This window comes from Borostomias antarcticus (assembly GCF_949987555.1).
Source record: "Borostomias antarcticus genome assembly, chromosome: 10".
NCBI lineage: Eukaryota > Metazoa > Chordata > Actinopteri > Stomiiformes > Stomiidae > Borostomias > Borostomias antarcticus.
The window spans coordinates 24671631-24774511 of NC_140243.1; the positions used below are offsets into that span (position 1 = coordinate 24671631).

At 48.3% G+C, this 102881-nt stretch overlaps 10 protein-coding genes across 13 annotated transcripts; 6 read left to right on the top strand and 4 right to left on the bottom strand.

Moving 5' to 3' along the window:
• Window positions 1-3030: 3030 nt before the first annotated feature.
• Window positions 3031-7720, top strand: LOC311314329 (taste receptor type 1 member 1-like; the record flags this gene model as incomplete). Its single annotated transcript, XM_084444667.1, has 7 exons — window positions 3031-3215; window positions 3578-3830; window positions 4067-4153; window positions 4594-5241; window positions 5460-5675; window positions 6531-6651; window positions 6801-7720. 7 exons carry the CDS (start codon window positions 3031-3033, stop codon window positions 7718-7720), a joined length of 2430 nt encoding a protein of 809 aa, XP_084300793.1.
• Window positions 7721-8022: 302 nt separating this feature from the next.
• On the bottom strand, window positions 8023-19455 carry LOC311313603 (aldehyde dehydrogenase, mitochondrial-like). Its single transcript, XM_084443770.1, has 13 exons — window positions 19235-19455; window positions 18247-18351; window positions 17958-18098; window positions 17203-17282; window positions 16640-16751; window positions 13685-13813; window positions 13474-13587; window positions 13116-13218; window positions 12089-12273; window positions 11788-11952; window positions 10871-11028; window positions 10576-10690; window positions 8023-8389 (listed from the first exon to the last, which is right to left on the bottom strand). The coding sequence occupies exons 1-13, from the start codon at window positions 19349-19351 to the stop codon at window positions 8357-8359; spliced, it is 1557 nt and encodes a 518-aa protein (XP_084299896.1). The 5' UTR covers window positions 19352-19455; the 3' UTR covers window positions 8023-8356.
• Window positions 19456-28469: 9014 nt separating this feature from the next.
• LOC311313601 (acyl-CoA dehydrogenase family member 10-like) lies at window positions 28470-37350 on the bottom strand. Its single transcript, XM_084443768.1, has 12 exons — window positions 37200-37350; window positions 36716-36912; window positions 36390-36538; window positions 35968-36162; window positions 35611-35769; window positions 35254-35401; window positions 34974-35094; window positions 33589-33657; window positions 33247-33425; window positions 32991-33141; window positions 32599-32744; window positions 28470-32478 (listed from the first exon to the last, which is right to left on the bottom strand). The coding sequence occupies exons 2-12, from the start codon at window positions 36900-36902 to the stop codon at window positions 32228-32230; spliced, it is 1755 nt and encodes a 584-aa protein (XP_084299894.1). The 5' UTR covers window positions 36903-36912; window positions 37200-37350; the 3' UTR covers window positions 28470-32227.
• Window positions 37351-37444: 94 nt separating this feature from the next.
• Window positions 37445-50133, top strand: phf20l1 (PHD finger protein 20 like 1). Of its 4 annotated transcripts, none has more exons than XM_084443758.1 (22): window positions 37445-37527; window positions 38484-38605; window positions 38695-38866; window positions 39103-39198; window positions 39759-39843; window positions 39929-40020; window positions 40604-40814; window positions 41004-41252; window positions 41338-41532; window positions 42356-42526; window positions 43222-43281; window positions 43851-44135; window positions 44524-44724; window positions 45047-45100; window positions 45418-45525; window positions 45675-45836; window positions 46830-47008; window positions 47406-47505; window positions 47618-47813; window positions 47961-48276; window positions 48520-48667; window positions 48796-50133. In XM_084443758.1, exons 2-22 carry the CDS (start codon window positions 38523-38525, stop codon window positions 48933-48935), a joined length of 3303 nt encoding a protein of 1100 aa, XP_084299884.1. In that variant the 5' UTR covers window positions 37445-37527; window positions 38484-38522; the 3' UTR covers window positions 48936-50133. The 4 variants fall into 4 exon arrangements, with proteins under 4 accessions (XP_084299884.1, XP_084299885.1, XP_084299886.1 ...); XM_084443759.1 differs by having other exon boundaries at window positions 39932-40020; XM_084443760.1 differs by lacking the exon at window positions 39103-39198.
• Window positions 50134-51290: 1157 nt separating this feature from the next.
• Window positions 51291-56120, bottom strand: mylipb (myosin regulatory light chain interacting protein b). Its single transcript, XM_084443772.1, has 7 exons — window positions 55621-56120; window positions 55165-55355; window positions 54105-54296; window positions 53444-53641; window positions 53186-53350; window positions 52699-53086; window positions 51291-51980 (listed from the first exon to the last, which is right to left on the bottom strand). The coding sequence occupies exons 1-7, from the start codon at window positions 55705-55707 to the stop codon at window positions 51759-51761; spliced, it is 1443 nt and encodes a 480-aa protein (XP_084299898.1). The 5' UTR covers window positions 55708-56120; the 3' UTR covers window positions 51291-51758.
• Window positions 56121-56360: 240 nt separating this feature from the next.
• On the top strand, window positions 56361-64620 carry dtnbp1a (dystrobrevin binding protein 1a). Its single transcript, XM_084443781.1, has 10 exons — window positions 56361-56643; window positions 57382-57435; window positions 57588-57638; window positions 57729-57789; window positions 57891-58023; window positions 61721-61853; window positions 62768-62790; window positions 62985-63137; window positions 63391-63537; window positions 63757-64620. The coding sequence occupies exons 1-10, from the start codon at window positions 56588-56590 to the stop codon at window positions 64044-64046; spliced, it is 1101 nt and encodes a 366-aa protein (XP_084299907.1). The 5' UTR covers window positions 56361-56587; the 3' UTR covers window positions 64047-64620.
• Window positions 64621-75566: 10946 nt separating this feature from the next.
• On the top strand, window positions 75567-79072 carry LOC311313614 (glyoxylate/hydroxypyruvate reductase B). The gene is made up of 5 exons (XM_084443783.1): window positions 75567-75622; window positions 76154-76707; window positions 77238-77416; window positions 77971-78067; window positions 78156-79072. The coding sequence occupies exons 1-5, from the start codon at window positions 75596-75598 to the stop codon at window positions 78307-78309; spliced, it is 1011 nt and encodes a 336-aa protein (XP_084299909.1). The 5' UTR covers window positions 75567-75595; the 3' UTR covers window positions 78310-79072.
• Window positions 79073-79955: 883 nt separating this feature from the next.
• Window positions 79956-84813, top strand: adnp2a (ADNP homeobox 2a). Its single transcript, XM_084443792.1, has 4 exons — window positions 79956-80000; window positions 80573-80688; window positions 80892-80984; window positions 81499-84813. The coding sequence occupies exons 2-4, from the start codon at window positions 80581-80583 to the stop codon at window positions 84043-84045; spliced, it is 2748 nt and encodes a 915-aa protein (XP_084299918.1). The 5' UTR covers window positions 79956-80000; window positions 80573-80580; the 3' UTR covers window positions 84046-84813.
• Window positions 84814-85116: 303 nt separating this feature from the next.
• Window positions 85117-88179, top strand: rbfa (ribosome binding factor A). The gene is made up of 7 exons (XM_084443782.1): window positions 85117-85381; window positions 85487-85517; window positions 85762-85929; window positions 86808-86920; window positions 87116-87200; window positions 87302-87369; window positions 87511-88179. Exons 1-7 carry the CDS (start codon window positions 85182-85184, stop codon window positions 87890-87892), a joined length of 1047 nt encoding a protein of 348 aa, XP_084299908.1. The 5' UTR covers window positions 85117-85181; the 3' UTR covers window positions 87893-88179.
• A 1259-nt stretch (window positions 88180-89438) lies between these two features.
• zfat (zinc finger and AT hook domain containing) lies at window positions 89439-100604 on the bottom strand. The gene is made up of 17 exons (XM_084444669.1): window positions 100533-100604; window positions 100122-100280; window positions 99672-99923; window positions 99421-99591; window positions 99042-99264; window positions 97959-98801; window positions 97381-97820; window positions 97034-97266; window positions 96862-96946; window positions 96556-96705; window positions 95806-95979; window positions 94949-95037; window positions 94662-94803; window positions 94357-94481; window positions 93963-94125; window positions 93651-93790; window positions 89439-89830 (listed from the first exon to the last, which is right to left on the bottom strand). Exons 1-17 carry the CDS (start codon window positions 100549-100551, stop codon window positions 89597-89599), a joined length of 3642 nt encoding a protein of 1213 aa, XP_084300795.1. The 5' UTR covers window positions 100552-100604; the 3' UTR covers window positions 89439-89596.
• Between the last annotated feature and the right edge of the window lie 2277 nt (window positions 100605-102881).

Here is a 102881-nt window from a genome sequence, read left to right on the forward strand (position 1 = left end):
ATACCGTGTGGTGGATGTAGGCTGTGTGTGAAATGATGCTTTGCATGCTTGTATGTGATGACGTGTGTTCCAGGTGTATGTTGGACAGTAAGAGAGAAGGCAGTCTATCGCAGTTCTACTCCAGAGAAGGGAGCTTCCTGCGTTTCTCAATTGACGCCTTCCTCTTCCCCTCCGTCGATGTCGAGGTTAGGTCTCCCCATCTCACACAGGAAGTGTCCATCTCACACAGGAAGCTTCCTTTATGTGTTTTCTTGTTTCTTCACACCTCCTCCTCAAAACACCCTGGAGGAGAAGAGGGGAACTTTCTTTCATCTGTCCTTCCTTGCCAATGAGTTTTGGGGAGGAGACATGGTAGAAAGGCTCTTTAGATTCAGCTCTGGTGTCTTTTAAGTGTCTCCGTCTTCCTCAGCATCTCTTCCTGCACTGCACCATGATTGTAGCGAGCTCTGTCCCCAAGGCCAGCGCCAAGTCCTGCACGTTCAGCACCCCAGAGGACAGGTAAACCTTCCACAACAAGCTTAGCAACCGCCATCATCAGCACTAAATCTTCTCCCTTCATGGAAGAAAGTCCAAATGACCATGCAGGGTTATCTGTGATTTGGTTCTGGGCTTATTATCTTATCGTTGGCCTTGCAGGTGGACAGAGCTGGAGGCCTCGCCCTCTGTTTGTTCCTGCTGTGACTCCAAGTGTGAGATGGACGAGCTCTGTGAGTTCTAGATGCGTAACGCACAGCTAACGCACTGATGGACGACGCACACCCCTCTGAGCTCGGATGACACCGTCGGTCTTCTCTCTGCTCTGTGTTCTCAGGGCCGACCTCCATGTCTACTGCTGTTCGGAGCCTAGTGAGCAGCTCCGGGTGGACGCTCGTCGACACTGTGTCCGGGGGAGACAGGGGGAGGAAGCAGAGGGGGAGGATGGTGTCCTTCCAGGCTGAGGAGGCCCGGGGGGACGTGGACGAGAGAACGAGGGTGGAGGAGGAGGAAGAGGAGGAAGGGGAGGTGGTGATGTTTAAAGCTCTGAAAGTTCCTGCTAGTAAGGACGGGATGAAGGAAGGAGAGGTAGTGATGTTTAAAGCTCTGATAGTTCCTCCTAGTAAAGACGGGGTGGAGGAAGGGGAGGTGAACGCTGAGGGCTCCGCCGGGGAGGAGGAGGAGGAGGGGCATAAGAAGGAGGAGGAGGAGGAGGGGCATAAGGAGGAGGAGGAGGAGGGGCATAAGGAGGAGGAGGAGGAGGGGCATAAGAAGGAGGAGGAGGAGGGACATAAGAAGGAGGGGCATAAGGAGGAGGAGGAGGAGGGGCATAAGAAGGAGGAGGAGGAGGGGCATAAGGAGGAGGAGGAGGAGGGGCATAAGAAGGAGGAGGAGCTGAAGCGGCACGAGTCCAGGGGTAACCAGACTGGGGAGAAGGTACACCTAGGAGCAAGGAGGTCAGAGGAGGAGGAGAAGGAGAAGAAGGAAGAGGTGGTGGTGGCGGCTGGAGAGAAGAGTACTGGTCAGGTGACCACGACTGCAGCTCTGGAACACACCCCCGAGGCTGTGCTACCTGAGGGGGCGGGGTCAAAGGGAGCGGAGGTGAGGTCAGGGAACAGAACTGAGGAGGGTGGGGGGAGCTCTGCCGTCACCATGACAACCCCAGTATCTCCAGACACACCTCGGGCGAACGCTAGTGACAGAGAGAAGACCGGGAAGGCCAAGCGGGAACCTCTAGGGAAGATGGCGGTGGTATCGGAGACCGTACCTTCAGCGAAGACGGCGGCTGAGCGAGTGGAGTCTTCAGTGAGGCTGGGAGCCCTGAGGATGATGCCCTCTGTCAGGGGAGGGGCGGACGTGGACGTGGAGCTCCTAGAGGCAGAGGTCTTGGTATTTCTGCAGGGGAGCCAGGAGCCTGCAGAGTGGAGAGATGACCCCCGAGATGAGGACCTCAAACCCTAACCCAGGACCATGACCAGATGAGCCCTGAAACAAGACCTTAAACCCTAACCCAGGACCATGACCAGATCACGTCAAGGTACTGTACACTTGACTACCAACGGTGAGTGCACTTATTGTAAATCGTTTTGGATAAAAGCGTCTGCTAAATGACTAATGTAATGATCAGGAGGAATTCTTCTTGCTGGTGAGACTCTGGAGTGCTTCTTCTAGTGAGGTGATTATCTGTTAACTGGAGCTGCTTCAGAAAGCTGCTTCAGAATTCTTTCAGCCGTTGTATGTTGTTATTTCAGCTGTTACCTACTATACACTCGTTTATTTGCACTCTTGTACATTTGGATTTCTGTATATTGTATATCTGTTGTAAATTTGTATTATAGTCTAGATTTTGTTACTTTGTCTTTTGATGCCATAACGGTACAATTTCCGCCTGGGGATCAATAATGTACTACTAGAATGCAGTGTTGCATTCTGTAAATTTTTTCAAAAGAAATAACTATTCATTCTTTTTTACAGAACAAGATTCCTGGGATGAATACCATGACTGAAAACCTAATGAATTTAAATAAAACAAACTTTAATGACCTCTTAAACTTTACTTATTTTTCATATAATTCAAGATATTTCTCCCATGTAACACTGAAGCTTTGTTAGCTTGCCTACATGCATGTGTTTGTGAGAGAACACAGAGACTGAATGCAAGTCCATGGTGAAGAGTTCCTACCAATTGCAAATTAGCTATGTGCAAATAAAGTATACAACCGCACTAGAGCAAAGGGTAGAGCTGCAAGCACAAAGACGGGATGAGACGCTCATGTGCTTTGGACCTTGGGTATAGCGGTCCTTCAGGCCATCTAGCTCTCTATAGCTGGGTGCATTTTAAACAATCCCAAGAAACATTATTTAGACTCCTTTTTTTGTAGGTGTGTGTAGGTACCATGTTTTGGCGATAGTCATTTGCATAAAATGATGAGGCAGGATGTTAGTGGGACCCTGAAGGACAGAAACCAGATATGTAAAACAGATGATTGTGATCGTCAGTCAGCCTGATCAGTATATGACACCATAGGACTGAGTGTTACTATAGAGCTGAGGCGAATGGCGGCGGTGGTGGTGTTGTTGTTGTTGTGGCCCCAGTCGGTGGCCCCGGGGGGGTCCTGCCTGCTATCGGAGCTGAACCTGGAGGGGGACTACCTGCTGGGGGGGCTGTTCCAGCTGCATGAGATCCACGCAGGCTCCCGTATGCAGGAGAGCAGGAGACCTGAAGCACTGATCTGTCACAGGTGAGCCACACCTTCACACACAGACACGCATCACATCCTGTTACAAATCTCCTTGTGTGAAATACCAATGAGCAATACCTCATCTCAGGATAGACTTTATTTGTCGTCTAATATTTACCATAACATATTTTTTTTAACTTATTTTGATATTCAGTATTGAGGCACCAGCAGTGCCAGTACCGGTACGCTACTCATCCAGTTTGAGCCATTTCCCCTGTTGGATAATCAGAACCATCACATTTTCTAGATCAAGGAAGGCGGCCCCATGTTGTTTGGTGATTGAAGTGCTGCTTTTCAGTCTGTATTCAACACACTCATTTGACATAATTACTTCTTTTTTTTTTTTTTCTCCCCTTACCCAGGTTGCATTTCTCGACGGCCAGCTACCAGCAGATCCAGGTGATGCGCTTTGCTGTGGAGAAGATCAACAACTCCTCCCACCTGTTGCCGGGGGTGACGCTGGGCTACAGAATCTTCGACTACTGTCACATCATGCTCAGCTTCTCCGCTGCGCTCGACCTGTTGTCAGAAGGGGTGATATCGGTGACGGGACCGTTTGGGAGCAGTCAGACCCTCAGCGTGGCCCCTCTCTTCATGGCCCAACTCATTCCTATGGTACCCAGTCTGTAGGGACGCAGTGTGACCACACGGGGGCGCTGTTGGGAATACTGCCTGGATGTATATTATGAACACAGCATCAAATCATGGCGCACCAGTCAAATAAACTGAGGGCCTCGTAGTGGCAGTAATAATGAATGTTTGATGAGCGTGACGCATGTTACCTCTGCAGATATGATGGCACATTCCTGTTCTGTCACTATCTACTGTCACTAAGCCGGTCTCTCCCCCAGGTGACCCATGGAGCCTCCAGTGTCCAGCTGAGCAATAAGGCCCGCTTCCCCTCCTTCTTCCGGACCATCCCCAGCGACATCAACCAGGTCCAGTCTCTTATTTTATTTTTTATTTTTTGTGTTATTATTATTATTATTATTATTTTTTTAAATTATTATTATTATTATTATTTTTGTTTATTTGTTTGTTTGTTTGTTTGTTTGTTTAACATCATTTATTTTACAGCTACTGAGCTCAGAACCAGTGTTAAAGCATCTTCTGTAACATACACACTGTCCACACACAAAAAGAGACCCTGGCCTAGTTTCCCAGACACAGATAAAGCCAAGTCTAGAATCACCAAGAGACTCAGTGGAGAATCCCATTGTCATGTTTTCATTCTAGCACTGGGCTTACTATAATCTCTTCTTGTAAAAAATAATAAAAAAAACAGCCCAAATAGTTGTTTTCAGCTACCATATTTCTACATTGTAGGGAGGTTTGGGCTGCAGGTAAGCTAGGTCATCAGCAGTGTGTTGTTCCTCAGGTGAAAGCCATCGTCAGCCTGCTGCAGACCTTCCACTGGAACTGGGTGGCATTTATCGGAGGGGACAACGACTACAGCCGCGACGCCCTGGGCGTGTTCCAGCAGGAGATCAGAGCAGCCAACATCTGCTTGGCCTATTACGACACGATAACGAGCGACCACGCCACGACGCCGGTCATCCTCAACATGCTGTCCCTGCTGAACATCAGGGTGGTGGTGGTGTTCGCCAACGTGGAGTTTGTGGTTCCTTTCCTCCAGATGGCGGCGGGCCGCGGCATGACCGGGACGGTGTGGATCGCCAGCGAGACCTGGTCCATGAACCGGGACCTGCTGCTGGAGCTGAGGGGGTCCAGGCCCGGCACGGTTCTGGGGGTCGCGCTGTGCGGCCGCGGGGAACTCGAGGGTCTGGAGGACTTCCTGCTCTCACGCCGGCGGGGATCGGCCTGCTCTCCGCGGGGGGCTGAGCTGAGCTGTGTCCAGGCGTGTCCCGACTGCGGGGAGGTCAAGGGTGAGACGCTGGCGAAACAGGACCCCAGCTTCAACTTCGCCGTCTACTCCGCCGTCCACGCCGTGGCCCACGCCCTGCACGCCGCTCTCAACTGCAGCCACGCCCGCTGCCCCAGCGACGCCGCCGCACAGCCCTCCATGGTAACACCGACCTCTAGGCCCTCTGACCCCTGACGTCTAACGCCTGATTCGAACCTACCGGTCAGCCTGTCTGTCTCTGGCTTCCTGTCTGCCTGCCTCTGTCTGTGTCTATCTGCCTGTCTGTCCGCCTGCGTCTGTCTTCCTGCCTCTCTGCCTGTCTGTCTGCCTGCATGTCTGTCAGCCTGTCTATTTTCTGCCTGTCTTTCTGTCATCCGTAGGTCACTGAGGCCTTGAAGCACGTGAGATTCCAATTGGACAACGTGACCGTCAAGTTCGACCAGTACGGAGATCCTCCCGCCTTGTATAACATCGTCTACTGGGATTGGATGTCTGGAGCACCGTGCATTCAGATAATTGGCTCCTACCTCACTGACCCAACGCCGCACTTCATCATCGATGCAGCTCCCATCACCTGGTTTGACGGTACCAAGACAGTAAGCAAATCAAATCAAACTTTATTTGTACAGCACATTTCATACAGAGGCAACACAATGCGCTTTACAGAGAGCAGCGAGGGGATAGACATGGATCCTACCCCTACATTTATCAGAAGCAACAAAAAAAAACAGTTCACCCAAGGGCCAAGAGGTTTACTGTATCCAGTCGTCACTCTAGGTGTGACTATGAACCTGCACGACCTTTCCCCCACACCAGCACTGTGACGCGCCTATTCATGCAACATTTACCAACATCACGACACTTCCTGAATTGCAGAAAGGACAGAGTTCAGTGTGTGTGTGTGTGTGTGTGTCTATGTGGTGTTCATACAACACACAATTTATCATTAACACGTTAAAGAGTGGAGCAGCAGAACTACAGCATACCTTGCTAGTTGGGCAGGCAGGAACAAGAGGAGGTGCACTGGGACACACAACCCCACATGGACCAAACTAAATAACCTTACATGTACCACCATACGTAACACGGAATAAGGTACAACCAAATATTTACAACAGCTACATGGCTGTAAGAAAAATACAAAATCATATTTTGGAATATGACTATTATTGGTATGACCATGTAGAGGTCTCCACTACACCTGACCCACTCGGCTGCTCCACCCTATGAACACGGTGTATAATCTAGTGTAACATCCCATTGCTACATCATGTGCAAGATTTTTTTTTTTCTTTCAGATTTTCAAATTTTGAGGCCACAATGTGCACCTCACCTTTTAATTTATGCAAAGTTGTCATGCTCGTGAACTAAAGCCCAGTCATCTCAATGCTGGGCAGTGCAAAACTCCCTAGCGTGCTACCATCCCTCCCTCCATCCCTCCCTCCCTCCAGGCTCCCATGCTGCAGTGTTCCAGGAAGTGTCTACCAGGCTCCAGGAAGGTACAGACTGGCTTCCACTCCTGCTGCTTCCAGTGTCAGGTCTGTCCCGATGGCACCTACGTCAACAGCACTGGTAGGCCTAATAAACACGAACAACTCCTACCCACTTACAACTAACTACTAAACAACTTCATCATTCATGTCCTCGTAGCCCTCCCCAACAAACCCAAACTACAGCTATGTTAACCTGTGGTATATGTGTGTGTGTGTGTGTGTGTCCAGAGGACCCCTTCCAGTGTGTGGCCTGCGAGGAGGATGAATGGGCGAGAAGCAACAGCACTTCCTGTACCAAGCGTTCCCAGACGTTCCTACGCTTCTCCGAGCCGCTGTCCGCCGCCCTCCTGTCATTCGCCGGCTCGGTCCTGCTCATCTCCGTGGCGATCGCGGCTCTGTTCCTGCGTCACGGCAGCAGCCCGGTGGTGCGGTCGGCCGGCGGCCGGATGTGCGTGTTCATGCTGGCGTGCCTGAGCCTGTCCTCCCTCAGCGTGGCGTTCCATGTGGGGCCGCCCTCCGCGGCGGTCTGCTCGCTCCGCTACCCGATCTTCGCCGTCTGCTACGGCGCCGTGCTCTCGTGCCTCGCCGTGCGCTCCTTTCAGATCGTCTGCATCTTCAAGATGGCCGCCAAGCTGCCACGAGCGCACGCCGCCTGGGTGCGCTACGGGGGGCAGTGGGTTGTCGTGACGACCTGCACCGCCACCCTCCTCCTCCTGTGTGTCCTCTGGGTGGCTGTCGGGGGTCCCCGCCCCATCCAAATAAACCAGGACAGTGAGGTGATGCTGGAATGCAGCTTTGGGACAGAGTCAGTGTTCTACCTGGTTGTCCTGGTGGTGGCGCTGCTGAGTGTAGCCTGCTTCCTGTTTGCCTACGTTGGGATTGACCTGCCGAAGAACTACAACGAGGGCCGGTCCATCACCTTCAGCCTGCTGCTCTTCTTCCTGGCCTGCACCGTGGTGCTGACCCTAAACCTGGCCGGCAGGGGCCGCTACCAGGGCATCAACGCCTGCTCCATCCTCATCAGCCTCTATGGCATCCTGGTGGGCTACTTCCTGCCCAAGTGTTACATCATCATCCTGCGACCTGAACGCAACACGGCCGCCTACTTCCAAAGCGCTATACAGAGCTACACCCTCCAGACAAGGTAGACTTTAGACCTACGCCCCACTGTCGCTATATAGTATAGATATATACTATATAGTATATGTATGCCCTCCCTTCTAGTGTAGCCCAATCATATTTCTAACTTAAATCTACACCCTCCAGACTACTAGACTAGCGTGGTACTGTGGTTCCTCTGTATAACCATAATATCATACCCTTTGTACAATAAAAACATTTTACCACTATAGATTTGTGAATCTTTCATTGTGACACCAATGGAGACATTCAAAGTGCAGAGAAATTACAAATGCAAATCTCAAGTAGAAACAGGCTCCCGAGGCAGTAACAGCAGGAAGGGGATTTATTAGACAAAATTACCAGTTCACACATCTGTATACAAAAATACACTTAATGTTGGATGTAGTATATCAAAATAGGACGAACATGGCGGGGGAATCACTAGTATTCTGAAGGCTGTTAGATGCTCTTAGAACATGTTTCGCTCACGGCCTGACGAAGCCAAACTCAGCCTGTGCTTGGGGTGAAAGGACCAAGGCTTAGTTAGCAGTAAGGTTCAACATGTCAGAACAGCAGGAAACAGATGGGAAGTACTGGGGAAATGTTTCCTACTACAGATGTCTGGTGTTCAGCTTCCTGTTGGGGTCACAGGGAGCCAGGCTTTAGGAGTTCTTCTGAGGGACCTTGATGGTCACCTGGAGGAGAGGAAATGGATGGTAAGGAAAGCGCCACACACACACACACGGCTCTACTCTGGTCACGCTAAACGTCAAAGGCTGTCAGCAAAAGTCAGACATTTGACATTGTCAAATTTAGCAAATTTGCTCGCCCAAAGTATATACGCTGGTCACTGGAGACGCATCCAGTGAAGGGGTGGAATAAATGGATAAAGTAGCACAGGTGTGCCTTTCTCAAGTGGATCAGGTGTGACAGTATAAAAATCTGCTAGGTGTGCAAATGACGGCGAAAAATGAGAGCGCAAATTACCGAGCCAAATAATTCCAAGATGTTTAAGTTGCTCGGGAGGAGTGGAGAGGTGCATCATGGCTGTCAGTACTTCATTTATAGGACTACAGACATTTGGTGGTATATGTTTATAGGACTACAGACATGAGGTGGTAAATGTTTATAGGACTACAGACATGTGGTGGTATGTTTGTTTTTTAGCCTATGCGAATGAAGTATCATCATGGAGCTATACAACAGTGAGGGCCAGCAAAGCCCACATGATCATCAAAGACTGCAGTCACCCAAACCATGGCCTGTTATCAGTGCTGTCATCTGACGAACGATATCGCAGCCTCAAGGCCCGGACCTGTAGACTAAGGGACTATTTTTTCCCCATCAGGCAACCAGAATCAACCAACCAACAATATACACTAACGGACTGCGGCCTGCCTGCACGTGTCACTCAGACTGTACACACACACACACACACACACATCTGCACCATACACTTAAGCACCCTACAGCTTTCTATTATGCCGTGTTTTTAGTACTATTACTAGCTATTATACTTCCTTACTGTCACCATCTTGTGTTGCCGCTACGAGGTTGAGGAGCCAGAACCCAAGAATTTTGTAACAAAGGAATCTGAATTGTCATTTTGAGTCGTTGGCTATTTATGTATCAGTTACAGGCTTCCATTTTTCGTTTAATACAAAACTCAAACGATCAGTGGGTAGGTTATAAGCCAACGTTTAGCTAACTGGACAACGTCTGCAAACGAGACCTGATGCAGAAAAGGTTTCTGAGGACTGTAGTCAATCCAAATATCACGATCGCACTCCATACTGATTCAATGAATGCTACCTGGGGAAAGAGAGGGTCATGTATGATGTAGTAAGCCATGACTTTAATGGATAACCGTCTCCTTGAGGTACACCCAAGTTGTGGGTAATCGTGCCACGTGAATCACAAGGGTTTCCACTTCATAAATGTACAGGCGGTTTGCAACGCGAATTACCCAGGCTCAGCACATGATTGATTAATATTTAAAAAGTTATCCTCACCTACTGTCTGCCAGAGTGAAGCTCTGGACAGGTGGCGTATAGGAGATAAGAGTTTGTCATTAAAGAGCTTATTACGCCTCTTTCCCCAAACGGCATAAATCACCCTCTTGAATTTTGAGACGTCTAGATTCATTATTGAACATTTTCATGAGTGAGTTGAATTTTGATGACAGCTCTTTTGCATGCTAGAAAGCTCATTTGGTATTTATCATAACAGCGCCCAATGCAAACGTTCCCAGGAAGGTTTTATTTAAATGTAGGCTATTCATTTATTTTCGCACACCCTCTGAACTGAGGGAACCGAACTGTTCCCTCCCTGCACCTCCTCCATGATGGCAAGAATGACATTTTGCCTCCTGTGACACTCCCACTAGCAGCCCCGCCTAGTTTGAGGCAAACAAAAATTCCTAAATGCCTATTGGTAGGGATGCACAATATATCGGCAATCATATCGGTATCGGCCGATGTTAGTCATTTTTTAATATATCGGTATCGGTCTGATGTGCAAAACAGGGCAGATGTGAACAACAGATCATTATTTCTGTCTAGCTGCTGTTGTGTTGTTGTTGAGAGGAAACAATGTGGTAAATCTATGATTTATCAGCTTTTCCAAATGTTTTGGAAATGGAGACAGTGTTTACATGTGTTTTTCAGTATGTATAAAATTTGATTATCATAGAAACTTGTTTTTATATAGAGCATATCGACAGAGGTTAATATCGGTTATCGGCCATAACAGCAATGTTAATATCTTATCGGTATCGGACAAGGTTTTCATATCGGTGCATCCCTACCTATTGGCTTAGCTTAGTTTTGCGTGACCGAATCAGAGCCCCAAGTGTAGGGGTCACGATGAGGGGTCATGTTACCGTTTTGACTTCGGTGTAGTTGTGCAGGCCGTACTCCCCCAGCTCACGACCGTTCCCTGACATCTTGTACCCTCCGAACGGCGCCTGAGCTCCAAATACATCATAGCAGTTGATCCTGAGAGAGAGAGAGAGAGAGAGAGAGAGAGAGAGAGAGAGACAGACAGACAGACGGACAGACGGACGGACGTCATTAGCAGGTCACATTTGGGCTTTACAGTAATGGTCCTCTTCAAGGACCAAAGACTGTGACATTACGAGGGCTGAGCTACCAGGCCGAGTGCCAGTGACGCCCTACCAGACTGTGCCGGCGCGGAGGCCGGCGGAGATGTAGTGGGCCTTGTCGATGTCCTTGGTGAAGACGGCGGCGGCCAAGCCATATTTGCTGTCGTTGGCACGATCCACCACCTCCTCCAGAGTCTTAAACTTCAGGATCTGCATCACAGGCCCAAAGATCTACAGCGCACACACACACGGGGGGGGGGGGACAGAAGAGGACATGACAGGAAAGAGGTCAGACATGTCACCATGTCATCAAGATAGTCACAGTACAAAACCCCCCTGATCCAGATGTCTCATTCTCTCCACTTGTTTTAATGGACATCCACAGCTGGACTGGCCCGACCTCGTCCCCACAGTGAGGGGGAGTCCTCTGTCCTCCACACCAGAGACACTCACAGCGGAGGAGGAGTGAGACGGCTCGGAGAGCCAGATGTGGCCCGGTTGCCGTAGAGCCCGGCATTAGAGGTGAAACTGGTGTAGGAGTCATAAATGTTTATTTCGTTTGTATGTTTTGTATGTTTATGTTTGTTTTGTTTGTTTATAAGCCTACATAGCTTCCTTTGCTTATTGTCTAATAATTGGTCTAATTAGTGTCCTTTAATTGTTGTGTGGGGGTGTGGTTTTACCTCCATGACTGTGGGGAGGGACTAGGACAGGTAGACAGAGAGAGGGGGTCAGTCGGCTCGGGATATTTTCTGTTGACCGTCACCGTTTTGTCCCGTTTTAGTTTGGTTTACTTTCATCACGTTATTGTTTGTTTTCTCATGAGATTGTATAAGTGACATTTAGTTTGTCTTTCGTTAAACAAACACCATCAACTTTATTTCTGCCTGGATATGGATCTTTGAACCAGTCATACACCAACGAGTCTACCTAAGCCTCTCAGCGACCCCTTTTGTTTGGTTAGAAGTCGCTACAACTGGACCGCCATACCTCCTCGCGGGCGATGGTCATGTTGTCCTGGACGTCTCCGAAAATGGTCGGCTGGATGAAGTAGCCGCGGTCTGCGGCCACGCCCCCTCCGCACATCAGCTTGGCGCCCTCCCTCTTGCCGCTGCTGATGTAGCCCAGAATCTTCTGGAACTGCTCCTCGTCCACCTGGGAAGGAAGTGCGTGTTTTGTCAAAGACAACAGATATGTCAAAGACAGAGAAAACGCAAGTGTCAAACATGTTGTTGTGTGCGTGCGTTTGTTGTGTGCGTGCGTTTGTTGTGTGCGCGCGTGCGTGCCAGACCTGGGGTCCCTGCTCGGTCTGCAGGTTGAAGGGGTCTCCCACCACGCGGCTCTTGGCGCGCTCCACGCTGCGCTCCATGAACTCGTCGTAGATGGAGTCCTGGACGTAGGTCCTGGAGCCGGCGCAGCAGCACTGGCCCTGGTTGAAGAACAGAGCGAAGTGGGACTGCTCCACAGCCTCCGCCACTGCAGGGACGCACACACACGCGCGCACACACGCACACACACGCACACACACGCACACACACGCACACACACACACATTATTATACACTGCTCCAAAAAATTAAGGGAACACTTAGGTTGCGTGTCCACCGACAAGTTGTATATTAGAGCTGGCGCTGTTTTCTCGTAGTTTACAATCAGTAATGAGCTCTAGGGCGCTATAGAGACGAGAGCTGTGTTCCAAGCACTTCTTAGCGCTATAGCGCCATGAGCTCTAAGCTTTTTTTGCAGTTGAAAAAAGTTGAATGTTTTGGGCTAGAGCGCAGGCTGTAAAAGGCTGTTCTGATGACGACAGTGGTCGGTTTTTGGCAAAACTGCAGAGACAGCAAACGTTAGCACTAGCTAACATTAGCTAGCTATCTTAACCAGGCTAGTTAATCTGCAGTCTGCAAAAACACGACACTCGTTGCTAACGTAGCTGTAAAACATCGGTAGCCTAGCCAGCTCTAAACTCCAGCTCTAGTGCGCTCTACGCAGCTGTAAGCTTAAGCTGTTCAGCTACATACAGCTCGTTGGTCGACACACAGTCTTAATCATCACATCCAGCCCTCAATGGGTTCATGATTTTGTTTTCCATTGACCATTCTTACATCATTTTGTTCTTGACGAATTACTCAATGTAATCAATAAAGACTTTCAACTTGAATATTTTGTTCACCGAGATCCGCAATGATGATTGATGATTTAAGTGTCTCCTTAATTTCTTTGAGCAGTGTACCATCTCACACAGACACAATACAGCATAGTGCAATACAACACACACACACACACACACACACACACACGGAAGCAGGAGTACTGACTGTTGGCATCAGACATGATGATGTTGGGGCTCTTCCCTCCCAGCTCCAGAGTCACCTTCTTCAGGTTGCTGGTTCCAGATGCTTGCTGGATCAGGTGGCCCACCTGACAGACGGACAGGAAATGGACAGACAGACATCAAATGGACAGGTGGAGGGATAGAGAAGAGAAAGAGGGAAAGAAGTAGAAAGACAGGTCAAGAAGAGCAGTGATTTAGCATTACCTGTCCTATTTCAGTGGATCCAGAGTGTGTGTGTGTCTGTGTGAGACGACTGAAGCTACCTCAGTGGAGTCAGAGAGTGAGTGAGTGAGTGAGTGAGTGAGTGAGTGAGTGAGTGAGTGAGTGAGAGCTGAGGGTACCTCAGTGGAGCCAGTGAAGGCCAGCTTGTCCACATCCATGTGACTTGCGATGGCCGCCCCTGCTGATGGACCCATACCTGGCAGGATGTTGACCACGCCCGCCGGGAAGCCCACCTGGAGATGCACATGTTGATACGACTGAATATTTGCCAAGGCTCTGTATATCTGTGTGCGTGTGTGTGGGAGAAAGTGTGTGTGTCGGACCGCTCACCTCCTTGATGAGGCTGGCTACATACAGGGCCGTGAGGGGCGTCTGCTCGGCAACCTTCATCACCACGGTGTTGCCTGTTGCTAGGGCGGGGCCAAGCTTCCAGGCCTGCATCAGCAGAGGGAAGTTCCACTGGAGGGGCGGGTTCCACAGGGAGGGGAGAGGGTGAGACAGGGAGGGGAGAGGGTGAGACAGGGAGGGGGCGTGGGCGGAGGCACAGAGAGGAGTGGGACACGTGATAATAATAACAATAAACATTATTTGTGTAGCACCTTGCATATAAATAGCTCAGCGCAGCTCTTTTCTCTGCTTTACAACAGAGAAATGTACAGTACATGCATGGAGTGCTTCACATAAGAATAGACATAAAATAAACAAAATGCAGGAAAATAAGATGGAAGATAAAACAATAAACATAATAAAAGAAAGATATGAAATCAAGTAAAATACAGTGTGAAAATTACAATTCAAGTATCAAGTGCAAAAGGAGCTAGTTAAAAACTAAAGTGAAGAGATACATTTTTAGCTTTCTTTTAAAACCATTTAGCGAGCTGGATTCCCTGATACAGTAAGTATTGTGTTTCATAACTTTGGGCCATAATTGACAAAGGTTGCACTCCTGATCTTCAGACTGTTGCTGGGAACTTCTAGTAAACCAGCAGTGGATGATCGCAGTGTTCTTGAAGGCACGTAGTTGACAAGGGAGTTAGCAATGTAGCTTGCTCCTCGCCCATTAAGGGCTTTGTATACAAGGAGGACATAAAAATGAACTCTAAATGAACTCTAAATACAATACAATAATCGGGTTGGCTTGAAATAAAAACATGAATTTTTCTGCATTATGTTTGATTTATAAATGGCCGTACTTTAAAGTTTATAAGATGGAAAAATGTGGTTGTCGTCACCTTGTTAATAGATAGAGAGCATTGGACTCCCACCCAGGAGACCGGGGTTCCTGATGGGGATGACTTTATGTTATCATCAGCGTAACTGCTTTAGCCACTGACCGCTACCATTAATGTTATGGACGCTGCTGCTAGTTGTTGTGAGCCCATGAGCTAACTGGCTATCCCGCTCTTATTGTGCAGGATTAGCATTGGAAGCATTGGAACTGATGTGTCCAGGTGACAAAACCCATCTTTATTTATCAGACATTATTTCATGTCATTTCAATTCACAGCTATTTCAGTGGCATGACTAGCTTCCGTCCTACCAGTCCTGAACAGAAACAAGCCAGCCACGCACATAAGCCAGGCTGGACCTGGCCTGGTTTTTACAGGGTTTGTAGTCTGTTTATATCAGACGTAATACTGGCTCCAATTTATGTTATTTTATTATTGAAGAACTACAGTTCTTCACATGTTGGTGCGGAGGAGGAGGGGGGCAGTGTTGATTTACTGGTCTATAGCAGAGAATAATACTCTCAAGTTTCCAGCATTCTCTGTAATAATCTTGGAAAAGTAATCCTTTCCTGCAAGGTGTGTTGCTTTGTTGCAGGCAGCCATGGCTTTGTATATATTACAGTGAACTGTAAGCCTAGTTTTCCTACATTTTCTTTCAGATGCTATTATTCAACCATGGGTAGATTCAGTCAGCTGACCTCTTATTAACCTTTAGTGGAGCAACGGTACCTAAAGCAGTTGACAAGGTACTGTGAAATTTAAAGAGCATTCATAGCGGCATGGCTCAAATAATCTCATAATATTGGCGAACTGTGCTTCCACCTTGTAGTCTAGGAATGTCTTTGGATGATAATCAGTCGAATCCAACCAACCCCCCCCCCCCCACAAACCCCTATGTGGTCTGTGATTGATGGTTGAAGCCAAAAAGGAGAAGCTGTTTGGGTGAGGGGGGCAAAGGTGTGTAAACAGGTGCCTGTCTGCCTGTACACCAGCACATCCATGCATTTGTGCACGTAAACAAACAAGCTCATCACACACCGATCCACTCTCCATCTATTTATACACACCACAGCCTTGCCTGCTGGGTGTGCCCGGTTTCCAAAGTAGGCTAGTTTGGAGGGTTATGTATCCTTATATGACCCTGCGTCTGTCCTTCCTTCTCCCTCTCCCAGCCCTCTCTCTGTCCCCTCCCCCTCCCAGAGGGTGGGCCCAGAGCCAGGCCCCTCATTCCAGCTGCAGTTCATAGCCATGTGGTGTTGCCAAAAGGACTCACTACTGAACAGAGTTGACTGTTATTAGATGAGCACAACTAATGATATTCCCACTATTTCTTTATTATTATTATTATTATTAATATTATCATCATCATCATCAAATTTTGGGCCCTTAACTACTTCATACTTTGTGCAAGAAACTTCATTCGAATAGTTCATGATGTTTAGCTGATTAGGGGATCCATTCAGATTTTAAATAATTTATTGTTTTTGTTTTGTAATTTAAGTTTTTAGTAGTTTTTGTATCATTGACATTGCTTCAGTAGCTTGGTGATTTGAAAATATTCACACATTTTGTAAACTGCTGGCACTCCTACAATTTTAACAGCTTATATAATACACAGAAAAGTTGACACAATTGTGCTGATTGTAATGGTAATGGTCATAATTACAATGTAATTACCTAAGCTGTGCAATTTATAGTTTGAGTTATGACCATATTATATCTCTAAATGTTCAGCTGGTTCCCAGGATTCCCATGATGTAAATATCTAAGCTAAGCTTATACTTTTTGAGATGGAGCCATAGGTAGTTGCCAGCTGCAGCAACTACAGTAACTCACTTCACATTTTCTCCAGGAAATGTACTTTCTAGTTCTGTATGTGAGAGGTAGAGAAAATGATATGTATATCATACTGCATATTCAGATGTACATTGTATGTAATATGTTATGTACTAAATATGCCCTACAATGTACTAAATATGCCCTTACCCCGCCCCCCCACTCCTCCTCTCTCTCCTGACCCCGCCCCTCCTCTCTCTCCTGACTCCCCCCAACTCACCGGGATGATTTGTCCACACACTCCGATTGGTTCGTGACGCGTATAGCAGAAGAAGTCTCCATCAATAGGAATGGTCTTTCCCTCCCACTTGTCTGCCCAGCCAGCATAGTACCTGGTTACACACACACACACACACAATTAAACCACGCATCAAGACTCCGAGTTCTCTAGCACCTGCACCTTCCTGACGCAGGAAAGCTTATGTGGGAGGTAAACAGCACTGCTGGAAGATGACTGAACTTGTTTCCTGGACAAGGACTAACATACTGTAATAAGAAGCTTTGGTACTTTAATGCATCAATGACATTCTTCTATTCCCTCTCTCTCTCTCTCTCTCTCTCTCTCTCTCTCTCTCTCTCTCTCTCTCTCTCTCTCTCTCTCTCTCTCTCTCTCTCTCTCTCCTCTCTCTCTCTCTCTCTCTCTCTCTCTCTCTCTCTCTCTCTCTCTCTCTCTCTCTCTCTCTCTCTCTCTCTCTCTCTCTCTCTCTCTCTCTCTCTCTCTCTCTCTCTCTCTCTCTCTCTCTCTCTCTCTCTCTCTCTCTCTCTCTCTCTCTCTCGACTGACCTCAGGCATTTGACCACCATTGGCACGTCAACGCTGTATGAGACGGCATACGGCTTCCCGTTGTCCAGCGTCTCCAATTCCTATGACAACACAAAACACAGTCAAGTCATGGTGGTGATGCAAGAACTCCAGCCAATCAGGACATTCCCAGCAGTAAGAATTGCACAACAGTTACTGGAGGGCATGAATACAGTTCCTCTGGGTCAAAAACCAACTACTGTATATAACCACTATCGCTCTTATCTCTACTAGGCCACTCTAAAGACTGCCCACCAAGACTGGCAGAGTGACTATCAACACGCAAAGAGCAATGACAAACATCCAGTTGGACCACATTATGATCATGAGGTGTAGCTACAGTACTGTTAGTATTCCATCTCCATTGTTTTAACAGCAGCTCTGCAGTGTAAGCAGATCACATGACCAGGGCTTTAAAAGACTGTGACCGCACAGGTCAGTAGCTGCACACACCCTCTGACTCAGCAAAAGTAATACACACACACACACACACACACCTCTCTACTCCAACTGATAAGATAAGAGTGAAGTGTGTAGTATCCTGATCACCAAGGAATTTGTTTTTCGATCAAATTTAATCCCTAGCTAAAGAAATCAGACAAAGTACAGTAGACATTGTTCTGGTATCTTCTCATCTTTTGTTTCAACAACACCATGTGCCAGTGCCTCGATGACCCAGAGAGTGGTGTGGAGGAGGACACGGCGTGTTTGTGTGATGGCGGACGAGGCAGCCTCACCGCTAGGTAGGCGGAGTCCCTCTCGATGGCGTCTGCCAGGCGGCTCAGCAACAGTCCTCGGTCCGACGCATCCATCCGTCTCCATGGAGACCCAAATGTGAATGCGTCCCTGGCAGCCTTCACAGCCTTGTCCACGTCCGCCTGGAGGGGAGGGAGGAGGACAGGAGAAGAGAAGAGCTTACTAGGGGGCCCAAGCCTAGTCAGAGACCAGCAGGCCTCTAGTCTCCAGCACCAGTCAGAGACCAGCAGGCCTCTAGTCTCCAGCACCAGTCCCAGCCTCCAGTCTCACCTTGTCAGCCTCAGCCACCTGGCAGATGACCTCCCCTGTGGAAGGATTGATGGTCGGGAAGGCCCGCCCACTCACAGCGTCCTGCCATTCGTTGTTGATGAAGAGCTGCAGGCAGAGAGTAGATCTGATTGGCTAGTTGTATCGTCATCATCACAGACTTGATCAAGACTCGATCTCGCCATGTTCCAACAATAGGATCAAAGTCGTATGTAGAACAGGCTATTCAATCTCAATAAACAAGCTAAAAGGTTTTACACACCGAGGGCGTCACGAATAAACGACACAAAATTTTGAATAAAAAAATAAAGATCCCAATGAGTCTGGTTTACTTAGCCTGGGGCCTATTTGCTTTGCAGGTGTGGTTTCCATGCGGATACTGGCCTAGGCCTACCCATAAATCTACGATGCGATGCGGCCAGAACTTCTGGAATAGGCTACTTCGTTTGGTATGTCCAAGTTTTATTCTAATTTGTAGCGACTGGCGAGACTAGGCAGCTCGATTCGGCATTTGTGTGACAGGATCCCAGCAGGCTCTAAACCGGAAACCAAGCAAACAGAAACAGGGCTCTCCCCCGAGGAGGCTAGGTTGACCTGGCTGCCAGAGAAGAGTGAGCCATTACAAGTGGTCAAGCAGGCTGCTTGCCATTGACAGGTCGCCCAACTCTCCAATCCAACAATGCATCTGCTGTAGGCTACCTATCAGAAATATTTTAGTTTGTCTAAAGTTACGTAAGTGGAGTGGAGATAACGCAGTTCACATGCATGTAATTAACACAATCAAATTAGACGCATAGTGTGGAATGTGTCGTCAACAAGTGCGCACAGCCAATTCGATTCGTAAGACAGAATGAGAATCTCTGACCAATTGTTCTACGTATGATGTCAGGCTATTGCAGGATAACAACTTGCATGCAGCATCATTTGCATGCTGTTGCTACTATGCACTGACATGCACCAACTAACATGCGAGTTTGACGCTGCTACGTACCTTATTGTAAATCACTTCTGGCTGGGCGTTCGGAGCTGGGATGGCGGCTGCCGAGTACTGACAAGACGACAACGCAGAGATCCTGGGCACAGTTCGTGATAACACACTTCGGAGCATCGTTGTTGTGGTTCTGCGTCAGAAGCGTGTCAACCTGAAGATCAAGGTGAAGAGACGACGGGGTGGACAGTCTTTCTCAAGCCCTGCCTTTAAAGTCCGTGGCCAGTGAAGTACCCGCCCACGGGAGCATGCGCAGTACATACTGCCGCTCACGATAACAAAATGAAGTTCACACATCAAGCCCTCCAATCACCCCAAGGCAAGGCAAGGCAAGGCAAGGCAAGGCAAGGCAAGGCAAGGCAAGGCAAGGCAAGGCAAGGCAAGGCAAGGCAAGGCAAGGCAAGGCAAGTTTAGTTATACAGCACATTTCAGCCACAGGGCAATTCAAGGTGCTTTACATGAGACATTAAAAGCATTAAAACAAAAAGCAAGACATTATAGACATTTAAAACAAAAGGCAGGACAAATTAAAAGCATTAAAACAAAAAGCAAGTCATTATAGACATTTAAACAAAAAGCAGGACAAATAGAATACAGGAATAAAAGTTACAGTGCAGTATACTGATAAACATAGCTCCTCTTAGAAAGCAGTGGCAAAAAGACGTCTTGTTACAGCCCCCAATCCCCCCAAAGATAGACACATTCCAGTCAATATAGATTTATAGAACAACAAATAGCAACAGGGCAGAAATTGGGGCATAAGAGCATAATCTTGATCATTTTACAGAAAAACAAGGAAGGACATGGAACTGCACACAACTGCACAACCGGATTTCCTGTTTCAAAACCTGCAGTTACTGTACAACAAGTGACAGTGTTGAACTTCAGACTGTCAAATAGCTAAGTGTTTGCCTTGGCTCAAGCGGCAGGTTGCCAGGCCAATTAATACTGATAGTGCAGACTGATTAAACAGGTATGTTCACGTGACATCGTGCTCTATCAGCCTCCAGTCTGCTTGAAATGATCTGCCATAGATGTATAATCTCTCTCTATCACACATACACACGCGATCGAATAAATCGGCTGATTCATGCTGTATCATGGCGGCATAGGCGATTTTACCCTCTGAGAGAAGGGGGGGCAACATTTTGACGTGAGAAAAAAAAACAACCTGTTCTGCCGTCCCGTCTCTAGTTTAAGTAATAAATACACTTTTAAAATTAATGATGATCTAACACAAACTGGTACAAACCACAATTATGTATTTAATAATTGTGTTAATTAGTAAAAAAAAAAAAATTTTTTTTTTTTTTTTTTTTTTTTTTTTTAAAGAATCTGAGCAGAGTTGGGCTGTCCAATGAGGGGGGGCACTAGCCCCCCCTGCCCCCCCTATAAAATCGCCAATGCTCTCAGATGCTCAAAGAAAGGCTAGCCTCATTCTATAGACTGAAATAAGGTATCACTCCTCTACCACAGTTTACTAATCTCTGCACTACTACCCCAATTCCAAGGCAGAAACCCTGGATAGAGTGGCTGGGTGAATGTGGTCTGGACTCTGTGGAGGAGGGTCAGTGTGTCAGAGACATTGAAGGACAGAGAACCTGCCTTGTGATCCAGATACACTCCTATTTTAGAGGATCGAGTGCCTGATACTTTAGTCTCAACTTTATCATGGTAGAAACTGTAACCGTCACCAGAGCACCGCAACATCCAAGACTTGTTATTTCCACCAAAATAGGTTTTGTCTTTTCTATTGATGATTTTATACGAGACTGCAATGTCAACAGTGTGACCACTCCATTCCACCTCCCAGTAACAGCGTCCAGACAGACCCTCTCTGCACAGAACCTGGGTGTAGCCAGGTTTAACTGATTCCGATCTCGCGCAATGCCTCGATCTCGCGGTAGGTGACGTCTGTGGATTCCGGCTCAGCTTCCTTTCCTTTGACAAGACAAAGCAGGCTAGTAAAGATCACACTCAAAGAGCTCGACTGTACCGTTAACATTTGGTCAGAGATGGAGGTGGAGGTCTGGTCAGAGGTGGAGGTGGAGGTCTGGTCAGAGGTGGAGCGCTGGTCAGAGGTGGAGCGCTGGTCAGAGGTGGAGGTGGAGGTCTGGTCAGAGGTGGAGGTGGAGGTCTGGTCAGAGGTGGAGGTCTGGTCAGAGGTGGAGGTGGAGGTCTGGTCAGAGGTGGAGCGCTGGTCAGAGGTGGAGGTCTGGTCAGAGGTGGAGCGCAGAGGTGGAGGTGGAGCGCTGGTCAGAGGTGGAGGTGGAGGTCTGGTGGAGGTGGAGGTCAGAGGCTGCCCAGCCCCTAAGTCTGAAGTGCTAACAGTAACTATAGTAACAATACTCCTATATGCTAACATGGATATCTTAATAACACTATAGCTTACAATGAGAATCAGAATCAGTTTTTATGATTAAAATCAGTTTTTATTTATTTTTAAATTTGAGGTGGAGGTGGAGGTCTGGTCAGAGGTGGAGGTGGTGGTCTGGTCAGAGGTGGAGGTCTGGTCAGAGGTGGAGGTCTGGTCAGAGGTGGAGGGCTGAGGTGGAGGTCTGGTCAGGTGGAGGTCTGGTCAGGTGGAGGTCTGGTCAGAGGTGGAGCGCTGGTCAGAGGTGGAGGTCTGGTCAGAGGTGGAGGTCTGGTCAGAGGTGGAGGTCTGGTCAGAGGTGGAGGGCTGAGGGGGAGGTCTGGTCAGAGGTGGAGGTCTGGTCAGAGGTGGAGGGCTGGTCAGAGGTGGAGCGCTGGTCAGAGGTGGAGGTCTGGTCAGAGGTGGAGCACTGGTCAGAGGTGGAGGTCTGGTCAGAGGTGGAGCACTGGTCAGAGGTGGAGGTCTGGTCTCCAGCTGAGGCTGCCCAGCCCCTAAGTCTGAAGTGCTAACAGTAACTATAGTAACAGTACTCCTATATGCTAACATGGATATCTTAATAACAACACTATAGCTTACAATGAGAATCAGAATCAGTTTTTATGATTAAAATCGTTTTTTATTTATTTTTTAATTTGCCACCACCACCGCCTCCTCCTCCGAGCCAGGGAAGAGGAGAGAGAGAGAAGAGGATATCTCCCTCTCTCTTCCTGACTCTCTCTCAGTGGTCCAGAGAGAGAGAGAGAGGAGAAGGAGATACCACCTTGACATCTCCCCTCCCCCCCTCTCTGGCTCACTGAGAGAGACTCAGCGAAAGAGAGGAGGACTCTCTCACTGAATCTCTCTCAGTGAGACAGAGAAGGGGGGGGGGGGAGATGTCGAGATGATACCTCCTTCTCCTCTCTCTCCCTCTCTAGCCCACGAGAGAGAGTCAGGGAAAGAGAGGAAGACGTCCCCCTCTCTCTCTCTCTGGCTGCTCCTCCTCTGTCGCTCTCTGGCTGCTCCTCCTCTGTCGCTCTCTGGCTGCTCCTCCTCTGTCGCTCTCTGGCTGCTCTTCCTCTGTCGCTCTCTGGCTGCTCTTCCTCTGTCGCTCTCTGGCTTTTATACCCCTCCTGGCCCACGTCACAAGGGCGCTCTGTGACGTCACGGTTTGCGAGGCTCTTTTGACAAAACTACTTTCTAAAATCACTGTAAATCACTTGATTGGCACTTTCAGACAGGTGTGATGAAGGTGCTATTGCAAATTAAACCATGATCGGAACAACAAGACTGAGCTGGGGAGCCCACCCACGCGCACAGCGGCATATCTCAATAAAGGTTTTGTTGCCTAAATTAGCTGTCTTATTCTAGCAGCCGAGCAGCGTTCCGTTCAACGGACCTGCAAACTTGTCACCTTTTGGCTACAGTCACCTTTTTTATGTTAACCATGGTAGTTTCAGTGAATCTAGAGGGTTTTAGTTTTGTATGTCGTCACCTTTTTCACTACTCCAGGTCTGGTTCATAACAACGCAGGCGCCTTCACGAGTATCCTGGATTTGGCGTTAATAGTAGGCTATAATAATATTCTCTCGTTCAAAATAAAGCAACTGCCAAAAGTTAAAAAGTCTTTATTGAGATATGCCGCTAGGGCGTGGGTATAGGCTCCCCAGAACTCCTGCCCTTTTCTTTTTTAAATAATATTCTCTATTCAATAATCTAATTCTGTCAAAATGTTCCAATACAGTCCTTATTATCAATTTGTTTTAAGTCCTTCATCCATTCCCGCACGTTATAGCTCCCATATTATGACGAGACTTGAATATGACACTTAAGAATGGGTTTATGTCAACAATCCTTACGCAGAAGTTCTTGTTTGTGATATTCGGGTGTGTAGATGTTTTTATGAATACGCCAACGAATACAAATAGCCTAGGCTATGTTACAGTTTAATCGTTCTGAAATCGGAATCGGAATTAGTCTGTTCGTGTGAGTCAATGATCAAAAATCAAAACAGGAATTGGATATGGAGTTTGGATTACTGGAAAGGAACTTTACGTTTGAAAGATCCGTGGTGAACCGAGTAATACGGCAGCAAGTTAGATTATTGATTTGCCGAATCATCATGTTTGTAGCTATAATTATCGAATCACATGAAACCCGTCCATGGACCCCATACAAGACCTCGATACAGCCACTGATATAGCTGGATTATAGTAGCCATGACGCACGGGGCCTTGGATATGAGGGATTTGGCACAGATGTTCTAATATGTGCTTAACTACCCCGCAACATCCATTAGAACACGCAGCTTCTATAGGCCTACAGAATGTTTTGAGAAAGTATGTGAAATGCATGATATCCCGGAAAATACACAAATTGGCTGCTGTAAAGAACCCTGATGAGATGAGGAGGGAGGGAGTGAGGGAGGGAGAGAAGTATAGAGGGAGGAGAAGGATGGAGAAGAGGAGGGGGGGGTGAAGGGGGAAAAGAGCTAATTAATTAACAAATATCCCAAATGTCCATGCAGTATAAATAATGATCCATGCATTTCATTTTCTTGTGTTTATTTTACTGTTTAGGTAAATAACAACCACTTAAGATGTAAAAGTAGGTGAGAGAAAACCACTAACCGATCACTTAAACAACAGCAGTCATAAACACTTCCATCTCAATAGTGAGTAACATAAATGTCACCAAACATTTGAATATATAACAAGTAACTATTTCCTCAGCAGCATGTCGGGAGTTTGGCAGTGATTCTATAGTCCAGTAGAGTCATCATGTTTATATAGGTTTATTAAGCAGCATTTAGACTATCCTGTGCTAAACTAGACTCTCAGACATAGGTGATTTTACCCTCTGAGAGTAGGGGGGGCAACATTTTGACGTGAGAAAAAAAACAACCTGTTCTGCCGTCTTGTCCCATCTATTTACAAAGAATACCAGTTGTGAACAGTATGCTAATGAGAAATCCGTATGACAATTCAATATGCACAACGCATCAAACTTCATCTAGACACCACGAGCATGTCAATATGACTTTATGACCGAGCACTAGGCCATACCCAACATCACAACATCAAACTGCAACTGCCTGCTGGTGCTAGCTTCCTCGCCCAAGGTGATGTTGCTAGTGCTAGTGCTAGTGCTAGTGCTAGTGCTAGTGCTAGTGCTAGTGCTAGTGCTAGTGCTAGTGCTAGTGCTAGTGCTAGTGCTAGTGCTAGTGCTAGTGCTAGTGCTAGTGCTAGTGCTAGTGCTAGTGCTAGTGCTAGCTCCGATAGCCTCTGGAGCACTTCTGCATTCGATTGCACCTGCTGCGCTGTCATTTCGAGTGGAAGCTTCTTCATTAGCATTGCCAGATTTTATTTTATTTTATGAAGAAGTGGTAAATTGTTTTTATAGCTCTTTTTGCCATTATGAGCAGGTTGGCTAGTTGTAGCTTGTTGAGCACTGAGCAGTACATCTCATTTTTTTCGACGGACGAGTTGTGCCATTAGTGGATTATGAATATATATATATTTTTAAAGGTAGCATAGTTTAAGTAATAAATACACTTTTAAAATTAATGATGATCTAACACAAACTGGTACAAACCACAATTATGTATTTAATAATTGTGTTAATTAGTAAAAAAAAAAAGAATTTTTTTTTTTTTTTTTTTTTTTTTTTTTAAGAATCTGAGCAGAGTTGGGCTGTCCAATCAGGGGGGGCACTTGCCCCCCCTGCCCCCCCTATAAAATCGCCAATGCATGGCGGTATAATATAAACGTGCTTTATCGGGAGGTTAGAATCAGAGATAACCACGCCCCATTCATTTGAATATAAGGATTGGAAATGTGACATTGCGTTATGAAATGTAGCATTATGAAATAAAAGTGCCCTGAAATAAATAAACAAACATGGTATTATGAAAAACGTCATTTTGAAATAAAAACCAATGTATTTATTTATTGACTCATTTATATATTTATATTTACATGTATTTATATATGTATTACCTAATTTATTTATTTCAGGATTTATTTCACAGCCATATTCATTTCATAGCCCATATTTATTTATTTATGTATTTAATTAATTTTGGCACATCAATCAATCTCTGTCTACCGGCTAAGAACATTTATAAAGCAATACATTACTTTAAATTACATTTCAGAGTGAGAGAGGCTAAAAGCATCATAGGAGAGAGAACATTCTACGGACATGCTACGACATCCACAGCAGACACGGGGGTATCTATCAGACTCCGGGAGGTCTGCTGGTGACAGTGGGGCATCCACTGGACCTGGTTAGAAGATAGGAGGGAGAGAGAGAGGCACTAGGGAGAGGGAAGGCAGAACAGGGTTAGTAGCACATAGAGCCATACAGACCACACAGATATTGAAACAGGCAACCTGGGGCAAGCTCCTGGAATATTTGTCTAATGGCTAAGAACATTTAAAGAACAATAAATTACATTAAATTAAATTTTCAGAGCAAGAAAGGCTAAGAGCATCAGGTCCAGGCCTAAGCCGGATGTGGACTGATGTGTGTCTGTGTGTACGTGTGTGTGTGTACTAAATACTACGATATCCACAGCTCCACAGCTGACACTGGACCTGGTTAGAGAATAGGAGGGAGAGAGAGAGGCACTAGGAGAGGCAGATAACGGTTAGTAGCACACTGAGTCATTGAAGCAACACAGCTGTCAGAACAGAACAAGCCTGTTTCAGGATAACCAGCTTCTGTACACTACTTGATATACATACATTGCATAGCAGGATAAATACCAATGTATACAGAGGATTCACAGGTAGGTTTGAGGCTGCCTTTCTGTGTCTCAAGGTCCTAGCTAGTGATTGTAGGCTAGGTCGAAAAGGTACGTCTTGAGGTCTCGCTTGAAGACCTCCGTTGTTTCGGCCCTTCTTAGGCACTCCGGTAGGGTGTTCCAGAGGTTGGGGGCATAGAAACTAAAAGCTGCCTCTCCGTGTTTCTTGGTCCTGGCTTTTGGAACTGTTAAAAGTTCAGTACCTGAGGATCTGAGTGGTCTGTTGGGCATGTATTTCACAAGCATGTCGGAAATATATTCTGGTGAGTGACTGTGGAGAGATTTATAGACTAGTAATAGTATTTTAAAGTCTATTCTAGAGTTGACTGGTAACAAGTGTAGTGATTATAAGGCTGGTGTGATGTGTGCCCTTCGTCTAGTCTTAGTGAGGACTCGTGCTGCAGCATTCTGTATCATTTGTAGCTTAGAGATTGCTTTCTTTGGTAGGCCTGATAGTAGAGCATTGCAGTAGTCCAGCCTGCTTGTGATGAAAGCATGCATTAATCTTTCGGTGTCAGCCTGAGAGAGAAAGGGTTGTACCGTGGCAATGTTCCTTAGGTGGTAAAAGGATGTCTTTGTAATATTCTTGATGTGGTTTTCGAAATTAAGATCTGAGTCAAGTATGACACCTAGGTTTTTAGCCTGGCAATTGGTGTCAATTTCCAGAGTTTTTAGGTGTGCAGCTAGTTTCTCTCTGTCAGCTTTTTCTCCAATGATCAGTACTTCTGTTTTGTCCTGGTTTAGTTGGAGGAAATTATGTGACATCCATACATTTATATCTGTAATACACTTGACAAGGCAGTCAACCAAGCTGTAGTTACTGTGTGTTACGGAAATATAGAGTTGGGTATCATCTGCGTAGCTATGGTAGCTAATGTTGTGCCTCCTGATGACACTGCCAAGGGGCAGCATGTACAGGCTGAAGAGTAGAGGTCCTAGGATCGATCCTTGGGGCACCCCACAGGTCATAGGGATCTTTCCTGAGCTATATTCACCGAGGGCAACGAAGAAATCATGACCGGTTAGATAGGTCTTAAGCCAATTTAGGACTGGACCAGAGAGGCCAACCCACTTTTCCAGTCTTTTGATGAGGATTGCATGATCTATAGTATCAAAGGCTGCACTCAGGTCCAGGAGGACGAGAACCTGAGATACCACATTTGGTATTCCATATTTATGTGCATATTTAGTTGTATAAATACGACCTCAAATCATCACTATGAATTCTGTGACAGGTCACCCTGAAAATGTTGCTTGATGATGTCGAATCACTGTATGATAATTCCATTCATAATGTCCATAACCGCTACTGTTCATAGAATGGCGTTAATAGATCCCCTTCCCCTAAAATTAACAGTAGTCCACTGATTGTCAATCAGTTGAAATTGCAAATGTGAGTGGTCAGAAACCAATGTTTTACATTATTTCAGTTGACTTGAGCCTATGATATTGTTTGTGCTTATTCCTACATTACGCACTGTACTGAATTGTACTGAATGTGGTAGTGTGCTTAATGCCGTTTATAGTTTTTCGTTTCTTTTTTATCTGTGTGTATATACAGGTGGGCTACTGCATATACTCGTGTCTATATTGATGAATTTGTGGTGTATGGATTTGTCTTGCATACACATGTATTTCGTTGTGCATACATGCAGGGTGAATTGTATGCATGCCTTTGTAAATGTACATTTGTTCTTAGGTTGTGTGGTATGCTTTGATTCTGTGCTTTCTATCTTGTACAGCACTTTGTGGCTCCTTTTTCTTTTAAAAATCTTTTTATTGAGTTTCAACATTGCAAGTCAGCAATAATAACAGGAAAACACAAAATACAATCAAAATTGAACCCCACAGGGAGCTAGGTACGGCCAGGTACATGTCAAGTAGAAATCAAACAAGGATAAAGGTAAATGGCCAATTTAAAGGCAATACAGTTAGAGAACAAAACAAAACAAAAACAAAGATGGATATAGTTGTTGCCATTCAACTATGTAGCTCCCTATCCCACCCCACCCCCACCCTCAAACCCCAGGGTCATCTGAAGTGCAGGACACAAAAGTCAAAGGCACATTTATCTGGTTTAAACAGTGAGGAAAACACAGAGCAGGTAGACATTATGTAAATAAATAAATAACGTAAAATTAGACTACATGTAGGCTCATGCGACAAAAGCGGCATAGTTGGCAACTAAAAAGTTATGTTTGCGTATTGTGGAAATGTGTCAAAAAGGGACCCCATGTCTTAAAAAATCTATTTTCAGAACCTCCAATTGAAAAACGCAACATCTCAAGTTTAAGGCAAGACATTATATCTTGCAGCCACCGGCTGAGCGTGGGCGGTGCGGCTTCCTTCCATGTGAGCAAAACTGCTCGCCTGGCAAGTAATAGAGCAAAGGCAACCATGCGACGCTCATAGTGTGTTGTGGCTCCTTTTTGAATGACAGTTTCAAAATGATGGCTTGATGACGGCTTGATGGATGACAGTTGCTTGCCTATTTTATTTATTTGCTTTGATTTATCCTTATACAATAAAGGGCCATGCATGTTCGGATAAAAACATCTGCTAAATGACTGTAATGTGATGTGATGTAATGTTACTCTTCCATGTGTATTTTTTATTTTATTTTAGATATGTTTTGAGCCTTTTTGCTTTATTATATAGGTGTACAGTGTAGACTGACAGGAAGTGTGTCAGAGAGAGAGGGGAGGACATGCAGCTCAGGGCCCAGGCCGGATTCGAACCTGGGCCGCTGCGATAAGGACTAGCCTTCACGTGGTACACGCCTTAACCAATGAGCCACTGGGGCGCCCCCTTCCATGTGTATTTTATTTGCCATTGGTGGCACACAATCTGGGACCCGCCTGTCAGACCCGCCTGTCTTAAGCTGATGCACGGTGGAACTGTTTGCTGAACAATATGAACAGCTTAGTGAACACAATTATAACAGTGACAATGGCTATCACATGTGGAATCTAATACAATTCATGAATATAGGCTGCATTAATGTAAAATAATGGTCACAATGTTTAAATAATGACAGTAGGCCTACTTCACTGGATGACAATGTGTAATGAGCAGTGGAGAACTGTAATGAACACATTGGTTTCTGAGATATGGGATACGATTGATAAACCCTGACTCTTAGCCTGGTCTGGAGCAGGCTAACTCCACAGGATAAATCTCCATGGTGACATACCATAACTTCAGCCAGGATGACGGGGAAATCCCGGATTAATCCCATATCCAGGTTTTGTGCAACAGGCCCCAGGGGAGTTCACACCAGTGCAGCAGGCTTACTAAATCACCTTCACCTCAACACCTAGGAATTTTTAGTTTAGCAAACTATCTAAAACAAACGTGGAACAGAAAATAACACATTTCTCTATTATTGTACTAGCAGGGCACAATCAGATAATGCCTGGCCCAGGTGATGGCTGGTCCAAGGCTAACGAGCCAGGACAAACGAAATGACCAAGGATGAGTTGGAGGACCGTCTGTCTGTCAGTCTCCTTCTCTGTCGCCACCAACACCATCATAATCATCATTATAATGAAGGGGAGCTTCCTTTTTTTTATGATTAATAATTTTGTATTATTTCTTAACCAACATACAAAATATAACATCCATGTATACATATAACCCCCCCCACACACACACACCCCTTAACTTGTCATCACTACATACAGAATTGCATTAGTTGTCTACAAGAATATCCTCCCTCGTCTGCACTGGATACGTAAAATAAAACATAACTAGACCTTTAGAAAACCATAAAGATAAACATAAGTACAGCACATATTTTTTGTCCATGCATAAAAACAACACAACACCATATACACGTCTCCCCACATACTAACCATCCTTGTCAGTATCCCTCCAAAAAGGTTCAATATTTACCCCATTTTCTCATATACACATCCAACCCACCAAACCTTGTATACGACATTCTCTCAAAAGCTGCCACCCTCGCCATCTCGGCGATCCATTTGTGGACTGAAGGCACACCCTCTGTCTTCCATTCTCTGAGTAGGATCTGTCTGCCTATCATGATACTAGTTTGCACCCAGCTTCTAATATGTCTGTCCCCTTCCGTTAGGACTGCACTATCCCCTAAAACAAAGAGTCTAGGGTTGAATGGAATTTGGAACCCTAAAATCTCACATAGACTATCATATATCCTGATCCAAAACTCTTGTACTTTATCACAGGACCACAACACATGAAGTACTGTGTAGATGACCATCCTCAGACTTACAACGCCAGCAGTCCGGTGTATCTCTCAACCCAATTCTAAATAATCTGGAAGGAGTCCAATAAAAGCGTTGCATAATTTTAAATTAAATAAGGCGTACCCTTGCATCCCTTGACATCTTTTTAACATTCATACAAATCCTCCTCCATTCCCCATCTTCTAATGTCAGATTCAGGTCCCTTTCCCACGTCTTTTTGAGAGCTGACATTGCCCCGCTACCCAGGTCCTGCATCAGCATGGAATAGTACACAGACGCCTCATGTCCTTTCCCATAGTTCCTTAATATTGTATCTAATAACTGGGCAGGTGTGGGAGCTGGTGGTCTGAATATCCTCCAGAACAAATGGCGTAGTTGTAAGTATTTGAAGAATTGAGACCTGGGAATTCCGAATTGTTGTACACAGTCCTCAAAAGATTTCAATATCCCATTATAATATAAATCACCCAATGTAACCACACCCTTCTCCAGCCAGTTTTCCCAGCACATAGGAGATTTATCAATACATAACTTGGGGTTCATCCAGATACTTGAGGAAACATTTAGATATGGGTCTAACTTAAACAACCGGGCAACTTTGGACCACACTGATTTCAGATGAGCAATTATAGGGTGAGCTTTTGCTTCACTACTCAGTTTGATAGACAGACTTTGCATAGGTGACATTGGGGCAAGGACTGATTGTTCAATATTATACCAGGTAGGGGCCCTCTCAGGAGGAAGTGACCAGTGGGCCAGGTGTCTCAAATTAAAAGCATAGTAGTAAAATAAAATCTTAGGCAAACCTAGACCCCCTCTCTCAATTGGTCTTTGCAGTTTGCTAAGGTGTAACCGGGGTCGCTTGCCACTCCAAATAAACTCCTCTGTTATCCTATCAAACCAGTTGAAATATGAAAGAGGAACTCCTAGTGGAAGAGAATGAATAAGATAGTTGAGTTTAGGAATGCAATTCATTTTTATGATATTCACCTTCCCAGCTATTGATAAATTGAGAGCTGCCCATCTAACAGTATCACAAGAGATTTTATGCAGTAACGGATCAAAATTTACTTTAATTACATCTTTCAACTGAGGAGGAAACAAGATGCCTAGGTATCTAATACCTTGCTTAGGCCACTGAAACACCCCTGGCTGGAAAGCCGTAACAGGGCAATACGCTGTTAAAGGCAGCGCTTCAGACTTGGACCAGTTCACCCTATAACCTGAGAATTTTGAAAAGGAGTCAATGATCCTGAGGAGGCCAGGTATTGATCGAGCAGGGTCAGACACAAATAATAATATATCATCGGCATAAAGCATCAACTTGTGAGCCACCCCCCCTGCCAATATGCCTGGGAAATCAGTATCCACCCTAATGGCAGCTGCTAAGGGTTCTATAGCTAAGCAAAACAACAAAGGAGATAGGGGCGAACCTTGTCTCGTTCCTCTCCCAAGAGAAAAATATTCCGATATAAGCCCATTGGTTTGCACTGCAGCCTCCGGGAGATTATACAATAACTGAATCCATTTTATGTAAGTATCCCCAAACCCAAATACCCTCAAAATTTGAAATAAATAGCCCCATTCAACCATATCAAATGCCTTTTCGGCGTCTAGAGAGATGAAGGGGAACTTTCTCTGGGCATGGCGTTGAAGACGCGGAAACCCTCCTTGGTGGCGAAGTCCCACGCCAGCTCTGCCAGCCGTTCTGCCCCCTGCTGGAGAGTTGCCAGGTGGAACAGCCGCAGCGCCATGTAGAGCTGCCAGTGGGCCAGGGGGTCCACTCCCATGGAGCTACAGTACTGACCAATCATACCCTCCGTTCTAGGGATGCCCAGCTGGTCCAGCTCCAGGCCTCCCAACCCTTTTAGGAGAATAGAAAACAGGAAATAACAATATAACAGTCATGACACACACACACACACACACACGCACGCACGCACGTACACACACACACATGCACACACACACATTGACACTATACCTGGTAATAGGGGGTGGTCCTGGGGTAGGTGCTGAGCAATGCAAGCAGAGGCGAGGTCTATCAGGGGATCTCCCATGGTAGCCGACCCCCAGTCCAACACCCCCAACACCTCTGGTCTCTCTGGGTGAAACACCAGGTTAGACATCCTGCAGACAGAGGGACAGTGTCACATCAGGGCTTATCATATTCACAACTTATGTGAGGTAATATAGGAACATGAAATAATATTAAAATGTGTGTGTGTGTGTGTGTGTGTGTGTGTGTGTGTGTGTGTGTGTGTGTGTGTGAGTGAGTGTGTGTGTGTGTGTGTGTGTGTGTGTGTGTGTGAGTGAGTGAGTGAGTGTGTGTGTGTTTGTGTGTGTGTGTGTGTGTGTGTGTGTGTGTGTGTGTACCTGAAGTCTCCATGCACCAGTGTAGTTGAGTGGTGTTTGGGGAGGTGTAGGGGGAGCCAGCTGATGAGTCTGTCCATGGCTGGGATGGACCCAGTCTGAGAGGCCCGGTACTCCTGGGTCCAGCTCTCTACCTGCTGCCCCAGGGACTGTACTGGACAGGACAGAACCACAGGCAGACAGACGGACAGGAAGGTAAAGACAGACAAATAGACAACGTTACCTTCCAAGGACGGTTTTCACTCGGGGTTGGGTTTACCTGGCATGCCGTGGTCCTCCAGGTGTAGCTGTGTGGTGTCGAGGTTGTGGAGCCGGCAGAGTGTCTGGGTCATAGCCTGGAACAGGGCGGCCCTGTCTGCAGGGGCCAGACCTGGCAGGGAGGGGTCAGAGAACCTTCGCCCTGGACACACCTCCATCAGCAGGAACGGCCCACCCAGGCTGGACACAGAGGCACTGTCACTAAAGAGAGGTGCTACTATTTGTGTCTTAATGTGTGTGTGTGTGTGTGTGTGTGTGTGTGTGTGTGTGTGTGTGTGTGTGTGGGTGTGTGTGTGCACATGCGTGCATGTACGTGAGTCTGTGTGTGTGTCTATGTTCCCACCTTGGATCCTCAGAGTAGTCAATGATCAGTGGAGCAGGAAAGCCAGATCCACTGAGAGCTCTCAGGACCCTGTGAAACACAGGTTCACACAAGAGCTTTTACCCAGCTGGAACTAAGAATTGAAACATCATTCAGATATGGAGATGGGAGGATCCTATGATAAAGCTGCAGGATGTAACTTCTCTGCTATGAGCCTGCTACAAGCTAAGAGCAGACTAGCGGTGAGAGAAAATTCAATCTGCCAAGTACAATTCAGTCTGCTTGTGGGTTTGGGTACCTGTTGTGATTATTTTTAATTGATCATCTCATATACATTGATTATTTTAATTATATTGATTATCTCATATCTTATTTGATTTTACTGTATGAGAAACAAAGCTGAACTCTGGTTGCACCTGGTCAGAGGTCAAACCCAGGTGAACTCATTCTCTGAAACCTAATGGTGTCATGTGATCTCATCTGTACCAATACAGTAAGACTCAGGAGTGTCTATGACACCATTAGGAATGAGCCATTTCGGTGGGTGATTTTTAAAAATAGGTGTTGATCAAGTTAAGAGGGTGGGAATGTTAAAGAACTATATAACGCCATGTCCAGGTGTTCCAGTTGGCTCCCGGACCCACACTCTGTTTGTTGCTGTATCATCTTTAATAAGAGCAATAAATCTTTTGCATCACACTCTGCTAGATTCCAGTGCTTTCCATTTGAACTTTGAAAATTGATCTGAGCTGAGTCACTACACTGTAAGGCAATAGAAGAATGCCCTGTGTTGCTGATTGGTTCTCAGCACGCCTCGAACCATTGCTCGAACCACCGATTTGGCCACGCCTCCCAGTGCTCTTTTTAACCCCACACCAAATTATAATAATTATTACTTTTACAATCGCTGTAGCAGACCCAAACAGCGGTCTACAAAGACAGTTTTCACAGAGGAGTTCAGCTCTTCAGTCCGGTCCTTGACTAGGACTTGAACTGGGACTTGGACTTGGTCCCCAGGCACCATGAACGATGGCTGCCCACTGCTCCTGGCTGCCACTGGAGGAGGACGGCTCGGATGGGATAAATGCAGGGAACAATTTCCACTGGCGACCACTGAAGACGTGTGTGTGTTGTGTGTTGTGCTGTGTTGACGTGCGTGTGTGTGTTGTGTGTGCTGTGTCGCCCCTCGCTCACGTGTGTTGTGTGTCTCACTGTGTGGCCAATAAAGACCCTCGAGATCCAGATTATTATTATCACTAATCCCTCTCGATTTATCATAGAAATACTTAAATATTTAAAATCCTAAGAAAATCATACATACTGCAGCTTTAAAAGTGTAAGAATGGTTATCAACTGATCAACCTTCAACCCTCAACCAATCAGAGTGTGTGTATTAATGTATTAACCTGTGCTCTGTTTCCAGGGCTTGTGAGCCAGGCTGCTGAGTTCTCAGTAGAAGATGGCGCCCCCCGCAGGTCAGGAAGTGTAAGGACTGGCTGGGATCCAGAGGCTGGGCACTAACAACATCTAGGAGCAGACAATGGGCATAGAGTCTGTCTGTCTGTCTGTCTGTCTGTCTATCTATCTATCTATCTATCTATCTATCTATCTATCTATCTATCTATCTATCTATCTATCTATCTATCTATGTAAAAGGTCAGAATCAGGGAGGGGTGTACAGTGTACCTGTGTTATCCAAGTGTAGGCGTGTCCTCAAGTACTGTGTGAGCTGGTCCATGGGGGGCAGGCAGGATCCAGATGCTGCACCTGAGAGAGACAGAGGGAAGCCTAGCACCCCCTCCAGCTCCCTCACTGCTGCTGCTGGCTCCTCTACCTGTGGAAGCACACCTGATCTCACACCTGGTACACACTGGCACACAACTGTCAAACACCTACACCCCTAGAAAACAGACCTGTACAGCGTCCACACACCTAGTACACACACTGTGGTCTAATACTCGGTACACACTTGGAGAACATCACACCAGCTCTACTCCAACTACACAGGCGGGTGTTGAGTGTGCGACAGCGTGGGTCCTTCACCTTGATGGCGGTCGCGCCCAGGTCAGAAGCAGCTTGGACGTTGATCTGAAGGTCGTCCAGGAAGACGGCCTGCTGGGCAGACACGCCCAGTCTGTCCAGACACAGCTGGTAGATCCTCCTATCAGGCTTGCTCAGCCCCTCCCTGCACGACTCCACTATCTGGAAGAGGGAAGAGGAAGCATCCTGCTGAAATGTGCTTAGTCCAATCAATTCATATTCATATCCACAGCACTGTGATAAAATGTTTCCTTTGAATGTGGAGAATGTGTCTGCTGCTAGAGTTTCTCGAGGTATGATCACTACCTAGCTCTCAGTGACAGGAGGAATAGGGAGAGGATGTAACGAGAGGCTGCTGACCACATCAAAGAAGGTGGGGTCAAGAGGCATGAAGGGCTTTCCTTCCAGAGTCAGGAAGTTGTTGCTGAGCACGGCGGTCTTCAGACCTCTGGATCGCACACACTTGATCGCCTCCATCATGACTGGCAGGGGCTCCCTCATTGGGCCACTGGTCAGGGCAGACAGCAAAGAGCCAATGGGAACTGGACATCCTGCCTGGGGGGCGGGGTATTAGGAGAGGAATGATAAACAGATTGAGGTCAGGCAATGGATACTATCTAAAACTATCTAAGAGTGTGAGAGTGCCAAGCCATCTGACTACTCCTTCCTCAAGGGACCGGATACTGAGAAGAGAGTACTCTCATAACGTTCCCTACAGGAACTTGACGGAACCGACTGCTTGTTTCCGTGTGAACAGAGGAGTAGTCTAAAGAGGAACTCACCATGTTGCTGCACTGCTTCCTGAAGGCCTCCACAAACTCCTGCGCCCCCAGTTCTCCCCTCATGAAGCTCTTCCATGCGTTCCTCTCCCCCCCTGCTCCGATAGCACGGCCCAGTGTACCCAGGGGAACCCCGTTCTGCTGTTCAAACACTGCAGAGACAAGACAACAGAATAGAATTCAATATAATATATAATATAATATAATTCAATACTCAATTACAAACGTTGCAGCTACATTATCTTGTAGGCTGATGTATAGAGTGGTGTGTACAGTGAAGATTATCAAAATGTTTCATTAGTAAGAGTGAGATGTGTTTCCTCTGTCACCTGAAACCAGTTTGACAGACGAGGGCAGGAGAACGCCATACATGTCAAATATGACGGCTTTGTAAGGAGAGGTGGCAGCGTGGTTCATATGGCGTTTATGCTCCTGCTGGTACCATCTCTGGGCACTACATCTTACAGTAGGACGCAGCAGGCACAGCTTCTTCTTCTTCATCATCATCATCATCATGGTTCTGATTCTGAAAAAAAAAAAGATGCAACAGCTGTCAAAACTAAACCGTATCTAAGTGATATCTCTTACAGAAATCAGCAAGATTGAGAAATAAGTTTGGAAAGCAATGATTCTCTGGCATTGGTAGGCTATCTATCTAATCTATCTATCTATCTATCTATCTATCTATCTATCTATCTATCTATCTATCTATCTATCTATCTATCCATCTATCTATCTATCTATCTATCTATCTATCTAGTACAACAATTCCAAAAGTCTCATTTTTCGCTGGTATCCCATCCCCCCTCCTACTTTCACGCCGAAATATCAGGTTGAAGTCGTCATGGTAATGTCCGTAAATGTATCATGGAGGGGGTTACTTATCACACAGATGAATTCCGGATCACCATAATAACAATAACACAAACTTGAAAGCCTCTGTAAAATTGTTTACATGCCAGCCATGTTGTCCTCGAGCCTTCACGTCAGCACTACGTGGCTCTGTGACAGACTTACGTCGCTACGCAGGAACGCCCCTTATTTGGGGATAGGATAAAGTATCAGAGAGCAGAAGAATGGAGAGGCTGTGTTTAACATATTAACTAACTGTCTTTTTTTAAAACCAAATGTGCTCGCAAAGGTAAAGCAAATCGCAATCCATTCCAAAGAGGACAATGCACACGATACATCTAAGACATTCGACCGTTAGCTGTCAGTTTTGGGCCGATCTGCTGTGCAGAGCAGGCTAGCAAGCTAATGACAGCTAGTCCTGAGCTAGCTAGTCTAGTTAAACTAGCTAGCGTGCTAAACCAACTTTACCTGCACACAAGCTAACTAGCTTAACCTTAATACACCACACTGCAATCGTTTAGCAAGTTAGATCATCATTTTAAATGTAGAATTGTAAACATGTCTTGCACACAAGCTAGATAGCTACTTAGCTATTCTTCTGTGGCTAACTGCTGCTGGGGACAGTTGGGTAGGCAGCTAGCTGGACTAGCCAACTCCTGCTGGGACTCTTAAAGACAAGCTAACGTTAGCAAGACTAGCTATCTAGATTTGCCCCATTTATCGTTAGTTAGTTAGTTAGCTAGCGAAGGGTTTCCTTGAGCAAGTTTGTGAGCTCACAGTTTCATTGATGATCCTGTAATCGTGCGCCGTCTTGGAACAACATTTTATTCGCAAATCATCACTATCCAATTCATGTTATTCCTATTCCTGATGTATCGGGAATAGTTGGTGATCTAGCTGGTTATGTGCTGTGATTGTTGGTCCTAGCTAGCTATCTACAGTTAGCACTGGCTAGCTACCCACTAGAGGGTTAGCATGCTAACGGTTAGCTGCTAGGCTGAGATAGGCTTCACATTGCTGGAGCTGAGGAATGTGGTTCCCTCGCCAGTACCACAGTATGTGGAAGGGCTAGTTACTGAGCTAGATAACTTGTCAACATAGCTGCCAAAGTAAGATCAATTATACTTTAAAATGTTTTAAGTGACTACTTCAGTATACTCGACATTTACAACTGGACTCCTGAACTGCTTTGTACTCCCTTCACGTAGAGATCCCTAGGTGACCCGTTCCCCCTCTTGTTCTCAGAAACGGACACAAATCAGTCTTGAAACAGACAGTGTGAAGATGAGCAAGAAACCACCCAATCGTCCCGGGATCTCCTTTGAAGTTGGGGCCAGAGTTGAAGCTCAAGATTATCTTAAAAAATGGTATGTGTTTGTTAATGTGTCATTTTGCTACTACACGCTCGAAACAATTTTTATTTAGTATCCGCTTGTTGTCTCCTGTACCATTCTAGGTACCCGTCACGCATAGAGGAGCTGGACTTTGAGGAGGGGAAGATGCTGGTCCATTTTGACAGGTGGAGCCATCGCTATGATGAGTGGATTCCATGGGACAGCACTCGGCTGCGTCCACTGGAGAGACAGGCGCTCCGCAAGGAGGGCCTCAAAGAGGAGGAGGAGATGACTGTAGGTGGTCCTGACACTCAGACACACCTGTCTGCCTGTAGACACACCCACATGTCTGTCGTACCTGTAACTAACTCGGCATGCCAAATCTCTACGGATGTGTGTGCCCGAGACAGGACAGCATAGAGGACATACCGTTGTAGATTACCCGAGTGCTGCTGGTCAATCTGATGAGATGAGTGACCGAGGCAGTGATGAACTAATTGTTGATGCTTGTTATGAATATGTTCTACCAGGAGAGTCTCAGCGAGATGACAGCATCTCGCCTTGATGAGCTTCCTGGAAGTACAGAAAGTGCTGGGGACCAATCAGACTTACCACCACAGAGACAAGTATATACCACCCCCCAGTGTTCCACCTGCAGTGATTGGCTGTTTGAACTGCTTGTCTCACCCAGTGTTTTGGTTCCTCATATAACAGCTTTGGTCAGATCATGTCCAGTATGATCAGGCAGAGCTAAAACAGGGCTGTACACGAGATATGAGGCATTGCCATACTGAAGCACAATCTAGTGACTCACAACATCTCTCATTTTATGTCCTATAAGCTTTGTTTTCTAATGACATCACTTTGTAACATTTATACATTTCTATTTGTCTTATTAGCATGTACGCCCTTTGCTTGCATTACCGTGTAGCTTATTATTGCCTTTCTTGCAGAAAGAGATGGTTGATTGAGTTGCTGATTATTTAGTCTTCAAGATGTTTTTTTTGCCATTATCAAAGCATCAATGTTGAAAATGTTATCAAGGGGGATGGTGTCTCACACAACCCCCACTGCGAAGCATAACAATAATCTTGTTTCAGATGTATTTGTCTTTCATGCCACCTGTTAGTTCCTGGCCAGGTGGACGGAGCGTGTGGGTGACGGCGTTTGGACCTCTGTGTTTCAGGAGCTGAGAGACGGAGAGGAAGTGCTCGCTCGATGGACCGACTGTCGCTACTACCCCGCCAAGATAGAATCAGTCAACAAGGAAGGTTTGTATCTTCGAAACATCGTTTCAAGGCATAACCAGACATGGCATTTGTGACAGACGTGTCCATTTCAACTCTTTTTGGACAGCAGGTACTTACACGGTGCAGTTCTACGACGGGGTGGTCCGCTGTGTGAAGAGGATCCACATCAAGTCCATGCCGGAGGACGCAAAAGGCCAGGTGAGCCACACAGCAGCTCTGCACACCGACGTGGGCTTCAAACCCGAGCGACATGACTATTGAATTGCCTTTCGAGAGCTTCACCGTAGCCAGACTAGGACTGTCATTGTGTGTGTGCGCTCTCCCTGTCTTGCAGGAGGTAAGAGGCAGCAGGACAGCAGGGCAGGGGCTGGCAGGATAGGGCCGCAGCAACCAACAGGCCACACCCCCAAACCCTGTGTACCAGCGCTTCTGTAACTGTAGCCTTAGACATGCAGGAGCAATACAATACTGAATATCTCAACTGCCCGTCGCGAGTGGAATGCGGACAGGAGCTGCGGTCACACAGTGATAGTAAATGGTTGTGATGATTTCTCCAAGGTTGTAGATAACCAATGTTAGCCTGGCCACCGCCCCCCCACCCCCACCCCCACTCCACCCCAGACCCAGACCCAGAGAGAGTAAGGGTAGATTACAGCGACCAGGTTTACTAACCAGCTCTGTGTGTGTGTGTGTGTGTGTGTGTGTGTGTGTGTGTGTGTGTGTGTGTGTGTGTGTGTGTGCGCGTGTGTGTGTGTGTGTGTGTCACCTCTCTTCCTGTCAGGACTGGGTGGCGTTGGTGAAAGCGGCGTCAGCGGCGTCTAGGAACAGAGGCAGCAGTAAGCCTCGCACCAGCGCCAACAGCAACAAGGACCGGGACGCCGGCGGCGGAGAGCAGTCTGAGGACGAGGACGAGGAGGACGAGGACGAAGAAGACGCTGAGGGAGACCACAGTGAGGAGGATCAGCAGAAGCAGAGCCACTCGGAAAAATCTGGTGACCGTCTTGAAGCCTCTCCCACATTCCCTCTAGGAGGTCACCGTTGTATCTCTCCATAAACCCTCTCTGTCTCTCTCTCTCTCTCTATCTCTCTCTCTCTATCTCTCTCTCTTCTTGTCTATGTCTCTCTCTCTCTCTCTCTCTCTCTCTCTCTCTCTCATTCCTCTCTGGTGTCTCTCTCCCTAGGAGCCAGCGGAGACCCTGCAGGTGTCCAGGAGGAGCAGAGCGCCGAGGACGAGTCCCCCCACAGGCACGCCCCCAGCGCCAGCCCCTCCCCAGCCAAGAGCGGGGCCAGGCGGTCCCAACACCAGTCTGGGGAGTCCACCGGCTCCACCCCCTCCCAGCCAGGCAGCGCCGCGCCTTCGTCCGCCGGGGAGGAGACCCAGCCGGCCTCGGAGGCCCTTCCTTCGCCAGGCCCCGCCCCTGCGCTCCCCGGTGGGCGCCCTCTGCAACTGCACTGTAAAGTTTGCGTTGGTGTGTGTATTTGTCTGTACTAACATATGCCCCCCCCGCTCCTCAGCGCCCTCCGCCCCCTCCCCCCCGCTCAGGGCGTCTGACTCCGGCCCGCAGAGACGCCGCTCCCAGCGCCTCGCCACCACCACGCCCGACGCCGCCGCCGACCCTCCCCACAATCCGGCACACGCCACGCACAGCCCCCCCTCTCCCCCCGCCAAAGAGCCTTGCCCCGCCCAGAGAGAGCCGTCCTCCCCGGAGCGTAAGTGTCTGCAGCCCTAAAGACAGCAGTAGTGATGGGACATACGACACCAAAGCTTCGGGGCTTCGGTCCTCAATGTGAAGCGGACTGTGCCCAAACTATGTGCCGGGGCTTGAAGGTTTTGGCGCAACCTATGACAGCGTGGCACATCTGTTTGGAAGCGATTCTGCAATGACGGAGGCACCAAGTGTGCATATTCAAATAACATAATATATTTATTGCAGCACTTTCAATCAGTGAACACGGTTCTCACAAGGTCACAATGAACATACGTAGTGTGCAGTAGTCTACTAGGCTACAGTTGCAATGGCTGCTAGGATTTCTGCAAACCACCAGGTGTCACTGTGCTCTCCGTTTTCAATGCACCGGAGCTTCGGCTCTTTTCCCGACACAATCAGGAAGAAGCCCCAAAGCTTCGTAAGGCCTCGTCCGCCCATCCCTAGACAGCAGTCCACCTGTCTGCTCTCACACTGAGTCTCTAACGCTCTCACACTGTCCTGCTGTCTCTCACTACCAGCATAGCTTCTCATTCAATTTCAGTTTTAAGTTCATTATTGGCAAGAAAATATTTCAAGTATTGCTAAAGCAAACACATATATACAATGAATGGCAATGGCAGTTTAACAATACCAACGAAACACAAATCTAGATGAAGCAGATAATGAAATCAAAGCGATTCACATTTCACTGTTGCGCAACAGTGTTATGCAACGCTTCCATCTTCCAGCAAAAGACTGGGTTTGTTCTGTACTCTTCAAGTTGTGTTCAGACAAAAAGGCCTTGATAATGTGTGTTTTTATCACATTTGACTTGTCCATGGCAGGTGCAGTGGTGAACTCTGTGGACAGGGTGGAGTCCAGCCTCCATAACTATTGTGCAGGAATTCCTCCTACGCCCCCTTCCTCAGCACCAATCACGGGCCAGGACCAGCAGACGGACGTGCTCACAGCCAATCACACGGGAGCGGATGAGAAATCCTCGCCCTCGATAGCAGGTAATGTTCGGTTACAGGGCTGAAAATTAACACCTGCCACCGGCCAAATGCAGGTAAAATTTCCAATTGGCGACTAGATTTCGGAAGGCTATCTGAAGAAAATATATACTTGGCCGGTAGATTTTTTCATCTACAGTCCCCTTGGCAGGTGACTCACCGTGAGCCAAAAAGTTAATTTTCACCCCTGTTCGGTTATAATAAAGAAACAATATCAAATCAAATTAAACTTTATTTGTATAGCGCATTTCATACACAGAGGCAACATAGGCATAGGTCCCACCCCTACATATTCCAGAGGGAAGCAAATGTATTGGGGACACAGCCCGACTGTGTGTGTGTGTGTGTGTGTGTGTGGTGTGGTGTGGTGTGGTGTGGTGTGGTGTGGTGTGGTGTGGTGTGGTGTGGTGTGGTGTGGTGTGGTGTGGTGTGGTGTGGTGTGGTGTGGTGTGGTGTGGTGTGGTGTGGTGTGGTGTGGTGTGGTGTGGTGTGGTGTGGTGTGGTGTGGTGTGGTGTGGTGTGGTGTGTGGGTGTGTGTGTGGGTGTGTGTGTGTGTGTGTGTGTGTGTTGTATTGTATTGTATTGTATTGTATTGTATTGTATTGTATTGTATTGTATTGTATTGTATTGTATTGTATTGTATTGTATTGTATTGTGTTGTATTGTATTGTATTCTATTCTATTCTATTCTATTCTAGCTCCTGGCTTGAGGACTGCTACCAGGACTCCCAAGATGAACAAACACACCAGAGAGCCAAGTAGGACCCGAACACCGTTTCATTGCAGTCATATGTTGTTGCACTTTTACTGTAGTACAGCACAGAATATCCTAACCTGTCTCCCCTCCTGTCTATCAATCAATCAATCAATCAATCAATCAAAGCTTTATTTGTATAGCGCATTTCATACCCAGAGGCAACACAATGCGCTTTACAGAGAACAAGGGAGGTGGGCATACGACCCAGCCCTACATATTCCAGAGGGAAGCAAAAAACAGTAATCACCCGGGGGCCAGATAAGTGAGCTGTAAATATTCTTTCCTGACCCCTCTCAACAAGGCGATCGAGCAAGCTCCAGGAGTATGTTTGTCTACCGGCTAAGAACATTTATGAAGCAATAAATTACATTAAATTACATTTTCAGAGTAAGAGAAGCTAAAAACAACATAGGAGAGACATGGCAAATACTGGTCTAACGTCTTTCTGTCCAATCCTCCCGCCTGTCTGTCTTCCTCCCTGATCCGCATGCTTGCCTGTCTCACCTCCTGTCTCCTGTCCTCCAGTCATGAGCACCCTGCCTGTCTCACCTCCTGTCTCCTGTCCTCCAGTCATGAGCACCCTGCGCTGCGAGGACCCCTCGTCCCCCGGCGACATGGACAGCCAGTTCCAGTGTCAGGTGGCCGGCTGCTCCAAGGCCTTCCGCAAGGCCAAGCTGCTGGACTACCACCTCAAGTACTACCACAACGCCGACAAGGAGGCCCCGGAGCCCGGGGCCGGCTCCCCGGACAGGGGGGGCCGCACGCGGGCCACGTCCACCTCCCTGCCCCTCTTCTCCAACCCCCTGCTGGACGTCTTCGACAGCAAGAGGCGGCGCACCATCTCCTCCTCCTCCTGTAAGGCCGATGGCGGCGAGTAGCGCACTGGAATCTGACCGCCCCGTCTGTGTCCGTAGTCACCGATACACACCAGCTACACGCTAATCACCGCGCGCCGGACTACACACAACCTCACCAGCTGTCTCGATCCCGTCTACACAATAACTGTACTCTACCCTCGCTCTGCAGTCACGACTACTGCTCACTGCTAGTTTGCGTACTATACTTTAGCTCGCAAAGTACAGGGAGCTAGCACCCGTGTTTTCCTCTGTGTGCATAAAGTATCGGTCTCTCTACATCATATTTCTTATGTCCGTCTGCCTCACGGTCCGTCTGTCTGTCTGTCTGTCTGTCTGTCTGTCTGTCGTTCTGTCTGTCTGTCCGTCCGTCCGTCGTCGTCCTCCAGCTCTGTCTCCCCAGGCCCAGTCCCTCCAGCTGGACTGCCTCCGCAGCGGCAGGTCAGGGAGGAAGAAGCGCTCCTCGGCCTCCATGAGCTCCGACAGCACCGAGGTGTCCCTCCCAGCCCTGCCCCGCGACCGCAGCCTGGACAACCTCCACGACAAGATCCTCAAGAAGGTCATCGACAAGGACAAGTACTCGGAGACAGGTTAGTCGGGCTGGGCCTCGAAACCCTCTCTCTGCTGGTCAGAGCCCTTGAACCCTCCCCCATCTCTCTCTCTCTCTTTCTCTCTCTCTCTTTCTCTCACTCACTCTCTCTCTCTCTTTCTCTCTCTCTCTCTCTCTCACTCACTCTCTCTCTCTTTCTCTGTATCTCTCTCTCTCACTCACTCACTCTCTCTTTCTCTCTCTCTTTCTCTGTATCTCTCTCTCTCTCTCTCTCTCTCTCTCTCTCTCTCTCTCTCTCTGGGATCAGGGTTGGGCTTAGCCCTCCCATGGTTGACATCTCTAACCTGGCTCTGTTCGTCCAGGGTTCATCAAGGCTGAGAAGAAGGTCAAACTGGAGGAGAAAGGTCAGCTGCTGGGTGAGTCTCACTTCTCTGTCTGTCTGTCTGCCTGCCTGTCTGTCTGCTTGTCTGTCTGCCTGTCTGTCTGTCTGCCTGTTTGCCTGTCTGCCTGCCTGCCTGTCTGTCTGTCTGTCTGTCTCTGTCTGTCTGTTTGTCTGTCTGCTTGTCTGTCTGTCTGTCTGCCTGTTTGCCTGTCTGCCTGCCTGTCCGTCTGTCTGTCTGCCTGTCTGCCTGTCTGTCTGTCTGTCTGTCTGTCTGTCTGTCTGTCTGTCTGTCTGTCTGTCTCTTTCCCGGGGGGGTGTTGTAGCTGATTGGTGCCGTTGTTGTGTTTCCAGGGAAGAAGAAGGAGAAGGACAGAGAACGCAGGGACAGGAAGGACAAAGACCCTTTCAAGCTCAAACAGAAGAAGAAGAAAAAGAAGAAGAAGAAATCCAAGCAGCACAGTGAGTAGAAGAGAACAGCTAAGAAGAGCATGTTTATTCTGACATTGAGTGTGTGTTTGTCTGGCTACACTGACTGTGTGTGTTTGTTTGTTTTTGTGTGTGTGTGTGTATGTGCGTGCGTGTGTGTGTGTGTGTGTGTGACTCTTCAGATTATGCAGACTATGACGGCATGTCACTAGCCTTCCTGGACAGGTCTTCATCCCCCCTGCATCGTTCTGCTGGCAGCGCCTTCACCTTCCTCTCCTCCTCTTCCTCCTCTAAACACCATCAGTTCCCTCGGGCCATCCTGTCTGTGGACCTGACCGGGGAGAGTGAGTACCTCAACTACACCACTAGGGGGAGCTTTAAGCATCATTTATACTTCGTCCGTGAGCCACATTTTTGGCTCATTGACGGCATTTGGAACGTCTTGCAGGCTGTGAGCCGCTTGGCTCGTACCACCTCGTGAGCCGTGGGGCGGCTGTAGCTCAGTTGGTAGAGAGGGTCATTCAGTGATCGAAGGGTCAGTGGTTCGAATCCCAGCTCCGATTGTCCACATGTCGAAGTGTCCTTGAGCAAGACACTTAACCCCAAATTGCTCCCAATGAGCAGGTTAGCACCTTGCATGGCAGCTACCGCCATTGGTGTGTGAATGTTTGAGAGAATGAGAGGCCATTGTAAAGCGCTTTGAGTGCCGCTAAGGTGGGAAAGCGCTATATAAGTGCAGTCCATTTACCATTTACCATTTACCTCAAATTTCTAGCGGCTCACACTGCGTCATTATATGTCGCATATATTTGATTGGTTGACTGGCCTGGAGAGACGAAGCCTTCTGTGTTGCTAGGAGATGAGAAACATTTTCTTGTTTGGTAACAACATAGCATGATTGTGTTACATATGGACACAGCAGGGCACGGCTCATTGAGTATAAATGCATAGAGCTATGAGCCGTGAGCCATGAGCCAAAAAATGTGGCTCACGGCTCATGAAGTATAAATTAGGCTTTAGCCCCACACAGTCCACCCACTGTAGTACCGTTGTTCTAATGAGTACATCAACTACACCACTAGGGGGAGCCTTAGCCCCATACCGTCCACCTACTCTACTGTAGTACCTTTGTTATAATCTGTGTGTGTGTGTGTGTGGTGTCTGTGCGTGCGTGTGTCTGTGTGTGTCTATGTCCGTGTCTGTCTGTGTGTGCGTGTGCGCGTGTGTGTGCGTGCGTGCGCGCGCGTGTGTGTGCGTGCGTGCGCGCGCGTGTGTGTGCGTGCGCGCGTGTGTGTGTGCACGCGTGTATGTGTGTGTGCGCGTGTGTGTGTGTGTAGACCTGTCGGACGTGGACTACCTGGAGGACTCGACCACGGAGAGCCTGCTCCTGAGCGGAGACGACCTGAGCCAGGAGGACATGGCCATGGAGGCCTTCCCCCCGGAGGACACGCCGGCCGGACAGGAGATCGTCCGCTGCGTCTGCCAGATGGACGAGGAGAACGGCTTCATGATCCAGGTAGCACACACACACACACACACACACACATACACACACACACACACACACACACACACATACCTCTATAGACCTTGGCTGTTACACAGTCTGCATAGGTAACCCAGGTCTGTCAGTCTAACAGTTATGTTACTGGCTACTTTAATAATTGTAGTTCACTTTTAATATAAGAAAGAACCCATTGTGGTAGTAATGTATAAGCAGTATCAGTAAATAATACTGTTTACCCTCTCTCTCTCTCCCTTTCTCTCCTCTCTCTCCCTCTCTCTCCCTTTCTCTCCCTCTCTCTCCTCTCTCTCCCTCTCTCTCCCTCTCTCTCCCTCTCTCTCCCTCTCTCTCCCTCTCTCTCCTCTCTCTCCTCTCTTTCCCTCTCTCTCTCTCTCTCTCTTTCTTGCAGTGTGAGGAGTGTATGTGCTGGCAGCACAGTGTGTGTATGGGGCTTCTGGAGGACAGCATCCCAGACCAGTATATCTGTTACATCTGCAGAGACCCCCCAGGTAACACACACACACACACACACACACACACACACACACAGAGAGACACCTACACGCACACAACATCTGACCATTTTGGTCTAGAGCAGTCTTCCTGCCTGCCCCCTCCCAGGTCAGAGGTGGAGCGCCAAGTACCGCCACGACAGGGAATGGCTGACGAAGGGTCACATGGTCGGCCTGTCCTTCCTGTCAGAGAACTACTCCCATCAGAACTGTCAGAAGATAGTCTCCACCCACCAGCTGCTCGCCGACGCCTACAGCCTCAAGACCCTCCTCCACGGTCTGGCGCTCAAGATGGACATCCTGCAGTAAGACACACACACACACACACACACACACACACAATCACACTTTCACTTTCATGGCCTCCAGTTTCTGTCTTGTTGTGTTGACAGAGCGACTCTTGTCAATGTTTTTATGGTTCACGCTGACATTGCTGACGTCATCGCACCCAGGAACAGACACAGCCCCAGTCTGCACTTCTGGGCGCGGTCCTGGGTGAACTCAGACGAGGACCAGCCAATGGGGGGGCTCCCTGACTGCCTCCACTTCCAGGAAGTGTTGGCCGACTCTGAGAACCAGAACCCTATCCCCGACACCTACATCACCAGCGAGCACAGCTACCAGAAGCCCCCCGGCACCCCCGGCCCCGGGGCCCACGTCGTCACCGCCGAGCCCAGGCTGGCCGCAGACACGCTGGGCTGCAGCAGGGAGGAGGAGGCGGGGACGGGCCTGGAGGCCATTATCGTCACACACCCTGTAGAACAGGAGGTGAGGAAGGTTACTCCGCCGCTCCTGTGGGTGCGCTTGATCTGAACGACATGTTGGCTGTGGGGTTTTGGGTGTGTTTGGTATGTAGGGCATGGCGGCCGTGATGCTAACTGTAGTTTTACGTGTGTATTTGGTTTGTAGGAGAGGGCGGCTGTGATGCTAACCGTAGTTTCGGGTGTGTTTGGTTTGTAGGACATGGCGGCGGTGATGCTAACTGTAGTTTTGGGTGTGTTTGTTTTGTAGGAGAGGGAGGCTGTGGTGCTGCCGGGTCCGGACTCAGTAGAGCACGCCAGGAACTGCCTGCAGTGGCAGATGAACCTCCTGACCCACATAGAGGACCTCCAGGACCAGCTGGCGGGCAGGATGGACCTCATAGAGAAAGAGCTGGATGGTAAACTCAACTCCACCTCCAGACACACACGCAAACCACACACACACACACACACACCCTCGCCTCAGTCCGGCCACAAACACACGTGATCGCGTGCACATCTCAATGATTCCCATCTCTCTCCCCAGTGTTGGAGAGTTGGCTGGACCTGTCGGGGGAGCTGGAGCCCCCGGACCCCCTGGCTCGGCTGCCGCAGCTCAAACTGCGCATCAAGCAGCTGCTCTCCGACCTCAGCAAGGTGCAGCAGATGAGCTGTCTGACCGTCTGACCGGGAGCTACGGCACTGAGGCAGGGTGCCTGCCGTGAACACCCCCCTCTCCCTCCAGCCTCCGACCCGGCCCCCTGCTTCCACCCCCCCCCCTCACCCAAAACCCCAGCCTGGAGGGGGCGACCTGGACCGAGGGAAGGCGCTCTAAGGACCTCTGGACTCAGAGCCGGCCGGAAGGAATAAGCTGTTGAGAGAGAGAGAGAGACCAGAGATAGAGACTCTGTTTGATGAAAGGTACCAGTTAAAGAGTGTTATCCTGCGCAGCTCAGGACATACCAGTCACTTTAGCCGCCCTGCTAGCCAGCATTGTCAGCAGACCTGGTCACTATAGAGAATGTTCTGTTTGGAGAAATGTGAGCATTTTGAGGGGCTTTTCCATTGGTTCCATTGTGCCAGGTAAGATCAGCACGGAGGATTGATTTGAAGGTTTTTCGAACACTATTGGACCCCCCTGCAGGGGGCCGTTTCTGAGTCTGACCCCTGACCCCTGAGTTCTGAGCTTCAGCTCCTAAAGGGTGAAGCTTAGTGGACTCGAACTCGAGCACAACCACTGTACTGACTGATTTTTGCAAGTGTGGTTTGAAACCGAGACTTGCTGGTTTTAAATACAGTAGATAGGTTAGTTGACCCACGACCACAGTCGTCATGGTGACCAGTCGACCAGGTGGTGAGTTTGTTGTGCCAAGTGAAGCCAGGTTTTTCAGTGTTGTCCTGCTCCTCTGCCTCCCTCCCATCTTTCCTTCTCTCTGCTAGGGGGAGACCTAGCCACCTACATACTCCCTCTCTATATATCTCTCCGCCCCATCCTTCTCTCTCTCCTTCACTCCCTCCTCCTCCTGTCCCCGGCTGTCGGTCATGTGACCTCAGCAGGGCCTCTGTATGACTGACTGGGTCAGCTGACTGCTAAGATGTTGGGTTGCGCCCAAGTAAGCTAAATACACCTTAGATGGACATGCTTTGCAGCGACGTGTCGCAGTTTTGGAATTGTTTGTACAGTTTTTCATAACTGTAAAGATGAGGAAATCTATAAAGGCATAAGAGGACAAAATATACTTGAAGATGATGCCTGTGTTTATTTAGCATTTCTATAAACCTGTACAAAATGTTTTAGAACCAGTAGGATTTAAAACTTGAAGTTGATTTGCATTGACATATACAGCTGTACATTCAGAGTTTATTTAAGACTGTTCCTATGTGATGTACAACTTCAATAAAATGATATTCTGGGTAGTCCTGTTTAACTTTCTGACATACCAGACTGCACCGCTAGATGGAGTAAGAGACACTACTGGTGCGTTCGTTTCTAACTGGGAGGTGGCAAATTGCGACTTGCTTCTAGAAATGATTAAATAAAACGCCGCATTAACTCGCACTTCCTCGTCGCAAATTCGGATATGTTTCTCAGCCCCCAGTTGCCGGCTGACGTCAATATCATATATCATCATATCATTCGCTATAGCTCGAATGCACACAGGTCGGAGGTAGGTATTTTGCCACTTGCGACTTGCCAGCTCCGACCACAAACGAATGCACCATAAGATTGTCCAAGAAATGTCCTAGTACAAGGTGTTCTGGAGGTGGAGCTCTGGTTCCCGCCCTGATTTGGCTCCTTCCACCCCCCCTAACTCTACCCTCTCTGACTGAACAGAAGGAACTGGCTTAACCCTGCTGAAGGCTGAGGATGATGTAACCACTGCGGAGGACTCTGTTTTCTTAATATTCAACACTCTGCATTATGGGTTTATTATCAATAAAGATAAACATGGGATATAGGCCTAATCAATGAACATCGAGTTGAACTGTGAGGAGGGGGAGAGATACGAACGATTAGGTCAGATAGAACAGACAGGCCTCCTCTACTGTACATGGAAATGATCGAGGGCCATTTGCTCTCCGGGCCCCTCCAGATGACCTTTCACCTGCGGCGCCGCTGCCAAGTGGATGTCATCTCTGTGACAACAGGACACGCAGATAATGATCACTCAGTAAGGATACTCCCCGACTCTGCTGGCGTCATGCGTCACCCTCTCCTACCCTCCCGTATTAGCCAATATCTTACATAAGTACCGGACCAGTATACAATACACTTATGTAAGTACCAGACCCGTAGTCTCAGATAAAATGTCTTGTATAAGTACCAGACCAGTAGTCTCAGATACTTTCAGACGGGCCTCACGGATCTCATTTTAAAGAGGTGGGTAAATTGAGTTCAGTTGAGTTTACCCTCCACTAACCTCTGACCTCTCACAGAGAGCCATGAGGCCCCTTAGAACAAGTCGTACCGAGCCTGGCGGCCATGGAGGAAGTAGTTCTAGTTCTGACAGAAAATATTATGGTAGACCATATAGAGTTGTTTTTAAAAATACTTTATGAAAATCTGAAAAAATGAAATATGAAATGTGTTCTCTTCCTCTGATACAACAGATAGACGGATACACAGAACACGCTACTGCTGGGTAGTGCTGGAGGATGTGTTGCTGATAAATTGACTGCATGGAGAATATGAATGTTGAAGCACCATGGAGTGTAACCAGTGAAATTACATGGACATGAAAGTTGGAATGATTTCCTCAGCGATTTCTCAATGATAGAATTAAACAGAATAGAAAATAAGGTCAGTATTTAGCAGTTGAGCTTGGCTAACATGTTAGTTTTTTTGTCCCGCTTTATAAATAAAGTTTATTGTTCAAAACCATTGTGACAGTCTGTGGAGTTGGTAGCACATCCAGGTCTTGGCTGTCAGTGCAGGTTTGTTGGTCTGGTCGTTTCTGGACTTTGGTGCCGCCTGAGGGGAGTGACCACTTCCTGTGTGCTCGGTTTCCTCTAGGCTGGACAGACTTTCTCGGAAGCGTAGATGTGATTGGCTAGCCCTGTGGAAGTGTAAATGTGATTGGCTGCTCCTGTGGAGGTGTTGATGTGACTGGTCAGCTCTGTGTGAGTAGTGCTGGGGGAGGAGCCGGGTAGTGCCAGGGTGAGCAGGCTGGCACAGGTGGGCAAGTAGACATGCTGCACCTTGTCCACTTCAGACCGACACACTGGACACACCTAGACAGAACAAGTAGAACATACATCCAATAAGAACTTAACAGAACGTATACATTACAATTCCGACATAAACATGATATTGTGTATCCGTTTAAGGCAAGTGCCTTGTGTACAAAGTAGATCAGTCTGGTGTTCTAGAACAGTCTGCTGTGACTGGGGCTTCAAGCCGGCAGTTTCTAGAGGCACACAGGCTCAGTTCAGTCTGGGCGTAGGCTACCTGACAAGACTTAAATGTAGATTATCTGACTTTTATAATTTTTAAAATATTTATACTTTTTTGCAAAAGCTCATTATTGTTTTATTCTTTTTCCGTACATCCATTTGAGACATACTTTGTGATATTGGGCTATAATAAACTGTCACTTGACTTGACCAGGCATGTAAAGCATCGATTCCTCAGTGACCTCAGGTTCTGCAAACATTCCTCTGTGCTGGGCTGTGTCCCCACCTCATACTCAAGTTCACCCAGCTCTACACACACGCTGCCCCACACACGCTGCCAGAGCCTGACCCGAGACGTGATGTAGATAACCTCTGACCTCCAGGGGTTATCTGTCCACCCGGCACCCGCCCCCCCCCCCCACCTGACTAGCCTGAACTCTGGTAAACTGGCTTCCTCTTCCAACCCTCACCCCCCAGCCCAGGCACTGAACCCTTCGCCTGCATGACCGTAACTCCCTCACTCCCAGAGATCCTGACCCTCCCCCCAGCACCTCACCTCCAGATGGGCAGCGCAGGCCTGGCAGCAGACCAGGTGGCCACAGGGGCAGAAGGCGGCGTTGATCTCCTCCTGACAGCACACCACGCACAGCAGCGCCTCCCTCAGGCGCAGTACCGCCTCCTCCAGGGACTGGCTTCGCTTACACCCCTCGCACACCGGCCCGCCCCCCACCTCTGGGCTGGCTGGCGGGGAGGGGGGGGTCTGGAGCCCCCTGCTGGCGTGGTAGAGCGCCCGGCGTGCGTGGTCATAGGCCTCCTTGGCGGTGCGGCGGACGTCGAACAAGTACTTCCTGCCCAGCGGGATGTTGTGGTTGAAGAGCGCCGCCAGGTGGCCAGTGAAGTCGCGGTTGTACTGCAGCCTCACGTCGTCCGCCACGGTGTCACACCTGGGAGCCAATCACACGCCAGGAACACCCGTCTCCATCAGGAAATCAAGCGTGTAGGTGTGTGTTAAGCGTGTGTGTTAGGCGTGTTAGGTCGCAGACCTGTAAAAGGCGTGCGTCTCGGTCAGGGCGCGGTAGAGAGCGCCCGCTGCTCGACTGCTGACCATCTTGAATAGGAAGACGTCGCTCTCCCTGTTGTCCTTGGCGACGGTCAAGTACACGTTCCTTCCTGTCTGGGTGGCCATCTGAACGAGGGAGTAGTCAATCCTGGGGAGAGGAGAGCAGGAGGAACGAGGGCAGAGTCGGTGTTGAACCCGTGTCGAGGCGACATCCCTGACAGTTGCGCTGTCCGGTGGTTACCTGACGGTAGGACTGAGGTCCTCTTGGCAGATGGCCACACCCCCAGGCCCCACCCCCATGGCAACCGTCCGCCCATCTGAGTCGCGGGCGTGGTGCCACTCCACCCCGTAGTGCTCTGCAGACGCCACCAGCTGCAGGACAGAATACTCCACAGACGCCTGGCTCCGCCCCTCCAGCTGCCTGTGTCTGTCCATGATGCTGCAGGACACACAGAGAGAGATCTGCTAATTACCAGTAGTCTGGTTGTTAGACCGTCTGGTTAGCTAGATAGCCTAGTTACTAGCAGATAAGTTTAACTACCAGATAGCTAGTTAGTCAGGCAGTTAAGTTTGTCTGGACAGGTCGATGGATTGGTTATTCCGGTTAGTAAACTAGTCATAATTAGTCTGGTTAGTTAATGTGGTTAGTTAGGGCTGTCTAATAGGTTTCAGTATCTGTTTTTATTTTTATTTTATTTTTTAAATATATTTTTTAGGGCATTTCTGCTTTATTAGGACAGGACAGATGAAGGACAGACAGGAAAGGTGGGAAAGAGAGAGGGGAAGACATGTAGCAAAGGGTATGGGCCGGATTCGAACCCATGCCGCTACAGTAAGGACTAGCCTTTACCTGGTACGCGCCCCAACCCATTGAGCCACTGGGGCGCCCCAGGTTTCAGTACCTGTTGATGGAAGTGTTGTCAGGATGGTTCCCGAGGAGCTGCTGGGAGAGCTGGCTGTACTGGGCTGAGGGGGGGTGCAGGTCTCCAAACTGGACCTGGGCCACCAGAGCACACAGCTCCTCGCTCTGCTCCTCCGCCACCCGCAGACCCTCTGCACTCAGCTGCTCCTTCACCTGGAGGAAGAACAGGTGTCTGGAGGAGAGAGGGAGAGGAAGGTGGGAGGCAGATGTGGAGAGAGAAAGAGAGAGAGAGAACCATCTTAACCAGTCTCTTTTTAGGGAGAGATACTTGTACGGTACTTGGCACTGCAAAAAGGGAGAGAATGAACCGCGAAGCCCAACTAGTACTGCCACATGACGTAGCCTGATGACTAGTTTGCACCTTAGAAAACACACCTTATGTACTGTTCCATATGGATGACATACATACTGTACCTGCACAGTCTCTGTCTGTCTGCCTGCCTGCCTGCCTGCCTGCCTGTCTGTCTGTCCGCCTGTCTGCCTGTCTGTCTGCAGACTTTACATGGTGACAGCCTGTAACCAGTATAACTTCCCTGACAGTAGAGGAGAGTGTTGCTATGGAGCCTTTATAGAGCTTCCTACAGCAACGCAGCAACAATGGGTATATTATATAGGCCTCTGGAATAGCTTGACTCTGAGAAGCCAGCGGTTATGTAAGCAGACCTTTATGCCTTTTCAGGACCAGTTCCGTAACAGAGCAGAGAGAAGGCAGTGTGTCAGCAGCACCCTAACAGAGTCGGCAATACATCCAGGAACTAATGTGTGCATGGACACACACACACACGCGCACACACACACACACACACACACACACACACACACACACACACACACACACACACACACACACTTCTAAGTTCAGGATTTGACTTTGAACCACAGGTACAAACTCAAGTTGACAGTTTGTTACACTGTATGGGTTAGGTGTGTGTGTGTGTTACACTGTATGGGTTAGGTGTGTGTGTGTGTGTGTGTGTGTGTGTGTGTGTGTGTGTGTGTGTGTGTGTGTGTGTCATTGTGTGGCATGGCACGCGTATTACCTAGTCTGTTCCTGGAGGATGAGATGGGGTTCCACCAGAAACTTGACCCGGAGCTCCAGTCGGCATGGTGACAGGCTGTCCAGCTGCTGACAGAGTGGGTTCCTCAGGTTCAGCCACAACCGCTCCCCCCTGCTGCCCAAGAACCGCAGACCAAAGTAGTCCACTTCCACGATGCCCAGCTGCCGACAAACCTGCCCGAGCAATGCAACACAACCATGACACTGTTATCAAACTGGCATCATTGTTGTCTTATTGGCTTATTGTTACAATACAAAATAAAAACAAAATAAAAAGGCGTACAGCCCCTAAAAAGTTCTTGAATTGAATCTTGAACCTAGATCTTTAATCTAAATTAAGCAGACTATGCATGTTCATTTACATTATCTTCAAGAAGTCGCATTGCAACCCCAACTCAGGATGCAATACGATGGAACACCATTCAGTGTCCTACTGTACCTTCTGTAAGCAGTCATCTCCGTTCGCTTTCGCATCAACGTCCAACTCGATCACCAACGAGTCCGGCCGCGTTACGTAGCAAAGCATTCTGATTTCCAAGACGTCCGCAAGCGTTCGTAGCAGCTGAGCTCAGCCCCAAGCAGCTCGGAGCAAGCTCGACCCAAGACAGACAGGGTACCGCAGGGCAAGCTCGACCCAAGACAGGAGGCAGGGTACCGCAGGGCAAGCTCGACCCAAGACAGGAGGCAGGGTACCGCAGGGCAAGCTCGACCCAAGACAGGCAGGGTACCGCAGGGCAAGCTCGACCCAGGAGGACAGGCAGGGTCCCGCAGGGCAAGCTCCACCCAAGACAGGCAGGGTCCCGCAGGGCAAGCTCCACCCAAGACAGGCAGGGTCCCGCAGGGCAAGCTCGACCCAGGACAGACAGGGTACCGCAGGGCAAGCTCGACCCAGGACAGGCAGGGTACCGCAGGGCAAGCTCGACCCAGGACAGGCAGGGTACCGCAGGGTACGCGCTGTACTGTACGTGCGGGGACCGCCTACTCAGACTACCCACTGATTTCTCGTCAACCAATCACAGCTGAGGCCTACTGAACTCCCGCCTACTCAGACTGCCCACAGATTTCTCGTCAACCAATCACAGCTGAGGCCTACTGAACTCTCGGACGCGGAGGGTTCCCTCTGGCGGATGACAGACGGTAGTATCGCGTGATGTGATTGACTGCATGTGATGACAGCTGAGCAGCCAAACAGCAGCAAAAACCACAACTAGAACATACTATCCTATCTTATCATCTGTCTCGCGTATCATCAAACTTAAGCTGAGGTAGCTACCAAGAACAAACAACGAAGATCGCATATTGACAACAACATTGAAGACCAACTGGATTCAGATTGCTAATGCAACGACATACAATATTGTTTTCACTGTGTCCAGTCCTGAGTGTGGAAGGAAAGCAGGAAGGAGATGTTTGAGAATTTCAGAGAAAGGTTGCAGACGGTGCAGCAGGATTTCACAACTGGGTTTGTATTTCAAGCCTGACATTACATCGTAACTAATCGAGCTATTATCAGAGAACGAAACGATCATAACTAGCTGGTTATCCTCTTTCTTAGGTCCATATGACAGCATTAGCTTACAAGCTAGCGAGCGAACAGCCAAACTGCTAATATTAGGTTTGTTCGATTTGTGGTTTATGCGCAACAGAAGAGCGAGGTCTATGTTACATGACTTGCAGTTGTTCAAGTTCCACTCAACCGGCGCATCGAGTGACATGAATCAAAGTTACCCAATGCTTGATAGCTAAAAGGAAGAACCAATTATGTTTGAGTGGGGGGGGGGGGGATAAACTCGTGTCAGCTTGGCTAATGTTAGTGTGCAGCAGTAAGGAACGAAATATTTCCGCTATATTTTGGTGCTTATATTTGAGCCAAAGCTAACCATGCTAGCTTAATCACATGCAGCTGACTATCATGTGATTTCTGCAAGAGGCACATTCCTCAGCAAGACGTTACATTGGGTGGCTGGCTGGTTGGCTGGGGAAATAAGTGACGTTGCATGAATAGGCTTTGCTTTAAGGCACCAGAATATCAGTGTTTATGTATTGTGTTGTTATGAAATGTTATTCTACACCTCTATGATTGTCACTCCCATGCAACCTTCTGTAGATAACATTGGATAGTTAACTTTGAGTTCTGTTAGCCGTGCACTGCCTGCTGTCCCTCTTTTCTGATACTGTTTTTGCCGTCACTACTCCTCAGCTTCAAGACACTGGGAGAAAAATCCAAAGACTCCAAAGTGAAGAGGAGACCAAGGTGGGAACAGATGATCCACTGTCATAACATAAATAAAACAACAGCTAGCTCCAAGATTCACCTCATAGTCAGCTCAGCTGTGACAACAGGGTAGGGTTTGCGTGTGTTTGTGACGTCATGGTATATTCTGTGTGTTCTCTGTCATGCTTCAGGTATGAGGAACACCTTCCTCAGTTCCCTGGTGGTGTGGAGCTGCTCAGTAGGTAGGTGGTCTGCTCACACGGTAGACAAGTTGGGACACAGCGGTCCAGGGAAACAACAAGCAACCTTAATTGGTTGATTTTTTTCCTCAGGTATGAAGACACCTGGGTGACTCTCCATAGAAGAGCCAAAGACTGCGCTAAAGCTGGAGAGGTATGGATTCAGACTTGGCCAGTCATCGAACAATCCATCCACCCCTCAGTCTAATCTCTCCTCGCTCTCCTCTCCTCCCCTCCTCTCCTCCCTCTCTCCAGAGTGTGGATGGGGAGGTGGTGATGCTGTCGGCTCACTGGGAGAGGAGGAGAGCTGCCCTGGTGGAGCTGGAGGAGCAACTCCAGCAGATCCCAGTTTTCCTTTCCGACCTGGAGACCATCACCTCACGCATCGGTCAGTCTCTCCACAGTGTATGGTTGGGTTAGTCCAGAGGAGGATGGTGTGTGTGTATATATATATATATATATATATATATATATATATATATATATATATATATATAGAATAGCTTTTGACCAGTATCAGTAGGTCACCCTTATCGTACCAAATTATGTTTACAGTGTGTGGAGCCTAGAGGGTGCTGTGATGCTGTTTGGCCACTAGGGGCCAGCAAGACATCAGGAGGTCTCGGCAACGGGTTACCCGACTCAGATTTGCTTGTTCAAACCAAACCAGATTTGATGATTCGTTCATCCTTTTTTGTGGTTATATGAATAGGCAGAGGGGAGGCCGCGGGAGTCGGGACAGCTGTCAAACTTCAAACTCGCAGGCAGCACAATAAAAGACACCTATTTTTCTTGCTATTGCTATTTTTCTAGTATTGTCGCGGAAGTTAGAGCTCAATATGTCTACTGGAAGAAAAAACCATTCCAGCGGATATCTTGGTTAATACAAGAACATTGTAAAAGCAGTTTTGTGTTGTGATATTCCGGAAATGCAGGTGATCGCTGGCGCATAGCCAGGCGCACAGCCTTCTTCCCTGCGCTGTATCAGTCTTAAGTCTCCTTTTACTGCACTACAAATACCTACAGTAATAACCTAGGTCTAAATGAATGATTGGCCAGTCCAATATAAATCACAATGCGACGAAAGATGGGCAGCGACTCTGCTGTCCTGACATCAGTGGGCAGTTTGTTCCACCACTGCGGGGCCAGGACAGAGAAGAGCCGTGACCGCGTTGATCGACCGCAGGGGCCTCGGAGTGACGGGGCAACCAGTCGCCCCGAGGCAGCAGAGCATAGCGGTCGGGAGAGGGTGTAGGGTTTGACCATATCCTGGAAGTAGGAGGGGGCTGTTCCTTTCATTGCCCTGTAGGCTAGCGCTAGAGTTTTAAACTGGATGTGAGCCACTATAGGGAGCCAGTGTAGGGAACGGAGAAGGGAAGTTGTGTGGGAGAACTTGGGGTGGTTGAACAGCAGTTTTCTGGACAAGTTCCAGAGGTTTAATGGTAGACGCCGGGGCCCCCACAAGGAGGGAGTTGCAGTAGTCCAGGCGGGAGCTGACCAGGGCCTGGATGAGTACCTGTACTTCTGGTGGAGGTATGAAGACAGTTGGTTAAAGATAGCATGTTCAAGTGTTTTAGATAGAAAAGATAGAAGGGAAACCAGTCTGTAGTTTTTGACATAAGAGGGGTCAAGAGATGGTTTGTTCACGAGGGGGGTGACTCTGACAGTCTTGAAAGCGGAGGGAAAGCATCCTGATACAAGAGATGCGTTGATGAGGTGGGTTAGGAAGGGAAGGAGTTTGGGTGCAACAGACTGAAGGAGAGTCGAGACAACAGGTTCTAGGGAGCACGTGGAGGGGCGGTTAGATGTTACAAGGTTGAGGACCTCGTTGGGGGGGGGGGAGGGGAGAAAACTGGGATATGGTGGGGCGTGGAGAGGAGGGGGGGGGGGGCGGAGAGGGATGATAGGGTGGGGGTGGGGAGGTGAGGTTGGTGCACGGAGCGTTGACCGGGGGATGGGGTAAAGAGGATCTGATATCGTTAACTTTCTTGTCAAAGAAGTTGGCAAAATCGTCAGGGAGAAGGGAGGAGTTGGGAGTAGGAGTTGGGGGCTGGAGTAGTGAAGAGAAGGTTTCAAAGAGTTTTTTAGGATTGGAAGCAGAGGTTAGGATTTTAGAGCTGAAGAAAGCAGCTTTAGCAGAAGACAGGGAGGACGAGAATGTGGAAAGAAGAGATTGGAAATTAAGAAGGTCCTCTGGGAGTCTGCCTTTCCTCCATTTACACTCAGCTATTCTCAGTCCGACAGCCATGGGGCAGGTGGAGTTGGAGATGAGGGGACAGAGATTGTCCAGAGAAGAGGAAAGAGTAGAGAGGAGAAGATCAGTGGCAGTATCAGAGGGTAGGAGAGAGAAGGATTCAGGGGCGGGGAGGGCAGAGGTAACGGCAGAAGAAAGGTCAGTAGGGGAGAGCGAGCGGAGGTGGCTACGGGTAGTAACCATGTCGGTAGGAGGAGGAATTACAGGGGGGGAGAGATGGAGGGGAGTGACAGAGAGGTTGGGGTTGGAACAGTGTCTAGTGAAGATGAGATCCAGCTGGTTGCCGGCTTTGTGAGTAGGAGGAGAAGAAGAGATGTGAAGATCGAAGGAGGAGAGGAAAGAGAGAAGAGGTTCCAATTTCTCACTCTGGATGTTGAAATCGCAGAGAAGGATGAGTGCGGACCCATCATCAGGGAAGTGCGAAAATAGGGTATCAAGCTCCTCCAGGAACTCACCAAGAGGGCCTGGTGGGCGATACACAACAGCAATGTTGAGCTTGATTGGTTACGTGACAGAGACAGCATGGAATTCAAAAGAGGGCGGGGAAAACTGTGGAATAGAGAGAGAGTATTTCCATTTGGGGGAAATGAGCATGCCAGTACCACCACCTCGCCTCACAGCTCTGGGAGTGTGGGAGAACTCATCTGACAGGGCTGCGGGTGTGACAGTGTTCTCTGGTGTGATCCATGTCTCGGTGAGAGCAAGGAAGCTGAGGAAGAGCGAGTACGCATAGCCTGAGATTAACTCAGCTTTGGGCACCGCCGACGGGCAATTCCAAAGTCCCCCTGTCACCACTTGCCCTCTATGAGTTGAGACAGTAGGATAGATGAGGTCAGAGGGGTTACGGAGTCTGGGGGTGACCCAATGTCTACGTGACCCCTGGAGAGGGGACGCAACAGGAATAGGATGCAAGCACATAGTGAACAGGTACAGAAGTAAATGTAGACGTACTACTTTCCTGACAGTCTTTCCTGGTAAAGTCGCTCTTGAATAAGTCGTCCGGTGCCTTTGGTCGCCCTAGCCTTCGGTCGCGCGTCGGAGGGGGCTGTCGCCTTCTAGGGCAGCAGTGCCTGTTGCCGCTGACTGCTAATCCTTTGCCAGGAGAGTAGGCCACTCCCTCAGGGCAGTCACCAGGGCAATTAGTCTATCTCAGGCAGAAACTAAGGGTGCTTTCACATATACATAGTTTAGTGCGCACCAAACGAGCTTTGGGCCTGACTGCGCTTGGTTTGGGCCTATGTGAACACAACAATCGCACACATGTGCACTAAAACAGCCGCTCTGAGACCCTCCTGAAGGGGTGGTTTCGGAGCGGCTAACCGAATTCTTGTGCGCTCCAGTTGTTGTGTGAAAGCGCCCGTCCTCGGAGCGGCGCGACTTCCTTGTGTACGCAACATGTTTGATCTAAAATGGCCCCGTCATGCTCCGCTGTTCACATCCGTCATCATGGAAACATGACACTCCACTAGTTAGGACGACTTCTGGACCGCGCTGAAAATAGCATATGTGAAACCAAGCGTACTAGCTGAAAAAATGAAATTTCACTTTAATCATCATTGATGCGCACTTACATGTGTGAAAACACCCTAACTCTCACAATAGAATTGACTATCAAAGCAGCTTCACAGGGACACAGACAACTTAGCACTTAAGATGCTTTTATCCAAAGTGGCTTATTGTAAGATTAGATTATTCGTAAGAGTAGATGTATTATGCACTGCAGGGACCTGGCTTCACTGTGTGTGTGTGTGCGCGTGTGTATGTGTGTGTGTGCGCGTGTGTATGTGTGCGTGTGCGTGTGTGTGTATGTGCGCGTGTGTGTGTCCGTCAGCCCACATGGAGGGGGACTTTGAGGAGATGGAGAGTCGGCTGCTGTACCTGGAGAACCTGTGTGCCCAGTGTGAGCAGCAGCGCTTCAAGCAGCACCACTGCATGCAGCTGGAGAACTACAAGAAGAAGAAGAGGTAGATCTAGGTCAAATAGAACAAATCCTTCAGTGTGTGTCTCTCGCTAGAAGAAGGGGTAGATCTAGGTCAACTAGAACTTATCCTTCAGTGTGTGTCTCTCGCTAGAAGAAGAGGTAGATCTAGGTCAAACAGAACAAATCCTTCAGTGTGTGTCTCTCGCTAGAAGAAAAGGTAGATCTAGGTCAAACAGAACAAATCCTTCAGTGTGTGTCTCTCGCTAGAAGAAAAGGTAGATCTAGGTCAACTAGAACACATTTTTCAATGTGTCTCTCGCTAGAAGAAAAGGTAGATCTAGGTCAACTAGAACTTATCCTTCAGTGTGTGTCTCTCGCTAGAAGAAGAGGTAGATCTAGGTCAACTAGAACACATTTTTCAATGTGTCTCCCGCTAGAAGAAGAGGTAGATGTAGGTCAACTAGAACAAATCCTTCAGTGTGTGTCTCTCGCTAGAAGAAGAGGTAGATCTAGGTCAAACAGAACAAATCCTTCAGTGTGTGTCTCTCGCTAGAAGAAAAGGTAGATCTAGGTCAACTAGAACCCATTTTTCAATGTGTCTCTCGCTAGAAGAAGAGGTAGATGTAGGTCAACTAGAACAAATCCTTCAGTGTGTGTCTCTCTCTTCTCCTGTCAGCTATGATCTAGGACTACCATCTCATGACCATGAACGCAGCCTGGAGGCATGAGATGTAGGTCACGCAGGGCCGTCTCTCTAGATGGTCACATAGACTTAGATATGGAATGACCTAGATTGACATATCACATTTGTGTAGTGCTCGTATTTCACAGTGTTCTGTATGGTCACTTGCCTGTATTTGAAACGGTACATTGGCTCATAATTAACTGTAAATCACCAGTTAGAAGTCGTTAGGGTTAGGAAGCCCTAACCTTCCTCTGTCCTGTGGTCTCTTGTAGGAAAGAGCTGGAGGCACTGAAAGGTAAGCTGCCCCTTTATAACCCTTTAGCTGTCACAGGAGTCAGCCATGTTCCTTCTGTTTTGGTTTGGCCAATAGCAGTGCATCTCGGCGCATGCAGACTATTGGTTGAATTATACCGCACTTGTTGTGGGTGTCTGTTTTCTCATATCTAACTGTATCCTCTACCCCCCCCCCCCCCCCCCCTCCCCCCCCAGCGGAGCTGGACTCTGAGCATGCCCAGAAGGTGCTGGAGATGGAGCACGCCCAGCAGCAGAAGCTGAGGGAGAGACAGAAGTTCTTTGAGGAGGCGTTCCAGCAGGACATGGAGAAGTACCTGTCGTCAGGCTACCTGCAGCTCACTGACGGAGGTGAGACGCTGACCCCCGCCCCCTACTCTATAGGGTCACTCACTGATGGGGTCCTCGTCTCGTCTCTCATCTAAATCCTCTTTCCTGTGTGTGTGCGTGCGTGCGTGCGTGCGTGTGTGTGTGCGTGTGTGTGTGCGTGCGTGCGTGTGTGTGTGTGTGCGTGTGTGTGTGCGTGCGTGCGTGCGTGTGTGCGTGCGTGCGTGCGTGCGTGTGTGTGTGCGTGTGTGTGTTTGCGTGTGCGTGTGTATGTCAGAGCCAGCAGGCAGCCCGTCACCTGTGGAGGTGAGTGTTGAGGCTCTGGAGGAGGTGGAGCTAGCAGTCGTGTCGGACCAGGAAGCTCTGGACGTCTTCCTCAACTCTGCAGATGACATCATCAGCACCGCCTCCTCCCTCACCTCAGGTCAGGCCTGTTTTACTGCCACAGTACTTCCTTATAAGCTCTGTCTGCAACACGGTTTGTAGTTCTGTTTATAGTTCTGTTCTGTTCCCCCAGGACTGGACTCTGAGTGTTCTGTTCCCCCAGGACTGGACTCTGAGTGTTCTGTTCCCCCAGGACTGGACTCTGAGTGTTCTGTTCCCCCAGGACTGGACTCTGAGTGTTCTGTTTCTCCCCCACCAGGTCCAGATCTTGAGTCCTGGTCATCTGACTTGTCCATATGGGGATCCAGCCAGAGGGAGCGACTTGGCTCCTCCCTCCACACCGAACCAGCCAGCCAGGAATCAGAGGGGCGGAGCCTTGAGGAGGAAACCAATGAGGGGATTGGAGATGGGCCGCTGGTCCAATCAGATGAGGAGGAGGTCCAGTTAGACTCTGCACTGGTGGTACTGCCCGAGCCAATGAAAACCTGCGAGAGCTCTGACAGCGACTCGCAGGCCTCGGAGACTGCTGCTGAACTGCCCCCAGGGTAACGCCTACCTTCCTCCCCTGGACCCTTGCCAAGGGATATCAACGGGCCCCACCGACCCCCCTAGACCAGCCTCCGGGGGCCAGGAGGAGCCCAGCCCCAGACTGACTACTACAGTATAGATTTGGTTCTGAGCGGAGATGTGACTGAAACGGCAATCAGTGTTTATGAGCGCTTATGATTTCTCACCTCACAACAAATCAAGAGTTGTTTTTCTACAATCCACAGTGTTCCATGGAGACTCCTCTTCCTCTCAGACATTGATATCAAAATGCTAATAAAGTAGGTTAAGTATTTCACAGTTGTGGGCTTAGAGTTAGGGTGCCAACTGTATCAATACTATAATGTTATTATAAGACTATTGCAAAGCTACTGCATTGTATGTGTTCTGAGGAAGAAAGACTGTTGTGGAAAAGAGATTTCTTGAAAGGTTTTTATTGAGAACAGTCATTGGCCATCATGGAAGTGGCAAATAAAGTCAGAGCCAATGAAACAACTACCTGTGAGTCATCCTGACCAATCAGGGACGACAGCACCGTGATGAACATTAAGGCTAGAACATGCCACACATTTCATTGCCAGTGTTTAGGAGCAATATGGCTGCTGAAAACAGCGTGTTTGTTGTAACCAGGATTAGCTAGTTCTGGAGTCACCTGCTTTAGTCTTACCTGGGTTTCCTACAATCAGGCTTTAGTTTTACCTGGGTTTCAACCACTGTATTCAGCTGCCTATAGTGAGGTGTGGTACCATTTCAAACCTACAGTTCATACTGACAACACAGATTTTTACTATAATTACAGATTTTTTTTTGTTAGAAAACATATTAGCACCAGAAGTGAGTGGGACATACTCAACAGACCTCCACAAATCAGACCGAGAAGGGAATGTCTCACCTCCTCATCTCCTTATCTTCCTCAAGACTTAGTCACACAACACAAAAGAGTCACTTAAGCACAATAAGTGAATGTCTGGCTTTATCTGTGGTCTACAGACAACAATACAGGCAGAAATGGGAGACTGAGAAGTTTAGCACCAAGGGTATAGGCTTGTTGAGTCTCATAATACATTATGATTCATATGACAGGAAATATGTGGAATATATAATGTGACACGGTATCTTTACAATTAACAGTAGTCAAAACAATATAAATCAATTTTCATGTTAGTGCAAACCGAGTCTAAGGAGCTGGTTCATCCTTGGCTGGCCTGTGCTTGTCGGGTCAGCGCCGACACCTCGCTGGCAGGTCGCTGGGCTTGTCTTAGTCCTGGAGCAGGTTTGGATGGGACCTTCCCGACATGGCGACCGGTTACCGCCCCCTCCTGACCAGCCTTTCCCATGTGGCTGAGCGTCCTGCTGCGCGTCCGTGGACCGCTGACCTGCAGCCTGACCTCCATGACCTCAGGGGCAGAGTCTGTCTCTGCTGGGAGGCCCCGCCTCCTCCGGGACTGTCTCAGACCCCCGGCGCTCCTCGGCTCGCCCTGCGGCGAACACGGCTTCCTGTTCTGCTGCCCCCTGGCTACCTGGCAGGGCGCGGCCGCTGGTTTGGACGGCTTTGAAGTGCAATTTAGGGTTTTTCCTGAGTGGGTGTGTGCAGGGCGATGGCGGGAGCCTGTGTGGGGAGCGCGGCGTGGGCTGGACTTGGGCCGGCGGCGCGAGGGGTGGCGGTGGTTGGAGCGGCGAGAGTGGGGTTTCGGGTGGCGGGAGTTGGAATGTCTCCTGCGAAACGAGAGCCTGGTCTTTTTGCCCCGCCTGGTTTTGGGACGGCTGGTAGAACTCCTGGAGTGCAGAGCAGGGGTCCTGTTGGGTGGGGCTAAAGACCTGGAGGAGGGAGGGGCTAATGACCTGGAGGAGGGAGGGGCTAATGACCTGGAGGAGGGTGGGGCTAATGACCTGGAGGTGGGAGGGGCTAATGACCTGGAGGAGGGTGGGGCTAATGACCTGGAGGAGGGTGGGGCTAATGACCTGGAGGAGGGTGGGGCTAATGACCTGGAGGAGGGTGGGGCCGGTGGCCTGGAGGGAGGAGCTAATGACCTGGAGGAGGGAGGGGCCGGTGGCCTGGGGGGAGGGGCTGAAGACCTGGCAGCTCTGGGAGGGAGAAGGCGGAGGGGCGGAGTCCGTTTGGCACAGGCAGCACGCTGAGTCGATGACGAGATCCCTGAGAGCCCAGTCGCCATGGAAACCTGTATCGGACAAACACACAACTGTCGTAAATCTGTATCAGTCAAAAGTCTCTGACTGGTGTCATGGAGTTTTAGCTCCTAATCCTTCCTCATATCCATCACTGTGGAAAGTGTCATAGACCATCTGTCAACATTCAGACGAGGTCGGGGGTCAGGGCCGTACCAGAGGCAGCCGCTGGGGGACCCTGGGGCAGCGGTAGCGCAGCTGGTTTGGGGTCGAGGCCCTGGCTGAGAGTCTGGTTGGGTCTGTGGTTGTAGAGGTGGGGGGTCTCTCTCTCCTCTCCGGCCCCTGGACAGCCTCTCCTGGCCGGCGGGTCACACCCGCCGCCCGCCCCCTCAGACAGCGGCCATGGCTGGGAAGCACTGGAGCACAACACAGCACGTACGATGCGTTCAGTACGTACGCAAACCCACAACCATCTTTCCATGTGCGCTAGTGTGTGTGTGTGTGTGTGCGTGCGTGCGCGCGCGTCTGTGTGTGTGTGTGTGTGAGTAAGAGAGAGAGAGAGAGAGAGGTTATTTGTGTGCATGAGAAGGATGATGACATCTGACAATGGAAAGTAGACCTTTCTATGTATGTGTATCCTCTGTGTATCTTAACTCATCTTTTCTGAGCATTGGCACATCTATTCAGAACAGTGGGCCTCATTCACCAATATCTTCTTAAGTTCTGTTCTTAAATTTCTTCCTAAGAACGTTTCTAAGGAAAGCTCCCGTCTGATTCACGACGTGTTCGTAAACCGCTGGTAGAGTTCTCGCCTGCCTGCGAATCTCATGGTTTCTCAAGTTCAAAGCTCGTGGCCCCTCACATGAATTAGCATGGGTAAACTCCCCGCCAGCCCCATATAAGGATATGCAACTACAGGGTCGTGCGCAGATGTCACTTATCTGAATGAATACCAGTCATTCGCGCACACGACACTCCAGCTTTTCGATAGCATAATGGTTAAGGTGGGGTTGTGTCAGGTGCGTTAGCAAATCAGAGGACTGTATTTCGAATCCAGCGTAGGCAATCAAAATCTGATTTTAATTCAGCCAAGTAGGCCTCCTACTACGAGGAATTTGCCTTGGTGCATAAACATAGCGAGGCAGAACAGTGCAAAATGTCAACGTGATAGAATACAATATACAAGCCTACATCTACAAAAATGTAGGCTATATAGCCTACACAGCTGTCAACGCTAGCAGTTGACAAAAGAGGTACCCTACTTATCTGATCTTATCTACATACTGTATAGAAATGGTTATTGTGTCATTTGTAAATTGAGTATTCAGAGTTTCATCTGTAATGACCATAACCTTGGAGCCGGCAGCAACATTTCACTGTGACTGGACATTAGGCTGCATATATAAAATAAAGTAATCGTGAATGTTTAATCTTGAGGAGAGATATGCAGGCCACTGGAGGGGGGCCGGCGTGCCCACCGTTGACTGAGTTCGACCAGCGCGTTGGTGCCATAATAGGGACAACAGCACTGTTGGGTGTGCGCGCCGCTGGCGATATGGATACAGACACCAGGGACACGGACCACCCCCTCTCCACAGCAGCCTCTCCGTCTAGCGCACTAACACACATCCAACTGTAGAATTGAGGTGACCGCAATCACCAAATGATGAAATGGTCATGGATTTGTTGGTAGGCTATTATATGTAGGCCTATACAGCGAAATCTCACGGTGCTTTTGCAGAACGGTCAAAGAATTAATACAAAACACAACACTCATTAATTTACACCAAAATCACAAATTATTAACACACAATCTAAATATTTTATCTACATCTTCAAGATCAACACGAATAACAAGCAATTCGGAGCGAAATGATTTAAACTATGACATATCAGATATTCTGACGCACACGTTTACAATGGAAATTATGGTTAGCCTATTAGTAGGACACGTTATTGGGAATTATGCAAATATAATTGTATTTCAATCATATATCATCCAACTGTAGAATTGAGGTAACCGCATCACCAATTTTGCATAGTCTACATTTCCGCACTCAAATGGCCTACTTGCATCTGCTTTTCAGTGTTCGTATATTCTGTTCTTAGCTGAGAACAAATCCCAGATGAGAAACCATTAGTGAATGCCAGAATTTTCTTAGAAACGGCGTAAGTATAGTTTAAGAAGAAATGCTTCTTAAAAACTTCTTAACTTCGTTGGTGAATGAGGCCCAATGTGTCCTGTCCGGTGTAGTGAAGGTTAGCGGGGGTACCTGTACAATTGGACATCTTCTTCGCCAGATGTTTGCCTCTCTGATTGGTGGCCAGACAGGAAGCAACGTCCTGACTGACAGCGGTTCCGTCCTGAGGAACCATCTCTTCCTTTTCCCCATCCTCCTGAAGATCAGCATCATCCTGTACACTCCCTAAGTGCGCCATGTTGCCAGGCAACGCGACTGTGCCTGTGAGGAGTAAGATGCAGGTATCTTTTAATGAACGTGTGTGTGTGTGTGTGTGTGTGTGTGTGTTTGCCTGTGTGTAGCCAGGGCCTAAGAGGGACTCAGACTGACCTCGTAAGCAAAGGTAGGAGAGGAAGTCCTCAGTCTTGGGAGGCCTGTAATTGGATGGGGCGACGGTGACGGGGTCTGGGGGCGTGGTCTTCAAGGGGGTGGAGCTAGGAGAGCTGGGCTGAGACTGGGCAAACTTCCTCTGAGCCTGCAGCCGCGGCCTGCAGAGGCACAACACAGACAGACAGACAGACAGACGAGGGACAGACGAGGGACAGAGAGGGACATGGACAGTTTGCACATGGTCGGCTGTGGCGATGAGGTTACAGACAAGCCGAGAGGGGAGGGGCAGAGACACCCCTCCTCCAGCTACAAACACACAGAGCTCTCTGCAACAATATTGCACACGTTCACTTCAACAGCTGTCAGACTATGACCAATTGGGCTGGCAAAAAGAAGAAAATCTGAATGTGTGCGTGTTTGTATTACTGTGTGTGTGTGTGTGTGTGTGTGTGTGTGTGTGTGTGTGTGATTGGCTCTGATACAAAAGGGATGCCAAGGAGGGCAGCCGGTGGGCAGCAGTCGGACACAGTGTGCCCTCTCACCAACCCAACACCACCTGTCGTATCACTCTACCTCCCTCTCTCTCTCTCTCTCTCTCTCTCTCTCTCTCTAACACAAACACAAAGACACACACCTCTTTCTGTCTAAGTTGTCCTCTGAGGTCTCCCTGCGGCCATGCTGGTTTTGAGACGAGCGCTGTGAGTGCTTCACAGTCAGACCTCCGTTTGACGTTGACCGGTGACAATGACGTTTAGTGGACGTGCCTGCTGGTCAGGAAGGACAGGCAAGAAGCGCCTCTATCACAGCTTCATAACATTAATAATCACCTCTATTACAGTGTCATAATAGTGATAAACAATATTCAGAAAGACTGATATTGAGGCTCAACTAGCCTTGTCATTAGCTGTGGGCATCTTAGCATCAATAACACCACTAGAACATAGCATAACATTGGAAACCAGTGACCTATGTGTGTATAGACGTACAGTAGAAGAGCACCTAGCCTATAGACCCTCAAATGAACCAATGGAGCTTGACTTCTTGGTCCAAATAAACCGCACTGTAAACTGTGGTATTATTGTTTTAAATGTGAACATAAACATGGTCAACTATGCGGCTGCTCACCCCCTGGGGCTGCGGCAGTGTTGGGGTTCCTCTGTCCGCTTCTGAACTCCCTCAGAGACAAGAAGAGAACCTTACGAACCACCCGCTCCTCACACCATGGAATCCCCTCACTGTCATCCTGCACATGATTTACCACATACGCACACAAACACACACACACAAACACACACACACAAACACACACACACGATAAAGAATCTGAACTATTGCGATAAAGTGTCAGGGGATCTCATCACAAAACACGGGCGGCAGAAATTCAGAGGCTGTGCCCTAAACCTACGTTCCTGTACGCAATGTACAGTTTGACCAGTGATGGCCTATTGTAAACATTACCCACTGGTGAAGCAGACTTTAGTTATAGAATCAAATGTAGATTACGTGTTTAATACTATAAGAAACCAAAGGACTACTTACATATTTCTTTTTAATGATGTTCCTTTTGGGTCTGTCTGTGCTCATCGTGTAAACCTGCTTGATGCTAGGAGCATGCAAAACCCGTGGCTTCAGAGCCAGACTCCTCTCTCTCACTGAGAGATCCACGGCAAGAAACACGAATTCTGCCTCGGATGATGACCACGTTAAAGCACAAATGCATTAATGGACCCGATCTACTTCAATAGTGTAAATAGGAGTGTGTGGCTAATGTTCCATCGTGGATGTAGCGATCCAACCAAGTCATTTGGGATCCAACGCGTCAGGGCCCTGCGGTTTTTGAGTTGAATGTCAAGATAATGTACAAAACTGTCTCCACAAAAAAAATGCGACGTCGTTTAAAGTGAAGCCTGTCGATCAGAAGTCCCACAGACGGCTAATAACGGCGTGGTTCTATCCTCCTCCTCTCGGTGAAAACAGAGCCCCAGCGGTCGGTCGAGGAATATAAGGAGTCGGGTGGAAATGCATCCACTGATGTCAGACGTAAGCAATTTCAGCGAGTTGATACGACACACAATTCAGACCAAACCGTCTACATACTGCAGTCAGGGGGCTTCTCTCTCTCTCTCTCTCTCTCTCTCTCTCTCTCTCTCTCTCTCTCTCTCTCTCTCTCTCTCTCTCTCTCTCTCTCTCTCTCTCTCTCTCTCTCTCTCTCTCTCTCTCTGTGTGTGTGTGTTTGTGTGTGTGTGTGTGAGAGAGAGAAAGAGAGAGAGAGAGAGAGAGAGAGAGAGAGAAAGAGAAAGAGAGGATGAAAATCATGTAGGTAGGTTATTTGTGTGCACGAGAAGGATGATGATATCTGACAATGGATATTTTTATTAGCAGAGACTGAATCTGATTTACAGAGCGTGTTACATATGGTCAGTGGTGTCATAAATGGAGAATGGCAGTTAATCAGAGTAAAACACAAATAATGCACTTTAGGAAGAAAGGTAGGCTACTCAAAGAACCCAGTGAGCATTTTCTGGTTGATAAAACGTTTAATAGACGTCTATAATCTAGGCTCAAAAAACGTCTAAAAATAGGTCAGAAGATTAAATCTAGAAATCAATATTGAAAACCCGTCTTGTGCTCACTGGGAACAGACAGACAGACAGACAGAAAGGTGCCACGGTGTGGGGTGAACTATAACATCTGACTTCTCAAAAATAAATCAATATTGTACTCTTTAAGTAATCCCAGTGAGCACAAGACGTGTTTTCAATATTGATTTCTAGGTTAAATCTCGGTGATATTCGGTCAGAACGTCGACTTGTTTTCGCCATATTTTCAACCAGCTAAAATGCGGTTACAACATCAACGTGTCACAAAACACAGATTTTGATTATTTGTTCAGTTGTAGCTGAGAGACTATATTGATTAGTGTGAAGGTTTTTCTCCAAAATCATATTGCACTGGTATTGGTCGGCGAAATGTGGTCTACACGCATACGTAATATCAATATGTCTGCTAGCAGCCAGCAAAATATGTGATTTAGCTGCCATATAGCTATCATATAGACCTACCTCATTTATGGCTATCATATAGACCTATTTTAGAATAAGCATAAAAGCATTATTACAATGAATTAAAAACTGTAAATACCAAAAATATGCACCAGACGTCCTGTAGGCAAGCAAGATAATTATCAGAGCAACAAATATGAAAAAGATGCACCGGAGACGTCCATAGGCTACAAGATAATGCTTTATTTTTGCACAAGTAGAATATTGATGTGTAAACTTTGATGCATGCAGCGCCGTAGCCTACTATGAAGAGTTTGAACACGCACATTGCGCATGCGCACATTTCCATCCATCACAGCGGAACGCAAGCAGCCGGTGTAGAGCAACAATGATCCCCTCTGATGCTTTTCACATGCGAGGAATTGGGAAATCTTTACTTTGGGGTAAATATTGATCTTTGTATTCATAAACTGCATCCTCTTAATTGACTTTTAGCTATTTTTGTGACACAGTTTGCTAGTGCTAGCTCGCTACGTTAGCTAATGTGAGCTGTTTAGCTAGTGACCACTCGGTTAGCGACCGAATTCATGTATCGTCAATTTAGATTATGTTTAATTCTATAACGTGTTTAGTGACTACATTAATGTATATCATCTGTCCTGGCATGCAGTGTGATTTCTGTACAGTTTTGTCTGCTGATAATACGTTTAAGCTGTTGAAAAATACACTTGCAACATTCCATGGCTTCCACAACATTCCTCCTGTTGTGTTTGCGTTGCATGGGAATGGGAATATATTTCCTTTAATTACAAGAGCAGATTATCTTCAATTTCAGATGCCACGTTTTGTTTGTCTTTCATCCATGTACGTTGATGTATATGATATATTGTAATGTTTGAAGGAGATTCATGTTCTTTTTCGTAAATAAATTATCCTGATGTCTTCAGAGGAAAGGGAAGAGCAGTCATGTTAGACTTGACTGCATGAGATCATCTTCAGTTGCAGACACCAGGTTTTATGAAGACATAAATCAAGGGACCAGTGTCCGGGGATAAGCCCAGAGTTACAAAAAATCTGAGAAATCAGAGAAAAATCTGAGAAATACAACTCCTATCCTTTTTAATTTCTCTTCCTCTGTCTTTATTTCTGCACCTCTGAGCAGTCATCTGTGTGGGAGCCCCTGCCCTGCTGCCTGACCTGATGTCAGGTGCTACCTGAACACCATGAAACACAAGAAACAGTACTGGCGATGACTGCGCAAGGAGTTTGCCTTGTATGTACACCAGGGATTGTTGGGAGTAGGGCCTTATTCTTTGACTGTGTGGTTTTGTAGTGTATGACACTTGTCTCTCTCCTCTTCTCTCTCCTCTGTCTCTGTCTCTCTTTTCTTCTTTCTCTCTCCTCTCTCTCCTCTGCTTAAGTAGCACTACATTTTCTAATTTGCAGACTCTTCACCAAGAAATGTATGTCCAAATTCAATATGAAGGGGGGCGGGGCGAGAAGAAAAAAAGGGCCTTCACAGCAATGTTGCTGTACTCTGGAGTTGAAGGTAATATATATTCAACAATATTTAATTTATGACTGGTTGTACAGTCAAAGCATATCACTTCATGGTATAATATACTTCATTATTTTATTCCCCTAATATTATAGGGGCCTTTATGAAGTCCAACGCAACAGCGAAAGAGCCTGGAAATATACAACGCTGTAGCTGGGTGTTTGGCTGACATCTCGGAGTGGATGACAACACATCACCTCAAGCTCAATCTGGACAAGACTGAGCTGCTGTTCCTCCCGGGGAAGGGCTGCGCGCATCGGGACGTGGCCATCACCATTGAAGACACAGTGGTGACCCCGACTCGGACTGCGAGGAATCTGGGTGAGACCCTGGACAACCAACTGTCATTCTCTGCACATGTCACATCCGCCACGCTCCTGCAGATTCATGCTCTACAACATCAGGAGGATTCGACCTTTCCTCACTGATGAAACGGCACAGGTGCTCATCCAGGCCCTGGTCATCTCCTGCCTGGACTACTGCAACTCCCTCCTCGCTGGGGCCCCGACGTCTACCATTAAACCGCTGGATCTTGTCCAGAAAGCTGCTGCTCGCCTAGTGTTCAACCACCCCAAGTTCTCCCACACAACTTCCCTTCTCCGTTCCCTACACTGGCTCCCTGTAGTGGCTCGCATCCAGTTAAAAACTCTGGCGCTAGCCTATAGGGCAATGAAAGGAACAGCCCCCTCCTACCTCCAGGATATGGTCAAACCCTACACCCCCTCCCGACCGTTACGCTCTGCTACCTCGGGGCGACTGGTTGCCCCGTCACTCCGAGGCCCCTGCGGTCGATCGACACGGTCACGGTCCTGGCCCCGCAGTGGTGGAACGAACTGCCCACTGACATCAGGACAGCAGAGTCGCTGCACATCTTTCGTCGCAGGCTCAAAACTCATCTCTTCAAGAAGTACTAGAACAATCCTCCCTCCTCAGCACTTATTGTATTTTAGATTGCTATTCTTGCACTTTGCCTTCAGCACTAGATTATGCTCTTAGTCACTTGTTTGAGAAAGAAGATGCACTTGTGAGTTCTGGGAAGTAGTAGTATATTGGCTTTTCCTACGTTAAATGCAATTAATGTTAGTCACTTTGGATAAAAGCGTCTGCTAAATGACTGTAATGTAATGTAACGCCATGGCGGACCACCTCCAGCAGGCTCCTGGGAGGTCTGGTGAGGGTAGCTTTGACCACAGCCCCAACAGATTAATGCTTTTTTATTTTATTTAAGGGCAAATATTTTTTCATGTTTCTCATCCTTTCTCAAGGACCTTTTTTGCCCTGTAGGTGGTCATTCTAGGCCACACCCAGGAGCGTGCGCACACACACACACACACACCATTATAGATCCTCGGTCCTCTTTCACTGATACGGATTACTTCCTGGCCCCTGTTCTGCCCTGTTATATCCCCCTTCTCTGTTAGAGCCTGTCTGGATGTGAACTGAGGCCACATCACATGCATAATTGTGTGTTTGCTGTTTTGCATACATGTGTGTTGGTTCCATATTTGGTCAAAGAAATAAAAAATAAATTGTAGCCTGTGTTTTTTGTCCCAGTAGAAACTGTTAATGTTAATTTCACTGTTTGTTTGTGTGTGTGTCATATGCTGCTGGTTGGCTGTAATCCTATAGCCAGAATTACTTTAACAGTTAAATTTTTCATTGAGCATTTTTCAGTTGAAAAGTCGTTTAAAATACGGTTTGTGGTAACCGGTGAAATTACATGCAAAACTGGTTCAAAAGTGCAAAGTGAAATACCGGCTATTTAAAGACATTGATTAAACGTTCACATTTACACTACATTTCACCAATATTACACTGGTGAAATATGGTCTAAATGTGAACGTTTAATCAGCGTCTAAAAACAGACGTTGTTTCACTTTGCACTTCTGACCTATTTTTAGACGTTTTTTGAGCCTAGATTATAGATGTCTATTAAATGTTTTATCAACCAGAAAAAGCTCACTGGGTTTGCACGTGCGTCTTTGAATTTAAGGATATGTAGCCTATTAATTATAGTACAGTGGTTTAGCTTCATTTTGCAGTATGGTTTAGAATGTAGTTTCCAGTTTCCAATGCAGTTTCTGACATGTTTCCCCTCTACATCGCTTAGTTGAATATTTTACAGGAAGGTGGACTTAAGACCTTCTGTGCCTTCACAGCCTCACAGCTTCACATGCGATAGGCGTTTGTGAATTTTGATCGTTGGAACGGTGATTGATTAATTGTGCCTTGGAGGCAGAACCATGGAGGTATAATATAAGGGGCAGAACGTCCCACCGATTGCAGATTCCGCAGATGTCAGGGACGCGTTTGTTATCAGTGGTAAGTTAGTTTATGCATTTATAGATTATTTGTACTAATGCAATGCAATGATTTATATATAGGTCTGCAGACAGTAGTGTAGATTGCAGCATGAATTGGTGCATGGATAGATCTTAGCCAGGGAATGTCGAGTGCCAGTGACGATCTGGGAGCTTGAACTCGTTGGATGAGTCGGACTCGGACCCATCTCATCGGAATCTTGAATTACTAAGATTATGAGGCCAACTGACAAAATGTGAAATGTCTTTGAAGCAAGGGGCATAAGGGGGGGGGGTGTCGAAGTTGAATAAACCTCAGGAACCATTCATTGCGCCATCTTTTGTCACTCAGTCTAGTTCAGTATCTACGGACCGTATTATTTCGTTACTCACCAAAGTGAAGACAGTTTTCGAACGATAAAAGCCTTTTCTCAGATGTGGCTTCACTTGCAGCCCCCCCCCCCCCCCACACACACACACGCACACAACTTTTGTATAAAAAACACTTTTTTGCACTCAAGTAAGTTGTCTAGCCTTTTTCTCCTTCGTCCAGGTGAAAATGGAGAAGCCGTGGATCCTGGCCACCTCACTAGGAGCAAAAGGAGGAATCTACCATTGCTTTGCTCCCCTCATCCAGGAGCACTTCACCATCATCCCTCACAAAGAGTTTATAAAGGACCAGAACAAGTTTGCAGAGAAGGTGAAGGCTGTCTTTGTCTGGGGAGGGGAGTTCGTGAAAGTGGACCAGGCTCTGCTGCAATCTCTACCCAGCCTAAAGGTGGTAGTGAACGGAGGGGTGGGGGTGGATCATCTAGACATCCCCATGATTAACAGTTTCGGGGTAAAAGTCTGCAACACACCCCACGTGGTTGATAATGCCACTGCAGACATGGGCATAGGTTTAATGCTGGCGTCTGCCAGGAAGATCCTGGAAGGTCATCAGTTCACTCTGAACCATGAGACAGAGGACCTCCCAGAGAGCTCCATGGGGACAGATATCAGCGGAGCCACGCTGGGCATCGTAGGAATGGGCAGGATCGGTTACAAGGTGGCCAAAAGGGCCTACGGCTTCGACATGAAGATCCTCTACCACAACAGGAACCGCAGGTACACCACTGCTACACCAAGCTGTCTCCACTCACTACCATGGCCGTAACTTTTGTGGGTGGTTAGGGGGGGGTCAAGAACCACCCAATAATAAGAACAGGTCAATATGACCCCCCCCCCGTTAATATACCATGAAGGGCCTGGAAATTGGAATAAATGCACATGCAAAAGACATTATGCTCTTGGCCAATACTAAGGTTTTAAATGAAGATTACATGTGAAAGTTCAAAGTGGAATATGTGGGACTATGGGAAGGGTAGCACATTCCGTCTGGTTACAGGAATGTGCTAACAAACTGTGTTTGTATTCTTGTCATTCTTGAAACGGTTACCTTGTTTAATTATTTTCTTGCCAGTCCACAAGGAAGGTTTGCAATTAAGAGTGCTGAGAGACGAGGAGAGGGGGTGGGAAGGGCAACCTAACCTACAGTATGAGAGTTAGGGTGTTGGTCAGCGTTGAGGGTGTTGATATTAAGAGATTGTGTGTGTGTGTGTGTGTGTGTGCGCGCGCGCGTGTGTGTGTGTGTGCAGGCCGGAGGATGAGGAGAGGGTGGTGGGGGCCACTTACTGCCCCAGTCTGAAGGATCTGCTGCATGGTTCAGACTTTGTCATGGTGGTGGTGAACCTCTCTCCTCAGACGCAGGGTCTGATTGGAGCCGAGGAGCTGGCCATGATGAAGCCCACCAGCACACTCATCAACATCAGTAGAGGTGGGCTATGTGAGGGAATATTTTTTGGAGGAATAATGTGCCAACTCCAGTAGAGTTTCAGAGACTTGAAGAAGGCCTTGTGGTGGCCCAACACCTTACTAAGACACTTTCTGTGGGTTTTTCCTTTATTTTGTCACCCATCTGTACGTTTAAACAAAATACAGAGCTGTAAAACAGGGGAAATTATTATGAGACAGGAGATCAAGGCGTGTGGAAAAGGCTGCTTTGCTCATGAATGAGGAAGTCAACCCGGTACAGTCCCTGAACTCCGAAACCCAAAACAGCTGTCTCCCCCCTGTGGTGAGACTAGGTATAAACAAATGTTAATACAAAAGTCTGGAGGATTTACAGTAATCCAGAATACCCGGTCAGGAAAATAAGATAAATAATAATCATAATCGATTGATTATATAATAATAATAATAATCAATAAAAGTAACAAAATATAACACAAAACCATACATTTTGTGTGTGTCACACATGCACGTACACACACGCACAATAACAAAAAAACAAAGATTATTTCCATCACTGATTATGGGCACGTGTGGCAGGGCGTGTGGTGGACCAGGAGGCCTTGGTGGACGCCCTGCAGAGGAAGGTGATCAGAGCAGCAGCCCTGGACGTCACCTACCCTGAACCCCTACCCATGTAAGACCTGGCCTGCCTTAGCCTACCCATGTCTGTCCTGGATGTATGAGGATGTTGACCTGACTCTGCGTTGTTCTCCCCTCACCAGAGGACACCCCCTGGCCGCACTCCCCAACGTCATCATCCTGCCCCACATGGGCACCCACACCCTGCAGACCAGCGGCATCATGGTCCAGAGGATGGTGACCAATGCCCTGGCAGCGCTGTCTGGGACCACGCCCCCTGATGAGGTCAAAGGATAGGTCAGAGGATGTTTCCTGCCTGACGGACCAGCTGGTAGCACCGCCTTCATTACAAAGGGCGACCGCTGTGAAACCCTGATACCGTCCAGGTCATGCAACAATCTCCACGAGAGGATGGACAGACTGAGGGAAGGGAGACAAGGTGGGGGACAGGGGGTTCCTTCTCAGAGATAACAGATGTATGTTCTGACACCTTTATAACAAACATACTACAATATGAAGGCTGAACACTGTTAAAGTCGCACAGAAATGAAAAAAGCATTCTGTCCCATTTTGGTTCACATAATTGGTCATAGTGTTCACCTATTCAACGATGTATGCCCAAAAAATTACAAAATTCTACTTTTGTTGTAATCTTATATCAGAGTACTGTATATCATTTCTTACTTCCTGGAAAACGGTAGGTCACGTGCAATTACGACACCAGGTACCTTAGATTTTAGGTCAATAATCTCACGACCTCCACCCTGTCAATCAAAACGTCAACTACTCTCCAGTGTTGAATATCCCGCCCGCTCGATAACGTTCCAATGAAATTCATCTAAACGTATGTCCCGCCCTTGCAGCCTGTTTCAGGCGGAAATACGTCAAAGTAGGGAAGCAAGATATTCTCCAACTTCCCTTTCGGTGCGACTTTAATGGTAGGTCTGTAGCATAATAGATTATTGCTACAGATATCAGTAGCTATTTGTAATTTCTCGGTAGATAGGAGATATGTATTCTCATATCAGAGAATATGCAGCTGGACTGTGGTCTCTTCTATAATTACCCCACAAATCACAGGGTATTACAACTCTGACTATACTATTTTAAATAAAGATTGATTTGATTTTGACTGGTTTACAAAATGTGCTGTACAAATCCTTTGATGCCAAATGATCAGCAGGAAGAGTGAAGGCATTTGGCTGTATCTTCATCCTCTGACATCACTCCAGGAACAGTGTCTTATGAGGGAGAGAGGGAGGCGAACACACCTGGATATAAGGATCAGTGCACCTAAGAAGGGGAGCTGCTCTGAAAACACATTAGAAGACTGGATACAACGGAGGTTGCATCAAGGCACCTGTATTCACCCTCTCTCACCTGCCATGACCTTGTCACCTGCCATTGTCTTCCTCCTACTGCAGGCAGGCTGGGTTTGAGACTGGGAGATATTAGGCAATGGAGGAGTTGACTTTGCATCGGTGCTCCTTAAAATAGGTCGGGGATCGATGGACCCACGCTAACAGGTGTGGTGTCACACCTGGCACAGCGGCAGACGCACCTGCAGGCAACAGATACGGCCCAGGCTGATGTCAAGGTCAACCTTGGCAGTTCAGGCAGTGTGGGTGTATGTGTGAGCAGGGGCACTTTCACCTCATTGGAGAGTCTTAACCATGCAATATGTTAATTGAGTGACGTCACTTCCTCACTTCCTGTCCGCCATGTTGGCCTCTCTGAGTTAGGAGATGCTTTGAACAATCCAAACAAAATAGTTGGACCAAACATAGATTGAATTCATCCTCGTGGTTAGTCTGGGGTATGGATGACTAGTTAATGAGCTCGTGCTGACCGGATCTACAGCGGAACATCTTTCATAGCTGCGCTCTGCTGCGCCTGCGTGACGCTGGAAGAGACCCTCGCGACCTGGTGACACCAGCCAGACGCACGGGTCCACGCACGGTCCAGAGCTCCTGTCTGTCTGTCCGCGGGTAGCTGCCTTACCCTGGATCCTTCACTCACATCCGCATGACTACACTTTACATCCACTGTGCGTGGCAGGTCACATAGCTTAGATAGCGTGGGGATTTGAACTCTGCCGCCAAATGTGAGCTGTGAAGTGAGCTAGGCTATCTCACTGACCTGAGTGATGTGGCTTCAGATACATGCATGATGTAGCTGTTTAGTCACTGCTTTAACAGTCTAGCTCGTACACAACAAGTGTGCATGCTCGTATCTAGGACACTGTACATATCCCCCGCATGCTAAGCTAATTGTGTTCTAAGGGCTGCTCCCCTGAGCCTCAGCTAGCTGGCTAACGTTAGCTTAGCTAGCACTAACCTTTCTAACAACGAATATATCAGAGCTTAGCCCTAGGAGCGATAAGCACATTGCGGGATCTACTTAGTATTTTTTTTTAAATTGTATTTATTGTTGTAGTAGCTATTGTTTATTATATTGTCTTTGAGACGTTTCGCCTGGTGCAGGAGGGCATCATCATCATGTCCACCTTGTTTACATGATGGTCCAGGTTGTTTACCTGCTGTGACAACTGTCTCCTCAGGGCAAAACATGTACCAACTACCTGTGGAGAAATTGGACAAGATAAGGAAATCGCGGAAGAGAGTGAAAAGTATACTGAGTGACATTGGACTTGAGAGTTGTAAAGAATTGTTGGAGGTTAGTTGATGGTTTGTGAGTGTTGATTGGCATATTATAGAATATTAATCCAGCACATTATGTAATAAATCCGGTATTATTGCAAGTCATCTGAACCGGAAAACTAATAGGATGTCTTTTTGCACTTTCCCTAACATTGTTGTACATGTCAGATATGTATAATCAATTGACGAATGCTTCTCTCTCACTATGTATTTTAACAGGAACTGAAGTGCTTTGACGCAGGTGATGACTGTTTTGAGAACACAGAGTGGGATGACTTTACAGATAGCTTCCATGGCAAACGGAGAAAAAAGGTATGAAGCTTATGCCGGCCTGCACCTACCGACTGTCCCCCTGATTTCAAAGTCTCAAACAAAAGTCCAAATTCCAAAATCTAGAGTCTTGCTGGAGTTGCTGCGCCCCCCCGTGATCACAGTCGTTAGATGTAAGCTGGTCTTAACTCGATTCTGGACAGTCTTTGTCACGTCTTGGCCTTACGACAATATCAAACATGTTTTATATTCTCGCAAGTCTTTAGTCTTGACTTGTGCAAATTGTGTGGTTCAATGACGTGACCGTTATCAACAACCAATAGGTGATTTGCAGAATCATAGTCTGTGACTTAAAACTCTTTTAAAAGTCTTTAGATGTGAGAGGGTGTCAGATGACAGTCTTTTAAAGTTTTATCAAAGTCTTCTAGTGGACAGCATTAGTTGGGTTGTTGTTTTCCCTCCACTGCTGTTGTTCTCCAGTAAGGCTTTTATACACCGATGCAGAGCTCCCTTTGTTTCAAAGTGCTTGCTCCTCTCTGTCCTCCCTCTTGTCCAGTGGGACTACCGTACGGAGACCCTGTCCTGCGCCCTGTGCTGGTTCTCCACGCGGTCCTGGTACACGTTCCGAGCCCATGTGCAGCGCTGCCACGATGAGGAGGTGGACCTTACCACCCTGGCTAACTGCCCCAGCTGCCCCTTCATCAGCCACCCCGACGTCGTCAGCCAGCACGTCAAGCTGTTCCACGGAAACGCCGCCGCCAAGGCCTCGCAGGCCGCCTTGCGGGCCGCCTCGCCGGGTTCCTCGCCGGCCCCCGACCCCCAGATGCTCTTCAGCTTGTCCACCACCAACGTTGGCGACAAGTACTCGTGCCGCAGCTGTGGCTTCCACGACTCGCTCATCTACGTGATGAGGAAACACGTGTTGGTGAATCACTACAGACAGGTGCTGACGCTCTACTTCGGGCAGCGGGGCGCGCAGGGGCAGGCGGCCGGGTCGGGCGGCGCCAAGACGTCCCAGTTCTACTGCCGCGTCTGCAGCATGCCGGCGGAGACCTCGGAGCACCTGCTCTACCACATCCTGAGCTCGGACAAACACCGCGAGGTGCACAATCAGATACGGCCGCTCATCCTGCAGCACTTCAACGTCGCGACCGGCAAGAACGGCAGCCAGCAGAGCCTGCCCAACCTCGCCCCCCGCGCCATGCCCAAGGTCGTGTCTCTGGTGTCCAGGTCCAGCAACTCGGCGCCGGGCAAGGGCCCGTCGTCCGGCACGGTGCTGCTGGCCCCTCCCTCCGCGCCCACGGCCCTGGTGTGTTCTGCCGGGGGGCGCGTCCTGCTGCCCCCGCAGGCATCCGCGAAGGGCCTCTTCCTGACGGGCTCTGCCGTGGCCGCCCTGCAGAGCAACCCCACTAACGCCGCCATGTCCACCCTGAAGAATGCCCCGATCAGCATGCTGCTCAACACCCCTAAGCAGCAGCCCTTCACGGTGGGGGTGACGCGACAGCAGCAGCCAATCACGGTGAAGGTGGCCCAGCAGCAACCGATCACTGTTGGGGTTCCGCAGCAGCAGACTCGCCAGATCCTCCTGCCTCCAGGGGTCCAGCTCAGCGTCCAGAACAAGGTTGGGGTTGGCGTGGGGGGCAATCAGCCCCTCATGCTGTCCCAAAGGATGCCGATTCCCCAGGCGGCGCCTCGCGGCCAGGTGCTCTCCACCCAGTCTATCAGGCTGGTTCCTACGGGCAACAGAGTGAACGGCATGCCCACCTACACCCTGGAGACTGTGCAGATGGCGGTGCCCGTCCAGACCGCAGGCGTGAGTCAGGTGGTCAATAAGGCACCCATTCTGGTGTCCGCTCAACAGCCGCCTGGCCAAGCCCCATCAGTCCCTGCGCTGGGTAACGGCGTGGTCCCCAATCCGAGCCCTGCTGGCCCCGTGTCCCGCCCGCCCACCGCCGGGAGCAGCTCCTCTGATAGGCCCAGAGAGCTGGTGGTGCACACCCAGTTCCTGAGGAGATTTCGGAACACTGTGAAGTGCACCAGGTGTCAGATCCTGCTGTCTGATAAGGGTATCTTCCAGCATCTCCTCCACGGCCTGCGCTGCATCTTCTGCCCACTGGTCTTCTACTCTATCCCCCAGTTGATGGAGCACTGCACCCAGGAGCACAGCCTGGCCCACAGCGCCAACAGAGACTGCCTCAACAGGGAGTTCAAGCTTCAGACGGACGCGCAGGGACATCTGGTTATCCCCTCGTTCGACATGAGCACCAGCGTGTCTCAGGACCTGCTGGGCTTCAAGCACCTCAACCTGGTCCTGGTCACCACCTCCGGAGAGAAGATCTATCTCCAGATGTCCGAGGAGGCGAGGAAGTCGGCGTGTCCCACTCTGCCTAAAGACGGCTGTCCCTTCTGCCCGGAGAAGCCCCAGAGCAGCAGCGAGTACGAGCAGCACCTCAAAGCCAAGCACCACATCGTCCCCACCATCCACGCCATCCTCAAGACCCCGGCCTTCAAGTGCGTGTTCTGCCTGGGCGTCTACGCGGAGAAGTCGACCACCAAGACCGTCTCCATTCACGTGCAGCGCTGTCGCTGTGCCCCCAAGGCTGCGAAGGACGCAGAGAGGCTGATCAACCCCGACCCCAACAGCCACACTGTCAACGGAGGGGTCCCCCTCCCTGCCTTGGACCGGGTTAAGGACTCGGACCAGGATAAGCCTAAGACCCAGAGTCAAGCCCAGGGTGCACCGCGTTTCACCTTTGACCCCTCCGTGCCCATGACGCTGGACCCCACAGGAATGGAGATGTGCTCGTTTGAGGACAGGAAGCTGTTCCTGGGTCGCTACTTCAACAGGAAGCCGTACCTCTCCAGGCAGGAAACGGACGCGCTGGCGGGTCGCCTCTGGTTCAACCGGACTGACGTAGCGAGTGTGTTCGGGACGAAGCGCAGCAAGTGTCTGAAGGCCATTCGGAGCCGCAGGGCCGCCGTGTTCCTGGGCTTCAACATGACGGAACTCCACAAGCTGAAACACAACCTCCTCCTCCCGGAGGCGGAGCCGGTCAAAGTCGTAGAGCTGCCTGCAGATGTAACGTTAACCGAGGGAAAGTAAACACATACGATACAGTTCCACCCGAGTGACACGGAACTCAACAACTCTACTTGTTGGAGAGGGAAGACATAGAGGGAACACCTGAGGGAGAGTGATGAGAGAGAACATGTACTTCCAGAGGGAAAGTAAAAAGACAGGACGTACAGTATATTATCGATTTTTCATTTAACTATTCTAGATGATGTGTGTGAGAGGAGGATATATTTTGGATGCATCACTCTTTACACATGACGGTGGTTATTTTTTCTTACTAAAAGTGACGTAAAGCGAGCTGTCATTTGGACAGCATTGAAAAACACGGGGAAGAGTCATGAAAATATCTGCCCCTCAGCGGTAATTTCAGAATGAAGTAACCAGTATTTGTCATTACACACTTGAGTTCACTCATGCACACCTTTAGACAAGAATTACTGTGTTGACTCTCATTTTGTACATGATATTGTTTGGTAGAATTCTAATGTGTAGTTTTTATACATTACTGTTAATATACTGTAACTATAGATTGAATCCATTCTATTTATTTGGTACCTGCTATGGTTGATGGCTCAGTCTTTCACAGCCTGTTTACAGTATGCTGTAGTATATTGCCTTTCTTGTGATACCCAGTATCACACACACACACACACACACAAACACACACATACACACACAAAACATGGTCCATGATAAAATGCCTCAGTTCTTGTGTTGAATTTCATTCCCCATACTACAGTTTTCCATGGTGTGCTAATCGTTACATCCAGTGAGATTGCTGTTTTGTTCTTTTAATTTAAGAGGCCATTGCTTTTATTGTCCTTAAAACGCAGGTAGACCTTTTTTTCTTGTTTGTAATAAATCACACATCTCTATGAAACATCCACCTGTTTGTAGATTGATCACCTTTAAAGACCAGACAAAAAGAAAATCAAACTTTCTGTCAGGTGTCCATTACATCCGTGATCGTGATCACTTCTTTACGAATGAGCGACTGACATCGATTACTTCTCCCTTGCTCCACGATCATGCCTCTGACATTGATTACTTTTCCCTCGCTCAGACATTACTAGCTGCTGCGTGATCAGTTAACGAGTCGTTCTCATCGCGAATCAATCTGGTTAATATATCGTTTTAGCTGCCTACAGAAGTAATATTTTGACATGTTTGGAATTAATACATATTCAAGACTTCGAGCATGTATTCTCCGCCAGCACTACGTGACAAGTGGAATGGCAATGAAAATATTGTCAGTAGCTGAAGAAGTTGACTATAGATATAATGCTCAACCATGCCATGCCGGTGTTCACACATCAACAGTCCGGGCTAAAAACCTCATGAAGAAGTTTCTGAACAAATCAAAGTAAGCTAATGTTAGCTAAGTAGTCATTTGTGGGATGGTGACTAATCCTGCTACTAGTGGCTAACTGGTTACGTTAACTAACGTTAAACCCATTATTCTCAACAGGAAGAAGCTATGGTATGAAACACCGCCTCAGGTGAGCACCTGACAATTTGATCTATCTGGATTAGCCTCTTCCCTTAATCCTTCCCTTGATGAAATCTCTGGTGTGACATGATTATATTGAGCTAGACGAAACCATGTAGCTTCTTCTCTACCAGTCCAGATCAGCGATTTAAGGGAGGAAGGACGTGGTGAATAGGAATGGTGTCTAGATGGATGATTTTGTGCTCTACGTTGTAACGATGTTTTCTACTTCTGAGTTTTCTTTGTGGTCTCAGTCTTCATCCAGTCAGCCAGACTTTATGAAGCCACCTAAGAAACGAGGCCAAGAGGACACCAACCGCAGCCGGATCTTGAACTCTGTCTTGTTCAAGGCCACTACGGACCTGCTGACCTCCCCAGAACTGGACTCTGAGCTCCTCAACTACAGTGTGGAGATCTCCAGAGTATGAGTGATATGCTCTCCTTCCTAATATATACACCCCCTACTGTAGAGGAGGTAGAGTGGGTCATCCAATGATCGTAGGGTCGGCGGTTTGAATCCCAGCTCCTTCTGTCCATTTGTTGGAGTGTCCTTGGACAAGACACTGAACCCCCTATTGCTCCCAATGAACAGACTAGCACCTTGCATGGCAGCTGCCGCCATTTGTGTGTGAATGTGTGAATAAGTGCAGTCCATTTACCACTGCCTCCTCTCCCTCTTATTGAGCGGAGACAATGGTAAATGAACAATGAGTCTCTCAACTGTACATCAGATCACTGTGACTATACTAGTAAGTAAGTAAGTAAGCTTTATTTATATAGCGCTCTTCACAGCACGGATGCACAGAGTGCTTTACAGTAATTAAAATGGCAATACAACACGAGACAAAATGAAAACGACACAGAACAGAAAAAAAACAACATTGCGAGCAGCAAGGCGTTATAGATGGCCGAAGGCCTGCCTGAACATGTGTGTCTTAAGAAGTTTTTTGAACATGAGTTCAGTGGATGGCTCTCTCAGGGCCTGGGAAAGAGCGTTCCAGAGTCTTGGCGCCACCGCCTCAAATGCTCTGTCACCCTGGGTTTTTAGTCTGGTCCGGGGCACCGCCAGGAGACCCTGGTCGGATGACCTCAGCGACCGACTCAGAGAGTGAGAGTGTAAAAGTTCTGAGATGTAGGCCGGGGTCTGTCCGTGAAGAGCTCGGTGGGTAAACACCAGGACTTTGAACTCGATCCGGAGGTGAACTATTGTGTACTATTCCCTTGGCAGACTCAAAAGTATGGCAACTTTAAATTTGTAACATTGTGTGTGTGTGTGTGTGTGTGTGTGTGTGTGTGTAAGGTGTCCATGTCGCCAGACTTCTCCAGTTGCAGTGTGTACTGGAAGACCAGTGGTATGTCAGAACAAGACGATGTGATCCAGTCAACCCTGGACAGGAGCAGTCCCCGAATTAGGTCAGAGCTCCGCACAGCCACTCATCCGCGGCGGCCCAATCCCATACCCAGCGGCCCAATCCCATACCCAGCAGCACAACATAATACTGATGCCTGGTGGAACTGATGGGAAATGTTCTCCAGTGATATGAACTGCCATGTTGTTCAGTGTATCACGTGTTGGTGATGGTGAAATGTGTGCTTGTGTTTTGAAAGGTACCTGATCATGTCACACCAGACCATGGGTGGCGTACCACCTCTGGTCTTCATCAAAGATAAACAGTATGCGGCCATGGTTGAGGTACGTGATGCTGTATTATAACCCAGAACCCACACTGAGCACACGTGAGGGAGGTTGAGACTAGAGGTTGGTCAGTGATGGAGGCTGTTGCCCGTTGTTAGGTGGAGAAGCTGCTCCAGACGGCAGACTTTGGTCCTGAGGACCTGGATGGACACCAAGACGGAGGAGGGTAAGAACATCCTACTCCTTACCCAGGCTGTTTTTTCACTTATTTATAGAGTAATTTATTTTCGTCTTAAGAGACCCTTTGTTGGGTGGAGTCTATTCTAAAACTGACCTGGTTGACAGAGTGTGTCATTATGTCCACTAGAGAACAATTGCAGATGGCCGGCAGCAGCCCCCCTGCTCCGTCTGTGAAGCCTGTTCTGTTTGGCGTCGACCACGAGGCACTCGGACGGCAGATACAAGACTACAAACAGCGGGGGAAGGAGGCGGGGTCAGGGTCGGAGGCCCCGTGCCCGGCGCTCACCCAGGCGCAGGTGACAGCGCTGGAGGAGTACAGGAAGCAGAAGATCATCGAGAAGAGGAAGAAGAAGTCCAAACGGCCTGTGGATGATGACATCACGCCAAAGGAGTTCCTACTGGCGCGACATAGATGGGACCAGGAGGTGGAGCCTGATGAGGGAGGAGCCTTCAGCCAGGAAGACACTCAGCTCGTGGAACTGATGGCAGAGGAGAACAGAAAGTCCTAATATTCACTTCCTGGAGTGTACTGAATATCTGGGCCCTGTTGAAAACCTGGAAAATGTAACTTTATATTGACCATTAAATAACAGACTTGCCATTGTATAGTCGTCACAAAGTCATCATGTAAGATCAGTGACGACGTTGTGGAAGAGGACAGAACGGCACAACTGAAAGTACTGACATTGGGCTCTGATCCCCTGCTTTGCAGAAACGTGCTTGAAACGTGTCAAATGGGTGGATGTATGTTTTTGTGTTACCTGGTTCTCTGTCAATAAACAAGTGTATTATCTTAATGTAACTTCTTTACCAGCTCTCTTTCTAACTACTCCTCAATACCCAGCCACTCCTCAATACCCAGCTGCTCCTCAATACCAGCCGCTCCTCAATACCAGCCGCTCCTCAATAACCAGCCGCTCCTCAATAACCAGCCGCTCCTCAATAACCAGCCGCTCCTCAATACCCAGCCGCTCCTCAATACCCAGCCACTCCTCACTACCCAGCTACTCCTCAATAACCAGCTACTCCTCAATACCCAGCTACTCCTCAATCACCAGCTACTCCTCAATCACCAGCTACTTCTCAATCACCAGCTACTCCTCAATACCCAGCTACTCCTCAATACCCAGCTACTCCTCAATACCCAGTAACTCCTCAATACCCAGCTACTCCTCAATACCCAGCTACTCCTCAATACCCAGCTACTCCTCAATACCCAGCTACTCCTCAATACCCAGCTACTCCTCAATACCCAGCTGCTCCTCAATAACCAGCTGCTACTCAATAACCAGCTGCTACTCAATAACCAGCTACTCCTCAATAACCAGCTACTCCTCAATAACCAGCTACTCCTCAATACCCAGCTACTCCTCAATACCCAGCTACTCCTCAATACCCAGCTACTCCTCAATACCCAGCTACTCCTCAATCACCAGCTACTTCTCAATCACCAGCTACTTCTCAATACCCAGCTACTCCTCAATACCCAGCTACTCCTCAATACCCAGTAACTCCTCAATACCAAGCTACTCCTCAATACCCAGCTACTCCTCAATAACCAGCTACTCCTCAATACCCAGCTACTCCTCAATACCCAGCTACTCCTCAATACCCAGCTACTCCTCAATACCCAGCTACTCCTCAATACCAGCTACTCCTCAATACCCAGCTACTCCTCAATACCCAGCTACTCCTCAATAACCAGCTACTCCTCAATAACCAGCTACTCCTCAATAACCAGCTACTCCTCAATACCCAGCTACTCCTCAATACCCAGCTACTCCTCAATACCCAGCTACTCCTCAATAACCAGCTACTCCTCAATACCCAGCTACTCCTCAATACCCAGCTACTCCTCAATACCCAGCTACTCCTCAATACCCAGCTACTCCTCAATACCCAGCTACTCCTCAATACCCAGCTACTCCTCACTCCTGACGCTGCCTCATGGAGGTATCACACTTTTGGATCCCAAACAGAGTACATTGGAAAGAAATATGACAGGTTCACTCACACAAAACATGGTTGATAATGTGTGGAATGCCTTACGTATATTTGACATTTGTGTAAAATTACACACTCAATAGTAATGAAATGATACATTTCAAGCCATACAATAGCAATAAAGGATGCTATAAAAATAAAATAAAATAAAAAGATCTCAAAAGGACGCAGCAAGGCAACATGCTGAGATTTCGTTCCCGTCCCAGACATTATAAGTCCATCGTCTCCACAGTCTGTTCCTGTGTTTGCAGGGCCTCTTGGACGTAGACAATGAACTGGTTTGCGTCGTCTCCCTGTGTGAACACTGTAACGGTTTCGATGCCCTCCCCGTCTGACGCTACCACCAGGTGGTGCTGTTCCCCCAGGCCCACCGCCCGCTGGAACGCCTCCTGGATCAACACCGCCTGGTCGCCATGGTTATCCTCCGACTCTTCCCCCGCCACCTGGAGCACAGCAGCGATGTGACAGATTCAGAGGCTTTCCTAATCCCAACCTAAACCCTACCTCCTGTTACCCTGTGAACACCTGAGTAAGATGGCAGGTGAAAGCTAAATATGAAGGCTGGTTTGTTGGTCATTGTTGACGGCAGCGTGTAAGGGCCTTTAAAGCCCAATTCACACTCCCCCATTGACCAGGAAACACCAACATTTCAAACATTCTCTTGTTGGTTCAGTTTTCCAATTTTGTACCTGCCATTACACCCAATTTTTTATAACGTACACAAAAAATTTCTCAACCGCAAATAAACATTGGTTGTGTTACTACGGCGACTAGGGTGAGAGAATTCAGGTGTGATGCACGTTACAAAAGTGTATCAATTAATTTGAAGAGTAATTATTGTTACGCGCATGACGGTAAGGTTGTCAGTTAAGAACTGTTCCAAGGATTCTATGGAGAACATGGCTGTTCTCCAGGTAACCCGTTGTTTACATTTCTGAATTTCAAAACAATGTAGTATTTAAGTGGATGGAAGCTCAACATCAAGAACAGACATATGATTACATTACATTCTGATGGGAGATGGATTCCCTTTCCTGCAGCTTTGACCAGACCCTTGAGTTACAGCAGAACAGCTCTCTTCACTATATTCTCTCTCTGACTACCTCTGCTGCCCCTGCTTATGTGGAACACAATCAGAAATCATCAACATATGAAAATAACTAAAATATAATTAACTACAGAATATCTAGAAAATATCCGAAACATTCCCTTTTAACACAAACCCTAATATCAATTTAAGAAATAATACTGGCCATTTTCACGTAAAAATAAATAAATTCATTCACAACAAGAACATGATTAGCTGGCTAATTTGTCAGAGAGTCAATGTTGCTGTAGACTAGGAAGACCACTAGGACAACAGTAGTAATGTTCCCACGGACTAGGATGACCACTAGGACAGTAGTAATGTTCCCACAGACTAGGACGACCACTAGGACAGTAGTAATGTTCCCACGGACTAGGATGACCACTAGGACAGTAGTAATGTTCCCACAGACTAGGATGACCACTAGGACAGTAGTAATGTTGCAGACTAGGACGACCACTAGGACAGTAGTAATGTTCCCACGGACTAGGATGACCACTAGGACAGTAGTAATGTTCCCACAGACTAGGACGACCACTAGGACAGTAGTAATGTTCCCACGGACTAGGATGACCACTAGGACAGTAGTAATGTTGCACACTAGGACGACCACTAGGACAGTAGTAATGTTCCCACAGACTAGGATGACCACTAGGACAGTAGTAATGTTGCAGACTAGGACGACCACTAGGACAGTAGTAATGTTCCCACAGACTAGGATGACCACTAGGACAGTAGTAATGTTCCCACAGACTAGGATGACCACTAGGACAGTAGTAATGTTCCCACAGACTAGGACGACCACTAGGACAGTAGTAATGTTCCCACAGACTAGGACGACCACTAGGACAGTAGTAATGTTCCCACAGACTAGGATGACCACTAGGACAGTAGTAATGTTCCCACAGACTAGGATGACCACTAGGACAGTAGTAATGTTGCAGACTAGGACGACCACTAGGACAGTAGTAATGTTCCCACAGACTAGGATGACCACTAGGACAGTAGTAATGTTGCAGACTAGGACGACCACTAGGACAGTAGTAATGTTCCCACAGACTAGGATGACCACTAGGACAGTAGTAATGTTCCCACAGACTAGGATGACCACTAGGACAGTAGTAATGTTCCCACAGACTAGGACGACCACTAGGACAGTAGTAATGTTCCCACAGACTAGGATGACCACTAGGACAGTAGTAATGTTCCCACAGACTAGGATGACCACTAGGACAGTAGTAATGTTGCAGACTAGGACGACCACTAGGACAGTAGTAATGTTCCCACAGACTAGGACGACCACTAGGACAGTAGTAATGTTGCAGACTAGGATGACCACTAGGACAGTAGTAATGTTGCAGACTAGGATGACCACTAGGACAGTAGTAATGTTGCAGACTAGGATGACCACTAGGACAGTAGTAATGTTCCCACAGACTAGGACGACCACTAGGACAGTAGTAATGTTGCAGACTAGGATGACCACTAGGACAGTAGTAATGTTGTAGACTAGGACGACCACTAGGACAGTAGTAATGTTGCAGACTAGGACGACCACTAGGACAGTAGTAATGTTGCAGACTAGGATGACCACTAGGACAGTAGTAATGTTCCCACAGACTAGGACGACCACAAGGACAGTAGTAATGTTGCAGACTAGGACGACCACTAGGACAGTAGTAATGTTGCAGACTAGGACGACCACTAGGACAGTAGTAATGTTGCAGACTAGGATGACCACTAGGACAGTAGTAATGTTCCCACAGACTAGGATGACCACTAGGACAGTAGTAATGTTGCAGACTAGGACGACCACTAGGACAGTAGTAATGTTGCAGACTAGGACGACCACTAGGACAGTAGTAATGTTGTAGACTAGGACGACCACTAGGACAGTAGTAATGTTCCCACAGACTAGGATGACCACTAGGACAGTAGTAATGTTCCCACAGACTAGGATGACCACTAGGACAGTAGTAATGTTCCCACAGACTAGGATGACCACTAGGACAGTAGTAATGTTCCCACAGACTAGGATGACCACTAGGACAGTAGTAATGTTGCAGACTAGGATGACCACTAGGACAGTAGTAATGTTGCAGACTAGGACGACCACTAGGACAGTAGTAATGTTCCCACAGACTAGGATGACCACTAGGACAGTAGTAATGTTGTAGACTAGGACGACCACTAGGACAGTAGTAATGTTGCAGACTAGGATGACCACTAGGACAGTAGTAATGTTGCAGACTAGGATGACCACTAGGACAGTAGTAATGTTGCAGACTAGGATGACCACTAGGACAGTAGTAATGTTGCAGACTAGGACGACCACTAGGACAGTAGTAATGTTCCCACAGACTAGGATGACCACTAGGACAGTAGTAATGTTCCCACAGACTAGGACGACCACTAGGACAGTAGTAATGTTGCAGACTAGGACGACCACTAGGACAGTAGTAATGTTCCCACAGACTAGGACGACCACTAGGACAGTAGTAATGTTCCCACAGACTAGGATGACCACTAGGACAGTAGTAATGTTCCCACAGACTAGGACGACCACTAGGACAGTAGTAATGTTCCCACAGACTAGGATGACCACTAGGACAGTAGTAATGTTGCAGACTAGGATGACCACTAGGACAGTAGTAATGTTGCAGACTAGGATGACCACTAGGACAGTAGTAATGTTCCCACAGACTAGGATGACCACTAGGACAGTAGTAATGTTGTAGACTAGGATGACCACTAGGACAGTAGTAATGTTGTAGACTAGGACGACCACTAGGACAGTAGTAATGTTGTAGACTAGGACGACCACTAGGACAGTAGTAATGTTGCAGACTAGGACGACCACTAGGACAGTAGTAATGTTGCAGACTAGGACGACCACTAGGACAGTAGTAATGTTGCAGACTAGGACGACCACTAGGACAGTAGTAATGTTCCCACAGACTAGGACGACCACTAGGACAGTAGTAATGTTGCAGACTAGGATGACCACTAGGACAGTAGTAATGTTGCAGACTAGGACGACCACTAGGACAGTAGTAATGTTCCCACAGACTAGGACGACCACTAGGACAGTAGTAATGTTCCCACAGACTAGGATGACCACTAGGACAGTAGTAATGTTGCAGACTAGGACGACCACTAGGACAGTAATCATTTACCTGCTCCAGTACGGTTACTGTGCCAGGTGCCATGGCAACCATTGAGGCCACAGCGTCGTGATTCTCGGAGCCGAGCTCGATGATCTGCTGGAGGATGTTCACTGTTGAGGGCTCTAGCCCCGCAGCTGTCGACACAACTCCTACACACACACACACACACACACACACACACGCACACACACACACACACACACGCACACACACACGCACACGCACACGCGCACACACAAAACAAGGAACACGGAGGGGAAGTCAAAACCCATTGATCTCTGGAGTCAAGAGTTCTGAGCATTTCTGAGCCCGTGTTCTGACCGTTCTCTGTCACGTGCACGTCCTGGAGAGCTGAGACGGCCGTCTCCGTCCCCTCGGTGGTCTGCACCTCCTGGGTGGTCTCGACCCCCTGGTCCCCCTGCACCTCTTCAGCCTCAGAGATCTGGAGGTACTGGGTGGCGGCCTCTTCTCCACTCTCCACCACCTGATGAGACAGGCAGCGCTCAGGGTTCAGGATGGAGCTCAGGGACCAAAAATGACACCTACCACCTAGTATGCTGTGATTGGTGCATTAGCTCCTGGCTGGCTCCAATTGGTGCGTTAAAACTTCGTCGGCACCGATTGCTGCTCGCAGTGAGCCGTGATTGGAAGTGCTACCTCCATGTGGGCTGTGACTGGTTCATTAGATTGCAGTAGGCTGTGATTGGTGCCTCACCTCCCAGTGGGTGACTCCGGCTCCATTGTTCTCCACCAGGCGGAGGCCATGTTTGTTCTTCAGGTGGCGATTCATCTCCCACCTGGTGCCGTAGGCAAACTCACACACCGGACAGTTGACTCCGCCTTGAGAGACACGTACACGCACGCGCAAGCACACGCACACACAGGGATCAGTCTTGGAATTAGGGATGTGACACTAGTATTAACATACAGTATAATAGGTATACAGACAGTCAGACAGGCAGATAGACAGACAGACAGAGAAACAGCCACCCAGACCAGCGGTCAGCCGAGGGGACAGACCTTGTTGTTCTACGGCCTCAGGGACAGCAGTCCCTCCGGGCCCGGCGTTGCGGTACTCCTCCTCAGGGTGCTTCCTGCTGTAGTGTCTCTTCAGGGGTCCCGCGATGTTACAGGAGTAATGGCAGTGAGCGCAGCGGAAGGGCTGGGAACCAAACACATGACTGACAGCTTAACCACAACATCATTCGGAATAACGCTGTCTTCACCACAATTCCACAGGCGAACGCGTCCGTAGATGACGTAAAGGACAGACCGACAGCTTTCCCGGGTGTTGCAGACAGACTCACCTTGAAGGAGGCGTGTTGCTCCATGTGTCTCAGCAGCCCGGGCTTGTAGGCGGCTGTGTAGTCACACTCTGGACACTTGTGCTGCTTCCCTGTCAGACAGAAACAAGAAGATGTTATGCTACGTTCACACCGGGCGTGGCGAGAAAATTTGCCGCGGGATCCAATGGGTTCCCGCGCGAATCCAATGGGTTCCCGCGCGAATCCGCCGCAGAAAAAGTTTTACAAAAATTAACTTTTGTGAATGTCGCCGCGCGGCGAATCCTGACCGCCGGGTTCGCCTGATTCGTGCCGCCCGCCGCCCAGTTCACGCGAATTGTATTGACTTTCTATGTAAACTCTGTAAAAAAAAAAAAACTGTACAAAAATGTGCGCCCGCTGTGAACACAGCATGAGTCAGCTGCCAGGAGAGGATAGTGTTGTGGGCACGCATTGAGCCTAGGGATGCCCGATATATCACCAATCATATCGGTATCGGCCGATGTTAGTCATTTTTTAATATATCGGTATCGGTCCGATGTGCAAAACAGGGCAGATGTGAACAATTATTTCTGTCTAGCTGCTGATGTGTGTTGTTGTTGAGAGGAAACAATGTGTAAACCTATGATTTATCGAATTTTCCAAATGTTATGGAAACAGAGACAGAGTTTACTTGTGTTTTTCAGTATGTACAAAATTTGATTATCATAGGAACTTGTTTCTATAAAGAACATATCGACATCGGTAAACATCGGTAAACATAGATTGGAACCCCATCTAGGGTCCGGTTGCTATGTACTTATGAATGAAGTATTGTCCAATCATATTGTACTGAATTGGCAGTACTTAAGTGATCTATTCCATATACATGGGACCCTCACCTTCATCAGAGTGCATCAGTCTGTGGCTTCGCAGAGTCACTTTGGACTTGAACTTCTTGCCACAGGTGTCACACAGGTGACTCTTCTCCGAGCTGTGTCTGTTCATGTGGGCCTTCAGGTTGCTCTTGCTGCGACTGGCGTAGTCACACTGGGAGCACTTGAAGGGCTTCACTCCTACGCAGCAGTTAAAGGTAGGGTAAGCGAAGCACTTTTTATTATATTTTTTGCAATTCTCTTTACATCCCGACAGCAATCAATAAATAAAATGATCTGACACTAATAAAAATAAAAAAGGTAATGTGGAAGTCGCAGGACTCTAATGTAATAAGTAAGTAGCCTGGTTCTTGAGCCTAGAGGCCTATAGGGCAGGAGCCTATCTCCTGATTCCTTAGCGTGAGGCAGCTTGATGTACAAGTACACCCCCTGGACATCACGCTAGTGTGCCCGGTTGAAACACCTGCCTGTCAACCTACCTACCTGCCTATTGAGTGTCATTTGTTTCCCCCCCTGCGGCTTTGGAGGGAGGCCTGTAGGGAGGGGCAGGGATTTTTCCGTTGGATTTTCAAAATCTACCGTACTCTTCGTGGTTTCTCCAAAATCGCTTACCCTACCTTTAAGAGACGGGCAGTTACCACAGGTTACAGTTGACATTTCAGTGCAAACTTGCACCTTGAGAATAGAGACGGCGTCTGTGGGAGACTGGGTGAGGTGACCGAGGAGCTGAGCCTCTGTGAGGGGTGCAATCCTGACCTTCGTGTGCCCAGATGTGCTGCTGCAAGTCGGTGCCGTTCCTCAGGAAGTAGGAGTCACAGTAAGGACACTTGGACGGCCGCGTCCCGATCCTGCCCTTCACCTGCACGCGCACGCCCAGGACCTCGGCCAGCGCGCTCATCGGGGTCTCTGCAAACACACCTGCTGTCAGCCCCAAAACAACAGCCTCCAAATACTCACACCGGAACACAGGAAAGACCCCTCGGAGGATAGGATTTTGAACAGCAGTATGAAGAGAAGAACGACTATAACGCGAAGACGTACGGCAGCAGCGCCCGCGCTCACCTGGATGGTTGGTTTTGATGTGATATCGCAGCCTGTCCTCGGTAAACTTCTGGTCGCACGCCGGACAAGGGAAGGTTTTTTTCTCCTGAAAACAAGATGGCGGCAAACAAGACTTTTCGTTTGTAAACCCCTAGTTTTGTGGGACCGGGCGTAAGCGGTCTGAGCTTCCTACCTGATCCGAGTGGGTCTTGATGTGCGCTTGTAGCTTGTACTTGTCGGACGTGTTGTAGGTGCAGCCCTGGGCGGGGCAGCGCAGCAGGACGTTGCTGTGTCTCTGGACCATGTGGCGCTGCAGGGAGTTCTTGGTGATGGAGGAGTAGCTGCACTGGCTGCAGTAGTGCAGGTGCTCCTTGGTGTGCGTGCGCACGTGCAGGTTGAAGTGCACCTGGTACCAGAACAGCTTCCCTGAGACACAGAGGGGGGGGGGGCAGGAACGCGGGGGTCAAGCCACATCGTGTACCTCAGGAGAGTCATGTTGTCATGGTGATGAGTGTTAGCGGTCAAATAAGGCGGTCTTACCACAGTATTCACACTCCAGATCCCCATACACCCTCCGTATCCTCTCAAAAAGAGCCATGCACAGACGCCGTTTCTGCATCTTCTCCACTATCTGCTGGAAGGCACTCGGCTCCTGGGCTGGCGTGTCTGCAGGTGTGTGTTCTGTCTCCAGCGCGGGTGTGTCTGCAGGTGTGTGTTCTGTCTCCAGCGCGGGTGTGTCTGCAGGCGTGTGTTCTGTCTCCAGCGCAGGTGTGTGTTCTGTCTCCAGTGCGGGTGTGTGTGCAAGTGTGTGAGCTGCCTCCTCTACGCTTTCTGCGTGACATTTGTTTTCCTCGCTCTTTGAGCTGCCGGGCGTCTCCTGACTGACGGCTTCCTGCGCCGTCTCTGCGGTCTCCCGGTGGTTTGCTTGGTGTGATACGGAGGCCTCTGCAGCAGGCTTGGCACCATCCGGCTCTAGACTCCCTACCTCTCTCCCAGTCTCTCCCCCCTCCTCTCTCCCAGTCTCTCCCCCCTCCTCTCTCCCAGTCTCTCCCCCCTCCTCTCTCCCAGTCTCTCCCCCCTCCTCTCTCCCAGTCTCTCCCCCCTCCTCCTCTCTCAGCCTCTCCCCCCCTTCCTCCCCCTGCGTCGCCCCGTCCGCCCCCTGGGCGTTGAGCTTGGCCAGCTCCTGCGTGATCATCAGCTCGTCCTGCCTCAGCATCTCCCTCCGGAGGTCGTCCCCGGGCTCCAGCAGGCAGTAGCTGCTGCCGATGCACTCTGGGAAGGCCGTCGCCTCCTCCCAGTCCGGGTGGGCCTCCTGCAGGTGGGCCTTCAGGCGCAGGGAGCTGATGAACTTCTTCTGGCAGGAGGCGCACACGTAGATGAAGGGGTGCTTGCGCACGTGCGCCTGCAGCACCGGCAGCTTGGTGCAGCCGTGGTCGCACAGCTCGCACTCGAACGGCCGCTGGGTGCCGTGGACCAGCGTGTGGCGGTCGCGCTCCAGCTGGTTCTTGAACTTGCGCTGGCAGGTGCTGCAGTGGTACAGCAGCTGCCGCTTGCCCTCGCGGGTCTGCAGCCTCAGCTGGTCGTAGGCCTCCCTCACCTTGTCGTCCTCCATGTTGTGGGTCTGGCGGACGTGCTTCAGCAGGTTCTTGATGTCGGAGTACTTCTTCTTGCAGAAGGGACAGTGCTGCTTGATCCTCTGGTGAACGCGCTCCACGTGCACCCGGAGCTGGCCCCTGCTGAGGCAGCTGAACGAGCAGCAGCCGCAGCTGAACTTCTCCCCGGTGTGTTTGCGCATGTGGACGCACAGGTTGGCTTTGATGGCGCTGGCGTAGTCGCAGTGGGGGCACTGGAAGGGCTTCTCCTTGGTGTGGATCCTCAGATGGGCCTGTAAGGAGTGGCGGAACTTGAAGACCTTGTTGCAGTACTCGCACGTGAAGATCTTCAACTGGGTCTGCATGGACCTGGAACAACAAGACTGCACCGGTTAAATACAGCCATGTGTTACGTGATCAGACGAAAAGATGTAGACACGATTGGTCTCGAGCCGAGACCAAAGACCACAACGGAAATAAGTCTTGTGCCATCCTTGACATTTTTATAATGCCCGACTTGCACAATTGTGTACTTTAATTACTGTCTAATAAATTAAACTACAGTAAACTAAACCCAGAAGTGACATAGCCGACAGCTGATCTTACTACCTGCAGGCCATCAGTGGTTCCTGGTAGGTATCTTGTTGGATGGCGTACTCCTGAAAGCCTCTTCTGGGCTCCTCTGCCTGGGAGGCAGCATCCTTGGGGGTGGTTGCCTGGGGGGCAGCGGCCTGGGAGGTGGTAGCCTGCGGGGCAGCGGCGGTGGCCTGGGACTCTGTGGAGGGAACAGACTCCGCCGGAGTGGCCTCAATCGGAACTATCTTTGTAGCGCCTGGAGAAACAACAGCAATTGAACTTTCAGTGAAGCAAAAAAATAAAAATTGTAACAGTGTAGAGAATTTCTTTAACCGAGGATAACTCTCACAGATTTGTAACTATTTTATGTGACAACCGCAAATTCAAGTGTCCATGGTCTTGTCGGCCTCACCCGGGAGCGCCTCATGGGCAGTTAGGACCACATTGATGATGGGGTTTTTGCACGGGGTTCCCACGTGTTCCTGCTGCTTCATGGAGGAACTCTTCTCAGAGCGTATGGTCCGGGCCCTCTTGGAGCTTCTCGCTCGCTCCTCAGGACTAGGCACCGCTTCACTCTCTGGCTCTGTGGACAGAGATCACACAGCATCACTCAGCATCATGCGGCAGTCATCTAGATACAGACATCCTGGATGTTTCTCCTACCTTCATGATCCTCGTCCTCCTCCGCATCCTCCTTCAAAGCCAGGCAGATGTGCTTCAGAATTTGCCTTTTGTTGCTGAACTTGCGGTTGCATCTCTTGCAGTCCAGGGCCTTGTCATTCTCCTCTACAGTCTCTGACTGCACCTGGGCTGGGGGTATGGAGCTGGGGTGTGCCACTAGCCTATCAGAACAGCTCTTCTTGGTGGAGCCTTTGGGCCTCCCCCGTTTCCTCTTCACAGGGCTCTCTGTGAGGGCTGAGGAGTGACAAGTTATTAACATGTTCTGTATTACCTAATCAATGTAGTCGTGGGTGTTAACATGTTCAGGGCTGTGTGTAGCCTATACTGTAAGGTGACTGTGTCAAGCGTTCTGGTTGACGTGATGTGTGTAGACATGTATCAGGGGACTGTAATCATGTAGTTAAGGTTGTGTGTATGTAAGGGCTGTCTGACCTGTGTCTTCCTGGGCAGGGCCTGGTAGAGGCAGGAGAGGTACTATGATCTCATCCTGACCCAGACCTGAAGACTGGTGCTGCTGAGAGCAATGGAGCAGGAGCTCATCCCGATGGTGAGAAAACCGGTTGCACAGTTTGCACATGTAGATTCTATCACCTGCATAACAAGCACGGACAAGTAGAGTTGTTAGTTTCGACTCGACACTTTCAACACAAACTGATCAAAACACATAGCTGTCTTCCAGCAGGTTAGTTGGCCGCAGCAAAGTGCTAACCTTTTTAGCGAGTTCAATGGACTTTGCAAGCTAATTCAAAGACCTGCTACTTTTACCTTAAACATGTTTGTTTCCTACAAAGAATCGTCCTGTCTGAGATAACGAACATATTCGAGCTAAAACATGGCGCTTACCTGCTTGAGACGTGCTCATGTTTCTCACAATATAGACAATATTTAAGATGTGAATTGACAAAAATGCATTACTGATAAACTACTAGAACAAAGATTTGTAAATCTTAATTCTACATTATAAATTCAAGGGTTTCTGGCGAATCTGCGTTGTTTGGAATGGCGGATGAAGTCTTCAGACGAGCGGCGAGGGGATCAGGATCGGTGTCACATTCTAGGACGAGCGCCACCTGTGGCAGGGAGGACCTGCACCACTTCCACAGAGGGCAACTAAAATCAAAGTCGGATGTATTTCACATAGGCCTAGTGCATATCATACAGGTATAATTTGCAATGAAATGTTATTGCTAGCTCTCCTAAGTGGGCGTAATACATATAGTAAAAAAGAAGGAAAAAATACATAACTACCATGGTTAGGTAGCTAGCTTATAAATACATGCCACTTGCTTATTAACAGTGACTATTGTAGACAGTCCAACCCGGCATTCTCTCAATAGATTCAAACAAGCTATATTGTGTGAGCAGGGGAACGCCGGAGAAAAACCTGTGCCCTCTGTGGTGTTATGGCTAGTTGCTCAAGCTCAAATGATCAGCATGCTCCTCCTGGTATATATCGGCATTTGATACTACCATAATAAACACCAAAAAAAATCTTGACAAACTCATTCCTGTTCCACACATCTGATAGTGTTCATTATAAAGCTGTTGTCAGCTTTGTCTGCAAGAACGCTCTTCATGCATTCTCCTCTTCAGTTACCCTCCACAACCATTCAGACACAAATATTTATATTCAAGATGTTTATTTGTGAAAAAATAACCTGTTAAAGTGACAGAACAGCTAGCCTACAAGAGGATAGTGAGAGGCTTCTCACAGGATACCTGAGTACAAGCCATGTCGCATAATTACCCAGGGGGGGGGCGGGGGGGGTCTCATACTGATGCGCTGGTCCTCGCCGTGCCTCCTCCAGACAGCCTGGTCCAGAGCGCTGCCTGGCAGACGGTCGCCAATTCAGTCAGAGTAAACCGCCTCTCCCCAGCCGCACTGACAGGCCAGAGCTGAGTGTAGGATGTTTACAGAGTCTGGACAGGATGTTTATAGAGGCTGGGTGAGATGTTCACAGAGGCTGGACAGGATGTTAAAAGGCTGGATTAGATGTTTAGAGGCTGGATGATAGCTAAACATAACCCATTTAATCCTATGCCACTGTACATCATCAGAGAACTAAAATGAGTCGTTTACTATACCAACACCAATGAGGAGAGTCTGGGCAACCAGGGACCGCAAACATCATACTGGAAGTTGGGAGCAAAAACGCAGCTTCCAGTCGGGGATGTTTACAACACCTGACAGCCAATTCCAATGTGTCAGTTGCTCTCAGGCTCTATCCTTTTATCAAATCTCCATGGTGTATACCAGTACCTCCCACTAGGACAAATTCTACAAGGTCATGTCTGACCTTGGCTGCCCCCTAGGGGTTTGAGAGGGATCATGCACAGAGTGTTACAAAGTGGTTAAAAAAAATACCATAGGTCTTGCTGAGTTCATCCTTTACCGTCATAACTTACCTCCCCAGCCAGGCTACTCCACACTCGGGCATGTGGTCTTTTTCTATAAGAAATCATTACATGGATGTCTTGAATAATTTGAAAGACCCGTGTGAATAGCTGCCATTTTAACACATCTATAAACATCTACTATCGGGCAGATGTGATCCGCAGATAACATCTTTCATCTCATGAATTCCTTGCAAACTACAGCAATCCCATATACAGTAAATATACAGTAAACACTGGCTTCCTATCGTCTCTCACTGACCAAGCGATCCATCCCCACATCATGCAGGCGTCTAGGAATAAGCAGGCTAGTTAGCAAAGCAAATGACACAAGAAACTCACAAAGTAGCCTAGCTACGTTATGAACCGAGCAAGGCGAACGTTACTAGCCAGCTAGCTCATATGTACATTAACGTTAGCCAGCTAGCTCACGTTAGCTTTCCGAAGTCAAATACGAGCAAGTTAGCAAACCAAGTAGAGAGAAGGACATCGCACCATGTAAACATAACATGTACCTTGCTAGTTCTTTCCTGGACACGGTTAGGCGTTTATAAACTGGTTAAGATCAAAACAACAAAAAGTCAACAGACTACTTAGTTAGCCAGCTAGCTTAGCTAGCACTGCGAGAGAAGTCAACGTGAACGTGACTGCATAGTGAAGCTTTGCTCCAACTGGACTCAGCTTGTGTCCTTTCCTACTAAGCTTGGGTCCTTTCCTACTCAGCTTGGGTCCTTTCCTCGGCCGTGCATAATACAGCCCCAACGAGAAGATGCTTCACATAACCCACAGAGATATAAC

Coding starts and splice junctions, on each gene's coding strand:
- LOC311313601 (XM_084443768.1), bottom strand. CDS start 36,902: ATGATGATGATGATGATGAAGAAGAAGAAGCTGTGCCTGCTGCGTCCT. Junction 36,539..36,715: donor GTCTGTCAAACTGGTTTCAG/GTGACAGAGGAA, acceptor TTGTCTCTGCAG/TGTTTGAACAGCAGAACGGG. Junction 36,163..36,389: donor GGAAGCAGTGCAGCAACATG/GTGAGTTCCTCT, acceptor CCCGCCCCCCAG/GCAGGATGTCCAGTTCCCAT.
- LOC311313614 (XM_084443783.1), top strand. CDS start 75,596: ATGTCAGGGACGCGTTTGTTATCAGTG. Junction 75,623..76,153: donor GGACGCGTTTGTTATCAGTG/GTAAGTTAGTTT, acceptor TCCTTCGTCCAG/GTGAAAATGGAGAAGCCGTG. Junction 77,417..77,970: donor ACTCATCAACATCAGTAGAG/GTGGGCTATGTG, acceptor CACGTGTGGCAG/GGCGTGTGGTGGACCAGGAG.
- phf20l1 (XM_084443758.1), top strand. CDS start 38,523: ATGAGCAAGAAACCACCCAATCGTCCCGGGATCTCCTTTGAAGTTGGG. Junction 44,136..44,523: donor CACCATCTCCTCCTCCTCCT/GTAAGGCCGATG, acceptor GTCGTCCTCCAG/CTCTGTCTCCCCAGGCCCAG. Junction 47,009..47,405: donor AGAACGGCTTCATGATCCAG/GTAGCACACACA, acceptor TCTTTCTTGCAG/TGTGAGGAGTGTATGTGCTG.
- LOC311313603 (XM_084443770.1), bottom strand. CDS start 19,351: ATGCTCCGAAGTGTGTTATCACGAACTGTGCCCAGGATCTCTGCGTTG. Junction 18,352..19,234: donor CAGAAGTGATTTACAATAAG/GTACGTAGCAGC, acceptor CTCTGCCTGCAG/CTCTTCATCAACAACGAATG. Junction 13,588..13,684: donor TAGCCAGCCTCATCAAGGAG/GTGAGCGGTCCG, acceptor GTGCATCTCCAG/GTGGGCTTCCCGGCGGGCGT.
- adnp2a (XM_084443792.1), top strand. CDS start 80,581: ATGTACCAACTACCTGTGGAGAAATTGGACAAGATAAGGAAATCGCGG. Junction 80,689..80,891: donor GTTGTAAAGAATTGTTGGAG/GTTAGTTGATGG, acceptor GTATTTTAACAG/GAACTGAAGTGCTTTGACGC. Junction 80,985..81,498: donor ATGGCAAACGGAGAAAAAAG/GTATGAAGCTTA, acceptor CCTCTTGTCCAG/TGGGACTACCGTACGGAGAC.
- mylipb (XM_084443772.1), bottom strand. CDS start 55,707: ATGCTTTGCTACGTAACGCGGCCGGACTCGTTGGTGATCGAGTTGGAC. Junction 54,297..55,164: donor ATCCTCCAGGAACAGACTAG/GTAATACGCGTG, acceptor TCTCTCCTCCAG/ACACCTGTTCTTCCTCCAGG. Junction 51,981..52,698: donor CCTGCGCTGCCCATCTGGAG/GTGAGGTGCTGG, acceptor TGTTCTGTCTAG/GTGTGTCCAGTGTGTCGGTC.
- zfat (XM_084444669.1), bottom strand. Junction 99,265..99,420: donor TGCCCATGAGGCGCTCCCGG/GTGAGGCCGACA, acceptor TTGTTTCTCCAG/GCGCTACAAAGATAGTTCCG. Junction 93,791..93,962: donor CGTGCACGTGACAGAGAACG/GTCAGAACACGG, acceptor GTGTGTGTGTAG/GAGTTGTGTCGACAGCTGCG.
- dtnbp1a (XM_084443781.1), top strand. CDS start 56,588: ATGTTTGAGAATTTCAGAGAAAGGTTGCAGACGGTGCAGCAGGATTTC. Junction 57,639..57,728: donor GGTGTGGAGCTGCTCAGTAG/GTAGGTGGTCTG, acceptor TTTTTTCCTCAG/GTATGAAGACACCTGGGTGA. Junction 63,138..63,390: donor CCTGCAGCTCACTGACGGAG/GTGAGACGCTGA, acceptor TGTGTATGTCAG/AGCCAGCAGGCAGCCCGTCA.
- rbfa (XM_084443782.1), top strand. CDS start 85,182: ATGTTTGGAATTAATACATATTCAAGACTTCGAGCATGTATTCTCCGC. Junction 87,201..87,301: donor AGTATGCGGCCATGGTTGAG/GTACGTGATGCT, acceptor GCCCGTTGTTAG/GTGGAGAAGCTGCTCCAGAC. Junction 87,370..87,510: donor GGACACCAAGACGGAGGAGG/GTAAGAACATCC, acceptor TATGTCCACTAG/AGAACAATTGCAGATGGCCG.